The sequence below is a fragment of the Salvia splendens genome, chromosome 3 (genome assembly GCF_004379255.2).
Source record: "Salvia splendens isolate huo1 chromosome 3, SspV2, whole genome shotgun sequence".
Lineage (NCBI taxonomy): Eukaryota > Viridiplantae > Streptophyta > Magnoliopsida > Lamiales > Lamiaceae > Salvia > Salvia splendens.
Window position 1 is genome coordinate 39,729,395 of NC_056034.1, and position 144,179 is coordinate 39,873,573.

At 38.0% G+C, this 144,179-nt stretch overlaps 9 protein-coding genes, 1 long non-coding RNA gene and 1 pseudogene across 12 annotated transcripts; 4 read left to right on the forward strand and 7 right to left on the reverse strand.

Moving 5' to 3' along the window:
* Positions 1-13,646: 13,646 nt before the first annotated feature.
* On the reverse strand, positions 13,647-14,469 carry LOC121797012 (chalcone synthase RJ5-like). Its single transcript, XM_042195755.1, has 2 exons — positions 14,458-14,469; positions 13,647-14,093 (listed from the first exon to the last, which is right to left on the reverse strand). The coding sequence occupies exons 1-2, from the start codon at positions 14,467-14,469 to the stop codon at positions 13,647-13,649; spliced, it is 459 nt and encodes a 152-aa protein (XP_042051689.1).
* Positions 14,470-21,744: 7,275 nt separating this feature from the next.
* On the reverse strand, positions 21,745-23,572 carry LOC121796011 (annotated as a pseudogene).
* A 25,017-nt stretch (positions 23,573-48,589) lies between these two features.
* On the reverse strand, positions 48,590-50,572 carry LOC121796009 (chalcone synthase-like). The gene is made up of 2 exons (XM_042194699.1): positions 50,206-50,572; positions 48,590-49,677 (listed from the first exon to the last, which is right to left on the reverse strand). Exons 1-2 carry the CDS (start codon positions 50,381-50,383, stop codon positions 48,677-48,679), a joined length of 1,179 nt encoding a protein of 392 aa, XP_042050633.1. The 5' UTR covers positions 50,384-50,572; the 3' UTR covers positions 48,590-48,676.
* Positions 50,573-55,054: 4,482 nt separating this feature from the next.
* LOC121797446 (3-ketoacyl-CoA thiolase 2, peroxisomal) lies at positions 55,055-59,106 on the reverse strand. The gene is made up of 14 exons (XM_042196202.1): positions 58,885-59,106; positions 57,936-58,012; positions 57,736-57,820; positions 57,506-57,632; positions 57,301-57,399; positions 57,149-57,216; positions 56,959-57,066; positions 56,796-56,873; positions 56,556-56,688; positions 56,387-56,483; positions 55,869-55,992; positions 55,684-55,792; positions 55,453-55,536; positions 55,055-55,371 (listed from the first exon to the last, which is right to left on the reverse strand). Exons 1-14 carry the CDS (start codon positions 58,975-58,977, stop codon positions 55,262-55,264), a joined length of 1,392 nt encoding a protein of 463 aa, XP_042052136.1. The 5' UTR covers positions 58,978-59,106; the 3' UTR covers positions 55,055-55,261.
* Positions 59,107-63,252: 4,146 nt separating this feature from the next.
* Positions 63,253-65,483, reverse strand: LOC121797447. Its single transcript, XR_006049846.1, has 2 exons — positions 63,678-65,483; positions 63,253-63,555 (listed from the first exon to the last, which is right to left on the reverse strand). It is a non-coding gene; the product is annotated as an uncharacterized LOC121797447 (long non-coding RNA).
* Positions 65,484-65,994: 511 nt separating this feature from the next.
* Positions 65,995-69,562, reverse strand: LOC121796015 (probable voltage-gated potassium channel subunit beta). Its single transcript, XM_042194701.1, has 4 exons — positions 68,873-69,562; positions 68,313-68,456; positions 66,890-67,054; positions 65,995-66,285 (listed from the first exon to the last, which is right to left on the reverse strand). The coding sequence occupies exons 1-4, from the start codon at positions 69,455-69,457 to the stop codon at positions 66,172-66,174; spliced, it is 1,008 nt and encodes a 335-aa protein (XP_042050635.1). The 5' UTR covers positions 69,458-69,562; the 3' UTR covers positions 65,995-66,171.
* Positions 69,563-86,119: 16,557 nt separating this feature from the next.
* On the forward strand, positions 86,120-90,228 carry LOC121796016 (probable pectate lyase 8). The gene is made up of 7 exons (XM_042194702.1): positions 86,120-86,348; positions 86,581-86,634; positions 87,264-87,341; positions 88,182-88,824; positions 88,917-89,020; positions 89,094-89,232; positions 89,319-90,228. Exons 1-7 carry the CDS (start codon positions 86,239-86,241, stop codon positions 89,538-89,540), a joined length of 1,350 nt encoding a protein of 449 aa, XP_042050636.1. The 5' UTR covers positions 86,120-86,238; the 3' UTR covers positions 89,541-90,228.
* Positions 90,229-96,961: 6,733 nt separating this feature from the next.
* Positions 96,962-97,333, forward strand: LOC121797013 (glycine-rich protein 5-like). Its single transcript, XM_042195756.1, has one exon. The coding sequence runs from the start codon at positions 96,962-96,964 to the stop codon at positions 97,331-97,333; it is 372 nt and encodes a 123-aa protein (XP_042051690.1).
* Positions 97,334-113,373: 16,040 nt separating this feature from the next.
* LOC121793588 (hydroxyethylthiazole kinase) lies at positions 113,374-115,837 on the forward strand. Its single transcript, XM_042191619.1, has 2 exons — positions 113,374-113,948; positions 115,341-115,837. Exons 1-2 carry the CDS (start codon positions 113,457-113,459, stop codon positions 115,731-115,733), a joined length of 885 nt encoding a protein of 294 aa, XP_042047553.1. The 5' UTR covers positions 113,374-113,456; the 3' UTR covers positions 115,734-115,837.
* A 2,091-nt stretch (positions 115,838-117,928) lies between these two features.
* Positions 117,929-118,267, forward strand: LOC121797014 (mavicyanin-like). The gene has a single exon (XM_042195757.1). It carries the CDS (start codon positions 117,929-117,931, stop codon positions 118,265-118,267), a length of 339 nt encoding a protein of 112 aa, XP_042051691.1.
* Positions 118,268-119,744: 1,477 nt separating this feature from the next.
* On the reverse strand, positions 119,745-124,300 carry LOC121793496 (probable serine incorporator). Of its 3 annotated transcripts, XM_042191507.1 has the most exons (15): positions 124,245-124,291; positions 124,110-124,158; positions 123,994-124,037; positions 123,085-123,329; positions 122,472-122,548; positions 122,148-122,307; positions 122,020-122,044; positions 121,618-121,707; positions 121,113-121,287; positions 120,841-120,914; positions 120,689-120,758; positions 120,520-120,591; positions 120,209-120,345; positions 120,026-120,099; positions 119,745-119,932 (listed from the first exon to the last, which is right to left on the reverse strand). In XM_042191507.1, exons 4-15 carry the CDS (start codon positions 123,302-123,304, stop codon positions 119,856-119,858), a joined length of 1,251 nt encoding a protein of 416 aa, XP_042047441.1. In that variant the 5' UTR covers positions 123,305-123,329; positions 123,994-124,037; positions 124,110-124,158; positions 124,245-124,291; the 3' UTR covers positions 119,745-119,855. The 3 variants fall into 3 exon arrangements, with proteins under 3 accessions (XP_042047441.1, XP_042047438.1, XP_042047439.1); XM_042191504.1 differs by having other exon boundaries at positions 124,110-124,300; XM_042191505.1 differs by having other exon boundaries at positions 123,085-123,332; positions 124,110-124,300.
* Positions 124,301-144,179: the final 19,879 nt, after the last annotated feature.

Below are 144,179 nucleotides of genomic sequence, written 5' to 3' on the forward strand. Positions count from 1 at the left end.
CACAAGATAGCAGTTCCAGTAGGTGAAGTCCTTGTATACCCCCTTCAGTGGGAAGGCTTTCTCAGCTATTCTCCTGCAGTCCTCCTCCGTTTGGCCACTGCTCATCATGCGGAGTGCGTTGGTGTACAAACCCGAAAATCAGGAGACCGCACCCCTGATTCGGTTCCAGGCCTTCCGGCAATCCTCCCCGTTGCGTGGCCTCCCCTCCGGGCAAAATCTCATGTAGGTTGCTGCTATCTTGCCCCACATGTTGACGATCCTCTGCTCGTTCGAAACGAGAGGATCGTTGCAAACACTCACCCATGCCTTGCAGAGCGCGACGTTCTCCTCGTCCGTCCACCTCCTCCGTACCTCCTCCTCACCCGGCTGCGACGACTCGCCGACCTTCTTCTTGCCCTTCTTCGCGGGGGCGCCACGCACCCGCTCTGCCCCCCCTTCAACGAGAGTTTCCGGAGCTCCGGGAGTATCAAACACCAAGTCATCTAAGGAGAAACTATCAAACCCCAAGGGCGTTTGGGTCGATGTGTGCGATGAACCAATCGAAAAATCTAAACTGGGGCGATAGACATCCCCCGCCGTCGCCGGGGACCCCCCATAAGTCCACTGTGTAGCCGGTACTACCCCCGGAGTCCCCTGTGTCGGCGGTACCCCCCCGGGCATCATCTGCATCCCGGGTGCCCATCCCGGTGGTGCCCACCCCGGCGGACTCCCCCCCGTTGGCATCCCGGAATACATTTGCTGCCACGGGTACATGTTGTAGTACCCGGGCGTCTGACCTCATCCACTTCCCACGGGGATCGACGGAGTTTGTGACCCGCTACTCCCGGAACTAGGCTCGTTGTTGAGATTCATTTCCCTTTTTGATCTTGTACAGAAATTAAGATAGAGAGAGTACTCGTTAAAACAAGTGGTGCGAATGAAAATGACGAGCAAAGCGCGTATATATAGTGTTTTGGAAAAAAAAAATTTAAATTTCGCACTAGGCGGTGCGCTGGGCGATCCGGGCGCTGCAATAGCGCCGAGCCGACCGCCCAGCGCCACGCGACCGCCCAGCGAACCGCCCAGGCGCTCGGCTGGGCGGTCGGATGAGCGGCATTGTGGATGGTCTTATCACAAGCCCTCAATGTTCACCCTTCACATCAATATCATTTAATAAAAAGTGCTGACTAATTTTCAAGAATCATTAGATGTTTTGGCCGACAGGCGATATCACCATCATGAGTAATGTCTGATGTACATTGTGACCCACACTTGAAAAATGAAGAGTTAGGTAGCATACTGAATTATAATTTGCTCAAAGGCCATCCGCAACGCTGTTTCTATACCGTTCCTATACCGTTCCTTAAACCACTATTTGAGGGCCCCTCTGTACTTTTTTACTCCATTCCTTAACTAAGGAACGGAACCTGCAACCCTCCGTTCCTTAACCGTTCTTTAATCGTTCCTTAAATTACTATTCATTCAATTTCATTTTTTTTTTATTTCCAACTCAATTCAATTTAAATAAACACACTTTATTAAAAAACAAACACACTTTATTAAAAAACACACAACATTAAAAAAAATTTAAACTTTTAGAAAAATAAAAAGCACACAATTAAAATCCTAAAAAAATAAAAAGCACACAATTAAAATCCTAAAAAAATAAAAGTACACAATTTTAATAATTTCATCCGCCAAAATTTTCCCAAATGTGCTCAATTAGATCCTGTTGGAGTTGGGTGTGGGCACTAGAGTCGCGTGTCCTTGCACGAATAGATAACCGTTCTTGTATAGACGGATGCGCTCCACTTCGAGGCGGACTACTTGCGTTTGTGATTGAAATGAGTATGAAATAGGAGTATTTATAGAGTAAATAAATAAATAAAAAATAAAAAAATATATAAAACGGATATAAAAAAACGGTCACATCACCGGGACGAAGCCCACTCACGGGGCAGCGAGTGGGCTTCACGCGTCGAATGGGAGGCCGCCACGTCGCCTCGGCGCGTGGTGGAACGTTTCGTTCCGCGTTCCTCCGGAACGGAACGCGGCACGGCATAGGAACAGCATGGACACGAAATGGCGACGGAACGAAGCCCGCAACGCGTGCCGCCGCGGAACCGTTCCGCCGGAACGGCATAGGAACCGCAACGGCACAGCGTTGCGGGTGCCCTTACTCCGTATTTGAGTCGTTACATCTAGGATGTAGGATAAGGATGGTGCAGACTAAAAGGCATTTCACATCTCGAAGTAGAATTTTGAGGAAATTATATACGGATCTATGCAACAAAAAATTTTATTCTCTCTCTTAAATCTTGTAAAAATAGAATGCTCACGTGGAATATGTATAAAGTATACTAGTCCAACAAATGTATGCTGATCCAGCTGAATTAGTATATTGAATCTGGATTGTCATCAATTGATATTTTTTAGTCTAATTGAGAATTAAGATACATTATCATCCACTTATTTTTATTAAATGAGTGGTCCAGAATTTGTCATATAAAAAATATTTTAGATTAATTAATTATGAAAGGGCATAATGGTAATTTCAAGGTACATTTATTCAATAAATACTTTTTATTTTAATTTTATTTTAGTTTTTTTTTAAAAATTAAAAAAAATTTCTTTTTAAATATTTTTTTTGTCAACTACATATACAATTCATGTCAACTAAACACATATAATTTCAATTACATATACAATTCATGTCAACTACACACATATAATGTCAACTATGTGTACAATCCATGTCAACTACATATACAATTCATGTCAACTACACACATATAATGTCAACTACATATACAATTCATGTCAACTATACACTTATAATATCAACTATAAGTTGTTGACATTTGATGTGCAGGCTATTGACATTTGATGTGCAGGCTATTGACAATAATACCACTTAGTTGACATAATCTACTTGCAATTGACATTTCGGAAATGTTGTTGATTAGTGGAAGAAAATCCATCTCAATTCTCAATTAAGCTAAAAAATTTCACCCTAACATGACCCTATTGAATCTTATATGGGTGTGTATTTTGTATTTATATAATTATACATCCACACTAAATTCCACCATACTAAATTCCGTAAAATTAGCATGTGAATGATGATTCAGGACAACCACATAATTTAATCAGCACAATCGTACAGTATAATCAACACAACCATACAATTCAATCAGTACAGCCGTATAATACAACCAGCATGGTCATACAACAACATACATTAGAAATTCAATCAACATATATTAGTATATTACCCCTTCGATGAGATGAAGACTTGCAATAGGAGTTTACCTTTGTACTTCCATCAATTGATTTTTGAAGAAAACAAATTAAAACAGACTCATGAAGATTCCTATTTCCGAAGGGATCATCCGTTTGATTACGACGACGTAGAAAGAAATTTGTGACCAATGATAGCAAAACATAGGTGTACAATGAATTTGGAACATGCCAAAATGACAGCCTGTATATAATACAGGGTGAAAGAGAATTTCACATCTTAAAATATCTCTGAATTAATTAAAATATTGGCACAGGACATCATCTTTTTTACACGATATAAAAAATAGAACACGAACGCACACGAAATTAACAAGTTGGATTAAGTCAGGATTGTCAATTTTTGACACAACACAATTATTCAACACGAATCTATATAAAATTAATGGACTTAGGGTTAATCCTTATTGGGTTCGTGTCTTTAATAGTTTAACCCGTTAAGAATTCGATACTTTCGGTTTGGGTTCGGGTTGGATACTGATATCCCATTAAAAATTAATATTAATATTTTTATTTTTATTTTTTTAATTACTTGTAAAATAGATATATATCATATAAATTAGATTTAAAAATTACGTTTAGTCGTGTAATATCAGGTTTAATCCTGTAATATCAGGTTTGGATAGTTTTTGTATTGTTACAGTGTTGTGTCAACCCATATTATAGCGTGTAGTTAACGGGTTGGTTTCGGGTGCGGGTCGTGTTCGTGTTTGAAGGTAAAAGATTGGATTTGTATTCAGGTAAATAGTTTCCGTAACAGTTCGGGTTAGAACTTATTGGGTTGGTCGTTATCACGTTGACCCGATTACGATTCAACCCCCACGATTTGTCACCTCTAGATCAAACCTTATTTGGTTCATGCGTTTATCATTCTATCTCTCTCTTACTTTTCCAATTATGAATTAAAACTCGTGCCGAACAAAATGTTCATACTCTTTAGGGACAGAGGGAGTATACTTTTATTCTTTAAATGGTGTAATATCATATTTAATCATGTAAAACAAGTCTAAGTCGTTATAATGTTGTTATTGTGTCGTAGATCAATTCATTTAATATCATGTCATTCAAGAGTTCGTGTCGTGTGCAACTCATGTTCAGGTTTGAATGTAGCAAGTTGGATTCGTTTTCAAATTGAAACTTTCTTTAATAGATCAGATTCGGTAAGCCTGATTGAATTGAATCACTATCAAATTAACTTGATAATGACTCAACTCAGATGAATTTGCCAACCTAATGAAAACATAGCAAGAAATTACATATCATGTGGTGGTAGGTGTTGAATATTGTTTGTCAAATTGCAAATACAATTTATAAAATCAAAAAGATTCTGTAAATCAACAAACAAGTTAATTCAAATTAAAAAAAATACATAAATTGCTTCTACCTTCCGAATAAATATCTAGATATTATTTGATTAACTATTTACAAGTTTCGTTTACGTAGTACAAAATATAAACATACAAAATTTTGCTCATTAAAAGATAGTATGAATATAAAGAGGAGTATATGAAAATTTCCAAATGATATTGTTGTCGCGTAATTCCACTAACAAGATTTCGAGTAGTCGTCGTGTTGTGTAACACTTAAAAATGTGTAGTTACGAGAACACTCGAACTCCATTTTTTTTGAACATTTTTAGCATCGATGTAACATTTACATATTATATTCATGATTACTTCTTTATATACAGAATACACTAAATGGAGTACCAAAGTAGAAACAATTTATAACTTGTACTCCCTCCGCCCCACATAATTTGACTCAGTTTTCCATTTCGGGACGTCCCACATAATTTGACCCATTTTCACTTTTACCATTTTTTATAGTGGACCTCACATTCCACTAACCCATTCTTACTCACATTAATTATAAAACTAATATATAAAAGTAGGACTCACATTCCACAAACTTTTTCAACTCATTTTTCATTACATTTCTTAAAACTCGTGCCCGGTAAAAGTGTCCCAAATTATGTGGGACGGAGAGAGTATATTTATTTATTACATATTTTGATATAACGTGCACGATCCCTGAAGTAGACCACATATATTGGGGCATTGTAACTATCGAGGAAAGAAAAGGAAAGATCTTCCACATATATTGGGGCATTGAAATGGGTTGGTAGATCACAAGGCCATCATATTCCACTTTTGAATCAACGGTCATGGTTCATGATTCAGTTAGTACACATTCATTAATTAGATTGTACCAATCAAAATAAATGGTTTATGCTATGCTCATTTTAACAGTCTAGCCAGGTGTGTGATGTGTATCCATCCACTTACGTCGTCGGTGATTTAATTCCCTTGACTTCAATTTTAAATTTATCATTTTCTTTTATACGAAAGTATATAGCAGACGTGGTTATGCTAATTTTTAAGTGTATTAATAAATAAAGTTTTCATTTTCATAAATTACACCTAAATTTTTAAGTGTCTTAACTTGTTGGAGGAGTTTCAAAGTCTAATATCTAGATGATTGAGTAATTGATTCACAAAGTATCTCATTGGACGATAATTCAAGTTGCAATCTCAAATGTTCAACGATGGAATTATCTCATTGGACGATAATTCAAGTTGCAATCACAATGGTGGCCGATCGCCACCGCCGAGCGATCGGGCGCTCGGCCACCCTATCGGCCATGATCGGCTCACATTGTCGGAAGGGGGCTGATCTCCCAGCCCCAACGCCTCCGCCCTTGTGCCGATGCGGATATCGGCCCTCATCGGCCTTGCAATGGGCCTCCATTGTGGGGTCTCGGGTCGATCGAGGCGCCGATATCCTTTTGTTTTTTTTTAATTTAATTTATCTCTTCTACCCATTATATATACCTCATTCCCATCAATTCACATTCATCCCTCTTCAATCTCCATTGCGGGGTCTCGGGCCGATCGAGGCGCCGAGTCCGATTGATGTGTGTTTCCGTTTTTTATGTATTTATCTATCTTTATCTTGGTTTTTTTAATGTAGGATGTTTTATTTTTTTTTAATAAAATTTGTTGACTTACGTTGTCTTTAATTTACACCAACAATTAAAAGTGAAATATATAAAAAATAGTGCTGATGTGGAAATGAGATGGGCTCTAAGATAGGCTTTGGAATGGACTGTCATTACAGGGATGGGCTCCGAATTTAAAGCTCCCATTGTGAATGTCCTAGACATCCGAGACAATAGATTGAAAAAATTTAAATCCCAGCATTAGGTATGTGTAGTGCAAAAGGAACCTTGATTATACAATAATTCAGGGACAATTAGTGATATTTGTTTTCAGAGACTACGCTCCATGCAAACACAATAATTCGTTTATATTTGGTTCACGTTAGCATTTGTTCATTCTATATGTTTCATACATTCGTTTTGATTCTGAGAGGTAATAAGTTATTATCGGTATCATATGAGCACGGGCGGACACATATGTGACTAAGGAGGGGCTTAAGCCCTTCTCCAACTATTTTTTTTATTATTTTATTATATAACATTATTGTTGGTATTTTGTATAAAATGACATGTAAAATACCCTACCAAAACAATAAAATATAGAAAAATTATTATCTCAAACGAAATTTAGAATATATAGCCCCTACGATAATAATTTTCTGCGTCCGCCCGAGTATCAAATTTTGTACATATGACAAACATCAAGTTATCCCTTTTTCTTTAGCTTCATAAGGTTGATTAGAATAAATGTAGGGTCGATTGGAGGAGACCTTGAACAAGTTCATCAAATCTAAGCAAGGAATTGCTATCTAATGGCTATCTTCTTTACTTTATTAGGTCTCTAATAGTGGACAAACATGGGCTTGCACAGTTTCTAATCACAGAAACAGAAATGGTGTTTCGGCTGGACCTGTGGGCTCGGGCTTGCTTGATAATGGGCTTGAGTGCAGGAGAACTAAAGCTATTTTGCACCTACGCTAAACATAGTTATCATATCAACATGTAACAAATCCATCTTAAAAATAAATCTGCACATCATAAAGGCCCAATAGATAGTTCCTAACTGAATATATCCTCAACCTTTATTGTTACATCATGAAAACATAAATACATGTTCATGAGTGAAGACGGGGTTTTTGCACGTGTGTCGTGTGCACGTGTCCCTCCTTCAACAAGATTTATAGTTTCCCACTTTTGCAACTAATATTACAAAGTATAAGCAGCAAGAGCGGGGTCGAACCGCAGAGACTAGGGACCTACTCGAGATCGATTCTATGACACGGGGTTGGTGTTAGCCACCACGCCTTAAACTCTTGAACATGGACCTAAACACTAAAGTGGGAAACTTAAATTTCATACATGAAAACTGAGTTTTGAGAGCTTAAGCTAATCTAACTAAGTGAGCATGATTGCAAGAGTATTTGAAAGCTTTGAGAGAAAAGAATTAGCTGGAGACAGTGACTTGGTTTTGCAGAATTTGTGAGCTCAAAAACAATGGAGGGATCAAAATATTAGGAGGTGAAAATAGACAAGATTTTGAGAAAAGGACATAACTCTTAAGCTATTGAAACTCCGACAACTTCGTAAACATAAACTACTTGGTCAAAATAACATCTCTAACGTCAATAAAAACTAAAACATTTGTCACTAAACTAAAAACTTCTTAAGTAAATAAAACCATGGAACCAAAACAACCACCTTTGTAATGATTAACTACTGCAGCATCATGCTAATTAGAGAAAATCTGACCATCAGCAAGAACACTAAAACTAAACTACTTGCAGAAAATCTTGCTAAGAACATAAATATGAACATTAAAATTTCGCATGAAAAATGAAATCAGAAACTTAAAATTGGCAATACAAACCAAACTCCAAAAGCATTTTACCATCTAATCTGTAATCTGAAATCAAGAGCGATAATCTTAAGCAAACATCTACTAATTAAAATAACAAGTAAAATTATAGCTTAAACAAAGGACATCAGCAGCGATTCCAAGTCAACAAACAAAGCTAAATATTTAAAACTAAGAAAATTAAAAGGATTAACAATGGGGTGAGTGACTCCCTAATTCAATAACAGTTTCTTCATCCCGTTGCTAAACCATGATGCTCTAAAATATAACAGCAATTGCAATAGCTAACTCCCCCACCATCGGTGTTACACGATGTGCTCAGCCGGTGTCTCTAAATTCTCTCTCCATTTTTGGTGTGTAATATTGATGTGCAGCGTCGTCCTCTCCCTCAATCTGCCCTCCTTTTTTTCTTTTTAAGTGGCGGCTCCTTCTTGAGCTAGGTCACAAGACTCCCATAAAATTAGTCTTAACTCCTTCCTTTCTTTGGCAATTGCAGATTAGTCCTTCAATTTTCCTTTTTATGGTTTTTTTGCTCCACATTTAGCTATCATTGCTCTCCCATGCCTTCACTTATATTTGTTCAATTTTCTACACCAAAACATACAAAAAGTGTATATTAAATCCAATTTAAGCTCAAAATGATCGAAAATAAAGTGCAACAAATACGAGCGATCAAACCTCCTCACACTAGAAGTATGCTTGTCCTCAAGCATGTAGAAAAAAGAAAAGGATAAGAGCAAGTATTTGTGGCACATGACCACCCCTTAACCAACTAACAAAACAAATTCACAACGAGAAAAAAAAAAGGAACACAGAAAATAAACAAAAAGAACAAACTAAGGCCCACAAAACAAGTCAGGCACCCCATTGGTCATCTTCTACAAACTCTCCCACAATCCTAAGATCCCATAAGAAAAAGTCATTCAATCTCAACACATGACTCCAATTATCAAAAAGTCAAGACAATTAAACTTGAGTTGGATGTTCTGGTTCACTCAACTTACAACTCTCATTTTGGAATTTTCACTCAACAAAAGAATAAGTATTTCATCTCAATAAGATGTGGTCAAACCTTGCAGCTCAATTGGGACTTTCATTTTGGACATAATGGGGCTTAGGGGTTAATAGATGTATAGATAAGGGCCTAGGGGTCCTAAGCTTTAAGAAATGAAAATCACATCATGCATTTGCAAATTAGAAGTTGCACTTACCAAAAACCATCAAGCACTTACAATGTGTTTCAGATAAAATAAATAATGCATTGCATGCTTTAAGTGAGGGGTGTTAGCTTCTTATCTTCATTTTCTATCTCCATCCTTTCTACCTTCTCCCATTCTTTCTTTTCTTCTCTCCTAATTTTCTTTCTTCATTCTACTTTTTCTTTTTCATTCCTCTTCTTGTTTCTGTTTGACTTCTTTTCTTGTTCAGTTTCTCTATTTTTTTCTAGCTTTGCACTGGCATTTTGACTATTGCCTTTCACTTCACAGCTTCACTTTCTTTTCTTCTCATTCTTTTTTCTTCTTTCTTTCCTTCTAATTCTCTTTCTTCATTCTGCTCCTTTTTTTTCATTCTTCATTCAGTTTCATTTTTTTTTTTGCATTGGTACTTGCCTTCTCCGTTTTCCTTCATTGATTCTCCCTCTTTTGTTTCATAAGCTCGAAGCATTGCATTTAACTTGGACCATAAACATGTGTACAAGATGGATTCTAGTAAGTGCAAAAAGATATGCTGATGGAGGCCAAAATGAAGTCTAAAATGAAGCTTAGGTTGGAAATCTTCTGACTCATGAGAAAGAATAGGTCTCAAGCTTCAAAATGGCTCACTATGGATAAGATACCAAGGTAGATAATCAAAGAAAATAAGGCTCAAAGTGGCTATCCTAAATGTCCTCTATGACTTTCAAATATTGACCACACCATATAAAGAATCAATGAAAACAAAGTCACTCGGAAGAAATTAGAGAGTGTTTATCATCAAGGCTCAAATCTCACATTATGTGGCATCCATCCAACTCAAATTCAATATTCCATCGTTCTTAAATCACTTAACCAGAATCATGTAATTAAAACTGAAGTCACCAAACAAAAGCATAAATTATTCATCTCCGAAAGTGGGGAGAATCAGGTAGGTACACTTAGGGCATGCTCGACTTGCTACTAAAACAACCAGCCAAATACACGCAAAATAAACACACAACTTAAAAACACAAAGACACAAAGGCCCTCCTCACACTAAGGCCTTACTTGCTCGTCAGCAAGTTGGGGCTTAGTGTGGAAGAAAACTCCAAACACTAACCAATAGAAAAAATATAAAATAAAAGAAAGGGAAGGGGGTCACCGGGTGCGCTAGGCAGGGCAGCTTCTGCATGTTTCATCTTAGGCATATCATGGATTGGGCAGTTCAATCTCTTTTCCTTGAGTGGGAAGCCTGCTGTGCTGTTGCAGCCATTTTAATCACACCATCCTCAGGAAGTGTGGTCCAGGGTCAGGGTCAAGTATGGGCTCTCTCTCTTGGCTCGGAGGTAGCTGGTTCGGAGTCAGTTGGCTTGAGACTGCGGTCTGCTGGTCCTCTTTAGATTTAGCTGGCTCCTCTGCAGCCTTGGTGGATTTCTCCTCCTCCAACTTCTGGTCTATCATCTTACTCCCCTGCACCTCAATTTTTCTTATCCAAGACAACCCTCTCTTTTAATCTCCTTCTTCTACTCTTTTGGCATTTTCACTCCACAACATTGTAACATAGAGAAGAGAAGAGGGATTAGTGCAAACCAAAATAACTATAAAGTTAGTGGGGAAAAATCTGAAATTGCAAAGGGAAACAAAATTTTGGTAAAAGAATTAGCCCAAAACTGAAATTTGTCTTTACCAAAAACTCTATTTCCCTTGCAAATTCTCACACAATTAAGCACATTTTCTCAATAACCCCAAAACTAACTTAAGGCAGAAAAGGGAAAAAAGTGTTTACAAGAAACTTGAATGCTTTGTGTAGCCTACTTTATTTAAAACATGTTTTACTTAGTAACCTCAATTCAAGAGGGATTCAAACTCAACTTGTATAGGCTAGCAAAACAATCAAGAAATACACTTATTCTATTTTGAGCTTTTTTCTTTTTAAAAAACTTACTAAAACAAACTAAACAAAATCAAAATATATACAAACATGTTTTGCTGTTTTTTTAGTTTTTCAATATTTTTTTAAGAAATAAACCTAATTGACAAAGGTATTTACAAAAAACTTCAAAATCTTTTTGTTGTTTTTCATGTTTATTAAAAGTTTTTGGATTTTCTAAGAAAGTTCTTTTTACCGAACTAAAATCAAGGAAAATATTTACAAACTAGACTTTAAGACTTTATATCTAAAGATCAATGCATAAAATAAGTATAACCACAAAATGAGAAAGATGAGAGAAACTTCCTGGACTTGTGCTCTCCAAAGGCTTCTTTCAGCCACTTAAGGTTTCCATGCCTCTCTTCTTCTCCCTTGTCATGGTTATTTCCAATTTATAAGCACACATTATCCTAGATATAAACAGTTGCCCAAACCAGAATAAAGGATAAAAGAAAACTTACTAAAGCAAACTTTAAAAAAAAAGGTAAATACAAACAAGAGTCCTGACATTTCTCTTCTTTTTTTATTTTTAGTTTTATAGTTTTTCTGGATTTTTTTTATAAGAACAAAATCTGAAGTACACTTAGTTAGAAAGAGGTATTTACAAAAACCATAAATCTTTTTGTAAATTTCTAAATTTCTAAATTTTAAATTTTTTTTTGGATTTTCATAGAAAAATATTCACAAGAAATAAAAATTGACTAAAAGTATTTACAAAATGAGCTTCTAAAATATCCAAATACTATATAAATCCAACCAATGAACATAAAATGGAAAAATAAGAAAACTCCCTGGACTTGTTCATCCCATAGGCTTCCTTGAGCCACATGTGATTGGAGAGCTTTCCTTCTTCATTCTAGTCATGGTCTTTTCAACCCTTGAAACACCTTGGACAAGAAGCACTTCCTAAACAAAAGAAAACGATCAAAAACAGAAAATTAAAGAAAGTCAAAAGCTATTTACAGTGTCATAGAAACAAAATCAAGTAGATAACACCGTAGTCCCCGGCAACGGCGCCATTTGAAGACGGGGTTTTTGCACGTGTGTCGTGTGCACGTGTCCCTCCTTCAACAAGATTTATAGTTTCCCACTTTTGCAACTAATATTACAAAGTATAAGCAGCAAGAGCGGGGTCGAACCGCAGAGACTAGGGACCTACTCGAGATCGATTCTATGACACGAGGTTGGTGTTAGCCACCACGCCTTAAACTCTTGAACATGGACCTAAACACTAAAGTGGGAAACTTAAATTTCATACATGAAAACTGAGTTTTGAGAGCTTAAGCTAATCTAACTAAGTGAGCATGATTGCAAGAGTATTTGAAAGCTTTGAGAGAAAAGAATTAGCTGGAGACAGTGACTTGGTTTTGCAGAATTTGTGAGCTCAAAAACAATGGAGGGATCAAAATATTAGGAGGTGAAAATAGACAAGATTTTGAGAAAAGGACATAACTCTTAAGCTATTGAAACTCCGACAACTTCGTAAACATAAACTACTTGGTCAAAATAACATCTCTAACGTCAATAAAAACTAAAACATTTGTCACTAAACTAAAAACTTCTTAAGTAAATAAAACCATGGAACCAAAACAACCACCTTTGTAATGATTAACTACTGCAGCATCATGCTAATTAGAGAAAATCTGACCATCAGCAAGAACACTAAAACTAAACTACTTGCAGAAAATCTTGCTAAGAACATAAATATGAACATTAAAATTTCGCATGAAAAATGAAATCAGAAACTTAAAATTGGCAATACAAACCAAACTCCAAAAGCATTTTACCATCTAATCTGTAATCTGAAATCAAGAGCGATAATCTTAAGCAAACATCTACTAATTAAAATAACAAGTAAAATTATAGCTTAAACAAAGGACATCAGCAGCGATTCCAAGTCAACAAACAAAGCTAAATATTTAAAACTAAGAAAATTAAAAGGATTAACAATGGGGTGAGTGACTCCCTAATTCAATAACAGTTTCTTCATCCCGTTGCTAAACCATGATGCTCTAAAATATAACAGCAATTGCAATAGCTAACTCCCCCACCATCGGTGTTACACGATGTGCTCAGCCGGTGTCTCTAAATTCTCTCTCCATTTTTGGTGTGTAATATTGATGTGCAGCGTCGTCCTCTCCCTCAATCTGCCCTCCTTTTTTTCTTTTTAAGTGGCGGCTCCTTCTTGAGCTAGGTCACAAGACTCCCATAAAATTAGTCTTAACTCCTTCCTTTCTTTGGCAATTGCAGATTAGTCCTTCAATTTTCCTTTTTATGGTTTTTTTGCTCCACATTTAGCTATCATTGCTCTCCCATGCCTTCACTTATATTTGTTCAATTTTCTACACCAAAACATACAAAATGTGTATATTAAATCCAATTTAAGCTCAAAATGATCGAAAATAAAGTGCAACAAATACGAGCGATCAATGAGCTATAGATAGAGCATTACAATTTACAAAACCGAAGTCACAGTGAATGAATCGGCATGCTTCGCAGCACAACCGTCTCCACCGTGAGGCCTGGGCCAAACCCGAAAAGCACACTCCAATCGTGCCCCTCGCCGGTGGTGGTCTGCCCGTCCTCAGCGGAGGACTTCCTCATCTCATCCAAAATAATCAGCACAGTCGTGCTAAACACATTCCCATACTCGCTCAGCACGTGCCGTGACAGCCGCAGCTTCTCGGGCTTCAGGCCCATCTCCGCCTCGATCTGATCCACTATCGCAGGCCCACCTGGATGCGCAATCCAGAACAATGAGTTCCAATCCGAAATCCCCAGCGGCCCAAACGCCCTCTTCAGGCTCTCCTCCATATGGGCCGAGATAAGGCCCGGTACATCTCTCAGGAGATGGATCATCAGCCCAGATTCACGCAGGCGCCCCTCGATCCCGCCTTCGCTGCCGGGGACGATCGCCTGTTACGTATGGTTGAAGAATTAGATGTAGTTGGAAATTCTGTTAATGAGCGGCCAGCTCACGTAGCGGTTATAACCGCGTCGGTTGAGAATGGGGAGAGCAGCTACGAGTCAGCCTAATCATACTTAAACCGTGGAGAGCACTCATGCATTCAGAATATAACAACATTCAGAAACAGAGAGAGAATCAATCAAGAGAGATAAAAGAGTTTGAGACTTGTGTAGTTTTCACTTGAGTTCATAGCTTCATTCTTAGTCTTGAGAGTTGTATAGCTAGTCGAGTTTCTAGCTTGAGTTTGTAACCCTGTTTCGATCTTGATCAATAACACAACCGGCTCAACTTCGTCCGTGGATGTAGACTTACGTCGAACCACATAACCCTCTTGTTCGTGTGTTTTCTTTACTCCTTTACGTCTTCACAACTTGGCGCCGTCTGTGGGAAGAGGGAATCGAATCCTTTTGTGAGGACGAATGGCGATCTCGCGGTATGAAGCAGAGAAATTCTCGGGGAAGAATGACTTCGGTTTGTGGAGATTGAAGATGAGAGCCATGTTGGTTCAACAAGGGTTGGCAGAGGCCTTGAAAGCGGACTTCTGCAAGAAGGATCCAGAGGCCGATCCTAAAGAAGAGACGAGTGCAGAAGCTGACATCAAAGAGGCTGCCAAGAAGGCAGATCTGATGGAGCGAGCTCATAGCGCCATTATCTTAAACCTTGGCGATAAGGTGCTTCGAGAGGTGGCTAAGGAAACCACTGCAGCTGGTGTGTGGTTAAAGCTCGAGTCGCTCTACATGACTAAATCACTCGCCAACCGATTATACATGAAACAGAGGTTATATTCATACAGAATTGTGGAAGAAAGAGGGATCGGTGAGCAGATTGAAGAGTTCAATAAGGCCATCGACGATCTTGAAAACATAGATGTAAAGATGGATGATGAGGATAAGGCCATCATCCTACTGAATGCGTTGCCAAGAAGTTTTGATCAATTGAAGGATGCCATGCTCTATGGAAGGGAGGCCACCATTTCGTTGGAAGAAGTTCAATCGGCACTGAAATGCAAAGAATTGCAGAGGCTGAACCAAAAGACTGGACCACATGAGCAGCAGGCAGAAAGTTTGAATGTAAAGTCATTCAAGGGCAAGAAGTTTCCAAGGAAGAAAACTGGAGTGCAGAAATTTCAGGATAATCATGCAAAGATGGCGAACGATTCTAAGGAAAAAGAAACCAGATCGTGTCATTATTGCAAGAAGCCCGGCCATATCAAGAAAAACTGTTTTTCATGGAAGAAGAAGCAAGCTGAGGAAGAGAAGGATCAGCACAGCTCTGATTGTGTTGAAGGAATTGAAATAGCTCACATCATGAATGTCATGGATAAGGATGATAGGAGCTCATGGATAATAGACTCAGGTTGCACTTTTCACCTATGTCTAGTCAGAGAATGGTTTGAAGAACTACAAGAAATGGATGGATCCGTATTGCTGGGCAACAATCAGACATGTAAGATTGAAGGCATGGGTAATATCAGATTGAGACTTGCTGATGGGAGTATGAGTATTCTGCAGGAAGTCAGATTCATCCCAGAGATCAAGAGAAATATAATTTCTCTAGGAATGCTGGAAACAAAAGGGTACTCTACCATTTCCAGTGGAGGAATGATGAAGATTGCAAGAAATGGTGTAGTCATTTTCACTGCAACAAGAAGAAATAACCTATATTACATGGAGGCTCAAGTGGTGAGTGGATCCTTAGATTCGGTGCAGACTGCAGATTTGAAAATGTGGCACTCAAGGCTTGGTCATCTAAGTGAAGGAGGCATTAGAGAGCTTGTAAAAGGGGGATTGATCAACATCAGCAATGATCAAGAAAGATTGCAACTGTGTGAAGAATGTGTCCTGAGTAAGAGCAAGAAGTTGCCATATTCAAAGGGACTACACTGCTCAAAGGCTCCATTGGACTATGCCCATTCTGACCTTTGGGGGCCAGCCAATCCAGCAACTATGGGAGGTGGTAGATATTTCTTGTCAATCATAGATGACTTCTTAAGGAAGTTGTGGGTATATGTTATCAAAGAAAAGTCTGATACATTCAAGAATTTCAAATTCTGGCATGCTGAAGTTGAAACAGAAAGGGGAAGCTCGTTGAAATATCTCAGAACAGACAACGGGCTGGAGTTTCTCAGCCATGAATTTGAAGATTACTGCAGGAGCAAGGGGATAAGAAGGCACAAAACGATCCCAAGCAACCCCCAACAAAATGGGGTTGCAGAGAGAATGAATAGGACCATATTGGAAAGAGTTAGGTGCATGTTAATCAGTTCTGGAATGCCTAAATCCTTCTGGGGAGAAGCTGTTGCCACAGCAGCAAGGCTGATAAACAAGAGTCCTTCTTCTGCCATAGAGCATGAGACACCAGATGTGAGGTGGTATGGGAGGAAAGGTGATTACTCCAGATTAAGGCCATTCGGGTGTATGGCTTATGCTCATGTAAGGCAAAGCAAACTAGAGCCTAGAGCTCTGAGATGTGCCATGTTGGGATACCAAAGGGGAGTAAAAGGATTTAGACTATGGTGCCTTGAACCTGGAAAGCAGAAAGTGATACTCAGTAGGGATGTGATTTTTGAGGAACACAAGATGCCTTTTCTTGAAAAACAGAAGAACAATGATACTGACAGTAGCAATGATGATGCAAGGGTCCAGGTGGAGCTAGAGCAACCAAGTCCTGAATCTGAATCCAGTGATGGTTTGGATCAGCAAGGACAGCAGGAGACATCACAGGTTCGAGAAGACACAAGTTCTGGAGATGTGGGAGATGGTGGTGTTTCTAGTAGCTCCACAAGGGATGATGGATACCAGTTGGTCAGGGATAGGGCTAGGAGAATTCCTAAGCCTTCTTCAAAATATAGTGAAGCTGAGTATGTTTTGTTTGCCCTTTGTGTGGCAGAAAACATTGAGTATTCCGAGCCAGCAACTTATAGAGAGGCAATGCTCAGTAAAGAAAGAGTGCAGTGGCTGGTGGCAATGAGGGATGAGATTGATTCTCTCATCAGAAATGGTACATGGATTCTTGTTGATGCGGTAGCTGGGCAGAAGCCTATTACTTGCAAATGGGTCTACAAGAAAAAGGTGGAGACAACACCACAGGGATCAAAAATAAGGTTCAAAGCAAGGTTGGTTGCTAGAGGATTCAACCAACAAGAGGGGATCGATTATAATGAGGTTTTTTCCCCGGTTGTAAAGCATAGTTCTATTCGCATTCTTCTTGCAGTGGCCAATCAGAATGGATGGGAATTGCAGCAATTGGATGTTAAGACCGCTTTCCTACATGGGGATTTGGAGGAACGGATCTATATGCAGCAGCCCAAGGGGTTTGTGGATAAGAGGCAGAGTCAGAGAGTATGTTTGCTAAAAAAGAGCATATACGGGTTGAAACAAAGCAGTCGCCAGTGGTATAAGAAATTTGATCAGAACATGCAGAGAATGGGATTCAACAGATGTAAGTACGATAACTGTGTTTATGTCAGAAATAAGGGAAGTGATGCAGTGACATATCTCCTTTTGTACGTTGACGATATGCTCTTAGCCGGACCAAAGAGATCAGAGGTTGAGAAGGTGAAGCTGGAGCTGAAAAGGGCTTTTGAGATGAAGGATCTTGGAGATGCAAGGCGGATTCTTGGTATGGATATTGTAAGAAATAAAGAGAAGAAGCTATTATGGTTGCATCAGCAGGATTACATTGAAAGAGTTGTCCAAAAATTTCAAATGGAGAGAGGAAGGGAGGCATCAACTCCAATATCTCTCAGCTCCAGACTCTCGAAGGATCAGTGTCCAAAGAATGCAGAGGAGGAGAAAGAAATGAGTTTGATTCCTTATGCAAATATAGTAGGAAGCATAATGTACACAATGGTTTGTACTCGGCCTGATGTAGCCCATGCGATCAACGTAGCTAGCAGGTACATGTCGTATCCGGGAAGAGATCATTGGTTAGCTCTTAAATGGATCTTGAGGTATTTGAAGGGTACTGAGCAATATGGGATTCTTTACAAGGCAAAGAAGTCGGATAGAGAGGATGCTCTAATGGGATATTGTGATTCGGACTTTGCGGCTAACTTGGATAATAGAAAATCTCAAACCGGCTATGTGTTCACGTTATTTGGATCGGCAGTGAGCTGGAAATCAACATTGCAGCCAGTAGTGGCACTCTCGACCATGGAGGCAGAATATATGGCCTTAACTGAAGCAGTCAAAGAAAGCTATTGGCTGAGGGGTATGGTTGAGGAGTTTGGCATAAAACAGAGGTGCGTTAGTGTGTTATGCGACAGCAGCAGTGCTATTTGCTTGACGAAGCATCAAGTCTTTCACGAGAGAACAAAGCACATAGACGTGAAACTTCATTTCATACGAGATGAGATTGAAAAGGGTGGAGTGAAGATAGTGAAAGTCAGCACAGAAGAAAATGCGGCGGACATGCTTACAAAGGCATTACCGACATCCAAGTTCAAATACTGCTTGGAGTTGGTAAATCTCTGCAGACATTAGGTGTATGAATCGATGATGAGAGCTGGTTTGTGTCTGATTCGTTCAACCAAGGTGGAGAATTTGTTACGTATGGTTGAAGAATTAGATGTAGTTGGAAATTCTGTTAATGAGCGGCCAGCTCACGTAGCGGTTATAACCGCGTCGGTTGAGAATGGGGAGAGCAGCTACGAGTCAGCCTAATCATACTTAAACCGTGGAGAGCACTCATGCATTCAGAATATAACAACATTCAGAAACAGAGAGAGAATTAATCAAGAGAGATAAAAGAGTTTGAGACTTGTGTAGTTTTCACTTGAGTTCATAGCTTCATTCTTAGTCTTGAGAGTTGTATAGCTAGTCGAGTTTCTAGCTTGAGTTTGTAACCCTGTTTCGATCTTGATCAATAACACAACCGGCTCAACTTCGTCCGTGGATGTAGACTTACGTCGAACCACGTAACCCTCTTGTTCGTGTGTTTTCTTTACTCCTTTACGTCTTCACATCGCCTGTGCCGCCGAGAAGATCTCGAAGAGCGGCTGCTCCGCCCCGGCCACCGGAGCTCCCCTACAGTGGACACTCTAATCGATTAATTAAAGTTTTTCAAAACAATCGAGTAGTTAAGCCACCACATTCCATACAAATAATTATGTCCAACTGATAAGTTATCGGTTGTGACTTGTGAGTTGTGAGTAAATTGGTTAACTGTTGATCAGTGACCTATTTAATTAGACAAGTTCTAGACTGGCTACTTAGGCTAGCTAGCTTATAACAATGAGTCAAAATTTTATACTCCTATTGTCCAAGTTAAGTTGCTACAAAATTTTTAGGCACGAAGATTAAGAAATTTTGTTAAATAGATTAAATGAAAGTATAATCAAATAGGAAAGAGAAAAAAGTAGGAGAGATAAAGAGAGAGTAAAGTAGATGATGAAATAAAGTAAGAGTACTTTGATGTTTTGTTTTTTATCAAAAAGAGAAATTACTCAACTTTGTTGGGATGTCCCAAAAAGGAATACGACTCAACTCAATTGGAACGGAGAGACCACTAAATAGAGTAATAGATATCAGTGGCGGATCCAGGAATTAAAAATGGTGGGGTCGGACGAGAAAATTAATATAACTAAGGTGTAATATTTAAATATATAAAATAGTAATAAAAATACATTGCAAACGAAATATCTCTATTTTATATTAAACGCGATAATTGACTTATACAAGTATTCATGTTTTGAAGCTAACTTAAAGTTATTTCATTGGAAATAGCTATGAATATATCTTTTAGTCGTTGTTCGTGTTCAACATTAGTACTAGAAGAACAGATGAAAGCGCCAAATCTTTATAAAAGAAATGTATCCATTAATCTAAATGAAAAGTAATTAAAATCAATGATCAAAAGTAATTATTATATTTATTAAAACTAGATAAAAATTTTATTAGTTACTACTCCTACTAGTTTAAAATAAAAGTAAAATATAATAAAACAAGATTAAAAGATAATCAATAAACTATTAAAAAATAAAATTAAAAAGTAATAAATCATGATTAAAAGATGATCAATAAACTAGAAACCGAAAATTCTTATTTATAAATAAAGTTTAAACACTTATATAAAGATAAAATTGTTAAAAAGAAAAGTATTTGATTGTATTTTTTTAATTAAGAAAAAGCCCAAACCTAAGCCAAACATGTTAAGCATATATAAATAAATTTTTTTGCAAAACACTCAAAATTGGGGACACAAAACGGGATTAACCAGCACGAGTTCTTACATGTAGCTTCGCCGTCGCCATAGACCGTGATCTCCTAGTTGTTGGGATGGTAAGGGTGGAGCAAATAGTTGATGAAGTAAGCTCCACAGCAATTCACACACACATAAGTATAAGGAATTTTTGCTTCTTCAATGGCTCTTCTGATTATCCTCTTCTTCTCAAGCACTGATTCGAATGCTGGCAATACACTAATTTCTTTATCTTCAGCCACGTAAAATGCGAGGAAAAGCTGCGCTGCTTGAAGTCATCGGAAAAGCTGCGCTGCTTGAGGTCTGAGGATGAATCGTGGGGCGGAGTTCCGGATGCCGTGGGGTCGGGGGCTGTTGGGAGGAGTCTTCCGGCGGTTATCCGGGGATGGCGGTGGGGTCGGCCGACCCCGCGCGACCCCACCTGCATCCGCCGCTGATAGATATATTCATCTTACATGTCTGTCTCAAATTATTGAAACATAATCTAAACTAATATACGTAAGCTTTATCTCATCTAAACTTATATACATAAACATCATCTAAAATTTTGCCTAGGGCACCCAAGAAAAAATTAAAATTGTAGAAATAACTACTACTCTCTTTGTCCCATTTAAGATGATTAATTTTATTTTTTTATGTGTTTTGAAAAATTATAATAAATAATTAAAGTGAGGGGAAAGTAAAGTAAGAAAGAAAATAATGCAGAAGAGAGTCTTCCATATTATTCTTTCTTTTACTTTACTTTCCCTCCACTTTAACTATTTATTATTAGTTGTTTTTTAAAATTTGTGGTGTTTAATATAATACTCCATTTTAGTATTTTTGTAATTAAAAACAAAATTAATAAATAATAATATTAAAAATTAAATGCAAACTGAGTTTAATAGATAGGGCGAACACTAGGGCGAAACCATTGCAGAAAGAAGTAGCGAACTAAGAAATGATGATGGGACGGAGGGAGTATAAAACTAATACTCCCTCCGTCCCCTAATAGGAGTTGCTCTTTGACCGGGCACGAGTTTTAAGAAATGTAGAGAAAAGTTGGTTGAAAAAGTTAGTGGAATATGAGACCCACATTTTTATATTGATTTTATAATAAAATTTGAGTGGAGTGAGTTAGTGGAATGTGAGGCATACTACCATTTATGGTAAAAATGAAGAGTGACTCTTAGTGGGGGACGACCCAAAATGAAAATTAGCGACTCTTATTCGGGGACGGAGGGAGTATATAAAAGTAGGACCCGCGTTCCACTAACTTTTTTTACTCTCTTTTCATTATATTTCTAAAAACATGTGTCAGATCAAAGTGAGACAAATTATCTAGGACGGATGGAGTATTAATTAGTAAAGGAAAATCACAAACTTGCAAAACATACATAGAGACAAAAAAAACAACAAATTGTCCGTAGAAAAGCTTAACTATCATATATAAATATATATTACCACACCTACGTCATTGATATTAGGAGAAACCACACATGACATACCATTTTATCTTGGATAAACAGGCAATTAATAAAAATAAATGAAAAGAACAATAGTTGTAGAAGGAGATGGATCCCCGGCTATGCTCCCCACCAAAGCAGGGGATCCATTACCCACACTTCAATTAATTAATATTGACGCTATGCAGCACGACCGTCTCGACCGTGAGGCCCGGCCCGAACCCAAAGAGCACCCCCCACTCGAGCCCTTCCCCGGTCGTGCTCAGCCCCTCCTTGGCGGAGGCCTTCCTCATCTCGTCCAATATGAAAAGCACGCACGCGCTTGACATGTTCCCGTAGTCACTCAGCACGCTCCTCGTCGCCCTCATCTTCTCCGGCTTCAGCTCCAGCTTCTTCTCCACCTCATCCAGAATCGCGGGCCCACCGGGATGCGCTATCCAGAAAATCGAATTCCAGTCCGATATCCCTATGGGGGCGAAGGCCTCCTACAGGCTCTTCTCGATGTTCTTCGAGATGAGCTCAGGGACTTGTTTGAGTAGGTGGAATGTGAGGCCTACTTCGCGCAGGTGGCCCTCGATGGCTCCCTCGCTGTTGGGGAGGATAGTCTGGGCGGCGGAGACCACCTCGAATAAGGGACGCTCGACGCCGATGATGGGGTCGGAGCCGACGATGAGGGCGGCGGCGCCGTCGCCGAAGAGAGCCTGGCCAACGAGGCTGTCGAGGTGGGCGTCGCTGGGGCCGCGGAAGGTGACGGCGGTGATCTCGGAGCAGACGACGAGGACTCGGGCGCCGGCGTTGTTCTCGGCGAGGTCCTTGGCCATGCGGAGGACAGTGCCGCCGGCGAAGCAGCCCTGATGGTACATCATGGAGCGCTTCACGGAGGGGCAGAGGGAGAGGAGCTTGATGAGCTGGTAGTCGGCGCCGGGCATGTCGACGCCGCTGGTGGTGCAGAACACCAGGTGGGTGATCTTCGATTTGGGCTGGCCCCACTCCTTGATGGCTTTCTGGGCGGCTTCCTTGCCTAGCTTCGGGACCTCCACCACCAAGATGTCCTGACGCGCGTCCAGGGACGGCGCCATATACGCCGTCACGTTCGGGTTCTCCTGAAGGTACTCCTCCGTCAGGTGCATGTACCGCTTCTTGATCATCGACTTCTCGCCTGATCATAATTATAAAAATTAATTTACTACTCCACTATTTTGATCTAAATTATTTTTATCAGATTTCAAGGGCATACTATTAGACTACGGATTTTGTTTGGATTGTAACGGAAATTTGAAATTGAGAAGCAAAAGATGAGACATGAGTACAGCGTGCGAGTGTTTTTAGGTTAAGACACATTGCATGTTGTAAGATGACTACAAACTCAACTATACTTCATGCAATTTCGTCATCTTTTTCTTGGAGTATTATGGAAAATAACTCAGTGGTCCAAGCAATCACAATTCCAAGAAGAGAGGAAGTGGTTTCTGTAATTATAATTAGACGTACAATATGTCCAAATCGTTGAACTTCTATTCCTATTAAGCTAAAAATTAATGCAAATCATACACATGCGCTTGAATTTCTCTTTGAGGTCGGTCATATGCTCGCTGTTGGTGATGCGGAAGTAGTAATCCGGATAGGTGCTCTGATCGACGCAATTGGAGGGCGTGGCGGTGCCGATGGCGAGCACGGTGGCGGGCCCCTCAGCGCGCTGGGCACGACGGATCTCTTCCACGGTCACCATTCTAGTTCACCAGAAAAAAAAGGAGTGGAAGAGAGTGCAGTGGTGTGGGAGAAAGTTTGTTAATTTGATTATGGGAAGGAGCTACAGGGCCATATAAATATGGGTTAAGTTTGTAATTATAATACCAAAATTATTAATTTTTCCCACATAAATTTCCATCGGTAATTACCTATTTTTATGTCGGTAATAGTGTTACTGGCCGAAATTTGTGTCTTAATTTACACATCGGTAAATTTTTTTGCGGTTTTCATTAGTAATTACCGAGGAATTGTCCGTCGTCGATAATTTATCTTTTTCTTGTAGTGTTAGTTTTATTTTAAATGAACAAATTAAATTTGGGATGAATTTTGGAAAAAAATATCACTTATATAATTATAGCTTAGTTCAAGGATTTATCAAAATAATTTTAAATTCCAAAGACTATTCGCATGCAAATATGAAAGTGTTCAGGGAGTATCTGTGTAGTACACTATAAAAACGAAAGGTTAATAGTTCATTTAAAGCTGAAAATGATTAAATGGGAAAGAAAAAGTAGAAAATGGTGGGAAAATACTTAAAATGAATCAAAAAATTTGTTTAAATATCTCAGATCACAATTTATTTTTGTAATAAAGTATAAATATGCATCCTATATCATCCGGAATCTATTTTTGTAATTCACTTTGACAAAAAGAGACAACGTTGGGACCAATTTAATAAAGAAATACAATGACTTGTTTAAATTAAAAACTGGACCAATTTAATAAAGAATTGCAATGACTGGTTTAATTTCAATAATATACTCCATATTTACTGTCAAAGTGACAACGTTGGGACCAATTTAATAAAGAAATACAATGACTTGTTTAAATTAAAAACTGGACCAATTTAATAAAGAATTGCAATGACTGGTTTAATTTAACTAATATACACCATATTTAGGTAAAAACTTATTACCTTAACTTACTTTACCATGTTTGAATGGGTGCGTCTAATGGAGTAGTAATTGGTCCTTGACCTACTTTATCATGTTTTGGATGGTGCTTTTAAGGGTACCGTAATTGGTCCAATATGACGTTACCATCCTTTTAGTTTAGCATAAATAATTTCGTTTTAATTGATACTTTCTTTTTTCTTTTAAAAATATAAAATTTTGAAATGGATAGATTTTAATGCTCGGCAAAATATGAAATAGATAGAAAGAAAAAGTTATATTGAAGTGACGTTAGTGAAGAATAAATATTTCATCCGTCCATGAACATTTGGTTCGCCACGGGTTTTAATGAATAATTGTAAAAGTAAGAAAGAGATAGAAAGAAAATTTATTTTAAAAAAAGTTTCCAAAATTAAAAAGTTCATTGATTGATCCGCGAATTTCTGATGTTAGTAAATGCTGGTAGAGAATGAAGACTACAACACACAGAATTTACGTGGTTCGATTTACTGAAGTAAATCTACGTCCACGGGAAGAAGGGAGGGCAAGATTGTATTGCTTGATCTGGGATTACAGCTTACAACACAGACTTGCTATATGATTTTATCTCTAGAGAGCTTAACCCTTTTCTATCTGATCTAAGTTCTATTTATACATCGAACTAGGATCGTGGTTTGCAGCCCCACTAACAAGATCGTGGGTGAGCAATAACTGCTCAATAACTGCTTCATACCACTAAATAGATCGTGGGTATAGTGGAGGTCGTGGAGGTCTTTCATGAGTCCACTAACTCCTAGTTCGGTCGAATGTTGAGACCGAACTGCTGGACTTTACCGATCAGCTCTTGCCGATCTGAGAGGAGAGCTTGACTGGTCGGCTTTTACCGAGCTGTAGGCTGAGTCCGAACTCTTTGGTCGTGCCGAACTTTACCGAGCTATAGGCTGAGTCCGAACTCTTTGGTCGTGCCGAACTCTTTGGTGCCGAACAGATACTCTTTCTTGGGCTCTAGGCTGATGGGCCGTCACTGTTATTGGGCTTGCCATTAGGGTTTGGTTCGTACCCCATCACTACCCCCCCGAAAAGCGAAGTGAATCACTTCGGCGAGGTGAGTCACTTCGGCATTCTGGATAATGGTAAGGGGGAGGCTGACGTCAGGGGACGTGCCTTGCGCGTGCCTGCATTAAATGCGACAGTAAAATCCGGCCGTTGAATCCTGAAAAGGTGGGATTCGAAACGGCGCAACGATCTCGAAATCTTTCCCGAATCTGATAAATATGCTCTTTCTTCCTCATTTGAATACCTTTGCTGTTGCGTCTTCTATACTCTCTCTTTCTCGAGAAATTTTCTTCCGCTTTCAAGAGCTTCTTCAGACTTTCTTCACCTTCAAAAAGTAAGAAAAATGTCTTCTTCTTCTTCGGAGTCGGGTAGCGGTAGGAAAGGGGATAAGGGGTCTTCTGGCCGGAAAGAGTCCGGGGATAAGACCGTAGAGTATTTCCATAGTATTTTGAGTAAGGATACTGTGATATCCCTACCCGAAAAATACTTTTTTCCTGGGGGGAAGGCGCTGGTCCCTGACGGTGATCATAGGGCTGACTCCCCGCCGGAGGGGTACGCCACCGTGTACGAGGCCTGCTTAGAATGCGGGCTTCGTTTCCCCCTCCCTTCTGCCTTTATAGATTTACTAGATTTTTTTCAGCTTCCTTTAGGCCAAGTGACTCCGAACTCTTGGAGGCACTTGTCGGCCTTCGCTGCCGAACTCCGTAGGTTAGGAAGGGATTTGTCTTTGAAGGCGATCCTTAAATTCTTTCAGTTTAAGAGGAAGGGGTCTTGGTTTTACTTGATCCCTTTACAGCCCTTTAGGGCCTTTTGTAAAACGAAGTGGCCGAAGTGGCAAAATCGCTTCTTCTACTATGATAGGACCGCGGCTCCTAGTTTTCCCTGGAGAGGGCCGGAGTCCGTTATCCGTCATCCTCGGCCTGAACCGTTGGACGAGCTCGATGGCGAGCTCAACAAGATTCCCATAGTTAGGAAACAATACACGGAGTCTGAGCTCGTCAAGGGCGACGTCGTGTTCGACATCTCGTCTTCGGACGAAGAGGCCGAGGGTGAGGATTTCTCTTTATCTTTATGCTATACTGCTTTAACGAAGAAAATCTGACTTTGCTTTCTTGCTTTTTGGCAGTGTACATGCTGAGTAAGGCTAGCCGCAAATCTTCGGAGTCCAAGGAGCCGGAGAGGCCGAAAACCACCAGCTCGGCGTCTGATGCCGAGAGGACTCCGAAAAGGCAAAAAACCTCTTCGGATCCGAAGAAGCCGGAGTCGACTTCGGCAAAGGGGAAGGGGAAGGCCCAGAAGCCCCCGAGAGCGCCAGAGAAAGATGTGGTCTTGGCGCCTCCTTCGGAACATATCTGTGAGCCGTTTTTATGGCCCACGGACTTCGCCGAGGTGAATTCTCTTCTTGATTTTCTGGCCTTGCTTTTTTCCTGTATTTTTTGTGGCCCCTTTGTTGACTTTTTTCTTTATTCATTTTCAGAGGAACGATATGCTCTCCAAGCTCGTCGCCGTCGAACTCTCCAAAGCGTCCAATGACTATGCTGAGATGCAGAGGAAGTTGGCGGCTGCTTGTCATCGGGCCGAACAGGCGGAGGCTAACTTTGAGAAGGCCAGAGCTGCTAGGATTTCGGCCCAGGATGAAGCTCAGTTTGCCAAAAACCAGCTCGTCATCCAGCGGGAGCAGACGAAACGGAGGGATGCTGCTGCCGTGGTTGCCCAAGGGGAGGCTCTCCGTGTTTACACGGAGAAACTCTTTTTGAGCAGCCAGTTCTCGGCCTTTGTCGGTAGTCTGGTAAGGCTAATTGCCGATAAGGGCGAGCAGGGGGCCGACGTCGTGCTGCCTCTGTACAGCCGAGAGATAGCAGCTCGGCTTCAGAATCTGCCGCTCCTTGAGGAGCTCGCTTCATCTTCGGTCCTGCTTTCTGCAGACCGAGTCCGGAGTTGTCGAGCTGATCGGGACGAGAACCTGGAGGCTATCTTTGCCTCCGTGGGACCCGTTTCACCCGCTTCGACTTACAACGGAGAGGGTGAGGCCGAGCCGCTGGAGCTGGAGGCCGAAGTCGAGCGGGCCGGGCATCCGGAGAAGGAAGCCGATCAGGAGGCGGAGGCGAGGCCGGCAGGAGGCGAGGCCGAGGCTGAGGTAGCTCAGGAGAAAGAAGCTGAACCAGACCAAGGAGCCGGAGACGAAGCTGGCGGAGTATGATTTCGTCTCCCTTCTCTTAGTCTAGTTTCTTCCTTGTAAAATGGCCTTGAAGCCCTCCTAGTGTAAAAATTTTCCTTGTGACTGAAAAATTCTCTACCCTTGTCTTCGTATAGCTTTTCGTACTCGCCTTTATTCCTGTTGTATTTTACTATCTGCTCGGTACAGTTGCCGAACTAATATAGCTGCTTTGTACTCAAGGAGATGGAGATACTTCACTGGAAACGGCTGTACTCTTCGGCTTTAGACGAAGCTGAGAAAAGAGCTATAGCCGATCAGACGAAGAATGACGAGCTTCTGGCTCGTTTAGTGAAGCTGGAGGCCGATAATAAGGACTTAGAGTCCGATAAGAAGGATCTGGAGGCCGAGCTGAATACGACCATTGCTGAGAGGACTGCGTACGAGGATTACATCCGTGTGCGCGGGGGATTGACCATATCAGATGTTCAGAGTCGAGTTGACGAACTGTGGGAGGAATATCATGTATTCCGGAGGAACAATGCGCTGGAGAGCTCGGCTTGCCAACAAGTTGTGAAATCATTACGGCGCTGGGCTTCTCGGTACGACATTGTTCTTTCTCGGCGCCCCTCCATAGAAAGATTCCTTCGGCATATCGTGCCAACAGATGCTCGCACTCCAGATCAAGCCTCTGGTTCCCTTGTTCAAAATCCTACTTCCAGTCAACAACGAACTCCGGAACAGCCGGAAACGTCAAGACGAGAACGGGCTCAGGAGCAACCGGAATCGTCAAGACAGGGACGGACTGAAATTCGCCGAGGAGTTGTGACTATGAGCGAGCAAGATCAGCAGATGATTATTGCAGAGACTCTTCATCGCCGAGGTGTTAGGACTTCTCGGGCTCGGGGAAGAGGCGTTGGGTCGAGGATAGCATCTCGTCGACCTGCTTATTCTTCATCTGCTCGGAACAACCGAACTCGGCTTCCAGAGGATTTTGCAGATAGGTGGCTTAACTTCAGCAACCCTGGACAGTAGAATAGTCCTTTGTAATAGCGTAACGCCATTTTGTAGGGTAGCGGAGTTGTATGCCGAACAAGATTTGAAAAATGAAATTTTGTTTTCGCTTCTAACACTGTATTTACAGCTTAGCGAAAAAATTTCATCGTACTTGTCCTCGGTCTTATGAAGTAAACTTCTTTGACCGGACTTGGTCCTTGGTCTGATGAAATAAACATCTTTGACCGGACTCGTCTTTGGTCTGATGAAATAAACATCTTTGACCGGACTCGTCTTTGGTCTGATGAAATAAACATCTTTGACCGGACTCGTCTTTGGTCTGATGAAATAAACATCTTTGACCGGACTCGTCTTTGGTCTGATGAAATAAACATCTTTGACCGAACTTGGTTTGTGTTCTAATTTGGCAATTTTTGTCGCCGGGATCGAACTTTCCCTTGTCCTAATTCGGCGAGTTTTATCGCGTGGATCGGACTTTCCCAGTTAACCGAAGTGGTCTTATGCAGTAAACCTCTTTGACTAGACGTGGTCGTCCCCGGTCTTATGAGGTAAACTTCTTTGACCGAACTTGGTCGTCCTAATTCGGCGAGGTTTATCGCGTGGATCGGACTTTCCCTCATTGCAGTTCGTTTTAGACGAAGTGCTTGTTAAGCTGAATTGCGGTCTTGTATCCTCCTTGGAAGCTTGGACTCACAATCGTTGGCTTATTGCAGTTCGTTTCAGACGGACTGCTTGTTAAGCTGAATTGTGGTCTTATATCCTCCTTAGAAGCTTGGACTCACAATAGTCTTTAATAATCGATCTAAAAAGGGGATCAGTCTTTAAAGAACGATATACCTTGGTACCATTTGTAAGAGACGACAAGCACATAGAGACAAAACACATAGAGAAAAAATGAAAAAGATGAAAGAAAAAAAACTTTAAACTTTTTATAAAACGACAAGTAAAAGGTACAAGTAAAAAACAAACAAATAAAAACATGTACCCCTATGACCGAACTAGACACAAGACAGACTGACCGGACCTTGTCTCTTACAAGTGGAACTTCTTGAGGTTGGAGACGTGCCATGTTCGGGGTACTTGTTCTCCTGACATGTGAGTCAATTTATAAGACCCTTTGCCGAGGACTTCTGACACCCGATACGGACCCTCCCATGTGGGCTCGAGTTTGCCCAGCTTTTCTGCTCGGCTTACTTCGTTGTTTCTCAAGACGAGATCTCCCACTTGAAATTGAAGCTTTTTCACCCTTTGGTTATAATACCGGGCTACTTGCTCCTTATACTTGGCTGCTTTTATGCACGCCAATTCTCTTCTTTCTTCGGCGAGATCTAGTTCTGCTCTCAGTCCGTCGTCATTCATTTCTGAGGAGAAATTTAGAGTTCGGGGACTGGGTACGCCGATCTCCACCGGAATTACGGCTTCAGTGCCGTACACCAGACTATACGGAGTTTCACCGTTGGAGGTTTTGGGCGTAGTTCGGTAGGACCATAGGACTTGAGGGAGATTTTCTACCCATTGTCCTTTGGCTTGTTCTAACCGAGCTTTTAACCCTTTCACCAGAATCCGGTTCGTTACTTCCGTTTGTCCGTTTGCTTGGGGATGGGAGACCGAAGTGAAACGCTGTTGAATGTTCAGCTCTTGGCACCAATTCTTGAACGTCTTGTCGGTGAACTGAGTCCCATTATCCGAGATGAGGATGTGGGGGTATGCCAAATCGGCACACTATGTTCTTCCAGACGAAGTCCAATGCCTTTGAGCTCGTTATCGTAGCTAATGGTTCAGCCTCCACCCACTTCGTGAAGTAGTCCACGGCAACGATAAGGAATTTCATTTGCCGAGGAGCTTGAGGAAGTGGTCCCACTATGTCTATGCCCCATTGCATGAAAGGCCAAGGGCTTTGCATAGTGTATAGATCGGTCTGCGGCATCCTTGGGACATTTGCATGAATTTGGCACTTCGTACACTTCTTGACGAGCTGCACTGCCTCTTGTACCATGGTTGGCCAATAATATCCCCATCTCAGAACTTTTTTAGCTAAAGCTCTGGCTCCGATGTGGCTACCGCACGATCCTTCATGAACTTCTCTGAGGATGTAGTCCGTCTCTTCTGGTCCTACGCACCGCAATAACGGCTGGAGGTAAGACTTTCTAAAGAGGACTCCTTCATGAAGTTCGTACCGAAGTGCTCGGCATGTGATCTTCCGAGCTTCTCTCTTATCCTCGGGCAATTGTCCTTGATCCAGATACTGCAAGATCGGCGTCATCCAGTTCGGCGAGCTGGATACTGAATGTACCTCGGCTTCATCAATGCTTCGATGCATTAATTCTTCCGCCTTTGAGTTCGGATCTGAGGCCAACTTACTTAAGGTATCTGCTCGGCTATTTTCCGCTCTGGGAATGCGGATTATCCGAAAATAGGAGAAACTTCGGCTGATGCTTTGCGCTTTGTCCAAATACTTCTTCATTCTCTCGTCACGAGCTTCACTTGTACCCAACATGTGATTTACTATGACTTGTGAATCACAATGGACTTTGAGAGATTTGACGAGCAGACTTTGCGCTAACTGGAGTCCGGCCAGGAGGGCTTCGTACTCGGCTTCATTATTAGTAGTGGGGAATAGGAACCGAAGTGAGTAGGTTACCTCGTGTCCGTCGGGAGCGACAAGTAAAATACCAGCTCCACTTCCCATCTTGTTTGAAGCTCCATCTACGAATCCGCTCCAGCAGTCCGGCGGCTCTACTTCGGATTCCAAGGGCTGTGCTAGTTCGGCATTGGCAGAATTCTTCTGTTCGGCAATAACAGGAATTGCTTGATCGAACTTTGCTTCTGCAAGAAAATCTGTCAAGGCTTGTCCCTTGATGGCTTTCCGAGGTAGATATTCAATTGTGTGCTCTCCCAACTCTATAGCCCACTTGGCGATTCTGCCTGATGCTTCTGGTTTGGTCAACACTTGCCGAAGTGGCAGATCAGTTAAGACGCATACCTTGTGAGCATAGAAGTATGGCCGCAGTCTCCTTGCTGCATTTACTAATGCCAGAGCAATCTTTTCCAGAGGTTGATACCTGGTTTCTGGACCTCTTAATGCTCGGCTTGTAAAATAGATGGGAAGCTGCTTTAGGCCTTCTTCTCGTACAAGCACCGCGCTGATGGTTTGATCCGATGCCGCTAAGTATAAGAATATTACTTCGGCTTCGGTTGGAGCAGAGAGAATAGGAAGCTCGGCTAAATAACTTTTGAGCTCGTCAAAGGCCTTTTTCTGCTCGGCTCCCCACTCGAACTTTGGTGCCTTTTTCAACACCTTGAAGAACGGCAGTTGCTTTTCGGCTGCTTGGGAAAGGAATCGATTCAGGGCGGCTAGACATCCGGTTAGCCTTTGCACGTCATGTATGGACTTCGGCATTGCCATGTTCTGAACGATTTGAACTTTTGAGGGGTTTGCCTTGAGTCCGTCCTTTGAAACCCAACAACCCAGAAACTTTCCCGAATCTACCAAAAAGGTACACTTTTGGGGATTAAGTTTGAGGTTGGCTTCCTTGAGCACGTTGAGAGTGGACTTGAGGTTGTGCTCGTACTCCGAAGTGCTTTTGCTTTTGACGACTATATCGTCAACATACACTTCGACCTCCTTTCCAATCAGGTGCCGAAAAAGCTTGTCTACCATCCTTTGATAAGTGGCTCCGGCATTCTTTAAACCGAATGGCATCTTTTTATAAGCGAAAATGCCGAAATCAGTAATGAAGGCCGTTTTTGAGGCGTCAATCTCATCCATTAAAACTTGATGGTATCCTTTGTACAGATCAAGAAAACAAAAAATTTCAAAGCCTATCAAAGCTTCTACTTTTTTATCTATGTTCGGAAGGGGATAGCAATCATTGGGACAGTGCTTATTTAGATCGGTGAAATCTATGCACATCCGCCATCCTCCTTCCTTTTTCTTGATCATGACAGGATTGGCCACCCACGAAGGATAATTCACTTCGAATAACACATCCGCCTTCAATAATTGACGGACTTCGTCATGGATGACTTGACTTCGTTCTGCCGCAAAGAGTCTTTGCTTCTGTTTTATCGGCCGGACTGAAGGATCAATATTTAACCGATGAGTGATTACCTCGGGGGGCACTCCGGTCATGTCCAACGGAGACCATGCAAAGACGTCTTTATACTCCTTGAGGAGCTGGATGGTTTTTTCCCGAAGTAGGGGCGTTCCCGCGAAGCCGATCTTAACCGTTCTGGATGGATCGTCTTCGTACAGCTGAACTGTCATCGAGTTCGGCTCCGGTATGACTTCGGTCATCGCCTCTGACTCCGGCTGCTGTGATTGCTATGCTTGGTGATGCCGATCTGACTGCTCGGCACTTCTAAGCGCAATTTGCAGACATTCCTTTGCTCTCTTTTGGTCACCTCGGATGACCGCTATCCCTCCTTTAGTAGGGATCTTGATGGTGAGGTGATAGGTGGAGCAAACGGCCCGAACTGTGTTGAGCCAGTCTCTTCCCAGGATGACGTTGTACGGGGACCGAGCTTTCACCACGAAAAACTCAATCATCGTACTGGAGCTAGTAGGCGCTTTCCCCACCGTGATCGGAAGGCTGATAATACCTTCAGGGCGGGTGTCCTCCTGGGTGAAGCTCTTCAGGGGAAGCGGAGCCGGACTGAGCCGAGCTGGGTCCACTTCTAGTTTGTCGAAGCACTCTTTAAAAAGAATGCTAACCGACGCTCCTGTATCCACAAACACCCTGTGGATCAGTTTGTTTGCCACTCCGGCTTGGATGACAATGGCGTCTTGGTGAGGAGAGATGGCCGGGACGGGATCAGCAGCCGAGAACGTAATCACTTCGTCCTGCTTCAGCCTTTTATGCGTTGGCTCCTCTCGATTGGAGCCTCTGCGTTCTGACTTTAGGGACGACTTGGTCTTCCCGGCAGGGAGCGCGTCAATAGTCTGGATTACTCCATCATATTGCGGCTCGTCATCGTCTTCGGGATCCGGCTGCCTTTTCGGATCCTGAGGAGCGCAGTTCGTACCACTCTGCTTTTTATTCTTCTTTGGCTGCTTGCTTCGGTATTTTTTCAATGTCCCTGCCTTCACAAGAACATCGATACCTGCAGCCAAGTTTCTGCACTCCTCAGTATCGTGACCGTGGTCTTGATGGTAGGAGCAGTAGCTATCCTGTGGTCGACGCGCGGCAGATTTCGTCATCCGCTTTGGCTTTTCGAATAGGTCAGAGTGCAGTTCGAAAATTTCCGCTCTCGGCTTGTTCAGCGGTACGAACTGAGCGGGCGGCTTCTCGGGATTGAGACGAGGTCCCAATCTGTCTTGCACCGGAGCCCTTTGAATTCTTTCAAATGGAGTCCGGCGAGGATGCCCCTGATCGCTATGATCGGGCTTCCTTCTGTCTCCTCGGGTCGATGAGCTGTCTAACGACCGTTTGCGACGGTCTGCCTCATCGGCCCGGGAGTACTGGTCCGCAATGTCCCACATTTCCTGAGCTGTCTGCGGACCGCACTCAACGAGCTTCCTGTAGAGAGCTCCGGGCAGGATTCCATTTTGGAATGCCGAGATGACAAGCAGATCGTTGAGATCGTCTACTTGCAGGCATTCCTTGTGGAATCTTGTCATAAAGTCGCTGATTTTTTCGTCGCGACCTTGACGAATGGAAAGCAGCTGAGCCGAGGTGATTCGGGCTTCCGCTTTCTGAAAGAACCTCCTGTGGAAGGCATCCATTAGATCTCGGTAAGATCTGATGCTGCCCTGGGGGAGGCTATCGAACCACCTTCTCGCGTTCCCGATGAGCAGCTCGGGAAACAGCTTGCACATGTGGACCTCGTTGAGACCCTGGTTCGCCATGTTATATTGATAGCGCCCCAAGAAATCGTGAGGGTCCACGAGCCCGTCGTAAGTCATCGACGGAGTTCGGTAGTTCTGTGGTAGGGGAGTTCGGGTGATGTCGTCCGAGAACGGAGTCTTCAGTGCTCCGTACACGGCGAATCCGATATCTCGTCGGTATGGAGGAGATTGAGTTCTCCTGTGATTCCGGTACCGAGGAGGAACTGGAATATGTGGGGGACGGGGATTCTTTCTCCTGGGAGATGCGACACTACTGCGGTAGTGACTTTCTTGTGCGGAGGGAGAAGGAGAATCCGCCGTTTTCGTCTCCGGCTGCTTTTGGCTTTTTCGCAGGAAGGTTAAGAATTCCTCCTGCTTCGCCTCCAAAAACTGCTTGACAGCCTCATTCAAATCGGGCTGCTGGGAAGACTCAGTGGGACGATTTTTGGAGCGGCTTGTTCCTTCGCCATGAGAACTGGTGGTGGATTTATCCCTAGGCTGTTTTCCAGACCTGTGGGATGGATTGGCTTCCTCCTGGTTCTCACGGGCAGGAATACGGGTACTCTGCGATCTGGTATGCATTTTTTGGGTGGAAAAAATGGATCAAAAATTCGCTTTATCACAAATTTTGTTCTCTGTTTCCCACAGACGGCGCCAGTGATTGATCCGCGAATTTCTGATGTTAGTAAATGCTGGTAGAGAATGAAGACTACAACACACAGAATTTACGTGGTTCGATTTACTGAAGTAAATCTACGTCCACGGGAAGAAGGGAGGGCAAGATTGTATTGCTTGATCTGGGATTACAGCTTACAACACAGACTTGCTATATGATTTTATCTCTAGAGAGCTTAACCCTTTTCTATCTGATCTAAGTTCTATTTATACATCGAACTAGGATCGTGGTTTGCAGCCCCACTAACAAGATCGTGGGTGAGCAATAACTGCTCAATAACTGCTTCATACCACTAAATAGATCGTGGGTATAGTGGAGGTCGTGGAGGTCTTTCATGAGTCCACTAACTCCTAGTTCGGTCGAATGTTGAGACCGAACTGCTGGACTTTACCGATCAGCTCTTGCCGATCTGAGAGGAGAGCTTGACTGGTCGGCTTTTACCGAGCTGTAGGCTGAGTCCGAACTCTTTGGTCGTGCCGAACTTTACCGAGCTATAGGCTGAGTCCGAACTCTTTGGTCGTGCCGAACTCTTTGGTGCCGAACAGATACTCTTTCTTGGGCTCTAGGCTGATGGGCCGTCACTGTTATTGGGCTTGCCATTAGGGTTTGGTTCGTACCCCATCATTCATCATTTTCAGGGATGGATTTAAAAGGAAAGATTTCATACTTTTGAAGGACGAATGGAGAAGTAGAGTTATTTCCTTATTTTTAGTACTCCCTCCGTCCCTCTATAGTAGATGCATTTGTTTTCGGCACGCTGTTTAAGAAAATTGTTTTGAATGAGATAAGTAAAATGAGAATAAAGTAGAAATGAAAAAGGTTGAGATAGTAAAGTAAGAGAGAGTAAAGTACTTTTTGCCAAAAAATGAAATGACTCAACTATAGTGGGACAACTCAAAAAGGAATACGACTCAGCTACAGAAGGACGGAGGGAGTAAAAAGTACTAACACATTTTCTCGCTCTTACTTTTCTCTCTCTTACTTTATTCTTTCTACTTTCTCTTCTCTTATACTTTATAATCTTTTTGTTTAATACATTACACACCATTTTAATCTCTATGTCGTAAAGAAATGCATCCATTACTATGGAACGGAAAGAGTACTACATTGTAGAGAACAAGTTTTCTAAATTATAAAGTCCATAATTTAAAGGAATGGAATAAAAAGAAATAGTTCAAAAAAGTCTATAAATAATACTCCATGATTTGTATTTTTAGATATTTTTAGATAATGACACGATTATTTACCTTCAATATTTTTTAATCTCTTAATTGTATCATTTTCTTTCTTTGCATTTAAAGTGAACTATATAAATTGTATCTGATCTTTCACTTTCGCACATAAATGATACCTGGTCATTATTTTATATCGTTTTGGTACCAATAAATCACATTTTTGGTACTTGATGCAATTTTCACCCAAAATACCCTCTAAACAAATTCATTTTTCTATTTGTTTCATAAATGATATATGAGCATTGACAAAACTAGTACCAAAAGTGATACCGTATCGCCTTTCTGGTATGTCTTACCAAATTTTGGTATATCAGAATTTTATAGTATACTTAATTTCGATACAGTATATTACAATACCATTATACCACTACATAATATTATAAAAATATTTAATATACTATACATATACATTTAATATGTATAACTATATTCGGTATTCACGGTATATATTGTTCATACGGTATACTTTGACATCGGTATATGGATGGTATATTATAAGTTAAGCTATGTACCAAAATTTTGGTATGACACGGTTTCCGCGGTATATGAAATTTCACTCATTTATCATATAGAAATCTTTCAGTAAAATATCATATCATATCGAAAAATCGTGGTGTACCAAAAATTTGATACTCCGTATTTTTTCATAACGATAAATCTTGTATATTATTATTTTGGTATTTATAAACACACCTAAGCTTATCATAGATAAAAAGGGTAAAATAAATTAATTTTCAAATTTACTCTAAATCCAAATCTCAAATGCATTATGCTTGCAAGTCCTAGTCACAAGTGCATTATGCATGCTAGATTCAGAATAGGAAACTAGGACAAAATATTAATAAAATATATACTCCATCCGTCCCAAAAAAGTATGTATTTTTTCTTATTTCGATCATTTCACAAGAGTATTTATTTTCTAATTTTGGAAAGTATTTTTCAGTCTATTGAGGTGAGATCCCATTTTAAACTAACAATATTTCAACTAATTTTTTTACTTTATCAATTATGCATTAAAAAAGTATATGAATTAAATAAATGAAAGATAGAAAAAAAAATGAAGAAATATAAGAAAGATAAAATACATAAAATGGGAAAGGAGAGACAAATCAAATAAATGTACAAAAATTTACCGAAATATTCTTAAAAAATAAATGGGGAATTTGACGAAAAAAAATTCAAAAATAAATGAGATTGTGTTTTAGTTAAGAAACCAGTGCTACCATTTAAATTTGTGAAATAGAGGTCGTAACGTGACATTTGCACAACTGACGCTAGCTTGTGTTGGTGAGTTTTGGTCAAATTTTAGTTTGTTTTATGAAGTACTTTCTCCGTCTCATAATAGGTGTCACACTTTCCTTTTTAGTTTATCCCACAAAAGATGTCACATTTTCTTTTTTGCAAAAAGTTCTATTCACATTAATATAAATATATTATTTTCTCTTTCCACTTAACACACAAAACAATACCTCCTGAAATCCCGTGCCAATCTCAAAGTGTGACATCTACTATGTGACGTAGGGAGTATAAAACTGAAACATCAAATCATGGAATTTCATTTTTTTTCTAATTGTTTCTTTTTTATATAAAATACCGTAGTTTGATAAAATTTATAACTATATTTTTTATTAAAATAAAAAGAGAAAAAGAGAAATAAAAAAACTTATTTTAATGAAACATGACATTTTGAATGCTAGTACCATTTAAAGATGACATTTTGTACTATGTTATTGAGACAATTGAGAAAAATTAAAATTTCATGATTTCGTATTCCAATTTTAAACTTCTCAAGATAAACCAAAATTTGACCAATATTCATGATTTAAATGACTATTAAGTCTAATAGTGATAGATCTTATTTTGTTAGAATGAACTTTAAAATATGCAGTCAGCCGAGCGCCCCTCTTCACCACCACCACCTCCTCCTCCTCGGTCACCAGTGTCGCCTCTCCCACCCAAATCAAACATGAGGAATACTACTCAATAATCTATACTCCTAGCTTTGCTTCGGTTAAAATTTGCTTGACGAGTTCAATAACCAAAAAGAACTTGTTTTAATTTTTTGGATATATAATAAACTATTAAATCCACATCGTCTTAAAAATAATAAAATATCGAAGAGCCAAACACGTACAGATCAAAATTTGGCTATTTAGCACAGTTACACCAATTATTCATGCATTAATCTCAAGAATCTATGAAACCTTAATTAAAATCATAATACCGTCACTGCTCTTGCTTTGATTTCTAAATTCTAATAGTATAACATTTTCATGAATATAATTTGTCCTGAAGTTAATATTTTTGTTAGCTACAATCAGAATGAAATGTTAGCCATTCCTTTTACAGAACATACATTTATTGAGGAACATTGAAAAACATGAAACAATGACGACATCAATTTAGTTTCTACAATTTTATGGACAAGCAAATAATACGAGCACCTGAGATCAGTTGCTCTACACTAGAATTAAACTGCTCATGCATTGCTTAGCCAATAAGCTTTTTTAATCACCTCATTTATTACTACTACTATTATTATCACTATTGTTATTATTGTTACTATATTATTTAGTCTATTAAATGGAAAAATGAATATAAAAAATGTATTGATGAGAAGACAAAAGAATACTAATTGAAGTTAATGAATAAAACACAATTATAATTATAATTAAATGTATTCATGATGATTTGTATGTTGTACAGTACTCCGATAGTACATAATTGCAAACAATAATAGAAATATTCATTTATAAAAACACACTGTAATTGTTAGAAATATAATATGATCACTGGTTCATATATATGTCTATACTATCATCAATTTTCGGCATCCTTTAGAGCATCCGCAGCGGTGAGCAGGACAGCGTTCGTCCGTCCGTGTCAGCAGCACAGCACCGACGTCCGTGCCAGCGAGCAGCGTACGTGGCAGCCTCCCATTGGCCAACGGCATAGCCGTTGGCAATTAATTTTTTTTAAATCAGATTTTAATTAAAAAATCCGATAAAAAAATATTTTCCCACTTCCCAAAAAATTATGTCCGTTTTCTACCCACTTTTAATTTATTTTTCAATTTTTTCCCCAAAAATACACATTTTCATCTATAAATACCCCCACTTCCACATCCAAAAATTCACACCACACTACACAATTCTCATCTAAATTCTCTCATTTCCATTCTCAATTCTCAATCTTTCTTTCACTCTTACTCTTACAACAAAACAATGTCCGGCCACGGCGATCACTCATCCGGCTTCCACGGTTGGAACCCCGATTGGTTCGGTTCACAACTATTTCCTAGTCCGGAAACGGAATATTCGGCCCCTCCTCAAACCCAAGGTTTGCAAGTTCCCGGTGGCTACCGGCCTTACCCGGTCGACGACCAAGATGCCCCTTAAAAGGACAATACGGGTGGACACCCGAGCCATCCGTGCCTAGAGCGGGAGGGAGCCGCCCCTCTCAAACTCCTCCTCTTCCTACTCGCGGTGTCCGCATCCCGTACACTCCTGGGGAGATGGAGCAATTGTTCAAAGCGTTCTTGTCAATCTCCGAAGATCCGGAGGTTGGCACGAACCAATCCGGTGACCATTATTGGTGGCACATCTGTCGCTGGTACAATCAAAACCGGTCGGCTGGAACAATCGAGCGCAACGAGAGTATGGTGCGCAATGCCATATACAGAGCCAACGAAGAAATCTAAAAGTTCCAGGGGTATTATCTCCAGGAAGAGCAGTCGGCGGGGAGCGGCCGGAGCGAGCTTGAAATCATCATTTCCGCCTTGGCGACCTACCAATCCATGAACTACAAGTCGTTCAAGTACCTCAACATTTGGCAGGAGACGCGGTCGCATCCGAAGTATAGGGGAGGCGTAACATCCTCCTCTAGCTCCTCCTCCAAACAGTCGAGGTCGGTATCCCTATCCGACTCCGGCTCCGAAGATGTGGCTAGCCAACTTGCCGGAGCAAACTTGGTAGCCACGACGCCGGCCCGAGCGGTTCCCAACGCCAGCCGCAAGGAAGGAAGAAGGCAACGACCAACCGCCGTCGCGCCGCGACTCCATCTGCCCCCGCTCCCGCTCCCTATGTGCCACCTCAACCCCCCACCAACTCGTTGTGGGGAATTTTGGCCCAACTCAATTTGGCCGATAGGTCAAATATGACCCCCGAGCAACTTCGATCGCATGTGGCGATGATACGGGGTCTCCGAAGAACATTGGGGGTAGAGCCGGATGAATAGTCATCCACGAGGGTAATTTTTATTTTTTAGGTGTTTAATTATGTAATTTTTAATTTTTAGGATTTTAATTATGTAATTTTAAATTTTTAGTATTTTAATTATGTAATTTTAAATTTTTTTGTAATTTGTAATATTATTTCGGGTATTTTCAATACATTTTAATTTTATGGAAATGTTTTTATTTAAATAGAATATTATAATGGTGGGACCCTTGAGCTTGTCCTTACGGAAGAGCACAGAGGTGGGTGTTGTGATTTTGCCTAAGAGCAGGGAGTAAAAGTGGGACCGGGCCCACATCCGTGCTTGTTGGCAAGAGCACGGATGTGGATGATTTACGTAGAATCTTCAGAGTGGGTGTTCAGAGCATCCACAACGCACGCCGCCGGCGTTCCGTGCCGGAGGAATGAAACGGGCGCGCGACGCGTTGCGTACATGCGTTCCGTGCCCTGGCCGTGCCCATGCCGTGCCGTGTGCCGTCGTCGCGAGACGCGGCACCGCCTGCGTCGCCACGCGCTTCGGCGACGTGGGGCGCCCCTGCGTCGTGCGTGACGCCCACTCGCCGTGGGCGTCGTCATTTATGACGCAATAATTTTTTTTTTTAAAAAAAAATCAAATTTATAAAAAAAAATTAAACTTAAAAATATGTAAACGGTAATATTACCGTTTTATATCCGTTTATTCTTTTTCTTTTTTTTTTATTTTTTTTACCCTATAAATACTTCTAATTCATCCTCATTTCACACACAACTACACATCTATTATTCCTAAAATCAACTTCATTTCCTTTCCAATTTTCATCTAACATCTCATCAAAAAATGTCCGGCGACAGCAACTCCGGCGGTGGCGGCTCCGGCGGGTGGGATCTCAACACGTTTACCGATTGGGATACCATGTACAACACACTTGGTGGTTCCGGTTCGTCGACGCCGGGTGGGTACCAACCACCCACTTTCGACGTGGATGCATACGCTCGACCCTCTGCCCCGCGGTATTCGCAGGGATTATCCCAGATTCGGGAGGATTTCCCCGTTGAACGCACTTTGGGAGGAGGCCGAAGCGGGCGAGGAGGAGGCCGAGGCGGTGGAAGCTCCAGGGCGGAGAGGAGGAGGAGGAAGAAGAAGAGGAGGATCTAGGCCGGCATCCGTACAGCAACAACGAAACGATGGCGGTGTACAACGCCTGGATCACCGTCTCGTACGATCCCATCGTCGGGAATCAACAAGCCCACAAGCGCTTCTGGGAAAAGGTCACCGAGATCCACCACCAGATTAAGCCGAAAGGCTCCCGGAAGCGCACATATACAATGCTCCGCTCTCACTTTTGCCGAGTCGACAAACAGGTCAAAAAATTCTGCGGCATCTACTCGACCGAAGCGGCGCACTACCAAAGCGAAGCTTCGGGAGCCGACATTCTGAGGGCGGCTTTGCGCGTCTACAACCAGGACATCGGCAAACAATTCAGATTTGTTGATGTTTGGTAGGCTGTCAAGGACGAGGAACGGTGGGCCGGCGGTGTCCGCTCCAGCTCGGGCTCAACCTCGAAGCGCACGAAACACACGACGAGTGGCCAATAATCGTCTGGTGACACCGGTGAGGGCAGCGGCGGACAAGAGGGTGCACCGCAGGAGTTTGCTGGTACGGCCGGCAATGACGGGGGATCCAGTCGTGCGCGCCGTCGGCCGCAAGGGATGAAGGCGGCGAAGGCCGTGGCGAATCAAGCCAGGCGGGCTCGGGGGGAGGTTCGAACACCCTTATGGCGGTGTACATGACCGCCACAATGACGGACACTTCCCGTTTCTCGCCCTCCCAATACGCGGCCTGGTGGAACGGAATTGTGCATATGACAGCACAACTTGGCCTTCCGACTCCCCCTCCACCTCGACCTCCTTCGGGGGATGATTCGCCGGCGGAGTAGTTTTTTTATTTTCTTTAAATTTGTATTTTAAATTATGCAACATTTAATTTTTTAGGATTTTAATTGTGTGTTTTTTATTTTTTAGAATTTTAAGTTGTAATTTTTTTATATTGTGTGTTTTTTAATGAAGTGTGTTTGTTTTAATTGAATTGGGTTAGAAATAAAAATAAAAAATGAAATTGAATGAATAATAATTTAAGGAACGGTTAAGAAACGGATAAGGAACGGAGTGTTGCAGGTTCCGTTCCTTAATTAAGAATGGAGTTAAAAAGTATAGTGGGGACCGCAAATAGTAATTTAAGGAACGGTTAAGGAACGGTGGGGAATAGCATAGTGGATGCTCTCGTAAGCAAATACTACTGTCGTGGGTGTTCATAAACAAATACTACTGTACTAACTATCTATATCAATATATTTTCGACAGTGAATGCTTTCTTGATGGTTAGATATTGTAGTTTATGGTCCAATGTAGAAGCTAATGGTCCCATGATTGAGAAGTCATTTGTCAATGACAAGGACTAGTAGTTTGCTTTTCATAAAAATTATTAAATTAATCCAAATAGCCTGTACTTCACGTAAGATTTGCTTGAACATTTTAAGTATGGATATCCATTTGTGAGCAATATAATTATATTAATTTGATGATTTTTTTTTTCGCTGACACACTCCATATGTTTGGAAGAGTTTATGTTTTTCGAACATGTTCGAATTTTTTTTATATTTATTAAAGTTCGTGTCATTTTATAATTTTTCATGAAAATGCAGGCCACTTTTCTTGTAGTTATTCAAGTTTGCGCCATTTTGAGAAGTTTCAGGAAAATTTAGCTATTCATTTCGTACTTTTTAAAGTTCTTAAACAGGAGTACATATATATAATGCATCCAAATTTTAAATTTAATTAAATTAAAATATAAATTAATTTTGTTATTAATATATTATTCTTTAGCAACTTTAAAGAATAGTATGAATTTTTACATGATTTCGAGTCGATTCAAAATAATTATATATATATAATAATTTTTTAAAAATCTGTATACTATATTTTATTTAAAATTTTAATATTTTTCTAAATTATTGCTGAATAATTAGCATGTACATATATTTTAAACTAATTACTCCATCAATCCACGATTAATTAAGTCTGTTTGATTTGGCTAGGGATTTAAGAAACATAGTAAAAAGTGGGTTGAGAAAGTTACTGGAATATAGGACTTACTAATTACTCCATATAATAAAATATAAGTGAATTAAGTTAGTGGAATGTGAAATTCATTTTGGCCAAAAGTAGTGAAAAGTAAAGGTGTATTTAATTGTCAACGGATTAAGAAGGAAATTGATATCAATTAATCGTGGACGGATGGAGTAATATTTATAAGTCAATTTTTTTAGTAATCTCTAAAAGTTAAATTATATACTTCCGTCATCCCTGAAAAGTACTATGAACTTTCTAATTTTAGAATAGTTAAACAACATATGTCATTTTATTTACAACTTATACCATTACACTACACTATAGTCTTAACGATATGGGACTCATTGTCCACTAACACTACTTATACTATCATTTATCAATCTCTCTTATTTTATAAATTATACATTAAAACCCAAGCCAAATAAATTTTTTATACTTTTTGGAGACGGATGGATGGAGTTGTACAATTTATGTATATTTATTAGTTAAAATGACTCCAAATTTTGGCATGTAATTTACTACTAGTATAACTAAAATTACAAATATAGAATATGAAATGATGGAACGTTAATTAAGGGATGAGCTTATATTATAACCATATGAAACATGATTTTCTTTTTCTAACTTGAATCAGCCCATGGTACATTAATTTAGTCTGTTAGAGCTCTTGAAGTTAATTTTATCTAAAACTGGATAAAATTTTTTTATAGGATAGCAATTTTAATTGTTATGTTCACACTTCACATCAATATAATTTAATAAATCATTAGATATTTTGGCCGAAACGCAAAACATATTGGTACCATCATGAGTTATGTCTAATGTAGGTTGTGACCCACCCTTGAAAATGAAGTGTTACTCAATTATAATTTGCTCAAAATATCAGAGCATCCGCTACGCATCCCGCGCGCGGCTCGCGTTCTGTCCCGGAAGGACGGTTCCGCCGCGGGACGCGTTGCAACGTTCGTCCCGTCCCGTAGCCCGTCCCCAGCCCGTCCCGTAGCCCGTATCCGCGAGCCAAGGGACGCGCCGGCCCGTCACGCGCCCGGGAGACGTGTCGCGCCCCCGATGCATGCGTGACGCTCACTCGCAGGCCCAATTTTAATAAAAAAGAATTAATTTTCAAACGGTAATATTACCGTTAATTTTTTATTTTCCTTTTTTTAATTTTTTTTACTCTATAAATAATCCTATTTCATACTCATTTCAAACACAAACACACATCTATTCCTCTCAAATCCTCTCTATCACTCCAATTTTCATCTTAAATCAACTCAAACAAATGGATCCTTTTGAGCAAATGCGTCAATTAATGGAACAATCACTTGAAGAAGATCGACGACGAGAGGCGGAGGAAGCCGCGCCACCCCCACGACGCTCCCGGAAGTACATCAATCGGAAGTGGAGTAAGTCGCGCCACTCCAATACGTGCATAATCTTGCACAACATGATTGTCCGAGACGAAGGACCCGATGCGGGAAATTGGTTTGACCCTGAATCCCCCGGAAGCTCAACCGCAAGTAGTCCGCCGCGGAGTGGAGCGCATCCGTCTATACAAGAACGGTTGGCTATTCGGGCAAGGACACGCGACTATAGCGCCCACACCCAACTCCAAGAGGATCTAATTGAGCACATTTGGGAAAACTTTGGCAGAGAAAATTAAATTATGTCATTTTTATTTTTTTAGAATTTTAATTATGTCTTTTTTTCTTTTTTTAAAGTTTAAGTTGTAATGTTGTTTTAATTTTAATGAATTGTATTTGTTTAAATTGAATTGGGTTGGAAAAAAAATACAAAATGAAATTGAATGAATAGTAATTAAGGGACAGAATAAGGGACGATTAAGGGATGGAGCGTTGCAGGTTCCGTCCCTTAGTTAAGGGATGGAGGAAAAAAGGACAGTGAGGCCCTCAAATAGTGGTCAAATAGTAGTTAAGGGACGGTATAGAGACAGCGTAGTGGATGGCCTCACTCTGTACTTGAGTAGTTAGATTTAGGACGTGGATGGTGGAGATTAAAAGACATTTCACATCTTGAAGCAGATGCATAGGGTATTGTATTATTAAACACAAAATTTAATTCTATCTCTTAAATCTTGTCCAACTAGATTTGTATACTACTAGTCCAACTAGATTTGTATACTGATCCAGCTGAATTAGTATATGGATCTATATTAAATCTTATATTCATCCGTATTTTATATCTATATTCATCCATACGAAATCCTGTAAAATTAGTATGCGCAGGATGACTCAGGACAACCACACAATTCAATTAGTACAGTCGTATAATACAATCAACACAACCATACAATTCCATCAGTACAACGTCATATCAACAACATATAGTATATTAGAAATTCAATAAACATATATTAACCCTTGCGACTAGACGAAGACTTGTAACTAGGAGTTTATCTTTTGGTTGTATTGTATACTTAAATAAACATATATTAAGCCTTGCGACTAGACGAAGACTTGTAACTAGGAGTTTATCTTTTGGTTGTATTGTATACTTAGGGGTTGTACGATTTGGATGATTGTATCTGGGATTAAGCATGTAATGTGTCAAATCTATAAGGCGAACGAGAATTTCACAACGTTTGAAAATATCTGTTAACTAATTAAAATATTGGCAGAGGACATCATCTTTTTTTATACGATAAAAAAATAGAATACGAACACGCAGAAGTAATATATGTGGATCAAGTCAAGGTTGACAATTATTGACACAACACGAATCTGTATGAAATTAATAGACTTGATTTAATCCTTATTGGGTTCATTTCTTTATTGGTTTGACCTGATAATTTTCGGCTTGAGTTCATCCTTATTGGGTGTCGTTTCAACCCATATTATAGCGTGTAGTTAACGGGTGTGGTTTAGGGTGCGGGGCGTGTTAAAGTTTGAAGGTACAAGATCGGATTCGTATTCGGGTAAACAGTTTCTGTAACAGGTCGAATTCGAGTTAGGACTTATTGGGATGGGTTGTTATCATGTTGACCCGATAACGATCCAACCCCCACGATTTATCACCTCTAGATTAAACATTATTCGGTTCGTGTGTTTATCATTCGAGTTATATTTATGTTTTAGGTTTCTAAAAAAAATATACTTGAATTTAAGTCTTTAAATGGTGTAATATAATCGTGTAAAACATGTTTAAGTCGTTATCATGTTGCTATTGTGTCGTAGATCAATTCATTTAATATCATATTGTTCGCGAGTTCGTGTTGTGTGCAGGTCGTGTTCAGGTTTGAAGGGAATTAAATCACCGACGGCGCAAGTGTAAAAAGTAGGTTGGATGTGGGGTCCGCATACTAAAAGTGGAATAAAACAAATGGTTCTATAAATGGTGGACAAACTAAAATAACAAAATGGTTCTTTAAATGGTGGACGGAGGGAGTACTTCAAATACTTCATATGTCCCATTGAAGATGACTTACTTTCCTTTTCAATTTGTCCCAACTAAGATGACCCATTACTTAAGTGGAAACACATTTATCTCTATTTTATTTCCTTTCTCTTACTTTACTCTCTCCACTTAACATAATCTAGCCAAGTGTATGATGTGTATTAATTAAATAAATTTTTCATTTATCCTAAATTACACTTAATTTTTTAAGTGTCTTAACTTTTTGGAGGAGTTTCAAAGTCTGATATCTAGATGGTTGATCAATTGAGTCATGAAATATCTCATTGGATGATAACAATCTAGCCAAGTGTATGATGTGTATCCACTTGCACCGTCGGTGATTTAATTCCCTTCAATTCAATTTTAAATTTATGATTTGTTTAGAAAGTTTATCATTTTCTTTTATAGGAAAGTAGGAGACGTGGTTATGCTAACTGTTATATTTCTAGAGTATATTATAGTATTAATTAAATAAAATTTTCATTTATCCTAAATTACACCTAATTTTTTTAAGTGTCTTAACTTGTTGGAGGAGTTTCAAAGTCTTATATCTAGATGGTTGATCAATTGAGTCATGAAGTATCTCGTTGGATGATAATTGTTGCAATCTCAAATGTTCAACGATGGAATTATGCATAAGAGGATATCCCAGAAAATAGATTAAAAACTGCAAATCCCAGCATTTGGTATATGTAATGAAAAAATACCCTATACGTGATGAGGGACGGAGCCAAAAAATTATAATAGGAGGGCTAAAATACTAGTATACAAAGTAAAGGGAGAAAGTAAGTGGAATGTGAGACCCATTTAAACTATTAGTTTTATATTGAATTGTGAGTGTAAAAAGTTGGTCGAATGTGGGGTCCGCATACTAAAGTGGAATAAAGTAAATGGTTCTATAAATGGTGGACGGAGGGGGTACTTCAAATACTTCATCTGTCCCATTGAAGATGACATACTTTCATTTTTAGTTTGTCCCAACTAAGATTACCCATTACTTAAAGTGGAAACACATTTATCTCTATTTTATTTCCTCTCTCTTACTTTACTCTCTCCACTTAATACACAAAAAAAGATGCATAAAATCACATGCCGCCCAAGAAAATGATTATCTTCCTTGGGACAGAGGAAGTATGAGATAACATACAATAAAGAGAATGTTGTTTTTTTATTTTAGGAAATGTCACTTTAGCGATAGTTCGTTTATATTTAGTTCACATTAGCACTTGTCACCATACTCTAACCACACTTAAAATGACACGGATTTTAATTCACAATGGATAAAATAAGAGAGAGCTGGAAAGAAAAAATTATTAAATTATTGTTAGTGGAGAATGAAACCCACTTTATTAGACAGATTTTTTTTTAATAGAAATGATCTATTTTTTAGGAATATCTCAAAATAGCAAATACAGTTTGTTCCTAATTGAATATATCCTCAACCTTTATTGTTACATCATGAAAACATAAATACATGTACATGAGCTATAGATAGAGCATTACAATTTACAAAACCGAAGTCAGAGTGAATGAATCGGCATGCTTCGCAGCACAACCGTCTCCACCGTGAGGCCTGGGCCAAACCCGAAAAGCACACCCCAATCGTGCCCCTCGCCGGTGGTGGTCTGCCCGTCCTCAGCGGAGGACTTCCTCATCTCATCCAAAATAATCAGCACAGTCGTGCTAAACACATTCCCATACTCGCTCAGCACGTGCCGTGACAGCCGCAGCTTCTCGGGCTTCAGGCCCATCTCCGCCTCGATCTGATCCACTATCGCAGGCCCACCTGGATGCGCAATCCAGAACAATGAGTTCCAATCCGAAATCCCCAGCGGCCCAAACGCCCTCTTCAGGCTCTCCTCCATATGGGCCGAGATAAGGCCCGGTACATCTCTCAGGAGATGGATCATCAGCCCAGATTCACGCAGGCGCCCCTCGATCCCGCCTTCGCTGCCGGGGACGATTGCCTGCGCCGCTGAGAAGATCTCGAAGAGCGGCTGCTCCGCCCCGGACACCGGGTCGGAGCCCACGATGACGGCGGCGGCGGCGTCCCCGAACAGAGCCTGGCCGATGAGGTTGTCTAAGTGGGCGTCGGTGGGCCCGCGGAAGGAGATGGCGGTGATCTCGGAGCAGACGGCAAGGACCCTGGCGCCGGCGTTGTTCTCGGCGAGGTCCTTGGCAATGCGGAGGGCGGTGCCGCCGCCGTGGCAGCCCTGCTGGTAGAGCATGAGGCGGTTGACGGAGGGGCGGAGGCCGAGGAGCGTGGTGAGGTGGTAGTCGGCGCCGGGCATGTGGACCCCGCTGGTGGTGCAGAAGATGAGGTGGGTGATGCTGGATTTCGGCTGCCCCCATTCCTTGATGGCCTTCTCGGCCGCCTCTTTGCCCAGCCTTGGGACCTCTGCCACCACCATGTCCTGCCGCGCGTCAAGAGACGGCGCGGCGTAGGCGGCGATGTTCGGGTTTCGGTTCAGGAGATCTTCCGTCAAGTGCATGTACCGTTTCTTGATCTTCGAATTCTCGCCTGCACACAAAATCAATACTTGACACAAGCTGACCTGACAGAGTTTTAAGAAATTGTAATAAAAAAAGTTAGTAGAATTTGAGTCTTATTTTTATAATACTCTCTCCGTTTCTCCATAGTTTAGTCATTTTTTTTTATTTTGGAAAGTTCTCTCATAGTTGAGTCATTTCCCTATATAGTAAATTTTTTTTCTTTCTTACTTTTCTCTCTCTTACTTTATTCTCTCTACTTTATTCACTTTTTACTTTATTCTCTCTACTTTTTTCCCTCTCTTACTTTTTTATTTATTTAATTAACACATTCAACATTTATTTCTTAAACTCTGTGTCGAAAAGTTTTGCCGCAACTATGAAGAAACGGAAGGAGTATTAGTTTTATTAATAAAATGTGAGTGTGAATGAATTGGTAAAATGTGTGGTCCACTACGAAAAGTAGTACGGACTAAAAAGGAAACTAGTGACAAGTAGTGGGGGAGTGTAATTCTCACTAGGTAGCCAATACGTGCATGCATGAAATAGGAAATCTTACAAATGCTCTTAAACTTTTGCTTGAGATGGGCCTTATGTTCGCTGTTTGTGACACGGAAGAAGTAGTCAGGAAACGTGCTCTGTTCGACGCAGTTCAACGGCATGGCGGTGCCGATAGCCAACACCATGGCCGGACCATTGGCTCGTTGAGCACGACGGTTCTCCTCCACGTTCACCATTTGAATATTCGGAATAGTGATACTTGCGACCGAGAGAGAAGAAGTAGTGAGTGATAATTAGATATCGATGTACAAAGAATCGATACAGTACGAAATAATTTTATTAAACTCAAAAATACTGTACGAAATGATCCAACACAAAATAGCACCATAAAACTTGAAGAACATACCTTACGGCTTACAGTAAGTATTTTTCTCTCACTTGTACACTAGTTGTGCCAAACACAGTGTGTCTATTTATAGATACATATAATATCGGTGGTGAGTGATCACCGCTTTGGTCTCGATCAAAATACATCATGCCTATCTATAGGCAGTGATCAAATAAACCACTGACGTGTTTTGGCTCTAAATTGCTATTCCAGATCAGTCTAGCTTAATAGCTAGCTTCTACTAGATCTTGTTTATGTCGACCATGTTAGTGATATCGATATCCTTAGGCCATCCACAACGCTGTCTCTATACCGTCTCTTAAACCGTCTCTTAACTACTATTTGAGCACTATTTGAGGGCCCCACTGTCCTTTTTTCCTCCATCTCTTAACTAAGAGACGGAACCTGCAACGCTCCGTCTCTTAACCGTCTCTATACCGTCTCTTAATTACTATTCATTCAATTTAATTTATAATTTTTTTTTAAAACCCAATTCAATTTAAACAAACACACTTTATTAAAATTAAAACAAAAAAAAACACACAAAATAAAAAAAACACACAAAAAAAAAATTAAAAAAAACACAAAATAAAAAAACACACAAAATAAAAAAAAAAACTAATCGGAAGGGCTAATCATCCTCCGGAGGCGGTCGAGGTTGAGGGGGAGTCGGAAGGCCAAGTTGTGCTGCCATATGCACAATTCCGTTCCACCAGGCCGCGAATTGGGAGTGCGAGAAGCGGGACATCTTGAGTTGGGTTATGAAAATTTCAGCGAAAATTTGAGAGAAAATTTAGATGATAGGAAGAATAGATGTGTAGTTGTGTGTAAATGAGGATGGGTTTAGGAGTATTTATAGAGTAAAAAATTTAATAAAAAACAAAAAAATATAAAAAAAAAACAAAAAAACGGTAATAATACCGTTACAAATTTTTTTATTTATTTAAATTCGAATTTTTTTAAAAAAAAAATATTTATTGCGTCAGCACGTGACGACGCCCACTCGCGGGCCGGCGAGTGGGCGTCACGCACGACGCCGGGCTGCGCCACGTCGCCTAGGCGCGTGGCGAGACAGCTCGTCTCGTGGCTCGCCGAGGCGAGACGCGCGACGAGACGCGCGACGAGACGGGACGAGATGGAGGCTGCAACGCGTCTCGCCGGGGTCTCGTCTCGCTGAGACGAGACGCGAGACGCCGGCGAGACCCGTTGTGGATGGTCTTATATATCTATTATTTAATATATTATTGATTTAGTATATCTTTCTTATTTTTTGTCGGATAAGTTAGGGTTATTTTCTTGTTGATTAAGTTAGAATACTTCTATTATAAATATGAGACATTGTTATTCTATTCCATCAATCAATAATCAGAATTATCATATTTTCTATCTTTTACATTTACCTATTTACTTTTTGTGCAAGTTTACCATTCCAAAAATCCCTAGTGAATGATTGTTGGCTTCTCAACGGGAACCTCTCCCTCGAACGAACCAATATCTTCTCCGCGATCTCTCGCAGTTATCCGTCGATACAAGTTTATCCTTAATACAAGTAATATCACCTTATATAACTTCTAGCTCCCGATTTTTCTAAAATAGCTTACTTGTTTAGATTTAGATAAGCCAATTAAATTCAAAACTAGACTGGTTTATCATAAATGCAAACTCAAAACCTAAATCAATATAAAATATTATGGAAACTTAAAACCTTTAGACGGTTAGAATCACCACAGCAATTTCTTAGCATTAAACAATTGAGCCAAATAAAATTACAAATAATAGTACATTAAAGTCTACTAATTAAATTAAGTTTTATAATAAATCGACCTATTTCTATTTAATATAGTTAATTAGGTTTAAAAAATGACAGTCTCTCTCCTCTATCTCTTCTTCACGCGGCGTGTCGACGCCTCCTCCTTCTAAACGCTTCATCTATTCTAAGTGTTAATTTGTAGGCTCCTTATTTAACTAAAAGACAATTAAATCCATTAATCCACTAATTAAATGACACCTTGAAACAATTCATTAAAATAAATTGATTAATTTATCTCATTGACCAAATACACTTAATTAGATTAATTGGCTAATTGACCAAACTAAATTAGGGGCACGTTCAACTTTTCAATAGTATGCATACATAACTTTTATAAGCTTTGCATTTTCAATTTAGATAAATTCACAACAAAATTTATGTAGATGATTGTGCGGACCAATTCAATTCGCGCTTGGTATACATAAAGAACACATTGGTTGAGCATTTTTAATTCACATAATAAAGAATTGAACTGACTAACAACTTCTCCATGTGTCGTGTCTGATTACTCAACTACGAACTTTCTAGCCTATTTCCGAAACTTTAGATCTAACCTTGTTGTGGATGAATTTTATCAAAAATTAAGGACTAATATTCAAGGAGAAGAACGGAATATGAACACAAGGACGTTTAGGAGAATTTCGATCTCAATTATGTAAAGCGAGGGCCAAAATTCACTCTTGTGGAGGCTATGGTATTTGTGTTCTCATTCGTCCTACTTATAGAGTTATGTTGTTGGGCTAAGTTAGGGATCTATAGAGGTTGGAATGAGCCTTTGTTGTTGCACATTGAGTAACTAAATCACAACCCTTAATTTAATTCATGTCAAAAGAATCTTGTATCGCCGTAGAAGATAATATTGACCTTCCATCCAATCTGAGATGGTTGAGTCAATTCTTTTTAAACCCTAACAATTTTACATGAGTGAACTTCAGAATTAGTCCATAAAAATGAGGTTTGCATATTTAAGATCTCTTAAATAGGAAAAATCAAGTTTTAAAGATATGGACAAAGAAAAAACATATACTCCAAAGTTCTTCTAATGACTATTTTGCCCCCCGAGGCCTTGAAGGTGTACGATTCTATTTAAAATTCCTTAAATCATTTTTATTTATTCTATAATGTTTTTTATTTAACTCACTGAACTTCTTAAATCTCATCTTCAACAATTTACATCATATCCAACATGTTTTCCAATAAATACTATTATACAACAATTCTACTTCAACTATACGCTGAATTCATCTAAAAAAAACTTCATTTATTTACTACTCTATACCATAAATATAGATATTTTTCGGATTATTTAAGTTTTAGTGCATAATTTATACTCTCTCCGCCCATAACAAGAGTCAAACTTTGTCATTTTGGTTCATACTACAATAAGAGTCACATTTCATTTTTACCATAAATGGCCCACACATTCCACTAACTCATTTCACTCAAATTTTATTATAAAACCAATATAAAAAAGTGGATCGCATATTCTACTAACTTTTCCAACTCACTTTTTTCTACAATTCTTAAAACCTGTGCCCACAATAAGAGTGACGCCTATTGTGAGACGGGGGGAGTATAATATGAGAGAGAGATATATATATAAAAAAAATTGATTGAAGTATTGTTAATGGGATCGAGCTCGTTAGAGAGAAAAATTTTATCAAAATTAATAATGAAAATAATGTTTATTTTTATGGGATGAATGAAGTATATTTTTTCAGATTATATTTATACAATATATCTAAATTTTCGAATTTTACAATAATTCTACGACACTTATGATCGAAAATTTATAATCTTAGCCTCTTAGGTAGTACTCCGTAGTCCGTACGGTCTTAGTTATCAATATTTTTTAATTACTACTGATTTAATAAGATTTTATCGTCTATGGTGAAATTTTATTTAACTAAAAGTCAATTAAATCCATTAATACATTAACTAAATGAGACCTTGAAAAAATTAATAAAATTAGATTAATGGGCTAATTGACCAAATTATATTAGGTCAATTTTTTATAACGCAAACAATTTTTAATCATGGACGGAGGAAATAATAAGATAAATCGGGTTATTTAGATTCAAAGTTAAGTCATAAATTTGATCAAAATATGTTTGACTGTTAAAGTTTTAACGGAATTATTAACTTTAGACTAAAATATATACTTTTAACGAAATTATTAACTTTAGACTAAAACATATTATTTGAGACCAAAAGGTAACAAACTTAATAACTTTAAACAAAAAAATATTATTTGAGACCAAAAGATAACAAACTTAATAACTTTAAACTAAAACATATACTTTTAAAGAAATTATTAACATTAGACTAAAACATATTATTTGAGATCAAAAGGTAACAAACTTAATAACTTTAGACTAAAACATATACTTTTAACGAAATTATTAACTTTAGACTAAAACATATTATTTGAGACCAAAAGATACCAGACTAAACTAAATTTTTTTGAAGACAAATATAAAAAACCAATTTAGACTTTAGTCCTTTTTTTAATAATTTTCAACTGTCATAAAACGACACCCATTTGTGGACTAGCCACGCACACACTGCAACAAGCCATGTGGGGGTAAGGGGTGTGCGTGGCTCGCTAGCCAATTGCCCCCACAAGCAACTCCCCGAGCCAGCCCACTCGCAACTGGTCTCGGCAAGAAGCATTGTCCCTAAATTTCTTATTTTTCCATAAGAAAACGATTACTCGAGAGGAAAAAGTTTATCAATACGATTAACCATCTGTAAAATCATCACAATTTAACCATAGCCTGTAGTGTAAAATCATTTAAGGATAATAATGTGGTGAAGGGCCAGAGCCCTCGATGTCCAGTTCTACATTATTACCATCCCAGCAGTTGTTTCTTTTTATAGCATATATTATCATCACAATGCCGAAACTTCGACTGCTCATTTAGCATCCTTGGACAGAAAATTCTGAGATTCGACTTTTCGAGTATTGCAAAGCTCGTCACATGAGTCCCCTCGTTCGAAAACAGCAGCAGCTCCCATCCCTGTGCCTGTAATTGCGATTCACACAGCAATATCTTGAGAAAACTACATACAATCAAACACACACACACACAGACACAGAGACAGACCTATGCACATCGACACCACACCATAGCGGCAATCTTTGCCTCGGCGCTTCATCTCATGCAACAAGGTAGCTACACATCGAGCTCCTGCACTCAATAAGCATGCAACGATAGATATAAGATACAAATCCCTGTGCTTATATGTTGTTCAGATTCAATACTTTTACCATCATGCTAGTTACCGGTAACAAACTGTAAGTTACATAAACTACATCGTAACAAATAAATAAACACCTGTTGCGCCCAGGGGATGTCCAATAGCCATCGCACCTCCGTTCACATTAATCTTCTCAGGGTCAAGTCCGAGCTTATTGCGGCAGTACAAAAATTGGGAAGCAAACGCCTGAAGAATAACTACAAGAATCAAATACCGCGCAACAATATAAACATTTAACCCATTTGCTTTTCAATAACTTCACCTCATTTATCTCGAAAAGGTCTATGTCCTCAAGTTCAAGACCAGCAGATTTGACAGCAGCAGGAATTGCGACTGCAGGGCCAACACCCATGATAGCAGGGTCTACACCAACAGCAACAAAGGTCCTACACCACATACAACAAGAATTAGAGAAGATTAGTCACTCAGACAGCCTCAAGGCACTTTTTTACTAGTGCATTAAAACCCCATCCATCTCATAGCTCAGCACAAAACAACGGTACATTAAGAGTTTCCATTTCCAAGCAACATGAAGAATCTACTTAAAATAGAATATGCATGCACTGTTTCGAAGATATAGGATCAACAGACTAATAAAACAAGAATGTATGAGCACAGAAGACGTGGTTTGGTACATTTTGCAGGTTCATGCTTCTCTAGATATAAATTACTCGGGAACTTGCTAAAATTGGCAGAACAAAATCGTGTATTTGAGGATAGAACAATGAATCAAAACACGGGTTCCAGCTACAATTACTTTCTATGATTCATTGCACAAACCTAAATACTCCAAGGATGGGAAGCCCCTTCTGCATGGCAACACTTCTCTTCATGAGAAGTACGGCTCCAGCACCATCACTCACTTGGCTCGAGTTCCCTGAAGCATCAAGATCAAAATTAGCCCAGTAGAAATATCTGCTTTACAGCACTCAGCAGCAATAACATTTACCGGCTGTTGTTGTGCCATCTTTCTTGAAAACAGGCTTCAGCTTGCCCAAGTCTGCCACAGAGGAGTTTGGTCGTATACCATCATCAACAGATATTGTGACTTCTTTCTCATCTCCAGATTTTGGGTCCACAATCTTTTTTATTTACAAAAAGATACGCAAGTTCAAGTTCAGATCCCCCAGCATGATACAACAACAAAAGGAGAAAGAAAGAAGTGGTAAACTAGAATGAAGCTTATTACCTTAGTTTTTACAGGAATGATCTCATCTTTGAACTTTCCTGAGGCGGTGGCAGCAGCTGCTTTTCTATGCGAGTCAACCTAAGGAAAGCATCCCAGCAAATCAATAATGTGCACAGAGTGTGTACACAATGAAATGTCAAGTGTATGCATATATTCAACTTACTGCAGCCTGATCTTGCTCCTTCCTTGTCACGCCAAAACGGTGTGCAACATTTTCTGAAGTAATACCCATTGGAAGAAGACAATCCTGCGCTTGCACCATTGTTTTCACCTGGAATGTGTACAGTGTTAGCCATTGCCTGTTGAAATCTCTCTTAATGGAAAGAACTAATGCACTAGATGAGCAAGTTTACCCGTGGATTAACCGATCCTTCCCAAGCCATAGGATTAGCAGTCATTGATTCTATTCCAGCACCAATCCCTGATTGAAAATAAGCAGAATTTAGAAATTGACAAGAGCAGAATTACGATGTTTTTAGGCAAACAATATATATATACTGTATACCTATATCGTAAAACCCAGCTCTGATAGCTGCAGCAACATCAGCAACAGCTTGAAGGCCAGAAGAACACTGCCTATTCACAGTTCTAACCGGAACAGTTTCTGCGTGTGAAGTGGAATTTTCATTGTTATCACAAATAGACCCAATAGGATACAGCCATATAGGTGAAACCAGAGATATTAACTAACGCCAATTACAACTTTATACCAGGGAAACCGGCATAAAAAGCTGCCATCCTACATTCACTGGCTCTTTGGGAGCCCGGTGCCAGTACTGAGCCTACAACAATATCCCCGACTTCACTTGGATTTACATTAGTTTTTTCTATCACTGCCTGCGACATTCATTCGCAGTTGCAAAAATAAAATATTGAAAATTCTCTACCTAATTGTATAATAGAAAGAGAAATAGTATTAGATGAAGAGGCAGAAATAAACCCTCAGAACAGGAGCAAGTAAATCATCAGCAAACGTATCTTTAAAGTCACCCCTCTTCGACTTGCATAGAGCAGTCCGGTGGGCACTACAGAAAGAAGTAGAAGGCCATCAGGAAACAGCACATCAGTTAAACAAATATTTAACCATGTAACCCTAATATTATAAGGGTAACAATGAATGAGTGAGGTTGGATCACTTACGCCACTATAACCACATCATCACCAAAGATAGAAGACCTCTGATAAGCTGCACTGTCCCCAGCCGAACATATAGATGCCTGGTTAATACAGCAAAAACCTACATTAGTGTAAAGCGAACAAAAGAAAGAGAGAAGAGCAAAATAGAGATACAGACAGCTAGCAAGATCATATGTGCTCATTGCTGCATCATATTTGCAATGGTCAGAATGAGAAAATGGCATGCACACATAAAGGTTAAACATTAAATGCATAAGCAGAAGTTACACTATCAGTACTTCAGGTTTGAGAAAACAAAATTTGGTATAAGTTCTACAAAGTGAGTAAATCTAAGCATAGAACATAAAACTTCACTCATTAATAATACCCAAAAGGCTTCAGCTTTCAGTAGTGACAAGGTCTTGCATAATTGATTCTGCAACAATCATTCTCTCTCACTACACCCTTCTCCAACTTAAAATAAGCTTCGTTCAACTATAATAAGCAGCTTCATATCCTGGATTACCCCAAACAAATCTCTTGATTCCTCTTAAACTCAAATATTTATTTTTTACATTTCATATAGTCTTACAAAATCATTCCTTGTGAATAACAGTCACAATTATTAAAGAGATGGAGTTGATAATTTCAGAATTAACTCCAACCATATCTGAATTGTAATTTTCCTTTGATCACTATCCGAGCTGATTAAGAATAGAATGAGAGAAACCAAAACCAACTTGTATTTGTTCCAATTCCCAGATGAATCATGAGCTAAATACCACAATCTTAAAAATTTCACCTAAACTCATTTGACACCAAATATTCGTAGAAATGGATTGCAAATATAATTAAAAGTAAGAATTTCACCTAAAAATTGAAGTTTGAGTATATGATTAATCAAATATCCGATACAAGTATGATTTTCACATCCAATCAATAAAACGGTTGAAAATTTAGACGGGAAACTCACGGAAATAGAATCGACATCTTCGAGAGAGGAATTAGTGAATGAGGGTCGTAGATGCTGAAGCAAAATCCTCTGCCTCTCAGTTGCTTTCTCCATCGATATATTATGAATAATCACAGCAGAAATGGGTAAATGAAGAGTACACAATTTTCCGTGCTTGATGGTATTTATATAAGAATGGAGGTTTATAGGGAAGTGTGAAAAAGATAACGATCACATACGCATTTGCATTTGCATTTGCATTTGCATTTGCCGTGTTATTACATCATCATTATTTGGATAAGCATTGTATGTACATCAGGCGCTGCGCTCTCGCCGCTTGCACCGCGTTGCTCAATGCATAGAGCACGTTTGCGTCAGCGAGCAGGTGATGTGGGCGGGCTTAGCCATTGCATTTGAATATTTTTTTAAAAAAAATCTGTTTTTAATTAAAAAACCGATTAACAATAAAAAAATATATTTTTCCACTTCTCAAAAAAATTATATCCGTTTTCTACCCACTTTCATTTTGTTCCCTAAAAAAATACATTTTCATCTATAAATACCCTCACTTTCACACCAAAAAATTCACACCACACTACACAATTCTCATCTACATTCTTTCATCTCCATTCTCATCTACATTCTCTCATCTCCATTCTCAATCTTTCTTCCATTCCTACAACATAACAATGTCCGGCGACAGCGATCACCCCTTGGCTCCCACAGTTGGAACCCCGATTGGTTCGGTTCACATCCGTTTCATAGTCCGGAAACGGAATTTTCGGCCCCTCCTCAAACCCAAAGTTCGGGAGTTCCAGGTGGCTACCGGCCTTACCTGACCAAGATGCCCCCGAAGGGCTATACGGGTGGACACCCGAGCCTAGAGCGAGGTCGACCGCCCCATCCCAAACTCCGACTACTCCTACTCGCGGTGTCCGCACACCGTACACTCCGGCGGAGATGGAGCATATGTTCAAGGCGTTCTTATCAATCTCCGAAGATCCGGAGGTGGCACGAACCAATCCGGCGATCACTATTGGTGGCGCACCTGTCGCCGGTACAATGAAAACCGGCCGGCGGGAACAATCGAGCGCAACGAGAATATGGTGCGCAACGCCATCTACCGAGCCAACGAAGAAATCCAAAAGTTCCGAGGGTATTACCTCCAGGAAGAGCGGTCGGCGGGGAGCGGCCGGAGCGAGGTCGACGTCATCACTGCCGCGATGGACACCTACCAATCCATGAACTACAAGCCATTCAAGTACCTCAACATTTGGCAGGAGACGTGGTCGCATCCGAAGTATAGGGGAGGCGTAACATCCTCCTCTAGCGACTCCTCCAATAGATCAAAGTCGGTATCCCTATCCGACGCCGGCTCCGAAGACGTGGTTAGCTAACTTGGGTAGCCCCAACGCCGGCCCGAGCGGTTCCCAACGCCGACCGCAAGGAAGGATGAAGGCGGCGGCCAACCACCGTCGCACCGCGACTCCATCTGGCGATGCTCCCGAGCTTGCTCCTGTTCTTGTGCCCTATGCGCCACCTCCACCCCCCACCAACTCGTTGTGGGGGATTTTGGCCCAACTCAATATGGCCGATAGGTCAACTATGACCCCCGCGCAACTTCGATCGCACGAGGCCATGATATTGGGCCTCCAAAAACAATTGGGGGTAGTGCCGCCGGATGAACAGTCTTCCACGGGGATATTTTTAGCTTTAATTATGTAATTTTTAATTTTTATTATTTTAATTATGTAATTTTTAATTTTTAAGATTTTAATTATGTAATTTTTATTTTTTATGATTTTAATTATGTCTTTTTTATTTTATTTGTAAATTGTAATATTATTTTGGTTTTTTTAATGAATTTTAATATTATAGAAATGTTTTTATTTAAATTGAATAATAGAATGGTGGGACCCTTGTGTTCGTCCTTGCGGAAGAGCACAGCTGTGGGTGTTGTGCTCTTGCCTAAGAGCAGGTAGAAAATGTGGGGTCGGGCCTACAACCGTGCTCGTTGGCAAGAGCACGGTTGTGGGTGCTCTAAATGAATTCAATATGTACTACTAAAAAATACATTTTTTATTGTCACCCAACTAATCGGTAGTCATTCGCATTGAAAAATTGTAAATTATAAAATGACTAAAGTAAAAAGTGTAAACTATAAAAATGATAGTATTAGAATATGTACTTAATTCATGAGTATCGTCATTCAACAACTTAATTAACACTAAGTCAATTTCATTTTACTCTCTACATCTAGAATAAAAAATCATGAAATGTAATTAAAATTGATATAATATTAAAAAATAAGTAAAAAAAAATAATTTGCATCGAACTATTTCATGATTGAATAATTCTAAAAATTATAAATATAAATGCAACTACATGTATATGTACTTAATTTCTACTGTAAACACCCTTCATGTTAATTAAAAAAGAAATAATAATTAATATTTTCTTAATATAAAAATATCCATCACTAAAAGTAAATTAAAATAAAAAGTATTCATATATCTGCTTTTGGATATAATGAAAAAGGAAACAGGCTACGGAAAAATAGTATTAAAAGAAAATAGCACAAAAATAAAAAGATAATGCAAGAACTGTTAAATCATTATGGCTATAATATTTTCTCATACATTCCACATATCAAATATAGAAATGCTTTATTATTTTAATTTCTTTTTTCATATATTAAATTATTTTATTGTCACATCATTGATGACTTATTCGCATGATAATTTAAAATAAAAAATTAACAAAAAAAGATCAAACAAGTTATGAAAAAATAATACAAATGACAAAAAAAAAACTGGATACTAAAGTATAAAATGATCAAACATAATTTTCTTTTAAAAAATATACTTATGTTATTTTATTAAATTATATCGTACTTTAATTATGTAGTGTGTTAATTAGTATTACCATAAATAATTCATAATCTAAATCAATGCGGTTTTCGTAAACTAATAGAGTAAAAATATTCAATATTAAATAAGGGTAAATTAGACATAAAATTATATCCTAAAAATAGAACTAAATTAAAGGGTATATTGTATATACACTTTTTGTTAATTTATCTTTTCTCTAAGATAAATTGGAACTATTTATTCAAATGAATACCATGATGCTCAGCCAAATCTCTATATAGCTATAGCCTATAATCAATAAGTATCTCGTAATATGAGATTGGAAAATTGAGATTTTGACACAATTTTCTTAGGAAATAGCGCTATGAATATCAATAAATACAGTCATCTTTTCATTTATTTTGTCGTTAAATACTGAAATTTCTAGTTGCGTGTACAAATTCATACCGGGTAGATTAGAGATATTAAAAATTGGAAATAAGACATATCTAGCTAGTATACCGATAAAGACAAACCATGATACAACTTTTTCGAGACTAATCAATCCATCAGAATTCACTTTTTTTTGTTTGACCATAGGTTTTTTTTAATCATAGGTGTTCCTAATCCACTTTCACCGGAATCATCAGATTAATCAGAACTCAGTTTACCAATCCCTTTCATGGGTTTATTCCATTCAAAATTTCCATATGAAATACGGGGCTCATATATTCCCATTTTTTCAAAGATGTGCGAGGCATATATTCCAATTTTTCTACAAGTTGCAAATTATAAACTAGGGCTGGGGAAAAATATCGAAAAAATGATATATCGCTCGTATCGTATTGAAAAATATCGAAAATTATCGGATTTTCGATATATCGTAATTTTCGATACAAAACGATACTGTATCGTAAGTTTTCGATACGATAACGATATGAATTTCCTTATATCGCGATATATCGTTTTATATCAAATATACGATATATATCGATATTTTCGATATATCGTTTTATATCGAATATATCGTATATATCGAAACATATTTGAAATTATAATTTTCGATATACAGGTATTCGATACGATATCGATATTTCGATATATCGTACCGAAATTCGATATATCGATATATCGAATTTCGGTACGATATATCGATACAATAACGATATTGATATTATCCATATCGAAAGTATATATCGAAACTTTCGATACGATAACGATATGAAATTCTTTCATATCGATATTTTCGATACGATATACGATACAACGTTTTCGATACGATATCTCGTATCGACCCACCCCTAGGTACAACTTTTTTCTATATTAAGAGAGAGATCGAAAAGAAAAATGACTTGAGTATTTGTAATGGCCACGAACTATATTTCCGAGACTTATGAAATAAAGTTGGAAACATGGAACAATTTCATCTTTTCAATTAATTAATGTACAATGAGTATACGTTTCTCAAACCCATTTTTTTGAAACGCGATGTATTTGGGGTACAAATCTAGAAATTTAAAGAAAGAAGATAAGGATCGAATGAAGCGAAAATGTATCCGTTTACTTCTTAAGTAAACGAAGTGCAATGTAGAAATTTCAAACTAAGTCAGATTTTAAATAATTGACGATGAAAATGAAGGAAACAAAATACACACTAACTATTACAGATATTTGCATACATGTCGAAAAGAAAAGGGAAGACTACAAGTCGAACTACTCTTTTCAATCCAAGATCTTTAGAAAACTTCATCGGCCATTATCTTCAGGCCGTTTCGGCCCAACTTCAGATGGCTCGATGGGCTGGGACATTAGTGTGATGACCATATGTAGCCAGCCCTATTACCTGCCAAACGCCAACGAAACCAACATGAGAAAAACCGTTGAGACACTCATCAGGTCTTTGGCCAGCGAAATGAACAAGGAAAGGGGCATCATTTCTTTACTTAGTGGAGACCAAAACCTTACCTAAATGAGTAGGAATGAAGGCAGCAAGGACCTGCAGCAGCTTGCCCTCTCAGCCGGTACCACCGAAGGCTGCTGTGACTGTGAGGCAGTCCAGCCGGCCTCTTCACTCCCAGCAGCTGCAGAGGCCTTTCACCTAAGTTCAATGGCCTCCATTCACGATTGTACCTGCAAAAAGTCAGACAAAATACAGTGACTTGCAGTGAGAGACAGGGGGCTGAGATACTCTGCAATATGACAACAAAAACAACAAAAGAGGTTACAATTCCAATTAATGCAGAGTACATCCCAGCATTGCTACAGAGAGAACAGCCAACATATAACCAACCAAGGACTCTTTTTCTGCCCAAATATACCAGCCTTTGCAGGCTTTCTGTTATGCAATTCAAGTATAAGATGACCCTCGGCCTCACCCTCTTTCACCACCACATACCAATTAGAATGATAGTGAGTTGAGAGTGAGAGGGAGTTGGAGCCTAGGAGCCAAAAAAATTCAAGGAGCAGTAGTTGTGGAAGAGTTTCAAACATGTGCAACAATATGTGAGAGGAACGAAACTGCCAAGTCCAAGGAAGTACTCCTTTTGCACCCCAAATTCAAAGTTCGACAGAAGGTATAAACCTCCACTGCTCAATTTCAATCATGAACATATGCTTTTGCTCCCAACATAGCATCATACATCAATCTCCCACACAAAGAACTAAATCAATACACAAAGAACTAAATCAATAACACAATCGAGCAATCAACAATTTAACCACCCCTTGCTTGCAATAATTCAATCCTTTTTTAACACCAATAATCGAACAACCGCTGTGATTAATTGAAAACACGAAAGAACATGTTTTGGTAAAGAGAACTTATCTTTCGGGGTTGTTCGAATGTAAACGGAGGCTGTCCGGATTGGTTTCGGAACTGTTTCGGGGACTGATTGGGACGCCTCGGAGTCGAGTCGACAAGGCCGGACGACGGTAGCTGGTTGCCAGTTTCAGGCAGGCAGACGGCGGGATGAGGCGGCAGAGCAGCGAAAGCGAGGCGCCTACTCGGCGTTGCTGTTCGGCTGCGGTGACTCCACGGTGGTGAATCGACGAAGCAGCAACAACGGCTGAGAGACGCCCACCTTTTCCAACAGCTGCATTGGCGAATCGGCCAGTTTCGCCGAGAAACAGCGGCGGTGGTGTCGGAATGATGAGGAATCGGCGGCGTTGGTGAGTGATGGTCGCTGACGTGAGTGAGGAGAGCCGCGGTGGTGGTGACCGGCGTCGATTTAGCGGTGAAGGTCGGAGGGAGGCGACGAATCGGGAACCCCTCTCATTTTGGGGTATCATCCAATTTGGGGATTTTACCGAAACGGGGGACTTGGTACAGCCGACAGTGGCGACGGCGATACCGCCGGCCTGGCGTTGGAGCGGTCAGCGTAAGGACGACGGAAGGGAGTCGGCGGTCTCCTTAAATTGGGGATCTTCGATTTGGTCGAATTGGAGAAGAAGTGAGGTGAAGAGAGAGAGAGAGAGAGAGAGAGAGAGGATGGGAGTATAAAATTGGGCTACTTTTTGGGCCTCGTAAAATAAATAGGAGTAATAAGGTGGACTGGGATTTTTAATTGGCTTGGACTAGAGATAAATTAAATTTTTGGGCCGATGAATAATTAAATTAAGTGTGGGGGAATGATTTAATTCTGAACCATGCTAAAGATGAATAATTTTATTCAAAGTACGAAATAAATATAAATTCCGAAGGGAAACAATGGTGATCATTTATTTATACGCTTAAATAATTTTGAGATCTTAATTCGATATCTTGATGGAAAATACGGGGAGCCAACGGAAAAAAAAAATTTGGGCATAAGCGACCGACCGGCGTCGCAGGCGACGCCTTAGGCGGCCGCCGAATAATAAAAAATGCACGAAACCCGAGAAACGAGATAGAAGACTGTAATTAGAGTGCATGCATTCTAATTAGTAGTTTTCTCGCGCTAATTGTTGTGTTACTACTTTAATATTAGAGAGTTGTGGTCGTGACAGTATTAGTGGATAATGGATCTCCCTTGCTTAGAGATTCATTAGAGCTAAAAATTTTAAAACTAGAAAATTCATAATTTTAAATAATGAACTAAAAGGTAAATAATTACTATTTTAATGTGACAGATAGAGTATATTTTATGAATATAGTATGTTACTCAATATGAGCACTATAGTTTCAAAGCCCAAATGCGAAACCAACTGAAAATAAATACTACAAAGAACTGGAAATATCTCTATAGTAACAATGTAGGCATAAGTAACAGATAATTTGATGAATTGGTAATGTTTCAGAATGTGATGATGCTGGAAAACTCATGGCAATAATCATAGTTAAACTCTCAGTACATATACAATAATCATAGTCTCAAGAATATCGAACACATGTCTATATGAAACAACAGGCAAATAACACTAAAAGCACAGCAGGTGCTGCAACGCAGAAACACACACGAGATAGATGCGGGAAGCATCATATCTATCTGTATGAGTCGGGGCGCTTAGGTTTGCTTTGAACGACAGCCTCGATCTTCTCCATTATTGCAGGCGTAAGCAAAGGAATGACATTGATAGCCTTCATGTTCTCTTGAATCTGCAAAGCAGTAATCAAGAGGCAGCTATTCAGTTTTTGCCATAAAAGTGTGAAGGTTTGGTCACAAGAAACAGTAATATGGAGTCACAAGCCAACCCCTCTCTCCCTCTCTCTCTCTTGTGCTTTAAACTCATTTTTTTATCTCCAACAAATTTCATCATTTCAAAGAGATAACACATAAATTCAAAGAGATGAAGTGGGCATGTGAAAGAGAGAAGAGGAGAGACAACATAGTGATAGGTGAGGACCATTAATGATAAAGCAAAAAAGAGAAGAATAAAGAGTGGTTATTTCATTTTCAACAGTTGAATACTTGGATAGTTGAATGAATCTTTATTTGAATATAGATCTATCAATTGATTTTGCAACTCAATCTCATCATGGTGTAGTAATATGGATCTACCAATTCGGATATTCATTTATACATTGAACTCAATATGAATAAACTGCACATAATATCCCTAAGGTTTCAAAACAAAGAATGTAAGAAATGTAACAGATGAAAATGTACTAGCAAGACTAAGTCTATAGATAACGGAAATGAATCCAATAACTCAAGAGCATAGAGAAAGGATGTGTAAAGGAAATGGGGCATCATGCTTACCTGGGACTCCTTGGTGGCACCTGTGATAACCGAAGAAACATTGGGATTCGAAGCACACCAAGCAATTGCAAGCTGTGATAATGGCACACCGAGCTCATCTGCAATTGGTCTTAAGCCATCTACTTTCTTCAGCACATCATCTACCAAGGATCTGCTAGCAAGATTCTGCATAATTTGCCACATACACGGTTAACCAGAAGTAGAAGACGACGAAGAACTACAACATGGGAAAATAGTGAAGAATGAGCAACTATGAAGATAAATGAGCTAACTAAGCATGACACTAACATAAATTGTTATGGGATTTCATATACAGGAAGAACAAAGGATTCGTTGCAAACTTCCCCACAAAATATAGAACAAATTAAAACGTAAAGGGCTATGGCCAATAATACTCAAATTGATCTCACTACATTCTTCTCATAACAACTACTGTGTCCTCACTACCAAACTATACAGATATTTTAAGCACTAACTCAGTGTTGTTTAGGACTGCAGGGGCAGGGGTGATTCAGTAAAAATCGGGGCGTGCGCCCAACAAAACCAGGTACTCTATTGAGTGTTCACATTGAGTCATTAACAATTGGTATGAGTGTGACCTTTTCAGGACATAGATATTATAGACTAATAATTACTTTCTTTTTTAATATCAACTTAACTAGATTAATTAGGAGTGAATTAAGATAAATGACATTAAATGGGTGTGATTTTCAAAAACAGATACTATTAATTAGTATTCTAAAAAAGACACATTGTTATAAAAACCAATTAATGATATTAAATGGGTGTAATATGGAAAACAGATATAATAGTAGTTTAAAAAGACACATACTGTTTTAAAAAACAATAAGGGACATTATAAAAGTGTAATTTAGGAGAAAAGAACTATTAAATATCATAACCCTTTTAAAAAAATTACTGCAAACAGAAAATTCCCCATCAGCGACCCAGCCGCCCCCTGGAATGCTGCTCGACCCAAGCCCCTCGGGGCAATGATGGAGACCCGGGTGATTTTAATAACACTGAGGCACTATCAAAGTCCCAGTCTCACTTAACTTCCATACAATGGTTGTAATTGTTGCGAGTTCAGCACAAAATAAAAACGAAAGCAAAGAAAAAACACAAAATTTGTTCACCAGTTCGTGACTACATGACCATGCCTGAGGGCGTGTCAAGTCAAGGAGGTTTCATTAGAATATTTTAAGACACAGATAAAAGAGATTACATAGCTATTTATATTAGGATTCAACCCTAATCCAACTCAATATGATTTCTACCATAGAAAACGGCGTTCAGGCCAAAACTATAGATCCCACAGCAAAAACATCAATGTAGAGTCATGCAGGTTGGCAACACGGGCTTAGAGAATAAAATGTGAATAAAAAATTCCCATTAGAATTTCAAACAGAAAATCTTTCCTTACCTTATAGTTTTCCAAGGCAAACCTACTGTCTGCAGGGATATTTCCCGATTTATACTTGCCCGTCAAAACTCCAGATGCGAGTGGACTCCATGTTGTGAGGCCAATACCATAGTTAGTATACAGCGGAAGAAACTCGGTCTCAACCTGTGGAATTCAATGCAGAGCATCGCAATATAGGATCAAATACATATCAAGTAACAAATCCATCACAAACAATAACAGACCAGCTCTGACACATTCCCCACCTCCCAAAAACATACTTGCAAGAAAAGAAAGCACATTCCCCTGACACTAATTGGGATCAATCAATAAATCCTAATTAGGGATTTATAAACTCTACGGTGGATTTAAAACCCCTAACTGGGAATTGATGAACTACTATAAAAGTTTTTGACGCGAGGAATCTCGATTCCACTGAAAAATCAGAACAGATCTTCCATAAAACATGTATCCAACCAGCTATAATTTGCAGATAAAGAAAAAAAAACAGATCTTTACATAATTCAATCGAAGCAATAAGAAATTCCCAAATCCAATCTTACAAATCGAAAAACCCTGACCTTATGCCTGGAGAAGAGATTATACTCGGGCTGCTCGACAATGGGGCCAACGAGATCGAGCCTCTGAGCAACGCCCCAGGCCTCCGTGATCTGCTGCGCCGACCACTCACTCGTCCCCCAATAATACGCCCAGCCCTTATCAATGACGTGATTCATAGCCCTGACGGTCTCCTCGATGGGGGTGGAGATGTCGGGGCGGTGGCAGTAGATGAGATCGACGTAATCCATGTCCAATCGCTTCAAACAAGCCTTGGTGCCTTCGATGATGTGCTTGCGGGAGAGGCCCTTGTCGTTGGGGCCGGGGCCGCCCCAGAAGATCTTGGTGGAGATGACGATGTCGGAGCGCTTCCAGCCGAGCTCCTTGATGGCCTGGCCCATGATCTCCTCGGCGCGGCCATTGGCGTAGACCTCGGCGTTGTCGAAGAAGTTGACGCCGTGGTCGCGGCAGCACTGGAGGATGGATTTAGCCTCCTTGACGTCAAGCTGGTTGCCGAAGGTCACCCACGCTCCGTACGAGAGCTGGGACACCTTCAGCCCCGATCGCCCCAAGTTCTTGTACTGCATGGTTTGGTCTGGGATTTTCATCGAACACTTGGTGGGGGGAGTGAAGTGATGCTTTTTTGTGGGTTTGGTTTCGTTAGAATCAATGGACTCTGTTTACTAAGCAGACATGTGAAGAAATTGAAAAGCAGCTGATTTATTAAGGGCGCTGTAATTGCAACCATATTTTTTAGTTGGCATTTTTGTATTTTTCTGAAGCGAATATTCGCTTTTAAGTTTTACCTTAATAAATTTTGAGATATTAGTACCTTCAATAAATGATTAATTAGTATAAAAGTTATTAGTAGTAGTATAAATTAGTAACTACAGTATATTTTCATTTTTTAAAAATATGTACTTTAAACTTTATATACTACGTGACTATCAATATTCCTCGTAGATTTTTTCCTATTCATTTTACTAACCATGAGAAATTGCTAAATCTAACCACGGGAAAATGCTGAATCTAAACATGCATTGTTTCTCTTTAAAATTAATAAAATTAAAAAAAAGAAATCAACATACCGAATTTCTACTAATTCTATAATATGTAAATCTATACTCCTAGAACTTGAAAATCATAAGCTCTAGCCTTAGGTAGCAACTATTTTAAATTGGGAGGACCCAAGTGTAATGAGGGAAGGGGTTAAGCCCTCAATAGATGTCTACCAAACACGTAGAAGAAAAAAAAAAAAAGAAATCAACATACTGGATTTCTACCAATTCTATAATATGTAAATCTATACTTCTAGAACTTGAAAATCCTAAGCTCTAACCTTAGGCAACAAAATTTGAAAATCCTAAGATCTAGCCTTAGACAACAACTGTTTTAAATCGGGCGGACCCAAGTGTAATGAGAGAGGGGCTTAAGCCTCAATAGATGTCTACCAAACACGTGGAAGAAAAAAAAGAAATCAACATACTGGAATTCTACGAATTCTATATAATATGTAAATCTGTTGTCAATTGAAACACAAAAATGAATATAATAATATCTCATATCGGTGTACACAAAGAGCTTAATCCACTATATAAGTCTCATGGACCTCTTCTCTTATCACCAATTGGTTTTAGGATGGAACCCATGGATTTCTATCATGGTATCAGAGCGGGTCGCCGACTGTGGGTCATATTTAATTGACCCAGCAGTATATATGGGCTGAAACCCGAAAAAATGACTGACCCAGCAGTATAACTGGGCTGAAAATTTTGGCCAGTGGTCCAACCGATCGAAAAAAAATTGGGCCGATTGTCCAATCGATCATAAAAAAGTCCAACCCCTCCAAGATTCACCTTGAAGGGTTTGAGGGAGGGTGTTGGCAATTGAAACACAAAAATGAATATAATAATATCTCACATCGATGTACACAAAGAGCTTAATCCACTATATAAGTCTCATGGGCCTCTCCTCTTATCACCAATTGGTTTTAGGATGGAACTCATGGATTTCTATCAAAATCTATACTCCTAGAACTTGAAAATCCTAAGCTTAAGCCTTAGGCAGCAACTATTTTAAATTGGGAGGACCCAAGTGTAATGAGGGAAGGGCTTAAGCCCTCAACAGATGTTTACCAAACACGTGGAAGAAAAAAAAAAGAAATCAACATACTGGATTTCTACGAATTCTATAATATGTAAATCTATACTCCTAGAACTTGAAAATCCTAAGCTCTAACCTTAGGCATCAAAATTTGAAAATCCTAAGATCTAGCCTTAGACAACAACTGTTTTAAATTGGGCGGACCCAAGTGTAATGAGAGAGGGGCTTAAGCCTCAATAGATGTCTACCAAACACGTGGAAGAAAAAAAAGAAATCAACATACTGGAATTCTACGAATTCTATATAATATGTAAATCTGTTGTCAATTGAAACACAAAAATGAATATAATAATATCTCATATCGGTGTACACAAAGAGCTTAATCCACTATATAAGTCTCATGGACCTCTTCTCTTATCACCAATTGGTTTTAGGATGGAACCCATGGATTTCTATCATGGTATCAGAGCGGGTCGCCGACTGTGGGTCATATTTAATTGACCCAGCAGTATATATGGGCTGAAACCCGAAAAAATGACTGACCCAGCAGTATAACTGGGCTGAAAATTTTGGCCAGTGGTCCAACCGATCGAAAAAAAATTGGGCCGATTGTCCAATCGATCATAAAAAAGTCCAACCCCTCCAAGATTCACCTTGAAGGGTTTGAGGGAGGGTGTTGGCAATTGAAACACAAAAATGAATATAATAATATCTCACATCGATGTACACAAAGAGCTTAATCCACTATATAAGTCTCATGGGCCTCTCCTCTTATCACCAATTGGTTTTAGGATGGAACTCATGGATTTCTATCAAAATCTATACTCCTAGAACTTGAAAATCCTAAGCTTAAGCCTTAGGCAGCAACTATTTTAAATTGGGAGGACCCAAGTGTAATGAGGGAAGGGCTTAAGCCCTCAACAGATGTTTACCAAACACGTGGAAGAAAAAAAAAAGAAATCAACATACTGGATTTCTACGAATTCTATAATATGTAAATCTATACTCCTAGAACTTGAAAATCCTAAGCTCTAACCTTAGGCATCAAAATTTGAAAATCCTAAGATCTAGCCTTAGACAACAACTATTTTAAATTAGGCGGACCCAAGTGTAATGAGAAAGGGGCTTAAGCCTCAATAGATGTCTACCAAACACGTGGAAGAAAAAAAAGAAATCAATTTACTGGATTTCTATGAATTCTATATAATATGTAAATCTATATTCCTAGAACTTGAAAATCCTAAGCTCTAGCCTTAGGCAGCAAAACTTAAAATCCTAAGCTCTAGCATTAGGCAACAACTATTTTAAATTGGGCCGACCCAAGTGTAACGAGGGAGGGGCTTAAGCCCTCAATGATTTTTTTTAAAACTTTTTTTCTATTAATTTTTTTAAAATCTATTCAAATTTAGTGTAGATTATAGTGTAAAAGTCCCTACAAATTATCTAAATTACTCAAATATATACTTTAAAACAAAATTTAGAAATCTCAGCCCCTATCGATAAATATTTCTGCGTCTGCCACTGATTTATATTTTTAATGAATACAAATAATAGGGAAAATGTATGTGGAATATTGGTTATAATAGGGAATAAAAATAGAACTAAGTAAAAAATAATTAAAGTCCAAATAATGTTAGTACTCTTTCCATCCCAATTAAGATAATCCATTTTTCCGGACATGTTTTGGAAAAATGATATAGTTAAAGTTGAGATAAAGTAAAGTAAAAGAGAGAATAATTTAGAGGAGAGTCTCTTCTTTATTATTCTCTCTTTTACTTTGATTTCTCTATACTTAAACTATTTATTACTCCATCCGTCCCCCAAATATTGTCTCACTTTCACCAGGCACGAGTTTTAAGAAATATAATGAAAAATGAGTTGAAACGGTTAGTCGAATGTGAGTCCTACTTTTATATACTATTAGTTTTATAATAAAATGTTAGTAGGAATGAGTTAGTGAAATATGAGGTCCACTACCAAAAATAGTAAAAAGTGAAATATGATAAATTTTGTGGGACGGACAGAGATGAAAAAATGGGACAAACTTTTAGGGACAGAGGGAGTATCATTTTTCCATAATAAGTGTGAAAAAGAAAGGAATCATCTTAACTGGGACAGCGGGAGTATATAATTTTAAATAAATTAAAGTATTTTTAGTATCAGTGATTGTTTTATGAGATTTACCCAAGTACCTTAATTACAAAATTTAATGAATGTATTCATTGCCTATATTGGTTCTTTTGCAATTATATTGATTCCAATTTTTGAAAAGAATTATGCTAAACATCTTGACCCATCACCATATATAGTCCAACATCATCACCAAGCCCATCCAACCCAACGATACAAGCCCACCCACGATCTCCTCAACAAACTATGGATCCATAAGTATGACATGACATCCATGCGATATAATTCAATTTAGTTATTTTTATAATATAGTACTCTCATCGTGTATTTTATAAATTCCTTCTATTGACACATTAATATTTTTGAGATGTAACACATTTCAAAAATAGAAACATTACTTTCTTTGTTATTTTCTGTGCTACTTTATTCTGTCTCTACTTAATTCATAAAACAATAGTACTACATAAAAGAGATAAGTACTACCATGTATGTACCAATGAAGACAACATACCTATTCCAAAATTTTAGTTAAGCATGAGCACCAAATCATCATATGGTTTAGTGCATGTCTGTAACTTCTGGATTTATTCTCCAAACAACATTTTAATCTGTTTTGCAAGGCATTACTAATTTTCAGGACCTAAAAATCATACTACTAGAAGATTTAGTGTATCGAGAACCCTATAATCATCTATGTCAACTTGGTGGAGTAGATTTAATCTCCTAAACTCGGCTACTCTCTTCCCTAAATTACTTTCAACTTTGATTCATCTTATATCACCCTGGATCTGATTAAACCAGTCCATGCAAGGAATAAAAGTCGGTCTTTTTTCTAACTCGTCACTAGGTGAGAATTTTGATCGAGTGCGGCGGCGACGATCGAGTTCTTCAATGCCTTTTATATTTTTAACTTATTTACAATAAAATTGATATTTAAAATGTACGCATAATGAACTTTTATAATCTATTCTTTTGTTTATATGGAAACAATAGTATATAACTCTAGGATGCAATTTCACTGCATAACGTTAGGATGCAATTTACAATGAAATGAATGAACAACTCTATATATAAAGAAAATAGAGAAGTCTAATTCTAATCCTACTAAAAACATATTCCTGAAAATACAATCGTACTAAAAAACATATATATTCCGGAAAAAACAAAGCATACAATTTAAGAATGCATTATTAAAACCAAAATAAAGACAGAGATTATCTACAATTGTACTGCTTATTTAGAAATTTAATACTACAACAATCATTATCATATAGAGGCGTGATCAATTCCTATTTTTTTTTTATCAATGCAATATATTAAAAATGTCAACAAGATGACATTAGTATGTCTAACACAAATTTAGTTGACATACTTATGTTTTTGGGTTGACTTTTTAAAATAAATGTCAACACAAAGACATAACTATATCAACTAACTTTGTGTTGACAAACTAATGTCATCGTGTTGACATTTTTAATATACTGGATTTAAGATTTATGGAAAGTCTAAGAAAAGTCTAATTCAAATGCTAACACGTTTCTTGATTACTACAACTACTACTACCATTTACATATGGCACTCTTCTAATCTTACTTCCCCGTCTACAAACAGTAATCATATTTTGTCGTTTTAGGCTGTTCATAAAAAATAGTCTCATTTAATAAAGGGATATTGGCACCTAATATCATGGAACTTTCTAAAAGTTGGATTTTTTCCACAAACTTTGAAATTAACAAATAATATCACGAACTTTACCCTGAGTTTATTATTTTCCACCAATGAAAAAATTTCGGCAAATAATATCATAATACATATATTTTTTTTCGTAATTTCTCGACAACAACTTCGAGAGGTTTCAAGATTTTCAATCTTTGAGAACAGTTTTTCTTGAAGCACACCCTCCAAATTTGTTCTTCAATCTATTAATATAGCCGAAATTTTTTCACTGGTGGGAAATGACAAATCCAAGGTAAAGTTCATGATATTATTTGTCAATATCAAAGTTCGTGGAAAAAATCTAACTTTTTGAAAGTTTCATGATATTAAGTGTCAATATCCCTTTAATAAATGAAAACTTCATCTCATACTTTGTCCACTTTTCTCCTTCCTCACATATTTTATCCTTTTTTTTCTCATTCTCATTCTTTCTTTACCATGTGTGGACCTCAGATTAGACTATTTTTTATTAACGGAGAGAATATTATTTTTATAAAAGTACATGCCACATTAGTTTAAAATTGAAATACGAACATATTTTCTCAAAAAGAAAAAGATGGAATAGTTGTCCTGCAATGGACTCTATTTGCCCTGTTTGACTGGCAAAGTTGTTGGCATGTAAAATAGAGAGATGTGTTATGCACATAGGCGTCAATCACTCCGCAACAAATATGGCCTTTCCACTTTTATTTAAATATAAAGCCATGTCAATATAATATTTATTCAGCGGCGAATCTGAAAGCGTAATATAACCAATTAGCATTATTATTCAATTTAAGATTGTTTGACGATTGAATAAATTGAATGAAAGAATGAAATTTTAAGTCAACAAAATTCATTGAGCGGCGGCCATCTGCAACCATGAGATTTTCTTGATAGGTGTGAGCTGCTAATTGTCGGGGCTATCTATTACTACCAAATAATAATTAAGAAAACGAACACAAAAAAGTGATTTTGGGTGGATTACGTTGAATAAAATTTATAATATGTCCCATTATGATAATTGTTTTAGTATAAGCCGAAGCATCCATCTTTTGATAGATCGATTTTGGAAATTAATTCTACTTGAAATGCTGTAGTAACATAATCACCCTCATACTCTGGTCCACTAGGGCTTGTAAATAAGATGATACGATTTTATAAATAAATGTGAATTAAATTTATGGAATAGATGAAAAATGGTACTCCTATAAAAAATAAAGCCTAATTTATAGGCCATAAATCATGACAGCCTTTTATTTCCGCGTTATTCTATTCCCATCGGTTTCTTAGCATATAGTGAGACATAGATTCTCTTAATGAATATAGCCTTTTTCAATTTTAATATTTGTGCTTCTGGCCTTAAAAAGCAAACTTTTTAGTGTATAAATTTTATTCAACGTAACCACTATGACGACTTTACTCATTTAGAAGAGTAAAATCAAATGTAATGTAAAGTCATATTTGATATTGTGTAATGTGATATTGTAATTTTTAAAAAGTGAAATCATGATTATCTGAAAAAAAAAGTCAAGCAGTTTGGAAGGAAGTATTTAGGGAGTATGAGAGCATCTGTAACGCAAGGGGCCGGGCCGCATCTCGCGAGTCCCGGCCCGTCCCGAGCGTTGCACGGAGGAGAGTCACGGCCCAGGCCAGTCCCGGAGCCGCGCTCCCGGCCTGTCGCGCGTCCCGCGTCCCGGCCTGGGACGGCGTTGCACGGTGACGGGCCGCAACTGTAGAGTCCCAGCCCAGCGTTACACGCTCCTCGGGCCGGGCCGCAACCATTTTTTTTTTTAAATTCGAAAATTTTTTCTATAAATACTACTCCATTTTCATACACATTCAACTTCATATTCAACTTCAAATCTCTTCCTAGAATTCAAAAAAATGCCTCCACGTCAAAGAATATTCGAAGATCAAATGTCCCGGTCGTTAGCAGAGGCACTACCGGCAATCCAAGAAGAAATCAACAACGAAGTTGAACGCTACCAAGCTGTTATTCAAGCTTGGAACGAACAACAAACCCGGGTACCACGTACCCGGATGTATATTCACCGAGACCGTGAACAAGCTGCCTTGCGGCTTTTCACGGATTATTTCTCTAGAGATCCGCGATGGAGTGATCAGATGTTCCGTCGCCGGTTTCGGATGTGGAGGCCGTTGTTCCTACGCATTGTCAACGCAGTTGTAGCTCGTGACCCGTATTTCTGTCAAACTACCGATGCTGTGGGCCGGGAAAGTATATCGACGTTGCAGAAATGCACGTCCGCCATTCGTCAACTCGCTTACGGAACTACATCAGATATGTTCGATGAGCATCTCCATGTAAGCGAGCCTACTGGCCGGGAGTCCCTCGCTAGATTCTGTCGGGCAGTCGTCGAAGCATTCAAGGATACGTACTTGCGAAAGCCAACGACCGACGACGTTAGGAAGTTGGTCGACATGCACGAGCGGGCCCACGGCTTCCTGGGGATGCTTGGAAGCATCGACTGTATGCACTGGCAGTGGAAGAATTGTCCAACGGCTTGGAGAGGATAATACACTAGCGGGCACAAGGGCACACATCCCACGATTGTGTTGGAGGCCGTTGCCGATTGCAGATTGTGGATCTGGCATGCCTACTTTGGTGTCGCGGGGTCCAACAACGACCTCAATGTGTTGAACGAGTCTCCATTGTTCAACGACTTGTGTGCTGGGCGAGCACCGAACGTAGAGTTTACGGCCAACCACCGTCGGTATAGTATGGGGTACTATCTGGCAGACGGGATCTACCCTCGATTGCCCGTGTTCGTGAAGACTATCACAGCTTCGACAACCGATCGGAGGGCAATGTTTGCCCAAAGGCAAGAGGCGGCTCGGAAAGATGTCGAGCGTGCATTCGGAGTCCTCCAAGCGCGGTGGGCTATCGTGAAGGGAGCGGCCCGTGGTTGGCAGCGGTCAAACATCGCCGACACAATGTATGCATGTATCATAATGCATAACATGATCGTTGAGGACGAGCAAGATAACGTCACTTTGTGGAGCGACGACCCGCTCGCCAGCACCGGGAGCAACTACGTTGTCACCGAGCCGCCCGTGCAAGGCCTTCCTCACGACATCCGCAATGTCATGGCCCGTTCAGCTGCGATGCGCCAAGAGGAACAACACACTCGCCTCCAAGCCGATCTAATCGAAGAAATTTGGACTCGCACCAATGTTTTCCAGAATTGACGTTTTGTTTTTATGTATTTTATTTTCAGTTTTAAAATTTCTATGTTGTAATTTTGCAGTATTCGATGAAATTAAATTTTCCGTGTTATAAATTTCCAGCGTTTTTTATTTTACGAGTTAAATAGGTTGGAGTTGTGAATAGTGTCATTTATTAGTTGCGGCCCGGGCCGCAACCTGCAGGGTTACAGCAGTTGGGGCCTGGGCCGTAACTGTAGAGGAATGATGACGTGGAGGGGACTTGGGGCCGGAAATGGGGACGAGGTTAATGATGCCCTGATGGAATGCAATGGGAAGGAAATAAGACATAGTAAGGAATAGAATTTAGATATGATAGAATAAATATTCTCGAAATTGAGATATGAATAAAAGAGTTTAGTATGATAATCTTATTATAATAAATTTGCTCCCTTTTCCTTTTTATCTCATTGGAGGATGAGAATAAAAAATTTTACAAAAATCAATGACTCACAATTAAGATGTAGTAGTATAAAAAGTTAGTATAGAGTAACCAATTCAGATAAAAAAAATCTAATTCAATAAATTATGTTTACATATATGGTGCAATAATAAAAAAAAGGGATCAACGGACTCCCGATAAGTCGTGATGAATTTGGTATATTTTTTACCTAACTACTATATGTAACTTTTTTAGGCAGCGTAGTAGGAACAACCCAATTTTTTCAACAAATTTGTTATGAGATGCAAAAATGTAGTGTTACCTAAGAAACACCATAGTTTTATTACTAAAAACGAGATTGTTATATTGGGAAAAACAAAAAACAAAAAGTAAATAATGTTATTACTTGATGTGTTTTAACTTATAAGTGATGGTGACATAATAAATTCTAGATAAACACTCCAGGAAATTTAAGTTGCCTACAAATTTCAGTTCGGTAAATAACAATATCTAAAGTTCACGTCAGACCCAAGTAAAAATAAATAAATAAATAGTCCATACATGGAGATGGAGTATTATTTTCAGCAATTAATAATAATAATAATAATAATAAAAACAAATAATGAGTGGTAATCCACGTGCCCAGTTCTGGATTTTTGTTATATGTCACTATCTCCCATTTTATATAGGAGTATTTTCACATACTTGTTGGAATCCCGTTAAGTTAGATGTTGCATGATAGTATTTAATTTGGTCCCAAAATAGAGAATATTTATAGTCATTTTGCTAACGGCTCCATAAATAACGTAACGTCCCCAAATTCCAATCTTTATCTGTATGTATCAATTTGTGTTTGTTTGGAGAGGAAGCAACATCACACTCACACTATTACATTGATTGGGCTAACTCCAACTTACTTATCCACGCAACTCTTATCTCCAACATTTTTTTTTATCAAATTCTAGGGAAGCTCAACGCATGACTTTCTAAAACTTCAATCAAATTTAATAGAGAGTATACCAATACTCCCTCCGTCCTACTCTAAGTGAGGCATTTCTAGCTCGGCACGAGATTTTATGTAGTGCTATTATTTTGTGAGTAAGTGGAGAAAACTAAGAGATGGGAAAAAGTAGAGAGAGTAATGTTTCTATATTTAGAAATGTGTCATTTAGATTGAGACGTCTACAAAAGGTAGATGTGTAACTTAGAGTAGAACGGAGGAAGAGGTAATTAAACCCAAAATTATTTATAATTTTATCTTAATATTTATACTACTTCAAAATTTGAAAATGAATTTCTCCATCTTGAGTCTCGCACATAAGAGATATCGATGTCTTCGATCCGTCACAGAAAAACGGTGCACACTTAGCTTGGTGCGTCATGAGTTTTAATGAAAGCTAGATTAATTGTTTCTTTTGTGAGTGAAGAAATGAACTCATTTTTATTTTTCTGTAATAGTTAATGTAGATAATGATTTGTCAATGTTTGGTTTTTTTAAAATAGGCGTACAATATAAGGGCAAATACGCAAAGTATATATATAAATATGTCCAAAAAAAGTGCATATTGTTTTATCGGATACTTTATACTCCGTAATTACAAATCATGCTCTATTTTTTAGAACAGTTATGCATTGCTAATAGATCATTTTGGCACACTTAAAAAAAATATCTTGTAAGTATAACGATTAATAAGGTTATTTTGGTACATAAAAATTTGGGAAATTGTTTGATGTACATTTAACATTGTTTGTAGTGTTTTATACATTTAATTTGATTCTTTGAAATTTTAGTTTACAACATTCATAATAATCAAAGCTAGATTTGTCCAGTTTCTTCATCATTTCAAATAAATGAGTAAATTAATCAACTGAGCTTTGATTTTTATTAACTTTACAAAATTTAAAATGTCAATAATTTTTTTTAATATATATAAAATCAAACAAAATATATAAATTAAAGTAAATAACGTGCATTAAATAAGGATGATACTTATATAAAATTTTCTTACTTGAGGCATGTAGTAGTAAGACTTTGAGCTGTGACGCTATGGCATAACAGGTTCCACAAATAATTACTACTATATCCCGTATCACTAATTTATGTTGCTAACTTACTAGTTCGTCAAACCTATACATAATATAATTATCTTGACATTCTAATTTACTCTTACAATTTACAACAATTAAATTTTTTAAATGCATTTCAAGATTATCCTTTTCTATTCCCTCCATTTTCCAGTCTCGTAATGAGGAATACTATAACCTGAGAAAAGACCATCAAATATTTGATTTGAATTGTGGAGGGGAATCTAAGCGGTAATTTTGAAAGAAAAAGTAAAAATAAAGCTTAGAACTTCTATCTTTACCAAAGTTTGAGGTGCGATCTAGAATGGTTAAAATAAAAATAGAATAAAAACCCAAATTCCATACAGAGCTTGACCAAAACCTCCACTTTAGCAAATAAAAGTTGAAGGGTTTAGACCGCCAAATTTCCGGTAGCAAGCAAGGCCTACGGAATCTGCCTTTCACTTTTAATTATGTAAAAAGATGTTAATTGAGTGAAAATCTGAATAAAGCTAAAGGCAAAACAAACTTCCCCACAACCATCTTCTTGACTTTTTTTTTATTAATTAAATCAAACTCATAGCATATAGCAACATGCTCCATTGCTTGTAAGTCAAGGGTTAGTAATTATTACAAATTTGATCAATTTGTGGGCCTATCCGAACCCCCTCTTATTTTGTTTCTACGACCAAAATAATGACCTTTAAATCGATATCGAATTTGGGATAAATTTGTCGGCTTATATCCTCTTATTAACCGCAAAATATAACACTTCAACTATTTTTAATCATCGATTATGCTCCATTGATTACTGCGGTCACATTGTTCACGGACCATGTACATATATTATCCATTTTGATATTTAAATATATTAATTATATTTGATATCGAACTTTAACTTTATAAATTCTAGACCATAATTGTGAACAAAAAAAAAGAGACAAGTTCCAAATGGACTTAGACTTAACTCGGAAAAAAATGATGCAAAATTTGTATGGTAAATGGCCACAAAAATTGATGAAAAAGTAAAATAATAAAAAAAAATCGCGAAATGAATATGTAATTTTGGGTTGAGGTTAGTTCCAGTGGTCATGATTGACTTTGCTTTACCATCACTACCAAAAAGCTTGTATTCTTATAACTACCCATGTTCACTAATTAGCCATCACCAAATTAAGACTTTGGTTGAGAGTTGTTGGTGATGAATAGTTTTCACAAATTAGTTTCTATATAGTTTTGGTTCATTATTATTTATCATGATAATTCAGATTACTAGCTAGGGTTGAGTCAGAGGAAAATTTTCAATCCGAACCACTTTTTTTTTTTGGACAAAATTTGCACTTGTTTGATGATTGTGCAAATTACAAGATATTTTTATTAATTTATCTATTTAAGTTGATTATATGTCGTGAAATTTAGCATTATAAGAAATGATAGTCGGAATTGAGAAAGGCAAACAATATGGTTGAAAAGAAGTTGGTTAATGGTGTTTTTGTAGAAAAAGAGATTCGTTAACGCGAAACAGTTGAAAAGGGAGAAGTAACATTTACGGTATAATGCTAAACAAAGCATCATTAGTTGAAAATCATAATGTATTGTATGCATATACTATATCACTATATCTATATGGTGAAACTTGAAAATCACAGTTTTTTATAGTTACAAAGCATGAAATATAGCTATGATGTGAAGCACTTGGTGGTTGGTTGCATGGAAAACATAAAAGTTAAAACTGCCCCCCAAAAAGGGCAATTCTCTTGGCTCCAAAACTGCAAAAATTTCAATTTTTTTACTTTATAAATAAATCTACTACCTAGGAATATGGAGTGGTATTTTGATACATACCTATACATTAAAATTTACTTTAGACTTGATGTTCTTGCGTTTTTGTTTATGAATTTTCTTTCTTTCCTCATTCTTTTCTTTAGGGGTAGAATGTATTTTTTATATATTCGATCACAATAATTTCGTCATTTACTCATTTGTATAAAAGTAATACTACTACAAATTCGTGATGTTCTAGTGCTTCTCCACGATCACGAGCGAAAACTGATTGAGGAAATTATACACCGACAATTTCATGTATTGGGCCCGTAATGTATTTGATATTCGAAATAATAAATTATAATTGAAATATTGGTAAACTTTGGATTACAATTGAAGCATACACGAATCATGGAGTTCCATGCATCGAAAGTATTTAAAAATACTCTGGATAGAAAATAGATTGGCTCGTGTGTTTGTTGATTAAATATCAGTAGCCTATTTGATCATAGAGGTCGTTTTAATTAGTATCCAACGCAATAATTCATTTTTCAAAAAAATGTTATTCAATAATCGATTATTAATAGATTGTGGTTCATATAATTAGGGAAACCTGGACTATTTGCCACCAAATCCTTGCCAACCAATTCTTTTTAAGCACATTTCAACATGAACCATAAATATCCAAGAAAATCGTAGTTATGCTAAAGTGCTGGCCATTTAACAAAAAAAAAATCGTATACTACTCTTATTATTCGTAAATTACACGAATTATTTAAAAACCAAGATAAATAACCCGACCTATTGATCATATTCTAGTAAGAAATACAGTATATGAAGACTTGTCGCCTACTCGTCTTATTATTTCGCACCGGCTAAAGACTTGTCGCCTCATTTATTTTTGGAAAATTTGTCAAAAAAAAATATTCATAAATTTAATTAAATTTTAGTTCGTCCCTCAATGTTAAATTTTAGTTCGTCCCTCAATGTTAAAAATCATTAAGATTATGTATTTGTTTTCAATCATTCCATTGTCAAAATTTTACTGTATTAAATTATATTCTGATACGACAAGTTAAAAAATTTATGTCAATGAGTTAAATAATACTCCCTCAGTCCCACAAAGATTGTCCCAATTTTCCATTTCCATTTCCGCCTGTCTCACAAAATTTGTCTCATTTCACTTTTTACCATTTTTGGTAGTGGACCTCATATTCCACTAATCATTTTTACACACGTTTTATTATAAAATTAATATATTAAAGTAGGACCCACATTGCACTAACTTTTTCAACTAACTTTTCATTACATTTTTTAAACCCGTGCCCGGTTAAAGTGGGATAATCTTTGTGGGACGGAGGGAGTATTGCCTATCAAAAAGTAAATGACATCGTTTGATAAAAAAATATGAGTAATATATTACTTGTATGGGACCATAATTTTTCACCATGAATAATTACTAACAAATCTAAGCTTTATGATTTTTTCTAGATGATTTTCAAAATTGTAGGATAGTCACTAAAATTCATGAAATTTCATGCATTTGATAAAGAAACGGAATACTATGGTGGAGTCTGATTAGACTCCATTTAATACCATGAAATTAAGTGTTTGGTATCGAAAAAATATTTGGACCTCAATTCTACTATTTTGAATTCCATATCTAAAGTAAATGTTTAGAAATTTCAAAGAGTATAAAATTGAATGTTAGGCTTTCGGTTAGCCTAACGTCCGAAAGATCGAGCACGAGTTTGAGATTGGAACGAGTGAAGAGAGTGGAACACTAATTTGAGTTCTAAAGGGCGATTATGAGACAATAAGTTTATTTTATTTCCCAATAAATAAAGATCTAGAATATCTATACATACTTCTTATTTATAAATTATATAAAGATAAAGATGTGCTAAATCAAATAATATTAAGAAGATATCTTAGAGATTATTGTGTTGCGATCTTGGGTTGGGATTTTGCTGGCTCGAGGACCCTGTCTTTTGGACCCTGTCTTTGAACATCTTTCCACACTGCATAAATATAGTGATACACCCAAAGGTACTAGTTTGAAAAATGAGAAGAATAAACTTAGCTTATTTTAATTTGAATAGAGTTAGATGAAAAGAAACAGTAACAGACTCATAACATCTTTTGAGCTATCTAAAATTACACCTTATAAGAATGATGGATTAGTATTAAGTAAGATGATTGTAATATTGTATTATCAAAATCTATCTAACAAATCAAGATTCATATATGAAAATAAAAGGGGTGAAATAGGAAATACGAGTTAATCTGTTGTCACGGATATAATTGATTGATTGAGTAACATGCGCCGACAGTCCCGGCGCAAGCCATACTAATAAAATATTGGATCCAGTAGCATTACACAACTAAATTAAGTATAATTAGTTAAATAAAGAAAATTTTAGTGGAAAGTTATTCCGTGGAATCAGCAATCCCCCGTTAAATCAGATGTTCGTACGCCGTCACGGTACGGGCCCGCCTAACGGTGGAATCCCTTCTCTCTTTAACACTTGTTACAGTTTAACTGAAGTATAATAAATTTTCAGTCAGCTAAGATCGAAACAATATTATACTCCTATTTTGAATAAAGGTTATTGATAGTCAACCAAACTAGGAATAAGATACAAGATTTCAAAAAAAAAAAATCAATTGTCATTGGATAATACTTCATCCGTTCCATTAAATTGAGTCATATCCTTTTCGGAATGTTAAAGGTCAAAACTATATTGAGTCAGAATAAAACTTTTAATTAGAGTACTTTACTTTATTTTATCTCCTATATTATTCTCTCTTATCTCTTCTACTTTATTCTCTATTATCTCTTCTACTTTATTCTTTCTCATATTTTATTTTTTATTTATATTACTCATTTAAAACAATTTCTTAACTTTCGCCGAAAAAAATACTATCTCAACTTAGTTGGACGGAAGAAGAATTTAAATTACCAAATTATGTCATATTGATAATGTACTACTAGTATAATGAAATACGTATTGCTGGTTTTAATTTCTGCTGGTGATTAGTATAATATATACTCCTGTTTATTTAGAATAATCTCGATATAAATAAAAATCCTATTGCATCATTTGATAGTGTGGAACCATAGTCCATATGTAGACATTTTGTCAAGACAAACGCGCAGCACCACTGTACCACAGTTTGTTGAAAAAAATCAATATGTATTCATATGATGAATTTACAATAATAGTATTTTTATTTATTAAGGAAAACTAGTCACTCACACAGTAACACTAATATAAAATTAGCCAGTAACTTTCAGTTACCAAATCACATGAAAGAAAAGAAACCTAGTATACTGACCCTGACTGATTAAATTATATAGAATTCATCAAGAGTTGATTAATTTGTACTTTTGCACAACTTTGAATGGTTAGAACTTAAAAGATTATACTCTAATTAATATTTTGCTAATATATATGTGAGAGATTTGACTCGTTCAATTTTTATCACCCAAGTAAAAAATAAAACTCAAAAAATTGAAGGGGAGACAAGACTGGTTCAAGAACTTTCAGTTGCTTTATTGATTTTTTTGATAAGCAAGAAAAAGAGAAGAAAAAAGAAAAAAACATATAAGCTGTTGCACGTGACTGACCGACGGTGGCACGTGACAGACACAGTGGATAAAAAGCGCATAACTGCAGCAGTCATCAGTAGTTAGTTAAATTAGTCCCTTAAATTTAATTAACCAAAGCGCTGTCAGTAAAAGAATATGATTAGCAACACTAACCGCGGTCATACGAATTAACTGCAATACTGTTGTGAGCAGGTAATTAAGCTAGAGAGGTTTTGGCAGTTAGTTAACGGTCGTTAAGTCTAACGTTTTCTGATCGTTGGCAGTCTATAAAATCAGCAGAGGCCGTTATGTCGGGCCGTAGTGCTTCTTCCTCCTCCTCATTTTCATACCCCTTTCTCTCTCTAAATCAATTACAGATCGTACTACACATTTCATCTAGAGAGAGAGAGGCTGGAACTGCGGCTGTGAAGACAATGGCGATGGATTCGAAGAAATTGGCGGTGTCTCTGTTTTCAGCTATGCTGTTTCTGTTTTTCGTTGGAGCTATGGCGAGAGTTGAGAAATCTCAAACCGCGATACCGAGGTTTGTTTTTGCTCTGCATTTTTGCTTATTGTTTTTCGCATTTGATCTCCTGGAGAAGATCAGCAATGTTTCTGCATATTTACAGCTTTGTTCCACAATGTGGATTGCGTATGTGTGATTCTCTCTGAATTTCCCCTCTTTTTTGCTACGAGTTGTTTTTTTTCTCTGAATTGTTCAGCATTACATAATTTCTGAAAGAGTAATATTTTTAACTTATCTGTTGATTATTCAGGTTCAGTGAGGCGGAGAATTTGCAGAGCTCCCCAAACTCAACAATGGCGGAAAAGTGAGTAACTGAAAAACTTCAATTCTGTTTTTTACTTTGGGCCTCTACATACTGAGTCGACTCACTAGTAACATTTTCCTAGATGTCGCAGCACCGATCCCGGCCGTTAAATAACATACTTGAATCGATCTCAGCCGTTTATTCGGTTTATACGTAATTCCTCCACCCATAATCTTATTCCCTTACTTACCCTCATTAAATGCCCATTATTCCACCCAACCATCCCCATGGAAAACGAAATAAAAAAATGCAGTTGGTGGCATATTCGTAATTGCCATTTTCAAGCAGTTATCAGTTGATTTCTCTCTCATAAAAATAAACTTTTTGACGGTTTTAATGGTGCCCGATATTTGTGTGTATAATGTACGTAAATCCGGGCTCTCTATCTTCCACTACCTTGAGCAGTGAAATGAAACGCCACTACTAGTGCGTGTACTGTGTGTAAAATAATACCCATTGCAATTAATCGAAATCTGCCTAAATAATTCGCCGCGATTGTCGGTCGCCCATGTGAAAATTACAGTCCCCATTCCTTTTATCTAACCAGAAATGGGAAAACTTTCCAGCCAAAAATTAATTTCTGTAACCATCATGTGACTTTAATTTCACTGTGATGGTTGTTTGTTCAGGTTGGGAGGCAATGATGAGGATGCCTTGAATGAACATGCTGTGGCTGATCCAGAAGAGGTTGTGAGAATGGTTGAAATGTGAGTGATTTTTTTAATAGTCTTCCTACTTTTTGAAGAATTGCTGGAAATAGCCTTTTTGTGCATTTAATGGGTTGAGTGAGAGCATTAACTGACACAATGAGGTTTAGTAGTAGTTGCTGTTTCTTGTTGTGGTCCTCCCTGAATGAGTTTCACAATTGGAGCAGACCTACCCTACCCACATGCCTTACTACATAATTTATGGAGTACACACCAATATATCCATCTTATTCTATTATAGTGATTTGTTTATTGATTATCCAATTTCATGTATTCACATTATTCATTTAGGAAAGATGGGTCAATGTTGTTGTTCAGATCACCGCACATGCAAGACTGTAGTCAGTCTCAGATCCACATTCACAATTCCTTTATTTAATTTAGTGTTGGAACATGCATAACTTCATTTCTGTTTTTAGTCATTGCTTGTTGCTGCTTTCTTTTTAAGGACTAGATAAAGTTGAATAACTGACCTTTGTTTTGTTGCTTTATTTAAGCATAATTGAAGAGCTCTGTTTCTTTATGTTATTTTCACGTTCTGTAAAGCTTGTATCATTTCATTCTAGTCATGTGCATGTGTGTAAGCAAGCATTCTTTTTTTTTTTTTAGAATAATGAAAGACTTGTTCTATCTTTTTGCACGTGACAGAGTGCCTAACGTTGTTGCTTGGCTTTAACATGCTTGAAACTGGTCCTGTCAAAAGTGGGAAAGGAAAAGCTCCTAATTAACCCACTAAATGAAAGAGAGTGAAAAATATGATGACTTAATATGAACTATTCATTGATAATGGAGTTGTGACAATGTAGTAAATGATGATGGTGAGTTTGGGATTTATTACAGGGCCACTCAGAACAGCACGGAGAGGCGAAAACTGGGATATTTCTCATGCGGAACCGGTAACCCCATTGACGACTGTTGGCGTTGTGATGCCAATTGGCACAAGAACCGCAAGCGCCTAGCAGACTGTGGCATTGGTTTTGGGCGCAACGCCATTGGAGGCCGTGATGGGCGTTTCTATGTCGTGACTGACCCTAACGATGACAACCCCGTGAACCCCAGGCCGGGAACTCTAAGGCATGCTGTTATCCAAGATAAGCCCCTCTGGATCGTGTTCAAGCGCGATATGGTTATCAAGCTGAAGCAGGAACTGATCATGAACAGTTTCAAGACCATTGATGGGCGTGGCGCGAATGTCCACATAGCTGGTGGAGGCTGCATCACTATCCAGTATGTCACCAATGTGATCATCCATGGCCTCCACATCCATGACTGCAAACCAACTGGCAATGCCATGGTGAGGAGCTCGCCTTCCCACTACGGTTGGAGGACTATGGCTGATGGCGACGCCATTTCCATCTTTGGGTCGAGCCACGTCTGGGTGGATCACAATTCGCTCTCTAACTGTGCAGATGGCCTTGTGGACGCTGTGATGGGATCCACCGCCATTACCATTTCCAACAATTACTTCACCCACCACAATGAGGTGAGTTGTCTACCATTGTTATATGTTTCAAGATTGCTGTGAGTGATATTTACTTATGTGATTGATTGATTCTTGTGTATATCTTTCAACAGGTTATGCTCTTGGGCCACAGTGACTCCTACACGAGAGACAAGCAAATGCAGGTCACCATTGCCTTCAATCACTTTGGTGAAGGCCTTATTCAGAGAATGCCAAGGTAATTTACTTGCATTTTAGCCTCCTCAACCTCTTGAATGCCAACAACTTAATGAGAACTCATTAACCTGCAGATGCCGCCATGGATACTTCCACGTGGTGAACAATGACTACACTCACTGGGAGATGTACGCCATTGGTGGAAGCGCAAGCCCCACGATCAACAGCCAAGGCAACAGATATCTTGCACCAAGCAATCCTTTTGCAAAAGAGGTACTGCAACAAATTCTGCTTTTCTCTCTGTCTCACTCTATATATAAATGTATACACTGCTTGAAATCAATGAATGCTGTGATCAGGTGACAAAGAGGGTTGACACGAATCAAGGTCAATGGAAGGGGTGGAACTGGAGATCCGCGGGCGACCTCATGCTTAATGGAGCTTACTTCACCCCATCCGGAGCCGGAGCTTCAGCCAGCTATGCAAGAGCTTCAAGCTTAGGCGCCAAGTCATCATCCATGGTAGGAACCATTACATCTGGATCCGGTGTTCTTGGATGCCGCCGTGGTCATCAGTGTTAACACACACTTTGCAACTTCCTCTTCCAACTACATCAACACAAAAGGCAAAACCAAATCACCCCACCTTATTTTTTTCCCTTTTGCCATTTTAGATTATGATTTGACCCCATTGAAGCATCACCCTATCCATATTATAGTGATTGTTGTCTATCGTCCATTGAAACTGGCAAGTGTACATTTATGACACATGTCCAACCACATACCCATCTCATCATCTACATCGCTCTCTCCTTCTTCCCATTGTTGCTCAACCTCGTCCTGCTTCAGTCGAAAGAAAAACAATGATATTCTTGGGAGCAGGTGCTGAAGCGTTGTCCAAACTCTTTTTTTTTATTTCTTTTTTTAATCATCTTTCAGTCATGGATTCACCACAATTTGCCTATCCATATATATCTCAGCTGTCTGCCTTCCTTAAGTCTACAGAAATTGTGTTGGCTTTCATTCTTCATAGGAACTAAATGATATTGTAATTTTCTATTTCTTTTTCTTCTTTGTTTTAGCTTCTTTTTTTCTTGAGTCATACAAGCTGTAGTGTGAATGTCTAAACATTGAGTTATTGGAGAGAGAGAGAAATGAGGACCTTTGTAATACATGATGCATGTTATTAAAGGTTCATTGCCTTTTAGCTTTTCTCCACTTCTTTTTGCTTTGTCTTTGTCAATGAAAAGCATTATTGCTGGTTTGTGTAGATGATTCTTGTGTCTACATTTGATTTTATTCTTTCTCAATAGCTCGCATTGATCATTCTATCAATAGATGCTTTCATTACACTCGTACTCTTTGAAAGATGAGAATTAACTACTTGAACAAGTAAAAGTTATGTCTCCATTCGAGTGGGGAGAGAGCATAATATGTTGGCAATTTTCTTCATCCTGCGACATGCTGTGTTTATTACAATAATGTTATCATTGTTATTGTTGTGGTGATTTTACCTTAATCATTACTGTCTGTTACCTTTGATCATGTGCAAACGATTCTTCACCATCTATTTTCATTGGAGCATTTTTTTTATTAGCTTCAGCTTTTGGTGTATTACTAAAATGATTAAAATAGGGAGACATGATATAGGATGCTTATCCCTGCTGGAAGTTATATGCATATTTTTCATTTACTTCAATTTCATTTTTGCTACTCCACTATTAATTTACTTCAACTTTTGACATTCCATTTAATATTTTTGTTGTTATAAGTTGAACCCCGTAAAATCAGTAGTGTACACTTATAATAAAATATGAGACCGGGTATAATAATTGAGGGCATTGAAAAAAATTGAAATAGTAACTCGGAAAGAACAAAATTAATTAAACAATTCCATGTTATGCACTATTTATTTTAGTGAAGTACAATCCTATCGATTCTCTGGAAGAAAAGGTACAATCGAATTAAAAAAAAGAAGCGTGATTCTAGCGAATCGGACGATTAAATATGTTATTGATTAATTATTCTAAGAAGAGAAACTGTTACTACTCTGTATTCTCTGAATCATCCATTATCTCTGCTGTTTTTTATATTCTAGATTTCATGTTCCAGTTGTATCAATAATTAACTTTTAAACACTTCAATATACACAATTTAGTAGCATCTGTTTATAATAAAAAAACAATATTTGGGATCCAGCTTAAAAAATTATATGCATAAAAACTAATGAACAAATAGATATTAAGAAAACATAATTATTCCTCACATGGTTATTCTTGATTGCGATTCAAGAATTCTTGATCTTACTCATGCAAATTTACCTTTTTTGCAATTGAAAAGGTGACCCTCAAACAACCAATTATAAGTGGTTGGCGGAAAGAATCATATCGTATCAACTTATTATTTTCACTTTTAAATGTGTTACATATCAGGAAACTTAAATTGAACTTTGTCTTAAATATTTTATTTTTTTATTTTGAAGTAAGTGTTACATACCAGAAAACTTAAATTGAGCTTTGTCCTACATCATTTATGGAGGTGTGTGTACCTTATAAATGGATTCAGCAGAGCTGAAAATTGCATTGAATTATGGATTTATATCCTACACCGCTGTTGTGAGTGTGTATGTTTATCGAGTACATTTAAACAAAGTAGTACGTATAATTGTACGTATAGTACATATGGATTAGAATCATACAACAAAAAATATTTTAGTGAAGTTGATTTTCACTGCAAATATAGTTAATTCATTGTATAATATGTGCAAGCGTTCTCACATTCTTATAATATCATATTCTTTTTAACCCATTCATAATTTCTTTTGGCCACTTTAACTATATACTTTTATTTATTTTGCTACTTTGACTAATTCTTGTTCTCAAATTCTATTTTCTTATAAAAAAACTTGAAAAAAAAAACTTATAGTCTTTATTGAAAATATAACAATAAAAGTTGAAGTTCGAAAATTTATTAAAATCAATCTACCCATGATTCAGTTTCTTTCTTCAATTTTGTTAGTTTTTCGAGCTTTAATTCATTCAAATTTCAAATTCATTTTTTTTCTTTTTAAATTTAAAAACGAAATTGATTGGTATGATTTTAAATTTGAGAAATGAATTTTAAAAACCAGAACAATAAAAATATATTTTATGTGTCAGAATTGAAAAAGAAGTATGGAAGTGCCAAGATATAAATAGAAAGCAAAGTCAAAATGAACGATAAAATAATTTTAAATTTGCAAAAACAAAAAAAGATCAAGTTTAAATAATCAAATGGAATTTAAAGTTAGCAAGTCACGTGCGAACGTGCCTAAACAACACACCATGCATGTGATGCGCAGGGACCCACACGCCATGTGCCCCCAATTTCATATCTTTATGGAGTGCTTTATTTAATCCTCCTCTAAATTTTACTAATAAAATTAACACAGCTAAAACTTGCATTCTCACTATACAATACATATATAAATGATCTAGCTACTATTTGTGGTAAAAAAAATGATCATCGAGTACTACATTTTAAAATGACGTTATTCTTCAAATTAACTAAAAAAGATGAGTTAGACTTGGACAATATAGTCCAAATCACACAAGAAAAATGATAACTTCCGAGTATTAATAATCAAATCAAGATAATCAATTTATAGGAGCATATGTGACCCTATGTTTCTCAAATAAATTTGATAAATTATACGGTACTATATGCTATGTATCTATGCGCTTTTACTTAAATAGACAGCTACCACATATAGTGGTTGACATAATAATCAAACCTTGGACTGCTATGGAGCAAAAATTAGGTGAAAAAAACCCATGATTGGTGGAGATTAAAGAGTTGAGAGAGTTGGGTAATGTGAATATATAATTATGTAGTGTGAGATTTATAATTATGTTGGGTGATTCATTTCATTACATCTGGAGGTAATTTGTTACAAGTCTGAGACAAACCTAATTAGTTATTAGTAGTAGTTGATTTCATTTTTTTTTCTTTCAGTTTCATTTTTTCTTATGTTATAGGATTTCCTCATTGTTGGATTGAAAAAATATTTATCAATAATATGGTTGTGAATTTTATGTCTCTTAAGTTCTGTTTTGAATTTTTAATTTGTTAAGACTTGTATCTGAGTTATCAAACGAACTTTTGTATTCTTTTATAATGTCAATCATTTCATTCAGACTTATCAAACAGTTTAATCATTCTATTAGAATGGTTAAGATTGCAAATATAGATCCCCCAACAATAGGAAAAGGTGGAACATAACTAATCTTTTCCGTCGTAATGGAAACTGAACACTTCCGCACACACTTTTGCACCCCTTACTTTTAAATATTTCCTACTCCAATCTTATTATGTTACAATCCCATGAAGCATGGAGCATGTTCAAGCCGTGAAACAATGACGAGCTAAGAGTTCAAGAATACAAACAACGAAAAACACTTCTTATAAAACAAATAAGGACCAAAGGAGAAAGCATAGAGAGCAGTAAAAACATGTGCCGCAAAAAGAAGTCCAACCAACAAGAAAAGTAACTACCCAAAGCATTAAAAAAACACCACAAAAATCAAGACCACCAAGACCGAGACAAACGAAGCTCCTCAACCAAAAAAGGTGAAAAGTGAAGACGTACCACGACCACCTCTACAGTGTCACTGATTTAAACTTGTTCTCGACCACGACCACATCCCATTGATGTATCTTTATAATAATCGAAGTCTTACTCACATAAAAAGACAATAAAGATTTTAGGAAAGACAAGAACCAAAGTCACATTCAATATATATTATAGTACTTCTTTTGTCCCATGAATATGACTGAATTTTCTTTTTCGTCCAGTCATATAGAATTAGGTCATATGCAGTTATGGAAATCTTTTCTCCTTCTTATTTACTTAATCATTTATAAGCCTCATCATCCATTATATTATTTCAACTGCTTTTTCTTTTTCTCTTTTACTTTACCAATTATCTATTAAAACTCGTGATATCCCCGATTAGCATATTTCTATAAGACAGAGCGAGTATATGTATATTAATATTGTTATTTTATCAATAATATTATTTCTTCTGTCCAAAAAAAATCTCAATATATTTAACATAGATTTTAGTTAAATTGTAGTGGAGTAGTATTGTTGAGAATGAAGTAAAGATCTCATTTTATATTGATAATTTTAGATAAATTAAGTACTTTCTCCGTCCCATAAAAATATGAGCAATAAGTATGACACGAAAATTAAAATAAAATTAGTAAAGCAAGAGAGATGAGTAGAATGGTATGATAAAGTAAGAGAGGGGAGGAGAATGATGGTTAAAGTAGTGTTAGTGGATAGTGAGACCTACATTATTAAATTGATATAACTTTTAAAAAATGAAATACACATATTTTTGTGAAACGGACGAAAATGGAAAGTGCATATATTTTTATGGGACGAATGGAGTATTACGATTTGCGAGTGGAGTAATTAAAACTCCGACGAATGAAAAACTTTGTGAATATCTGAAAATAGCTACTAGAAGGTGAATTTGTGTTGAACCTGTTACTTTAAATAGGTGTACTGATTCTGTTACAGATAGAAAAGAAAATTGTCGATATTTGTCTGTGATTAACGTCTACTCCATAATAAACCTGTTCTATATCGAAAAAACTGTATGAAATTCTCACATAACACCCGAGGAATGCATTTACATTACATACTATGCCATAAAATAGAGATTCTCTAGTAAATAAATTGCAAAAATTATCTTATTAATCTCTTTATAGCGATACCCACTAAAAGAAATATTGTATTAAAAGTTACAGAATTTATTAAGCTCAACCACAAAACAGACCCTGATGACGTGCACAGCCTGCACAACATTTAGCTAGCTAGGTGCAATAAAATCCAATTAATTTGTTGGATATTAATTAGGTAGATTCATAAACTGTGGGTCAAAATTAATAATTTCAATTAATGAGGTCGTTGAAAATTCTATGCGTTTATAATTGTGACTTCACTTCTTAATTCAGAAGATTCTAATCTGAAGCACAGATTGGATTCTGAATTCTGATTTACAAGAATCTGAATTAACACATCATAAGATCCTACAAATTTATAAGATTGAATTGAAATACTGCAACATCACAATTAAGATTTATCGTATAAATATGTAAGATTCAACATCTCTATTAACACAAAACAATTAAACATCTCTATTAACACAAAATAAACGATACTGTAATAAGTGCTGCACTTTTTACTAGTGTAGAATTAAATTATAAGTGAATAATGTAATTATAGTACGACAATGATGAACAAAAGTATCACATTCACAAAAAAGTGATCTAAATCTAAGTACTACAACATTAACCAATTTATACTATCTAGATGATCAATTAATTATGATCTTAAATTCAATAGATCCTGAGTTAAAGCAGATAAATATAACCAATTTATACTATCTAGATGATAATATAGAGATGTAATCAAATGCAAACTCTAAATATTGTACAAACTCCAAATTATGATCTAGATCGTTAAAAAATGTCAACAGATGACAAAATAACAGCAACAAAAAATGTCAACACGGTGTCACCAGTTGAAATTGTGTTGACATTTTTTGTTGTTATTATTTTGTCATCTGTCGAAATTTTCTAAAAGTCCAGATCAGAGTTTGGATTTGTACAGAGTTTGCATTTTATCACTATCCTGATAACATAATAGAACTTCCCAATATTCAATTTATAAAAATGTGTGTGAGTTTGAAAAGAATCAATCAACTATGGCAATGCATGTTCAATCGAAGAAGGTGGATAGGTTTGGGTCAAAGTAAGACATGCTACTTCACTCTTCATTGGGCTTTACAAGCTGTGTCCAACCCATGTATGCAATCAATAAAATAATACTGAAGAAACCTAATTAATTGTTGTTTAAACTCAGAAGATGCAAAAGAGAAAATTAAGAAAATTCCTAGTATTATAAAAGACTGTATCATTTTGTGAGATTTGATGGAGTTTTTAAGATATCAACTGCATGTTGCTAGCTGGGATCCTATTACGCAAATGGGCTACGACTGGTGGAGGCCATGGTCAAATTGATCATGGACAATTGGACACGTTCCGATTTAAAGATTAAACATACAATGCTGGTTGGGCCAGAAAAAAAAAACGATAAAAATAAATAAAATATTTCAATTAATACTATTATTAGAGGGTGCACGTAAAATTAGGGATAGCTTAAACCCCATCCCAATTATTACTTCATTGTTTGAGCAATGGCCTTCACTCCGGCCACAAACTTAGAAATGAGTACGAAAATATAAATAAAAATTATACTCCTTAGATTCTATAGACTTTGTCATCGATGAACAACATACTACTACATAATTTGCACCTGCATGTATTATTCATATATAGGGCCTTACATATAAACATAGTTTGGGGAGTTTTAAGCCTATAAACATTAGTTGACTTGGGGTGGGATTTCAACAAGCTATATATATAGTGGTATAATATAGTAATGTAAGTATTTCTTTGTTTAACAGAGAGAGAATTATAACTAGATTATGTAAATCTTTCACTATTCGTGTCGACAATAAGACTCTCCTAAGTGGGATTGTACATACGCCCCTGCAGTGGATGTATACAACACACAAATATACTTGACTGTTAATTCCTCAATCAAGATAAAAGCAAAACTCACAGTGGAGACGAGGCTCGCTCCAACATTCATTAAATATAGCTCTTCCTGCATTCCCAACACGCGTTTGAAGCAGAGTTTGCATGTCATTCAATTGGAGTTTAAAATCATGGAAGGCAAACATTCATCATATATAGAGTTGACCATCTTCAATTCATCTCTTCTTTTTATTCACCTAACTCTGCATATTTTTAATACACCGCTTCAAACCCTAGAAATTATCCCTATAAATGGCTCCCCATATCACCCTTAATTCACCACCTCAAAACATCCCACCTTCTCTTCATATATCTCTGTGTTTAGGGTAATTGAGAGAGAGAGAGAAAGAGAGATGGCAAAGTTGTATGCAATTGTGTTGATCGCACTAGCAATTGTGCATGCAAGTGCAAGAGATGTTCCAAATGATAATACAAAACCTATTGAGAAAGAGACGGTGGTGAAAACTGCTTATGCTCCGGCGGCGCACGGTGTCGGTGATGAGAAAAACTTCATAGCTTATGGCGGCGGCGTTGGTGGCTGGGCTGGCATTGGCTACGCCGGTGGGATACCGCTGATTGGCGGCGCAAGTGGAATTGGAGGGGTAGGTGGGCTAGGGGGTTTGGGAGGGATTGGCGGTGCTGCCGGTGGACTAGGCGGAGTTGGAGGCGCCGCCGGTGCAGGTGGTGTAGGCGGAATTGGAGTTGGCGGCCATGTTGTACCTTGAGCTTCATTGCTTGTACTTTGTCACATGTGGTTTTAGGGTATGTGTTTTGTTGATTTAAGGTCTAGCTAGCTATGATTTTTAATTTTCGTTAAGTGGTGTTTCGTAGCAGTGTTGTAATTTCCCTTTTTTTTGTAATTTTCAATGTTTTGGAATGTTGTAGCTGGCTGGATAAGTTTGGTGGTGTGATGGATTATGTTACTATCTTCGTTTATCTATCAATGAAATATTGTTATGTTTTCTTTTTTTTCTTTAGTGCATAACTGTGCCATAATATCATGACCATATCAAAGAAATCTAACCATACACAACTTTTTTGTAAACTATTACACTTAAATTAAAAAAATTAGTTGATCCTGGTCGATAGTACTAGTACATAAATGCACATGACAATTTTTATCTTTAAGAAATTGAACGTAATGTATATAGGTATGTATGTATGTATGAAATTTTATTGAATTTTGATGGTATGGCTACTTCACGCTCCAACCTCTGCAAACATTAAAATACAATGTATCCCCCCTCCCCTATTATGAGTATTTACTTACTTTCTATGTCTAGTAATATGTAAAAGAAAGAATTAAATAAAGTGAGTTATTAAATAGAAAATAGGCCCAATGTGTAATAAAAAAGCCTAATAGAAAATAACATATATAGCCCAAAATTTTTATCCATTGTATTTATAAAAAAATTCATATCTTTTTCTTTATTTTCACTTATATTTTATCCACATGTACTTTTTCTTTATAATACTTTACAATTTGCATATTAAAACTTGGATCCTCAACAAATTAGACCATTTTTGTATACTGAACGAGTGTTAAAAGGATAAGGTAAACTAATTTGACAGGTCTCGTATTTCAATTTCCAGCCATACATGAGTACTCAGGATTAGTTTCTAACTCTAACATCAACAAAAATTCATGGTTGAACAATTTTGTATGCATTAATTCCATCAGCATTATACGGATTATATACTTTTATACTCATTCTGACTTAATTTTATCTCCAAGGCATAATCAAGTTTCCGATAAGCTAGCTACATAATTATAAAGTTTAAGCTAAGACCAGTAAAATTATTCAATTTAGAGGGAGCTTGGGTGAGAGAATCCAAGATGAATTATTATACTTTTTTTACTATTTTACCCTTCTTTAGAGAATCCTAGACGAGTTATCATATTTGTGTTTTATTTCACCCTTCTTTACTACTGTAGTAATATATTTGTATGTATAAATTACTACTATAATGATAACAAATACGGTTACAAATGCAAATTTTTATGTTACCATAGACCATAGTAGTATATTAGTATGTGCAATTTCTTGGTTGTAAAATAGTGTCAGTTTCTCATCATTATATATCAAATTAAGTGATTATCGATCCAAATTTCCCCTCCCACAAAAACATAAAAATTAAAAATAAAACTAAGAGCAATAACTTATAATTATATTCATTGATAGTTAATTGCAATCTTCGAGAGAATGACATTTTTTTTGGTTGTTAGAAGCGCATTGATACATACATATATCAAGGTAGAAGAAGAAATTCTGGGGAAGATACAAAAGCTGGTGAAAATATTGTTATAAACCCCCAAATTCCGGTTTATTAAATGGCATTTTCTATAACCGCTACTATAGCTACCTCGTTAGGCTTAGGCACAAAAAAGAAATAAAGAAAGGGAATAAGAGGCATAAATATATTTAGATGTAATCTAAAATAATTTTTGAAATTTATCAATTATACTCGTATTCTTCATAGATCGATGTGTTCTACAATGATGTTTGAGACTTATCAATTTGGACACACATTTTGTACCCTGAAATAAGTTGTGCATGAAGAAATTAATATCGTCGATTATTTACTCTAAAATCAATAAATATAGAAAAAATTAATTCAACGCGCAAAACACGGATTGAGGAACAACATTTTATCTTTTGATGTTGTAAAAATAGAATAAGAACAAAGTCTCCAATTAACCCCATGAAGTTGTGCCCCTCACCCCCACCTATATATATGTGCACATATCTAAAGATTAAATCACTCCCAAAACATCCAAGAATTTAAGTCATTTATAGCCATGTCTCAATTTCATTTTCTTAGCTTTGCACTATTTGTCATGATCATGATAATGAGCACCACTTCACTTAGCCAAGTGGTACAGTCTCCACCACCTCCCGTAGCAACTCCACCACCTCCTCCCTCTTCTGGAGGTGGAGGCGGAGGCGGAGGAGGTGGTGGTGGAAGCTCAGGAGGTGGAGGTGGAGGCGGAGGCGGTTGGGGAGGTGGCCACAATTGGCAGGGTTCAAGAGGAGTGTCGGGACGTAGAGGTGGAGGTGTGAGCCTCGGAGGCAGTGGTGGCAAAGATGGTCGTGATGATAGCATTCCGGTGAATGGAAAGAGAAATTCACCAAGTTTTAATTAGAAAGGCATTGTGGCATGCAAATGTATCTTGCTAACTAGGGCTTGTATCTTCTATTTGCATGCTAAATAATAAAATAAAACTACAGTTTCGTTAAAAGAGTGCAGAATTTTATTCTAGTAAGCAGCACTTGATTTTATTTGCGTACAATTTAGTTTACTAAAATTTTACTACTAACTTTTTCTATGATTTATTTTACCATCTTTTTTTAAAGATGTTCATAATATATTTGAACTCCGTTCAATTTTTGAAAATATGGAGAAAGAAGACAAATGCATTGATCTTACAATCGAAGCGCGTAAAAAAGAAGAATTTGTAAAACTTTGAATTAAATAATCTTGAAATTGAGATAAGAAAAGATAATTTGTAAAACTTTGAATTAAATAATCTTGAAATTAAGGTTGGCATCTTTTCTTTTCTTTTCTTTTTACTTTATAAAATGTGAATTATCAAAACAATTCTTCACTTTTTATTGAAGTAATGTCTAAAAAAGTTATTCAATCGGTCCGTCAAAAAATGAACTTCTGAAAGAGCATGAGTTATAATACAAAATTGATTATGTAAAAGAGATAGAAATTTAAAAAATGTATTTTTAGGTGGAGTTCTGTTGAATAAATTAATTAGTAATGAGACACTATATGGCATAACGTAAGATAGGCTTTGTCTTGGATTAAATTAGTCTTGAATTTTATTTTATTATTTGGTTAATGAGCTTGTGTCCAAGATAAATTTAGCAAAGTGTTTGGTTGATAATATTAATAAAAAATCTAATAGTACGCATTAATTTTGAGTTTATTTGTTATTAATAATTGATTACTTATTTGATTCAATCAAATATTGACAAAAAATAACTCAATTTTTATTAATATGACAAAAATTAACTACTACTACTACTATGTAGTAGAGTATTAATATAATTTTATTCTAAGACTCAAATAATTTTGTATGTAAATTCTACTTATTTAATTAAAAAATATTCCCACAGCTACGCTACGCCGCCAAACCCCCACCCATCCCCTACTCATTCCAAATTTTTATTAATGAACTCACCAAATCTGCCGAGTCATTAACTCGTCGAATCTGCCCCACTCAAAATTTGGTATTCATGAACACAATTCCTCCCAAATTGATCACTAATCTTCCAAATTCAACATAAAAGCAATATCATCAACAACTACTATCATGAAGAGAGACAGAGAGGCTTGAGATAGAAGTAATCGGTTGAGATTATTTGTGTCCTGGCAAGAGAACAACATATTAGAAGCATCATGAGACTTGAGTCTTGGGCTAATTATTACAACAAGTTTCTAAAATTAGAAAGTTCATCATAATTTTATTGGACAAACTACACCAAAGGAAATAGTTCATATTTAATGGACGGAATGAGTATAAAAATACTACTTTTTTAACTTTCGTCTCTAGCGTCCGTAATATTTTTCGGTTTAACAATATGCATATTACGGAGTATTTAATATTATAAAAAACTGAGTTACAAACTTACAACATACTACTACTACTACTATTTTACAAGAGTGAAACTGTAAAAGTAGCATCAAACTTAAAAATGCAAAACAATATGTACCGTAGGCTAGCATTCATGAGATTGATGAATGAGACTGTCTACGTAATAAATTTAACACTCCATATAGAATGAGTTACTGTAAATTATGATCGCCCAAGATTCGAAGTTTACATTATTTTTACCCAACACTAAAGAATCAAAGTTTGATAGTATAATATAACACTATTTTCTTCCACAAAAAAATGGAGTAATATCAAATAAGAAACCACTATTGAAAATTCGTTTTTAACAAACAAGTACTAACTCAATGCAAATTACTTTTCCCTCTAAACCACAATTCATGTAGACGAGAAGTGACATTCAAGAAATCTTCTTCACTGCATGGGATGCTCAAATCCATATTCTTCCTCTGAAAACCTCAACAAATCTTGAAATAATTGAGTCTTTAAATACGAAATCGAAACTATAAATCGACTCTTATCCTTACTCTCCCCTACATAAACCGCCAAGAAACCCCTCGGTGCAGATGATCTCAATGTGTAACTATGATCAACGTGACGACTCCTAGTCAACAAACACCTTCCCATTTCACAATTTTAACTAATGTGTGTGTTTATAGTATTTGTTTGGGTTGTGGAAATTTGAGAAAGATTTGATGCATTGGGAGTTTCTGTCTAATTGAAGGCTTATTTATACAAGTAATGTTTATGTAAGTGATTATCACTATCCCCATTTTTTATAATTTTATTGCTTTAAATTAACAACAGACAGCATTTCAGCCTAAATCTTCTATTTTCGTTTTTCTTGTTTCAACCTTTTTTTCTTAATTAATGTACAAAATCTTGTTTATAGGAATTAATGTAGTACGTTATCAATGTATGGGCACTATGAAAATTTTTGAAAGGGTTAGTTAAGTTGCAAGATTATGAGATGTTCATAAGCAATTAGACACTTAATTATCAAGAATTACATAGATGCCTAAGTCATTATTCAACTTTATACAACAAAACTAAGGGATTTTTTTTTGTTGGGTCGAGAAGAATATTTAGTGAGACCTACCCACCTCATAATGGAAAGACAATTATGCATGCGGGCTTCTATATTTAAACTATGTCCTCCCATTCATATTCAAACTTGTTAACTTTTTAAATATGTTTTGGTTTAAAATTTTCTTATTGTCGACACATGGATTATTTAGGATCGCTTTGATTAGAGCATCTCCAACGCCACTGCAAAACGCAATTTTGCAGTGGAAAACACCTCCAATCATACTCCAAAACGCATCTGAAATCGTCCTTTTTTTGCGTTCGTGAACAGTATCATGCAAAAGATGCAGTAGCACTGTAGCTACTGCATTTCACTTTTTGAAGTTCCTGGAAATTGCAATTTGCTCCCTCATCCTTTGTATTTTGGAATGGAAGCAACGATCTATGGAGAGATGGAGATGGTTGAAGAAGATGTGAAGGGAATTTTGAGATGCAGAGAAGAGAAAAATCAGAGAAGATGAAGAAGACGAAGCGGCGCTGGGAGAGAGAGAATTAGGTTTAGAATATCTTTAATTACTATTATATGTATAATGGCATGGCTAATTAAACCACCTCCAATTAAACGTATGTGGAGTATTTATTTGAGAATCTAAGATAGGCTAATTAATTACTATTATATGTATAAATGTAATGATTGCACAATATTTATTTGTTGGACGGTTTTATCAATATTTATATAGTTCAAAAAGTTAATTGATATTTAGTTTATTTTATATAAATTATTAGTATTAAATATTTATTTTGTGTGATTTGTGAATTTATATTTAATATAATTTATTAAATAATTTATTGAGTATTAGTTATTTTATTGAGTATGAATTATAATATTAGTATTTAATATTATAATATAACTAAGTGTTGTGTGACATAATGATTACATGTATAATATTGCATAACATGATAGTTGAAGATGAGCGTGACCTGAGTTCTCCAATCGAAGTTGCTAGACACGCACCACAACCAGAAGTTGAGATGACGACAAATGAAGATGTTCGATTTCAAGAGTACTTGACTCGGTATGCCGCAATATGAAATAAAAGTGCACATCTAGAACTTCGAAATGCATTAGTTGATCATTTGTGGGAAAATTTCTCAAATACGCAATCTTGAATTTTAGCTACTTTTTATGTGTTGTCCTATGTTTTATATAATCATGATGTCTTTGAATGTATTTTAATTATGTCTTTGAATGTATTTTAATTTATGTTTGAATGTTATTATAGTACGTTTGATGCATTATAATTTGAAGTTAGTGTATATTTTATTAAATGCATAATATATTTAATATATATATATATATATATTATAAATAATTGTATCAAATTATTTAATTATATTTGGAAAATTATTGACAAAATGTTGTGGGGTGAATGTGTAATTTAAATAAATATGTAGTTAAGATTGAAAAAGTAAAAAAAGTAGGTGAATATGGAATATTCTTTTGGGTTTTGGGTTTGGTGTAAATGGTTGGAGTAGAATTAATGTTTGATGTGACAGAACTGAAAATATGAGTTTGAGTTTGGTGTAAATGGTTGGAGATGGCCTTAGGACAGAATATTTCGTTACGTACGTACCATCTCGAACTATTTATTCTCTGATATTTATTTCACAATTATCAAAATAATTTATTTATTTAATATAATTATTATTGACATTATTTTTATTAATTAATATTTTATTCTATCATGTTGTACTGCATGTGACATGCCGAGTTAAGATAATTAAGCTCACTACAACAAACAGCCAAATTATAGCAGATATTTTATTGTTATATTGACAATAATATTTGATCAACCAAATCAAACTGGAAAATTAAATAATAGGAGTATATTACATTGATTTGATATTCTTGTTCAATTTAAGTGTGCAGGCGGAGATTAGGAGATATTTTGGCTAGTTTGAGTTGGATACTAATTCAGGAATGTAAGTCCTTAAACTAGCTAGTTGATCTCAGTCTTTAAATACTTAAACAAAGGGTTTTAATCTACCGAAAGAAGCCCCTAAGTATAGAAATACAGACCAAATATGGATCGTAAGATCTGGAGATGAATGGCCACGATCTGGGTTCCCTCTGTGATTTCTGCGAGTCATAATAGGAGTGATCTGTGTCATGTAAGGGTAATTTAGGTATAGAAAATATAAATAACCTCCCTTCCTTTTTTTAAGAGCAGATTAATTGGGATCATTACTCCACACGCTATTAAGTTGATTCTGCGGTTCCCGCGCCATTCAATTCGTCTCTCTTACCAAAAACTCCACACAAAAACCGCAAACCCTAGAAGCTATCATAAAAAACATCCAAATCGTCTGGGCATCCGAATCGCCCAAACCATACAAAGCTCTAAAAATTAGTCATCTCCTCCACTATTTCATCGTCTCCTGCACAAAAAATCGCCTATTCCAGAAAAATCGTTTCCTCTTCCAAAAACCTAGTCCGAATCCAGAACTCGACGAAGAAGGGGAACAAAACATCTAATTCAACAATGGTCAACACTAGAGCCACTGGATCTGCTACTCATGACGGAAAAGGTTAGTAAGATGTTGTAACCCATGACTTAAAGTTGACAAAATGAGGCAAAGTAATAAATTCATTTTGTTGTTCACGTAGTGTATCAGAGAACGTCCTCGAAGAAAAAGATACCGCAGATCCCAAAAGCTCCCACAGGTAATACGATACCAAATTCTGGTATTTGGATGCATATAGTTTTGTTTCAATTTTGGAATTTGGTATTTAATTGTGGTTTTTTGTTTCATAAGCAAAAGGCCAAACTTCAACAAAACCCTCATCTGAAGTCATTCCTGCTATCCATGACATAAATCAAGGTTAAAGTCATATATTTTTTACCTAATTGTAGCTCTGCTCTTTAAGAACCGATGAATAAGTATGCCATATATGGGAAAAGAGTTATGGAATAAAGGAATTTTTATGTGCTTTGTTTGTTGTAATGTTATATGCTAATTTATTTATGTTTCAATTATGGGACCACATAACAAAGACATTCCACAATTTGAAAAAGAGAAAGATTCTGCTGGTGATTTACCCATTTCTGGAAGTGGTGCGTGCTGCTCCCAACTAGTACTTACTTCATATGATTGTGTTGGTATCTCTAATTCACTTTTGTTTTGTTATGACACTTGGGATTAAGTTGGAACATGTCATATACTACTCTCTCTGCTGTTTATATACTACCCATTGTTTGTGGGAAAAAAGTGTGATCTTTGGTGGCATTTATGAGTTTATATAAATGTCATTTTTGTTTAATGTTTGTAAAATGTTTCTATAAAAGTATCACGTAGCTGCAATATGCTTTCAGATACGGTAACTCATACCAAAATCTTTCAAGAAGGGGATAAAGGGAAAGAGACGGATGAACATGTTTCCAATTCTGAAAAAGGTATGTTAATGAAAAGAATAGTAATAACTTGCTATGATTGTGATGATTTGTCTATTACACAATTGTTTTGTTATGACGCTTATGTATCAATATTAACCTCTTTCTTATGCTTAAAATGCACATTGCACGTTATGTAATTTAATCCAAATATGACTCAATCACTGATGTTACACTTGAAATGTTTAATTCTTAGTTTTCCCAATGTAATGTAATGATCATTAGTTTTATAGAAAACCACTGATTTGTGGATATAGTTTGAACATCAATGACTATTGCAAATATTATGACCTATCTCTGTGTGGGTTAATATGTTTTTGAGTTTAAAGTCGTCATGACCGAAGTGACATTCATAATGAATACAATGTGCAAGTATTATGATACTGGAAAACTATTTAATTTTTCCAAAAAATGTGTGGCTGTAGGTAGGACTGGTCTGTCCTTAAACAAGGCAAATGAAATCATTATCAGAAAAAGAGCCAGGGCTAAGGAGAGCCTAAAAAATTTGAATTTGGAAACATCTGGAAGTGATAAGGCTGATACCTCCTATGTCCAAGGGACTGGTGCTGTTACCGATTCGCCTGATATGTCAAAAGGTATTCCTCTATTGTATAACAACTAATACTAGTAACAATAAAGAATATTATTTGATTTGTTTTTATGGTTACAGGTTCAAAGCGCATGAGAGAATCAGTGATGAATAGAACCGATCCAGCGGTAGACAAGAATGACGTAGAACAAACAGAAGAAGTACCCAAAAAGGCCCCTGGATGAAGAAGGTGAATAAAGGGAAAGAGAAGGTACATGAGGGAGTTGGAAAAGGAGAGACAGATGAGGAGAAAATAAGACACCAAACCTTGAAGCTCAAAACCAGTCCTCGGAAAATAATTGAGATGATACAATCTCTAAACGAAGAGCAGATGAATGAAGCGATAGACATGGGATTTAGAGAGTTGAGGAATTCTGGAATCGATGAGGTCCCTGGGAAAATGTCCTATGACCTGGTCAAAGGTTTCGGTGAAGTAGATAGCACTATTCAGCTAGAAAACCAACGGCTTGCAATTTACCCGGAAGATGTTTACTTGATTTTAGGGCTTCCTATCAGGGAGACATTGATCAACCGCGTCCAAAGGCAAAAAAAGAAGCCTTTCTTTGAGGAGGTTGCTCGAAGAATTGGAAAAAATGTCGAACGTATTCTTCCGGATGACCTGATTAAAGAGGTCTTAAAGTATAAGTCGGGTGGTGAATGGTTTCGCAAGGTTTTCATTCTGATAGTAGACACGGTTCTGATTCATCCTTGTGGGGATGGAAAGTGTCGGACGCATATAGACTATGTGTTCAGAGGCATATTAGTTGTGAAAGAGTACAATTGGTGTGCTTATGTACTCGAAACACTGGCTGTTGTAGTTAAAAACTGGAGGTCTACCAAGAATACACCATTCACAGGACCTATAGCATTCTTGGTGGTATGATCTCTAATACAGTTTGTTTGGTTACAGTTTTATTTGAATATTCCATTTTACAAATCTGCATTATGTATGAAATTTCAAATCATGAAGCATGACTTATAACTACTTACATCTTAAACTTCAATTTCAGGCTTTTTATGTGGATCGAGTTTTCCACAAAAAACTTCTGGTGTCACTTGTTTTCCTGACAGTTTTTGGCTGGACAAGCGAAAAACTAAGGCAAAGAGAGAAAATGGAGCTTGAATCTGACGATACAATCGGGAGGGGAAGTTTAGTAGACAGAGGTGACCCTGACAAGCTGCCTCGTCCATCAGGCATACTTGTTTTTGAAGAGGAAGAGACGGAGGAAAAGGACCAGTGGGAAATTGCAATCGAGGGATTTGCAGCAGCAAGTGAAGATGCTGTGAGGGGGCTGCAGAATTTGTTGATAAGTATGAATGATGTAACTAATCTAATTCAGAACTTTGAAGCAATGAAGATTGCTGGTTCGACTGCCTGCAATATGATTGGGGTAATTCCCCAGGTGGAGGTGGATGAGGAGGAAACGGTGGCATCACTGAAGACAGCTTTGGCGAAGGACAAGATCAATGTACCAGAGCTTGTAGAGGCTGTGCAGAGCATGTTCAAAGTTACGACACAACTTACACAGCTTGCTGAGGAAGGGCCACCGTTTGACATCCATCCTTCGTTTGTACCAAAGAATGTAAGTTGAAGACTAACTCGAAACCGATATAATTTTTGATGGTGAACCAAGTAGCCTGTACTAAATATTTGAACACTGTTGTGTACAAGATTTATGTAATCTGTAATGGTGCAGTGACAATGTGGAACCCAGGGCTAGCTTATTTGGCACGATGTGTAACCTTTTATTTCCATGACCCAAATATTTGGTTAATATGACCCAAACACATGTATGATGGTTTATGATTAATGTTAGAATATTCTCCAGTCGTATGACCTAGGGCCTGATTATTATGACCCAAATTAACCATGTGTATCATGACTCAAAAATTCGTTTAGTGTAACCCAAAAGCCGTTATTGAAGTTTTTGGTTACTGTCTGTGTATGGTTTGTTGGTATGACCCAGTACTAGCTTGTTATGACCCCGATATGACCATATGTTTTCATGACTTAAATATACTATTAGTATGACCCAAAAACATATTTTTTGTTTGTTGTAATTGTTAGTGTATTCTTCGATCGTACTAATGGTTGGAATCCAAAAATAGGTATGTTTGATACCATACCTATTTCATATAATTGCTCTTTTATTTATATACCTTCTTGAAAGCTTCATCCCTGAGCAACCTATTTGGGACCTTGATGGACAACTTGTGCATTATGTGCCACATACACCATCGGTGTCGCGTGCCAACCAGAACCTCTTCAATGGCTGATCTCATTCCATTGTCTTGATCTGTCACGATCATCTTCGGTGCTATGCCCATGCATTCAACAAAATGTCTAAACAACCATCCAAACGCCCCTGTTTTCTCATTGCATACCAAGCCAGCCGCAAAGGTTACAGGGCTTCCATGATTGTCCTTCCCCGTGAAAGGACAGAATATCATGCAATACCTACATAAACAATCAATTGTGTGTCATCAAATTAATCAAACGAAAATATAATGAATCAAAAATGGAATCGTAATGTACGAATATGTACTTATAATGCACTTGATATAATTAACAATTAACAGGAACTCTAATATGTATAATGCAACTGTTTTACTAATTTAATGAATGCAAACGTAACTATAATGCACATATTATTGCAGAAACATATATACCTGTTTGTGTTATAGGTGGTGTCAAAGGCTACAATGTCACCAAACATATGGTAATTCCTTTTCATTAAGTCGTCACACCAAAACAACGCAACCAACTGGTTGTTTTCGTTAACCTCATAATGATATGTGTACGACTCAGACATCTCCATCTTTTTAGCCATGTTGTCCAATACCATTTGCACATCGAAACCATGCGCATATGCTTTAATGTCGCGTGAAGCATTCCTGATGTCACCGACCGTACAACCGACAAGGTCAAACCCACCGAGAGTTTCTTTCAAAATCTTAAACGTCAATGTGGGTCCAATATTCGCTTTTGAACAATCAAGTATGAATTTCTGATGAACATCATCCAAATGACGGTTCACAGACATAAACTGCTGATGCTCTGACTCAACCATATCATGGTTATGAACCTCGTTGAAATCCTGTACCATATAACCTGGATGTCCATTATCAGAGAAATACTTGAAGGAAATACTAGCTTTACAACCACATCTCTTCGATAAGCGTCGGCGCTTCAATGAGAAACCGGAACGTGCATTCAACTGGTCATCGTCGATGGACTTCTTATGGCCCTCCCTATTGCATACGACATAATACCACGTTGTAACTTCATCCACCTTCCTCACACCTTGTTTGCGCGTGTCAAACCCAACGGCCCTAGCTACACATCATAAAACGCGAGTGCAAACTCTAATGATTCGAACCTCTGACCAACTACAGGCTTTAATTGCTCAGAACATGCAGGTACAACCCGTACTGTTTACAAACACGAAACAATATACATGTTAAGCTACAGTAGCATTATATGATATATACTATACATTACAGAACATACAAGAGTGCATTATATAAGCATAATTCTACATTAAATGTATAATTTCGTCCAACTACTCATTCAATATTAAACCAAACACTATACGGATGGCTCCAATTCGCGGACATACGTACATGTTTTGAAACTCATATTATACAACACTCTTGGGCCTAGAAATCGGTAGCCCTAGGGGAATGATTGAAAGCCTATGTCACATGAAATAACAAAACCTATAAGCGTGAATGAACCGTAGCAACAACAAAACCATTAAACGTCAAAAATGTTTCAATAAACCAATACAGAAGCACACCAACATGAAACACGAATTTGCTAATCTAAGAAGATTGGGTTCAACTGAATTACAAATAAAAATTGACAGCAACCAAATCAATACACATAGGCGACAATTGCAGTATTGCCTTCTTCCATTGTTAATCGAAATACCGGGGCGGAACCGTATGCATAAGATTTAGATACAATAAAGCTGTTAAACACCAATTAATCGTCGATTTGCAGTATGCTGATAAAACATGGGATTAAGGAGAAATAATTAAACTAAATCAGGAACAAATTTGCTGAGAAACTGCAATAATCCTCGACGGAGGAAATCACGCCTCATTCCATAACTAACTACAATAGAGAATCTCTATTTTAACCTTCTCACGTTAACAAAGCATGCAATCTGATAATTATAATAAATTATTTAGTCCATTGGATCAACTTAAATACACGGTGGAGATTAAGAAGGAGATTGGATTAAATAGGTGAAAAGGATTTAAATACAATATATATATATATATATATATATATAGAGTCGTGATCATATGATAACCCCTAAATATCGTAATAACCCTATAACCAAATCTGGACCACACATATTTCTAATCATGCGGTTGAGATTCAAACTTAGATTTACTTCATAAAAAAAGCGCGGGGGTAAAACTGTCATTTCTCTCATTTAATTTCTGAATTTTGCCAAATATCACGTAAAATGATAAAATGATAGGTTTATTGCATAGAATGATTGTTTTGAGATTCAAACTTAGATTTACTTCATAAAAAAAGCGTGGGGTAAAACTGTCATTTCCCTCATTTAATTTCTGAATTTCGCCAAATATCACGTAAAATGATAAAATGATAGGTTTATTGCATAGAATGATAGTTTTGCCGGATAGAATGATACTCTGAATTGATAAAATGATACTTTTGACTGACTGATAAAATGATAAAATGATAGGTTTATTGCATAGAATGATAGTTTTACCAGATAGAATGATACTCTGAGTTGATAAATGATATATGTTAGGTTTATTGCATAGAATGATAGTTTTGCCGGATAGAATGATACTCTGAGTTGATAAAATGATACTTTTGACTGACTGATAAAATGATAAAATTATATATGTTAGGTTTATTGCATAGAATGATAGTTTTGCCGGATAGAATGATACTCTGAGTTGATAAAATGATACTTTCGACTGACTGATAAAATGATAAAATGATATATGTTAGGTTTATTGCATAGAATGATAGTTTTGCCGGATAGAATGATACTCTGAGTTGATAAAATGATACTTTTGACTGACTGATAAAATGATAAAATGATATATGTTAGGTTTATTGCATAGAATGATAGTTTTGCCGGATAGAGTGATACTCTGAGTTGATAAAATGATACTTTCGACTGACTGATAAAATGATAAAATGATATATGTTAGGTTTATTGCATAGAATGATAGTTTTGCCGGATAGAATGATACTTTGAGTTGATAAAATGATACTTTTGACTGACTGATAAAATGATAAAATGATATATGTTAGGTTTATTGCATAGAATGATAGTTTTGCCGGATAGAATGATACTCTGAGTTGATAAAATGATACTTTTGACTGACTGATAAAATGATAAAATGAGCGAAATTCAGAAATTAAATGAGCGAAATTTGGATACGTAAATTTTATCATGAGCGAAATGACATATTTACCCCCGCGCTTTTTTTTATGAAGCAAATCTAAGTTTGAATCTAGACCACGTGATTTTAAAAATGTGTGGTCCAGATTTAGTTATAGGGTTATTACGAAAATTGGGGTTATCATTATAATGCACCCCTATATATATTCTATTAACTTATTTCACTCACATTTTATTACAAAATTAATGTATAAAAATAAAATTAATATTTCACTAACTTTTTCAAAATAAAACTCATATTTCACTAACTTTTTCAATCCACTATATATTTTATTTCTTAAAACTCATGCTGGAACCAAAATGAACAATTATTGAGGGACGGATGGAGTATAATAATTAACTCATACCGATTATGCTATGCATCGATAAATCTTGTTGTATTATTTTTGTAACTCGGTTGTTGATTAAAAGTAAGAAAATTAAGTTGAGATTTAAGAACTTTTAAAAAAAAACTTATAAAAAGCTTATAAGTTTATTTTTCATACATTTATAAAAAGCTTATAAGTCCTATTTGTAAGTTGTTTGAAAGACTAATAGCCTCAGACAAAATACCCTCTAAGTCATATATGTTCAACAAAAAAAATTTAAAGTGCATTTAATTATTAAAATCAGAACATGTTAAAAGAAGACTTTGAATCCAAATAATTGGTAGTACTTTCAAGATTCATAAATTTAAGCTTGTGATACACTAATTCCACTAAGTAGAGTGTATCACTTTTCTCATAAGATAGCAAGCGATACACTACTTTATCTAATTTAATATTAAATTAATTTAATTATCATCAAGGCAGATTTGGGTGGTCCTTTCCTTTTTCAATAAATTAAGATGGTTGGTTATTATAAGAGCCAACATTTCCTCTACAATGCGCCTCTTTTATGGTCAAGTCGTGGCCCATTATCAGAACTGTAGTTGTTGTCCACGGCCCGGCTCGTTTCGGTGATGGTGATTTAGTTCTGTTGGCATGAATATACTAAAGAACAACGAAATAGTGCAATTTTGATGAGTTTGATGAATTTTGTAGCTTACAAAAACTAAAATAGGTCAAAAATGAAGATGGAACGAATCACAGTAAAACGTACACACTTTAGATGGGTGACTCGACCAAGTCGGTTAGTCAATCTTCTACATGCAAGAGTGACTCGCAGGGGCTGAGCCACGGTGGGGCTAGGGGCAGTGGCGTATCCAGGATTTTTGATTCGGGGTGCGATACTTATATTGATTTGAAGCTTTAAAATTTGATTGATCATTTTTCTTTTGTTTTGTTTTGTTAGTGGAGAATGTCTTATTTAGATATTTTTGTTAATTATAAATATTTTATATTAATATAAATATAATAATTATATAATAGTAATAAAATATCAGTAAATCTTTTGAACATAAATTATTGGAACAAATTGCAATTACTATAGGAAAAAAGAATATATAATAACCAAATAATTGATAAAATATTTGCAATTCCTACTAGCAAAAATATAATAATGAATATAAATTATTCAAGGAAATATCTATTATTTTTCAAATAGAAAAGAACAATATAATAAATATAAATAAAATATTGAAAGTTTCATATTCAAACAAAACTTTCCCCTTCCATAAATTTGATTAACAACCTCTTTTTGTTGTATAAAAATCAAAACTTTACCATAACAAGTCACGGAAAACTGCACACAACTTCTTACGGCGGCGCATCAGCCATGGACGACGAAACACTCAATCAACGACGGCAACAACCCAAAACCGCCGCCAACGACGAAAAGTCCGAATCTTGGGCCCAGCTAGCGTGGACCCACTTGGAATGCGTACGGAATTCGTCTTCACCGCCGCTAATTCAGTGCATCACAAACCTCGTCTCCATGGATTTGGTCGCTAACGTCCTGCTCTCCGCTGGCGCTTCTCCGGCTATGATACACTCCATCGAAGAGATCCCAGAGTTCACGCCTAAGGTCCACGCTCTCTACATCAACGTCGGAACCCTCACGCTGGCCTGGCTACCGGCGATGAAGAAGGCCGCGGCCGTCGCCAATGAGTCCAAAAGGCCGTGGGTTCTCGACCCCGTCGCCGCTGGAGCTTCCGCTTTCCGACTGAAGGCGTGCTTGGAGCTGCTTACTCTGGGGCCCACTGTTGTTAGGGGCAATGGCTCTGAGATTTTGGTGCTTTTTAATGGCTCTGCTAATGCCAATTTTAAGGTAACAATTATTATTTCTTATAAAACACAAACTTTATTTCCTATTTTAATTGTAGATAATGTTTGTTGCATCTCATTTTTATGTTGATTTGGGCTGTTTTGAAGAACTATTTATGATTTGGTATGTTATGCAAAACTGATTTTGTTTGATTTTTAAGTACCAGTTTTTGAAATTTCATACTCCCTCCGTCCACGAAAAATAGGGCACTTTGTGAATGGCACGGGTTTTAATATAAAATTGGTAAAGTAAGAGAGAAGTAGTGTTAGTGGAATATGAGGTTCATATTATTTTTAAGAGAGATGGAAAAAAAGTAAAAGAGAAGTGGTTGAAAACTTTCCTTTTTTTAATGTACCCTATTTTTCGTGGACAATCAAAAATGGCAAATGTGCTCTATTTTTCGTGGACGGAGGGAGTAGGAAATTGTGATTGTGTTGAATAATCAAAGTTTTGCTTCTTCTCCAATGGCAGTTTGGAGAGTTTATCAACCACTGTTTGATGTTATATGGTGCTTCAGCCTTTATTTTATTCTTTTTAAAAAGAGGATTAATAGTAGTTACACAATCACCTGTTGAATATGTAGAAGAAAAGTGACTTACCAACAATGCTTCAATCTATCTGTTTCCAATCAGCACCGAATCATCTGTTACAGCATGGATATTGTGGAATCCAACCAACCAGATTTGAAGCCATTTGTATCCAAATCATCATATCTTAAGTAGCTGCTGCTGCATTAGCAAAGTGAAACAGAGTGAATAACGCCTCTTTTAGAACAGCCGCCATTGCATTTCATGTACTCCTGATTCTTTGCTTGAATACAAAAGCCCAAAACTAGTTATTTTCTGAGATATATGCTGCAATAAGATAAGAGGGAGTTTCAATTTAGAAATGTCGAACCCCTCCTTGAGTTTGGTCCATTTTCAGCTCAGAAGCGACAAAATGATGGATTTGAACTTTAGTTCTTAGGATTGCCACTCCTTTCTTCTTCTTGATCACTGCCCGACAGTTGAGTTTTTCGACTAGTTTGATCTTCTATGGAATCTTTGTTTGTGCAACATTGGTACCTCTATGCCCTTGATCATAGTCTCAAATGCTGGTTTAGCAGAATATGTTTCCCTGCTGTGAGATTAGTGTCTCAAAACTTCAACTTTCGATGTTAAATTGCTTTAATCAATCAGAAAAACTGCATCTATTGGTGCTGAAAACTTGATGAACAGATTGCGGATATCATCACAAAGCCTCTAAGTGATCAGCTCTTCACTAGCTAGTAGCTATAGTAGTTTGAGCTATATAGAATTCCATCTAAACCAAGAGATGACTACTATTTCCTTGTTCATCAAAACTACAACTCTTGAAATCTTTTTAATTCTTTGCATCTCTTATGCTTATCTACAGGGCGCGGACAGCATGCATGAATCAACGGATGCCATTGAAGCAGCAAAGTCCCTGGCTCGAACCTATGGGTGCATAGTTGCAGTGTCTGGAGCCGTGGACATAGTAACAGATGGGGAGCGCGTCGTGGGTGCCAAAAACGGGGTTCCTATGCTGCAGAAGATTACAGCAACAGGATGCGCGGTGACAGCCCTCATTGCTGCTTTCGTGGCAGTGACTCCATCACAGCCGTTTGAAGCCACTGCTGCTGCACTGTCCGTGTTTGGCATTGCTGGCGAACTAGGCATGTGCTCTGCTGGAGGTCCGGGCTCGCTGCGGATGCACTTGATCGACGCGCTTCACAGCCTCGATCGAACTGCTGTTCTTCAAAGAGCGAACATCGCCAACGTTTCGTGATATGTATCATAGGAAGGAAAGCTGAAAGATGAACAATGTATATTGCTGTTATGAATCTTATGATAAATAAAGCTTCTGCATCTATGCTGATGTTTTCGTTTTCATTGATTTGATTTGTTGTTTTTTTGTACTTATATCGATCAGACAGCAGATAGTGTAGTTCTAATAACATTGATTTTTCTCCAATTCTTAATTTTGCAGTTGATTTGAGCTAAGAAAGATTGGGAGTAAAGTTCTGTCCCACATCGAATACCGACAATACTTTAGTGATGGTTTTATCAAAGAATGCAGAAGATTTTCTCTTCGGGGACATCTGTGCAGATGACACACATAAATTGAGAAATGGTCCAATTGTTTTTAATTACACTTAACCAACAAAAAAGTAAATATTGAAAATATATTTGCATAAATAAAAGAATCCAAGATTCCATGTAAGAAAAAAAATATACTACTCTAATAATAAATATTAAATGCATAAAGATCCCAATCAAAACTGTAATTGGAAAAAATAAATAATCCTACCCGATGATATCAAGTAGTACTACGCAATATTGCTCAAAATATTTACTTTTATACTTGAAATTAATTGAAAAATATATATTTCTTTCTATGAATTTACATCATGAATTAATTGAAAGTGAATATCTTTATTTTTCAGCAATATCAACATCCAAAAATCCCATTACTTACTGAATGCCACTTTCTTATCTTAATTCCAAATTTAATTTGAAAATTTCCTAAATCATGTTAGTATTAGCATATCTTCGGTTACCCTCGATTATTTAAAAAAGTTAATTTCATAATTTTCATGTTATATATATACAAACAAGGGTTCTCAATCATCAAGCCATATATTTCATCAACTAATATTCTTAAACTTTATTTTTTAGGTGCCATGTTGTATTATTCCAACTTACTAATTATGTCTACAATGGTCCTCCTCGGCACCACCGTGGCTACTAATCACGAGGTCGGTGGCACCTACGGCTGGACCGCCGCCGGTACAGTCGATTATACCAACTGGGCTTCTACTATCAACTTTCAAGTTGGCGATCGATTAGGTCAAATTCTATCCCTCACCTAATATTCTACAAAATTGCATCTAAGTATATCTTTACATCCCCTTGTTCAACTACATCTATAATTATTGGAAATCTACCTGAACTTATGATATTCACGTTTTTTTCAAATGTCGTAAGTATTATAGTAATATTTGTTATTTTAATTTTGTATTAGAATTAATGAGTATATTCCCATTTTTTAAATAACAAAATTATGTAGTGCCATAAGGCCATAAGTAAAACGACATAGGTTTCGGGTGCAAATTTCAATTTGATTTTGGAAAACAAATTGGGATGTTGCAATTACAGGATTAAATGGTTAAAAACTAGTGTTATAATGACGCATTTACAAACGATTAGAAGATTGATAGTGGAAATTTTTAGCTGTGTCTAAATTTATTGATGTAATGTGCACATGTAATTAAAGACTTGATTTAATATATGTATTAAACGACATCATTTAAGTAGTTGTACATTTTGTCTATATAATATTTTTTGTGTGTCACATTATATAATTTTCCCCAAATCCTACACTATAAGACAATTGATACAATGTCAAAATTGTGATATAAACGGTCATTTTTCAAAGTTATAGGCTTGACTAGAAATTGAACAAATTTAATGATTTTTCTCCATTTTTCCCTTGAAAGTATGAATGCATTTGGTTTTCAAGTTTGCCTTTTTGTCCAAACAGAATCAGAAAATTGATTTTTTTTTTAAATTTAACCGAATCAAGCCAAATATTTGAAAATCCAAACAAAAAAAACAAAAACAAAATCCGAAGTATAAAAATCACTCTGGACAAAAAAACAAAATTATATAAAAACATATATAAAAAAGGGAAATTCAAAAATACAGAAGAATCTTCCAATATTAATTATTGTGGAGAAAAGATAAGATATGACTAAAATAAAATTATAAAAAAAGAACGAAAACAAAAGAGAGTAAAATATTGCTTAGAGAGCATGTAGTAATTTTTTACTATAAATGGAAATTGCTCAAGTAACGTAAAATATTATTTTTAGCGATTATCTAAGTTTCGAGTTTCGACTTTAATCGAAAGATAGCATTGTAGTAATATTTAAATGATTGTATGACATGTAGTACGATTGAATAAAGAGAAAAAATTGAACAATGACAGATTTCAAATACAATCAACAATTCCACAACGTGATGGAAGTGAGTCAGCAAGATTACGAGTCGTGCAACTCGAGCTCGCCTATTCATACCTACACGACGGGTCATGACTCGGTCGAGTTAACGGCGGCCGGCCGCCGCTACTTCATCTGCAGCACTCCCGGCCATTGCAACGCCGGACAAAAGCTCCCCGTCGTTGTCCACTGTAAGCACGATGACGACAAATCTCCGCCGGTGCCGGAGCATCACAGCAGCTCGATCGCCCTCAATGTTCCTAAACAACCTTTCTTTTTTTATGTGCTATTATGCTACATTGTTTGGCATGAGTTTATCTAGTAATGTTATTTTAGATTGTCTCATATTATTTCATAATTAGGATTTATTAATATTTCTACGTAACTAAAACTATTGATTAGGGCTAGTTATATATTCTTTGTTAATTGAGTCATTTTTCTATTTTGGTAAATTTCAAGATAATTGAGTCATCTATATTTTTGGCAAAAAGTCATATTTTTTCCTATTTTAATCAATAATCATCCCTTTTATTTTAATCTCTCTCTTATTTTATTCTCCTTTATTTAATACACTAAACATCTTTCTTAATTTTCGTGCTAAGAAAAAGTGACTCAATAAGAACAACGGGGAGAATACTATAATTGACATCCAAATAACGGAAGAGTTCATTTGATGTTGGACGACTTCGTTTATAAAAGGAATGTTAGATTCAAATGTCGACGGAGCCTTATACTAGATTGTAGACCACATAATCCATAAAAAAATGCTCAAGATTTGCATTTGAACGCCATTTAAAAACTACTCCCTCGCGATTAAAATTTATAGTTTTTCAATTTCAGTTCGTTCATCAATACGAGTCTTATTTAATTTCAAGGGATGAAATTATCATCTAGGATGAATTATTGACTTTTATGGATAATGCTACCTATATAAGAATACAATAATTATACTCCCCCGTCCCATAAAAATAACGATATTTTTCCATTTTGAAATATCCCATAAAAATATAGAACATTCTATTTTTGGTAACTTCTTTCTCTTTAATAATGTGGGTTCCATTGTCCATTAACAATAGAGTAAAAGCCAAAACTGATCCTAAACATATGCTCATTTTATGATTTTGGTCTTATACTTTATCTTTTGAATTTTTGCATCCTGAACATTTCAACTCAGATCACAATTGGTCATACACTAACAATTCCGTCAATTTTTAAACGGGTTTAACCCGATTTTGACCGATTTGATTTTGATGGTTTTAGCAGTCCCATTCGGGTTAAAACCGTTTACAAATTGGTCAAAATCGGGTTAAAACCGTTTGAAAATTGACGGAATTGTTAGTGTAGGACCAATTGTGATCCGAGTTGAAATGTTCAGGATGCAAAAATTTAAAAGATAAAGTATATGATCAAAATCGTAAAATGGGCATATGATAAAAATAAAATTAAATTAAAATTTATTAATATTTATAAATTGTAAGTTAATTTTTATTATATATAAGAAAATTATTTATAATTTAAATATTAAATTAATCTGACTAATTAGATTCATAATTAAGTCACTAATTTGGTCAATTCACATTTGACCGATAAGTTTAACGAAAAAGGTTAACTTTGGATCAAAATATATTATTTGGGACCAAAAGGTAACAATTTAATGTAAAGAACTAAATTTAGACTTTAGTCTTGTTTTTATCATACTAGGTTTCAAGATATAATTTCTTTTTTACTATTATTCAATGTACATTTTTTTCTTTATTCTTATAGGAGTAATTCATTCTTTTATAGAGGGAAAATTAATGAATGAGAAAATGTGTATACTATATTTGTGCGTATAGATATAATATAAAGAGTTACATTACAATAGACATATATTACATTTTGCATCAAAATTCATGGTCCAGCATATTTATCTACACTTGCTCTGTGGTCTCCTCTTCATGGTTCATTACTTTGGTTTCCCTCAATGTTGGAAATATCAACTTCCACACTGCCCAATTTACACAATATTTCATCCCATCAATCATCATCACAAACAAAACAAGAAAGAGACACACACAGAGAGAGAGAGAGAGCAACATACTGTATATTGTGGCTGCAAACCATTCATTAACAATCTTCACCCATGTACTAGCCCACCCCACATCAATACTCCATCTGCATTTTCTTACACAATTGTGTTAGGAAACACACACAAACAACACACATAACCATATCAACAAATTATGAACTACTAACTAACTAACTAACTAACTAATCAACTTACTTTCTTGTCAAACTCCCCAAATTCCAACTGATGAATAGCATTGCGAAATACATCGCCCCCAATGAGAACACGAGGTGGAAGAACCCATACCCGTATGGAAGATCATCTTCTTCCCGTTCAACTGCATCTTTACGAAACTGTATCATCACATGACAAGACATACGTCTTAGCATCTCATTACCTATTTTACCAACTTATGGCCTCAACTTTGGCCCTTTTTGCATGTTACATTCGTAAGGACTACAATTTCTCAAACAACATCGAACTTCATGCTATAAGTTGATTTATGGTCTCGTGGTGGAAAACCGTACCTGGAATGACTGTGAGTCGATCCCCGTTGAGAATGTGGCGATTACAATTGCAAATAGAGCAATCACAAATCCCTGCAAGATACAGCGCAAGGCAAACATTGAAAGAAATTATCATATTGTAAGTGTAACTTCTCATTCGGATCAATCACATTAGTGTGTGAGATCTTACAACTATAGTAGACCAACCAATATGATGTCCACTTTCTCTGTCATGGCTGCATTTCTCAGTAGCTGGCTCACTGCATTCAAACATGACAAATGGAGATCGATGATTTCGTAGTTTTTCAGAGAGTACCGATTGAGATATGAGATTTCTATTACCTTCTGATAGCACTCCAACAGAGGAAAACAATGTAAGAAGCCATAATCCCCGATGACAGCAGCCCTCTGTTCACCTGTCTCAATCATGACAATCAGTCTTATATCTATAGATACGTTGTCTCTATACGGATAGAAATCAGAAACATGTTGATCAATTTCTTTACTATCTCTATAATCTTTCATTGAAACCATCTATTAAACACAGTATAAAGTGATCAATAATCAAGATTAACAAAAATGATGAATTTGTTGCACATATGCAAAAGTTGTACCCTTGAATGCAACGATATGGCCATCATCACTATAAGCAGAACTCCGGTCCATGTGATGAAAAATATGTTAAGGGTGCATGACATCTTTGAGGCGTAAAGCACGTACATCACTGCAATTCCACAGGCAGAAGCGATGTAAAACACCGTTGACATGAATAGCCCAATGGAACAGTTGCTGCAGACAGTAAAGAATTATTTTTGCATTAGTTCAATTTTTTTCCTTGAAAATTCACATTCAACGTGATAGCTTCACTTATCAAATATCACTATAATATGACGTGCTACTTGATCTATGAGAAACTTTAGGAATCACCAACGTAAAAAATAAAATACACTTAAAAAATCATGAAAAGCTACGTCATGACTGAGGATGTTGGAGTTGGATATTTATCTAGAAACGATCTAAATTTGATGCAGGTTCTCAGATGGTTCTCTTGATCCTTTTTTTGGCGGATAAGATCTTTAGATCGGAATCGAGTTAGGTTTAAGGAAGGTGATCTTGTACCTAGATTTGTTGTTGTCATCTGGCATCCAATAGTTGTTCCACCATGTGATAAACTCAATCACACTAATGAGCTGAAGAATTAAAAAAACCCTGCAACATGTGAGTTGTTACATCAAATAAAGATGAATACATATTATTGAATCAGAATGCAGAATGTAAATCAGATACAAAAATAATAAATGGTTTTGGTTCCAATACTTTGTTAAAAGTCTTACAAAAGAACACCTAATTAATCTTCAAGATCTAACTGTTATATCTATACATTGTTAAAATTCACAATATTTCATTGCTTTTTTGCCACACATATCAGTTGATGAGAAACAGATTAAGCAGTAATTTAGCAATCTGCTGGCATAAGAGATTTATTTCTCAAATCAAAAGTTCGAATGAGCGGAAGATTACCCTGCACCAACACGAGCGAGTTCACCTGCAAAATAAAAGAAATGTGAGCAAACAATTATATTTCACCTTGTTCATTCAGACAACTAATTTGGGAACTTTTAAGTTTTTTCACTGGTAAATAAACATACCGTATATTTGAATATAGCCCGAGGGAATGAAGAAGGGAATCACGAAGGAGATGAGCAACATGACAGACTTCAAACCCCACCATCCAGAATGCCACGCTGCTCGTACTTGATACAGTTTGCTGATATTACACGTCGTCAGAAACATTATAAAGAAGAATATCTAAGTCATATATGTCAAGGAAAATATCATCCCTTACATCCTCACTTCACGCTAGCATAAGATTACACTAAGGTGCCGTTCATAACGACTAACAAAATCTTCCTTGATCATTGAGTAGAAAAAATGTAGTATCAAATGAAATGACAAGGAGTGTATAAGGATACAAAGCATCCTAAGCTGACGCGAAGCACTCCCATTGTATGATAGCATTCTCTCTCCTCAGCCCCGCAAGCTCTTGAATCTGTAGTACGAATATTTAAAAAATAACTCAATAATTAATCAATTCTTTCTGAATCATAATAGCCAAACATGCAGAGCACAGCTCCAGATATGTAAGATCAATATATTTCAAGAATGAAAAAGCAAGTGGGATTTCAATAGAGCAACACAACTACATCCCATCTAATTGTTTAGATATCCAATTTAATGTTGTAAAAGAATGCTAGAAGAGGCGACGCCACCCAAGTCGAGAAGTCTTCATTATTCAATAATCAGATACAAGAATGAAGCAAACGAAACGAAGATTTTCAACATATTCAAAGGACAAAAAATATCAATCAATGTGATGCTCTCTCAATGCAAACTCGAAAGTACTAATAATCCTAGCATAGAAGCATACAACCAAAAGCCTCTTGCAAGAAAGCAGAACAACGATTGAAACAGAGAAGCAACTAAAGATACAGTATAAACAGAGGGAGAATAACAAATTTTGAGCAAATGTGGTATAATTTTCTCCCCTGCACAACATGTGAAAACCAAAGCAAATGCAAAACTCACAAGGCAGCACAGGAAAAATCCTTTCACCATAATCTCTGAAAAGCCAAGCTATAATATTCGTCAACAGAAAAATGACACCATAAGCATATCGAGCCCTCAAAGACTTCTTCTTCCGGGCAGAGCACTTAATATCCTTCTGCCCCAAACCATGGGAGCCTCCATTCCCCCTCGTTGAAGTCCCTATCGTTGCAGGGTCAACACTCCGACCATGCTCGTCCATCCTATCGAGAGAAAACTAGCCACTGCTGCTAAACATGATACATAACACTACTGATCAGCTGAAATGCACATCTCACTATAATCTTAAGTACATCATTTTTCACTAAATTGGTAGCACATTTCTTGATCAATTCTTTCCACAAAATAGTGATGAAATTTCGCCAATAGCTGCTCTTTATCTTGAAAACGAAAAAACAGTCAAGATTCCTTCTTATAGCCAAGAAAAGTATATATCTGTGAAATGTACGTTATGTTAAAGCAAGGAATAAGTTGATTCAAGTAAATCTTTCCTCACACTTAAAATATTAGTATAATCATATTAAATTAAAGAATTAATTAATTGAAATGCAGAAAAACTGCAGGCTTTCATGGAGTAGCCAAGAATTAAACCCGTTTCAAGACTTCCAAGATTGAGCAACGTGTAATAACTTGTGCGTGATATTGCAGGGACAAAACAATAGTCAAATTACTCAAAACACATTTTCAAAAAAGAAGAATTTCTGTTGGCCTAAGATTTGAAACGAACAAGAAATGGCAATTTCGTAAAATGTCACATTCTTGTCAAGAAAGAAAAGCCACATTGTAAGAAAATCATACTAAAACCCAATCACAGCAATGTGAATTCTTGAAAGTTGAAATCTTGCATAAGTATGAAACTCAACAATGTGAAATCTTGAAACTGGAACTTACCCTTTGTTTCCCCCCCTCTCTCTCTCTCGAGATTCTTGAGATTTCTGGGAAGAATATGAAGATACAGAGAGTCACATCATCAAGAAAATGCTGTAAATAAGCTGCTAGAAACTCACTTTTTTGTTCTTTAGTAGAAGAAAAAGAGTGAGCAAGAAAACGAGGGCCCTGAAAAAATGAATCAATTAACAACCCACTTTTGTCACATCACATGCAATAGCTTTTTTGATATGTTTAGTAAATGAAATTAATACTAATGGATTTCGAAAGTCAGCTGCAACCAATGTGAATGCAGCAGCAGCACTTTGGAGTTAGTGCCTCTTCCACAACTCTATCTCTGCTTCTTGGATCCATGATTATATAATTTCATGTGTTTAGATTTTGCATATTTTTTTTTTAATTATTGTTTTCTAAGTTTAAGAGCATCCACAACCGTGCTCTTGCCAGCGAGCACGGTTGTGTGCCCGGCGCCACTATTCATGTCTGCTCTCTGACAAGAGCACAACACCCACAGCTGTGCTCTTCCGCAAGGACGAGTACAATTCAATTTAAAATTCAATTAAACAAAAACATTTCCATAATATTAAAATTCATTAAAAAACCACAATAAATATTACAAATTACAAATAAAATAAAAAAGACATAATTAAAATCCTAAAAATTAAAAATTACATAATTAAAATACTAAAGATTAAAAATTACATAATTAAACTCCAAAAAATTAAAAATTACATAATTATTGGCTAATATTACCCGAGGAAGACTACTCATCCGGCGGTACTAACCCCAATTGTTTTTGGAGACCCAATATCATGGTCTCGTGCGTTTGAAGTTGCATGGGGTCATAGTCGACCTATCGGTCATATTGAGTTGGCCTAAGAGCATCCACAACGAGTTGTTCGGTGGTGGAGGTGGCGCATAGGGAGCGGGTTCAGGAGCGGGGGGCAGATGGAGTCGCGGAGCGACGGCGGTCGGCCGCCGCCTTCTTCCTTCCTTGCAGTCGGCGTTGGGAACCACTTGGTCCGGCGTCGGGGCTGCCCAAGTTAGCTCCGGCGAGTTGGCTAGCCACTTCTTCGAAGCCGGCGTCGGATAGGTATACCGACCTTGACCGTTTGGAGGAGCCGCTAGAGGAGGATGTTACGCCTCCCATATACTTCGGGTGCGTCTGCGTGTCCTGCCAAACGTTGAGGTACTTGAACGACTTGCCGTTCATGGATTGGTAGGTGCTCAGCGCGGCAGTGATGATGTCGACCTCGCTCCGGCCGCTCCCGGCATTCTGCGTCTCCTGGAGGAAATAGCCATTGAACTTGCCAATTTCTTCGTTGGCTCGGCCAATGGAGTTGCGCACCATACTCTCGTTGCGCTCGATCGTTCCCGGCGACCGGTTTTCATTGTACCGGCGAGAGACGCGCCACCAAAAGTGATCGCCGGATTGGTTCGTGCCAACCACCGCATCTTCGGAGATTTCCAAGTACGCCTTGAACAATTTATCCATCTCCGCCGGAGTGTACGGTGTGCGGACACCGCGAGTAGGAGGAGGCGGAGTTTGGGAGGGGGCGGTCGGCCTAGGCTCCGGTGTCCACCCGTATCGCCCTTCGGAGGCACCTTGGTCGTCAATTGGGTATGGCCGGTAGCCACCCGGAACGCCTGAATCTTGGGTTTGAGGAGGGGCCGAATATTCCTTTTCCGGACTAGGAAACGGTTATGAACCGAACCATTCGGGGTTCCAACCGTGAGAGGGCGGGTGGTCATCGCCTTGGCCGGACATTGTTATGTTGTAGGGTATGAGAGAATGAAGATGAAAATGGATATGAGAGAATGAAGATGAGAATGGATATGGAGAATGAAGATGAGAATTGTGTAGTTTGATGTGAATTTTTGGGTGTGAAAGTGGAGGTATTTATAGATGAAAGTGTGTATTTTAGGGGGAAAAAAATAAAAAAAAAAACTAAAAAGTGGTAAAAAATGGTAATAAACGGATATATTTTTTTTGGGAAGTGAATTTTTTTTTTAATCGCGCGCCACGTGTCCTGCTCGCTGGCACGGCTCTGCTCGATGCATCGAGCAGCGCCGTGCCAGCGGCACGAGCGCAGCGGCGGCGAGACACGTCCGTGCCAGTGGCGCGGACGGACACGGGTTGAGCCACCACCGTTGTGGATGCATCGAGCAGCGTCGTGCCAGCGGCGCGAGCGCAGCGGCGGCGAGACACGTCCGTGCCAGCGGCGCGGACGGACACGGGTTGAGCCACCACCGTTGTGGATGCTCTAATGCTCGTGACCTCAGGGTGTTAAAACCATATTCCATAGTTATTAAATGGGCAATAATATATTTCGAGCTTTTTTCATTACTTTTTAGAAGATATAATCAACATTTATATCTATAGCAGTATAGTTTATACTCCCTTCATCCTATAATAAAAGTCACAATTTGTCATTTCAGTCTAAGAGGGATAAATAGTGGAAATAATTTGAAAATAGACAATAGAACCTTAAACACATATAGCGACAAAGTCAATGTGGATTAGTTTTTATTCTTAGATTCTAAAGATCACTAATGCATGATCTTAAATAAAAAATATTACATAATTATGCATAAATAAATATTGGTGTGACTTAAAAATAAATTTTTTACATAAAATTACTGCCGTGAAAATCAGCAAAACCCATAAATGAAAATAAATGATGTACAAAATATTTACATATTTATGAGATATAAAAAAAATTATTCTTAGACATGTATAAATTAAAATTTTAAAATGATATTTATTTACATATTTAAGGGATTATTGAATAAACTTTTTTCTTCCATACGTATAGATTTAAATTTTAAAAAAATAAAAAATATATAGATCTACAACATAAAAGGGAATTAAACATAAAAAGAGAAAATAATAAAAGAAATATAAACTGCGACAAAGGAGTTTCAAACTAAGATTTAAATTTTAAAATAATAAAAAAATACTATAAACTAAGACCTGTTAGATGTGAGAGGAATGATACTTTCCGGTTGCGCAAGCTATCTTTTTGGAACAGCCTCTATACATACTTGTCACGTAAAAATAACACACTTTAAAATGAATCTCGCTGTATAAGAAAGTGAAAAGTTAACAAAATTAGAAATGCCTATTTTTATGGAATGGACCAAATGACAAAAATAGTTTTTTTACATAACAGATTAAGCATTATATAATGTTGCCCCACCATAGCTCCACCATTGATTACACGATCAAACCTTATTCACACAATAAAAATTAAATTTACACGATAAAAAATGATATTATACGATTTTTTAAAACCCGATTTGTACAATTTAAATCTAATTTACACGAGTCTGGATAATAAAACTAAAGTATTTGAAAAATAAAAAATAAAAATAATAGTATTATTTTTAATGAGTTATCGAACTCAATCCGAAATTGCCAGGTTCCTAAAAGTGCAACCCGATAAGAACACGAACTCAATAAAACTTGATCATATTAATTAATTGTGTGCGTGTTCGTATCGAATTTTCATATACTGTTGTAGCTCTAATTTTGTGCGTGTTACATGATTATATATATACAGAATACTATTTTTTAATTATAGCATCAATAACATCTATAAATAAGTGTTAATGTGATTTATTGTATTATACTATTAATAAACATTACTCCGTATTAAATTGATGAGAAGCCAACAAATTTTATTATGCCTCTTTAAGTTTACGACGCCAACACACTATATCTTGCTTGCCTTCCTCCACACGCCTCTTAAGTTCACGAAAGGTTTAGTTAGGGAATATATTTGGGAGAGAAAAAAAAAGTGGTTTTTGAAGTGAAAGCGAAAATTGAGGATATTTTTTTTAAACCCTAAAAAGTTAGGGACAAAAACTATCATTAACCCTTAGATTAATAAAATGTAATCATCTAAACTCGTTAGCATGTGCTATTCTTGAAATTCTTTAGCATATAATAAAAACTATGTAGAATATGTGTATTGTTTTGGAAGCTCACGAAACACTCTCATATAATATGGAGCATTAGAGCATCTCCAATGCTGGCGGACGTCAAATAGCCGTCAAATAGCCTTCACACTGCCACATCATCAGCACTACAATTCTCCTGCCACATCAGCTTGCCACATCAACTGGACATCAAATAGCCATCAAATAGCCTTCACACTACCTATCCACATCACTAATAACAATTATATAATTTAATTTACAATTGTATCAACATACATAATTTAATTTACGAGACAAATACGGAAAATTCGAATAATAATATTAAAATTTAAAAAGTACATTACTTTTAAAAAAAAGTACAACAATTTAAAAAAATTACAAAAAGTAAAAAGTACATTAATTTAAAAAAGTAAAACAAAATCACTCATCGCCGCCGTCCTCGTCTCCGTCGTCGCCCAACGCTTCTTCACTGCCGTCGCCGCCGCCTCCGTCGCCACCTACGCCGCGGCTATTCCCGCCGGTGTCCCTCCTCATCGCCTCCAGTTCTTCACGCTGGCTCTGGAGCAATACGCGAAGAAAATCCTTCACCTCGGGGTCCACCGCCGCTTGGAAGTCGGCTAAGGTCTTCACCATTTGAGCGCGCGTTTGTTGGCGCGCGAAGAATTTGAGCTCCTCGGTAGACCTGCCGAGGGGGGATGCCGAATGGACATCCTGGGAACTCGGTGTGCCCCCCCTCGCAACCTGCTGCGCCCGCCTTTGCCCAACCGGGCGAGGTCGGCGACCGAACGACCGAGGAGTCGGGACCTCCTGGGCCGTCTCGGGGAGGTCTGACGAACCACCGCTGCTGCCGCTATAATCTCCGGTATAGTTCAGTCTCTGCCTCTTCGGCCAGCCAGCGTCGACGCCTGCCCGGAATTTCTCCGACTCGTTGAGCACAACGTAGCAGTTCCAGTAGGTGAACTCATAGTACTTCTTATCCGGATCGGGGTAGGCTCTTTCCGCAATCCTCCTGCAGTCTTCCTCTGTTTGGCCACTGGTCTGCATGCGGAGGGCGTTGGCGTACAAACCCGAAAATCGAGAGACGCCAGCCCTGATTCGGTCCCAGCACTTCCGGACCTCCTCCCCGGTGCACGGTCTCCCTTCAGGGCAAAATGCCCTGTAGGCTGCAGCTATCTTCGCCCACAAGTTGACGATCCTCTGGTTGTTTGAAACGAGAGGATCGTCGCAAACACTCACCCACGCCTTGGCAACCGCAACGTTCTCCGCGTCCGTCCACTTCCTCCGGCCCCGGATTTCGGCGCGGGGCTGCGACGACTCGCCGACCTTCTTCGCCTTGCCCTTCTTCTTACCCCGCCCTACTCCCTGGCTTTGAATGAGAGTTTCAGAAACGTCGTTAATATCAAAACCCAAGTCCGCTAAGGAGAAGGTCTCCGAATACTGTGCATCCGTTGGGGTCGATGTGTGCGAAGAACCGGTGGAAAAATCAAAAGTCGGCCGATAGGCGTTGTCCCCCCCGTGCGTCGCCTGCGACTGTGGAATCATATGTTGCGCCGGTGGCATCATCTGCTGCGCCGGTGGCTGCATGCCGGGTGCCCACCCCGGCATCATCTGCATAGGGGGCTGCATGCCGGGTGCCCACCCCGGAATCATCTGCTGCCACGGGTACACGTTGTAGTACCCGCTCATTGGAGGCCAACCACCTCCCCCAGGAGCCGGGGAAGTATGGGACCCTGCCCCGGGAGTCGGGGGCGTCTGAGACCCTACACCGGGAGCCGGGGGAGTCTGAGACCATCCCCCGGGATTAACTGGAGTACCTTCGTAGTTGTTCTCCATTGCTCGTTATTGATCTTGTACAGAAAGTAAGGTAGAGAGAGAGTACTCGTTAAAACAAGTGGTGCGAATGAAAATGAGGTTCAACGCGCGTATATATTGTGTTTTGCGAAAAAAAAAAAAAAATATTTAAATCCGACGCCGGTTTGGCGCCGATCCGGGAGCCACAATGGCGCCCGTGAGGATCGGCGTGGGAACCGGCGTCAGCGCGGGAATCGGCATGGCGACGCCGATTTTGACGCCGATTTCGCCCACGCCGGTTCCAATGGTTCGGCGTCAAACCGGCGTGGGCGAAAAATCGGCGCTCCGGTGGTGACGCCGACCATTGGAGATGCTCTTATTAACACTTTTTTGCTTCCTTTTTGTGTTTATCTATTGTACTTGATGTTGTACATACTATGATTTTGTGGAGGGTGATGGAAGCATGAAGAGCTCAAGGGTGAATCACGCTGTTGATTTGTGGAGTATTTGGCTTCTCACCTACTCCTTCCAATTAGATTAATTTAATTACTACATGGTGGCTCATAATAAGGTGCAAAAATAGAATTTGAACATGGAGACACATACAAATATAAAGGCCATTCATCTTTGATTCCTTTGGGTGCTTGTATACATCACATATTTTTATGAATGAAACTGCTCAAAGCTAGCTAGGAACTGACCATTAGGGATCACAATTCACCAAGAGCGATGATAAAAAAAAATAGCAATGTCTAACAAACAACATGATAGAGCAATGTCAAGTGCGAACAAGTATCGATCTTTGCATCACACAACAAACTTAAGTGGCTCTCGTATAGCAAACAATACACACTCTTCCAACAAAAACTGATGATCACAAGTAGCAAGAAAGAAAAAACCGAACCGACGAATGAAAATAAACTACAATTAGGTGGCGTTCGGTTGCCATAACTAATATCATAAGACTATCCATCTAAGATTAAGTTGTGGGATTATTTTAGTTGGAGGAGGAGGCTATGACTAATTATCACGAGACTATCCATCTAGGATTAAGTTGAAGGGTTCAATCTTATGAACCAAATATGATACATATTTAATCATGAGATTTAATCTTGCCAACCGAACACCCCTTATAGTCCTAAATTAGACACCGCCTGCCCAAATTTAATACACCAAATTATAGGAATTGAGTTTCTTCACTTAGGCAATTGAAAAGATAAGTTATTTAAGTCATTTAACCAATTTACCCGGATTAAGAAATGTAATCTAGTTATCCAGATTAAGTATTCAAAAAAATGAGTAACCGCTAACTTCAATTTCCTACACACTCTGCCAGAGTTGAGTCCAAATTTATACTGTTAATATATCTACATACTTTAATTTGTGCAAATATAGCACACTCCTATTGTCTTTGAGAGTCTAGAATCGTGCTTGGCTGCTAATAATGAAGAGAACCCCCTCCTTTTCTTTTTGCAATCAAATGCCACTAAAAATAGGTAATGGGCATGTAGATATTCAATAATTCTATTTTCTTTTCTGCTTTTTTTTAGAATAAATTCAATGATCACCAACTTTAACTTTCCAAACCACAAATGATAAATACCGCATCAGAGTTAGCATTAACTTTGCAGTAATCGGAAGTGTCTGTGTCAAATTAGGATTATTTTGTCTATAGACTATAAACATACGAATTTTCAGTTATTTATATTAAAATAAAAAAAAACTTGTAGGAGTATTTTATTTCTCGAAATAGAGCCGCCAATGATAATCATGAAAATTATATTATGTCCGTTTTAATAATATAATTTTGAAGCATTTCTTTTAAACAAAATATAATTATGTGAATAGTGTTCAATACATTAAGTAGAGAATTGATAAAATCATAAAATAGACACGGAGAGAAAATAAAATAGTACTCCCTCCGTCCCTTTGTAATAGAGGCATTCTTTTCGGCACGGGATTTAATAAAATGATCGGTAAAAGGCTCATCTATTATTTTCTGATAATCTTGGTTTACATATGTACAAGTTTTATATAGACTTGGGAGTATCCACATAAGGAAAAGCTAATTAGCATAATTACGGTGATTGACATCTTCTAAGTATGGTATAGAATAAATCAATATCCTCTGATTGTGATCTTCTGGATCTCACGTGATCTTCTTTTAACACTCCCCCTTAAGTTGAGTAATGGGATTACCGATACTTAACTTGCACAGCATTTCTCGAAAGGACTTCGAGTTTACAGCCTTCGTCAAAATGTCAGCCAGTTGATCTTCGGATTTCACAAATGGTATTTCCACCACTTTTGCTTCGATGTTTTCCTTAATAAAGTGTCTGTCCACCTCCACATGCTTGGTCCGATCATGTTGCACCGGGTTCTCCGAGATGTTGATTGTCGCCTTGTTATCACAAAAGAATCAGCATAGTTGTGACGAGCGAAGATCTAATTCTGTCATAAGTCTTCTTAGCCATAGTATCTCTGTCAGCCCACTCCTGATCCTAAACTCAACCTCTGCACTAGACAGTGCCACCGCCTTTTGTTTCTTACTTCTCCATGTAACAAGATTTCCTCCTACAAAGGTGAAATATCCGGCATTCGACCTCCTATCAACCGGATTTCCTGCCCAGTCAGCATTTGTGAAACCATGTATCTCCATATCCATATGACCGTGTTTCTCAAAGAGTAACCCATGTTCTGCAGTTCCCTTTAAATACCGGACAATCCTTAGGACAGCTTCCCAATGTGTGCATGAACTGACTCACTACCCCTACAGCATAGGCAATGTCTGGCCTCGTGTGAGATAAATAGATCAATTTACCTACCAATCTCTGATATCTCCCCCTGTCAGCCAACTTTCCTCCTTTGCGAATCTGAAGTCCATGATTTTGCACCATCGGAGTCTCCGCAGGTTTGCAATCTAGCATTCCTATTTCCGCCAAGAGATCAAGTGTATATTTCTTCTGATTGATAAAGATCCATTTCTTTGACCTCAAAACTTCAATTCCCAAGAAGTATTTGAGCTGCCCTAGATCCTTCATCTCAAATTCTCTGAACAGGTTCTTTCTTAGTTCAACAATTTCTTCTTCATCATCTCCAGTGATGATCATGTCATCTACATAGATGATCAAACAATTAATCTTGCCATCCATTTTCTTGAGAAATAAGGTATGATCAAAGTTGCTTTGCTTGTATTCATACTTTTTCATCACCTCAGTGAATCTTCCAAATCACGTTTTTGGAGATTGCTTCAACCCATACAATGTTCTCTTGAGCTGACAGACTTCCCCATTCTGAAATTCTTCCGTAAACCCAGGAGGAGGTTCCATATACACAGGCTTTGGCAACTCTCCGTGTAAAAAGGCATTAGTTACATCGAACTAATGCAGAGGCCATTCCATATTGGCTGCAATGGAGAACAAGACTCTTACGGTGTTAATCTTTGCCACTGGTGAGAAAGTCTCGGCATAGTCTACGGCGTATGTCTGGGTGTATCCTTTCGCTACAAGTCTGGCTTTGTAGCGATCTATCGTGTCGTCTGGTCTCCGTTTGATCGTGAAGACCCATCTACATCCCACAGATTTTGCACCATCTGGTAGCTTGCCTTTCACCCATCTACTATTCTTTAATAAGGCCTTCATCTCAGTAAACATTGCCTCTCTCCAATGCTTATGCCTCATGGCTTCCTCCGCTGTCTGTGGAATCTCCTCAGTTTCATATAGTGTTGCCTCAAAGGCCCGGGCCATCTTGGTCAGGTTTCCTTGCACAACGTTTGCCACTCCGTATCTACTTTTCTTTCCAATCTTCTCAGGTGAGTACCGTTTTGGTAGCACTCCCTGTGTACTCCTATATGGAAGTATGTACTGCCATGTGTCACTATCAATGGTGTTATCTTCTTCTGTGTCAACCGGGTTAGTGGAAACCGTATTCTCGCCAGAGTTTGAGTCCAGAATTACCTCGGATATCATCTGAGGAGGATCAGAGGATGATGGATGAGATGACTCAGGTGGAGATGAGACGTGCTCGGCGGTAGTGACGACCACTGGCTCGGTTGGTTCCTTGACAAAGTGACTTGGCAATGGCACGACCCAACTTAGACAGTCTGCAAAACTACCTGAATTACTCTCCCCCCTGACTACTAAGGTGGGTGTGGTAAAAGAATTCGGTTTCCAAAAAATTGCAATTCATGGTGGTGATGAATTTTCTGGTGACAGGGTCATAACAGCAGTATCCTTTTTGGTTCTGCCCATACCCCACAAAGACACATTTGGTTGCACAAGGGGATAGTTTGGACCATTCATGTTTTGAGATGTGGACGTATACTGTACATCCAAAGACTTTGGGTGAGAGGTTTAGGTGTTCAGGGATTTTCGCCATTTGGATAAGGTATCAAGAGGGGTCTTTTTGTTCAGGATTTTTGTGGGTAATCTATTCATGAGGTAGACAGAGGTAGCAATAGCTTCAGGCCAAAAAAGTTTGAGTACCTTGGATTTGATCATTAGAGCACGAGTCATTTCTAGAATCGTCTTATTTTTCCGTTCAACTACCCCATTTTGTTTGGGTGTATAGGCACAAGAGGTTTGGTGGAGTAAGTCATTTTTCCTTAAAGAAATTGGTCATGACACTGTTCACAAATTCCCTCACATTTTAAAGAAAAGAATGAATCTATCAACGACTTCAGACTTATGTTTCAAAAAATAAATCCATGTCATTCTAGTGCAATCATCAATAAATATCACAAAATAACGAAAGCCATTTCCCTCAACAATAGGTGCAGGTCCCCATACATCAGCATGTACTAAAGAAAACATGGAATTCATATGAGTGCCTGCAAGTTTAAAACATTGTCCATGGCTCTTGGCCAAAACACAAGTTTCACAACAAAAATAAGAAGGAATAGATAGTTTTGGAAAAAGAAGCTTAAAGTAACCAGGAGAGGGGTGTCCCTAGTCTTCGGTGCCATAGCCAAGTCTCTTGTCTCGTGGATCCGTGAGCCAGCATTGCAGTACCAGTTTGAGCTATCTCGTCCACATAGTAGAGTCCTTGGTTCTCAGTGCCACGCCCAATAATCCTCCTCGTCTGAATATCCTGTAAAATGCAGAAACTGGGATGCATTAGAAGTGTACAATTCAACTCCCTCGTCACATGACTAATAGACATCAATCTCTGCGATAAGGTCGGGACATATAAACAATTCGAAAGCTTTAGAGTAGGGGATATTTCGACGGTGCCTGACCCCTCAACTGTAATCAAATCACCATTTGCAGTTCTAATATATGATTTTGTGATTTCACCCAGGCAGCTAAAATCAGTTTTGAAAGGAGTCATAGTATCGGTTGCCCCACAGTCAAAAATCCATCCCCTATTAGTACTATCAGCCCCGTTTTGAACATGAAATGCAGCTGAAAATTGTTCTAATGATGCAAAGGGGTTTTTGGATTAAAAAATACTCAGCCTAGGGGTCGATTTACGTTTTTCAGGAGTCTGGGGTTCAAATTTTAATTTCTGGAAGTCTGGGGGCGAATGTTCATATAATGGGGTGACATTTGGGATTTAAGTAAATTGGAGGACTTATAAGAAATAAGTGAAGTAGGGTTTGGTTTATAACCAAACCCTTTACCTCCGCCGCCGCTCCCCCTTTGTAAGGATCCTCTCGTCGCCGCTCCTCCGGTCACCATCTCCGTTCTCTCGGCCAAATTTTCGGCCCTCCACACGTTTCCCCCACAGTTCTGATGCGGCAGTCGTTGACCCTGAGCAACGAGTCTATGCCCGATATCCCCAAATGATGAATCGGCTCCTCCCTCGTTGGCTTCGGTGGTGGGTTGAGAGGATGCAGGTGGTCCGATCCACAATCGAGTCGTCTCCTTCTTCACCCACCCATACGCCTCCTCCACTGATGGGTAGGGTGTCTCCTTCAGGATGTCACGTCGGACAGATTCATACTCTTTGTTCAGTTCGATTAAGAATTTTAACAGCCTCTTCTCGCTTGTGTGTTGTCGGAATTGACAAAACCCCTTGTCACAACAGTCGACGGGTGGCTTCTGGCTTCGATCGGCATTAATCCATAGCCCATGGATCTTTCTGTAATACGTTTCTAAGTCGAGGTCCCCCTGTTTGATTGTTATTATCTTTTCTTCCAGGTCGTATATGAGATATGGATCGGCCCTGCTTTCGAAGGTCACAGCCAGGTTATCCCACAACGCCTTTGATGTTTGATGGTGTGCAAAGTCGGCGATAATAACGTTTTCGATGTTGTCGATGATCCACGAGAACTCCACCAAGTCGGTCTCCTCCCAATCGTCATAGCCCTTACTCCCCGGTTCTAGGGGAGTTTTGTTGATGTGTGAATATGCTCGCCTGCTTCCTATAGCAACTTTCATCAATCGCGACCATAACGGGTAGTTTTTTCCATTTAGCTTGAATGCCACCGTGGCATTCTACTAGTTTTCAGTCTGTTCGGGTTGTTTTCTGGGTTTGGTTTCGTATCTTCATCGTCTGACATGTTTCTGGGTGATGTAGGAATTGATTTTCTTGGTTGATTTTGGCTTTTGGGTCGAGAATTGGTATTATCGGGGCTATGATGAGGATTTTCTGAGTCTCAATCTTTCCTGCTCTGACGCCATGATAAAAGGATCGGTAAAAGGCTCATCTATTATTTTCTGATAATCTTGGTTTACATAGGTACAAGGTTTATATAGACTTGGGAGCATCCACATAAGGAAAAGCTAATTAGCATAATTACAGTGATTGACATCTTCTAAGTATGGTATAGAATAAATCAATATCCTCTGATTGTGATCTTCCGGATCTCACGTGATCTTCTTCTAACAGGATTTAAGAAAAATTGTTTTAAATGAGTTAAGTAAAAGGAGAATAAAGTAGAAAGGAAAAAAGATAAAGAGATGAAGAGAGAGTAAAGTACTTTTTGTTAAAAAAGGAAATGACTCAGCTACAGTGAAACAACCTAAAAAGGAATACGACTCTAGTTAAAAAAAAAAAAATAGGATCCGATCCGATATGTCCAATCCTTAAGACCTTAACTTGATGGGCTCTATGGGACTCGGGTAGAGCCCACCGCGCAGGTACCTTTGGCATGTGCACATTTTTGGTGTAGTCCTTTGTAGCAAGTGTGTGTGTGAAGCAATGTAGTGTAGACAAGCAAATGGAAGACAAAATGAGTTAAGTTGGGGCCCTTTAAATTTGCGTAGGTATGAAACTGTTACCTTAATCAAATTTAATGGAGTACTTTAATAGATTAAATTTTTGTCGTTTTAGTATAAGGAATTTTATTTACTGACCGTTACTGGACTGGGAGGTGCTCGAGGCTACGCTCCTGCTCTCCAATTATTTTATTTTTTGTTGGAAAAACTATGCTACAAACTGTGGACTTTGGGAGTCAATTTTGCCTAGTATGCACTACGCAAATGCAAAGAGGTGGATATTAAATTACATAACATCATCATGAGATACTATTTTAGGTCAGGTAAATTTTGATTTTTTTGCAATGACTTTTAAACCAAGTAGAAGTGTTATATCTCTATAGAAAGAGGCAAAAAACTGATGTAACAAGCTCGATCTACGAAGTATTGGTGTGATTTTACATTAGATATATGTTAGTCACTATGAATCTATCATAAAGGTAAAAAAAATTTACCTGTCATTTTACTATATTTATTTATATGCACAAATAGCAAAGTCCAAAAATATGAGAAAGCTTTAACACTTCGTACCTGACGTCAGTAATAAATCAATAAAACACGATTTTTTTAATATAATACGCCACTTTAGAAATAATACCAATAATATAATGAGCACATCGATCAGCACATAAAATTGTTGAATTAATTAGTGAAACCTTATTTAATAATGATTATTTCTTTAGTGGCTTGAATCTTGGCTTAAGTTATCTATATCCTCATAGTATAGTCGAATGTATGTAGTGGTGCTAAATAATGAATTTTACCTATAAATAATGAGATTAATTAATTAAGTGAAGATTAACTCGTTGCCTCGCACAATATGTTACGCAATTTTCTCAGCCATTGATTTGACTACATAAATTAAAATATTGTAATGGAGGATTTTAAATTTTTAAATAGATAGAAACAATAACTTTTTTTTTTAATTTCAAGGTGATAATTTTCAAAAGATGTCTTCATGACCTGAAAATATGTGCAATTATGAAAAAAATTTAAAGTTGTTAGGAAAAAGTAAGTCTGGATTAATGATTTGATGACATGTGGTCCGCGTTAACTACACGGCTTCACGCTTTGTTTTTAACCTTTACTCGACCAAATATTTTGGCGTTTATTATACTAATCATATTTAACATTTTCCCCTTTCTCTTTCTCCTATTTCTCTTTGTCTACAGATTAGTTTGATTGTGATGATTTAGATCTAGTCCTTCCTTATAATTGATGTCGGCTAAATTATATCTGATTGATTGCGCTTTTCACCATTTATGTATCGAATGTTTGCTATTGTCTTGTAGACATCTTCATCATGCCTTTTCTTTTTTGTCCTAAAACCATTTTTCTAATGATGTAAAAACTAATTACTTCAATAATGTACTTGACACACATGTAGTATAAAGCTCATGTCAAGTTTTTAGGTCGAACCGTAAAATTCATTAAGCCTGTCGTGTCGTGTTGGCTCAGTGGTAGACTGGTTAATGTTAAAACTTTCGTGTTTGAATCCACTATGGAGCGACCTTTCAAATTTATATTTATTTATTCATAAAAAAGTTAGACCGGACTCTATCTATAATAATTAAAGATAAAATCATGGTCTCACTCCATTTTCACGCCTCTAATTAATAGAATATATATACACTTATATATAAATTGTTAGGTTTTATCTAAAGTTAACTAATTAAGATCGTAGTCCAATCCATTTGGAATTGTGGTGCACCGACTAGACTGAATGTGATTATCCTAATAAGTTGTTAGGTTTTATCCGAAGTTGGGTTTTGGTATGTCTCTTGTGCAAGAAACAAAATTATAAGGGAAATGAAATGGATTTGGTGAGAGTTGGCAAGAATGCTAAACTTTGTAAGGATTTAATGGAACTTATCATATTATGAACTGTCGCTAAATTATCACATGCATTGCACTAACACTTGCTTCTTTCGTGTTTTCACACCATTAAAAATTATATTAGTCCTTGATCAGTTTGGACTTTGGACAATTCCAAAATTCAATAATTGAGTTTCAAGGGCACAATCACTTGAACCTTGAAAACAATACACATTAATTTAGGATCATTTATGTTCATGAGTCATAATATATATAGTATGATGATAGGGACCTGGAGAGGTCGCCGCCACGAGCCGTCGACGACCAACCGAACCATGACGTGGACGACGGGGAACGTGAGAAGGAGATAGCTCCGAGCAAGCCAAGGGGACGTGCAGCGAGTACAACCCGCGGAAGGAACGACCGGCCCAAACGTGTGACGTCAAGACCGGCCCGTTTCAAAGATTACATGCCATATTAGAGATAGAGATGGAACTTTAAGCATATACTCTTTTGATTTTATTTCCTTTTGAACGTTGTTTAATTAGGGTAGATTTTGATAAATCTTTTCGGGTTTTCTTCTTGATTCTTTCCCGAATCGTAGAGTCGAATCAAGCAGGGTTGCGATCCTATAAATAATAGGATCCATTAGAGAGTCATTATCTCGAGAATTAAGCAATAAAAAGGCCTTCTTCTCGAAAACCCTATTTTCTCACAAACCCTAGCGCGGCTTGGGTGTTGTTTCATTATTCTTGCTCGTTTCCAACAGGTGCTCGTTGCTCGATAGGCTCTCAAGGCCTATCATCTGGTGCCTTCATTGAGCTCTCATCCTTTCCCCCTTAATCGACTCCATGGCGACTATCGACCCCAAAACAGGCCGGCCTCCACCACCGCCGCCGGGGCCGCCGCTGAATAACGCGGAACTCACGGAGGAACTCTTCGACATGCGCTCACGGTATGCTGGCCAAGACAAGAAGCTGTCACAGATCCAATTCGATCTTGAGGTATACATGCACAAGCAAGACGCCCAAACTCGGAAAATCGAGGAGAGTTTGGCGTTTCTCATCACCGCGTCACAACGCACACCGAAGGAACTGCTCGATCCCAGATCAGCGCCTACAAGGCGTTGGGCGCTCCCCAAATCCGTCGTCGTTCCTCCGTCCGGCGTCGAGGCTGAACCCCCGCCCAAAATCAAACCAGAGCCACCCCGATTTAACGGCGACAACGCAACGGATTGGATTCGCAAGATCCAACGCTACTTTAATCACCAATTTACTCCATTGGCGGATCGTATATATCTATCTTCGTATTTGTTCGACCACCCGGCATCTAGTTGACTAACTTATTGGGAGGATAATTGTCAAGGCAAAAGTTGGGATGATTTTTTGATGGCCATCAAGCATCGATTCGACCCGGACCTTTATGTTGATTATGTGGGTCGCTTGGCCACACTCCGTCAAACCACGACTGTGGACGCATACCAAACCGAGTTCGAGAACATTATGCAGAAGGTTTCGAACGTCGGCGAAGAGACCCTCACGTCTCTCTTCATCGCTGGCCTCCAGGATTCCGTCAAACAGGAGTTGTTGACGCGCCGACCTCTGTCGCTCAACGAGACTTTTGCTCTGGCGCAACAATTGGCGGCATGCCAGAATATTACGACTCCCCGCATCTCCCAGCCTCGGTCGACCTGGTCCGGTCAGGAGAACCGCTCCAGACCCGCCGCTCCAGCCCTGGTCGTCCAGCAGCAACGCCCGCCGCCTCCACAACTAAAGCCGGGCGTCCCCATCGTCAAGGTCTCTGCAGCCGAGCGGGCGGACCGAGCCCGTCGGGGGCTGTGTTATTGGTGCCCGGAGAAATACACTCGGGAGCACGTCTGTAGCAAAAAGTTTTATGCATTGATGGGAGAAGACGACGAGGAGGATGCACCGTTTCCGGAAGAGCCAGATACAGGAGACGAGGGCGAAAATATGGTCATTACCGGGGATGTCTCGAGTATTCATGTCATCGGGCCTCAGATTAAGCCACGTGCTATCCGCTTGATGGGCCGCATTAATGGATACGAGGTGTCTGTACTGATAGACGGTGGCAGTACCCACAATTTCATCCAGCCCACCGTTGCAGAAAAGCTAAGTCTTCCTGTTCATCCTATAAGCCCATTCCGTGTTTTTGTTGGCAACGGCGAGTCGTTGCGTTGCTCGTATGCCTGTTTGCAAACTCATATATCTCTTCAGGGGAATCAATTCGATATAGATCTATTTATACTGCAGGTGAAGGGTCCGGACGTTATTTTGGGTGTGCAATGGCTGCAAGAACTAGGAGACGTCACCAAAAATTATCGCGATTTGACGATGAGGTTTAACTGGGCAGATCACGCAGTCTTTCTGCGGGGCGACGGGGCCAATCCTCGACAGATCTCCTATAACAATCTATTTGCATTGGTGGGTCAGGAACCAGATTGTGAAATCTTCGAGCTAGTTGCAACAGGGCCAACAACCACACTGCATGAACCACTAGCCAACGCACCAGCCACGGACCCCGTCATCAACAGGGTGTTGGAATCTTTTGATTCCATTTTCTCCGCCCCTACTTCACTACCGCCTCCGCGTCAATGGGACCATAAGATACACCTCCCAGAGGGAACACGGCCAATTAATGTGAAGCCGTATCGATACCCGTATTTTCAAAAAACGGAGATCGAGCGCCAGGTCAAGGAGATGCTAGCGCAGGGGGTCGTTCAGCACAGCACTAGTCCTTTTTCTTCGCCCGTCTTATTGGTAAGGAAAAAGGATGGTACGTTCCGTTTTTGTGTTGATTATCGTGCTTTGAATGCAGCAACTACGCCGGATCACTTCCCTATTCCAACAGCGGATGAGCTATTTGATGAACTAAGCCAAGCCCGGATATTCTCAAAGCTCGACCTCCGTTCAGGGTACCATCAGATTCGGATGCACACTGCGGACATCCACAAGACAGCCTTTCGGACGCATGACGGTCATTATGAGTTCTTGGTGATGCCCTTCGGTTTGACAAACGCACCCTCTACATTTCAGGCTGCTATGAACAGTATTTTTAGACCTCATCTGCGCAAATTTGTTATTGTGTTTTTCGATGACATCTTGGTATATAGTGCTTCTATGGCAGATCATGCGGCTCACTTGGAACAGGTTTTATCCATCTTAGCCTCGAATTGCTTCTATATAAAGCCGTCCAAATGTTCCTTTGGAGTTGACACTATAGACTACCTGGGACATATTATATCGGCGGGGGAACTTCGGGCAGACCCGACGAAGGTTAAGGCGATGTCTTCTTGGCCGACCCTACTGCAGTGAAGCAGCTACGCGGATTTTTGGGACTGACGGGCTACTACCGTCGTTTTGTAAAGGACTACTCTATTATTGCTGCCCCGCTGACGGATCTATTGAAAAAAGAGGCTTTTGCATGGACACCAGACACGACGGCAAGCTTCGATGCCCTTAAAGCCGCCATGGTCGCTGCTCCGGTTCTAAGCCTGCCTAACTTTGAGGTTCCCTTTACCATTGAGACGGACGCATCCGACTTCGGCATCGGTGCGGTGTTGTTACAAAATGGCCACCCTTTGGCATATTTTAGCAAGAAGATAGGCCCACGACGGCGTATGGCTTCCACTTACCACAAAGAATTATATGCGATTGTTGAAGCGGTGCATAAGTGGCGCCAATATCTACTTGGACGTGAGTTCATTATCCGTAGCGATCAACGTAGCCTGAAGGACCTTCTATCACAAGTGGTGCAAACCCCCGATCAACAATTCTATCTGCGGAAGTTAATGGGTTTTAATTTCAAGATTGAGTATAAGTCCGGCGCTTCGAACCGCGTCGCCGACGCCCTTTCACGACGCGGACATGATGAATTGGAGGAGCGGACTTTATTTGTCTTGCTCTCCCACCCTATTCCGGAATTGATGGTTCGCATAAGGCAAGACAACCAAGTTCTGCCCGCCTTGCTAGAACTCCACGCGGCGGTCACGGCAGGAACGGCGCCGGCACACATCTCGGCCCACGATGGCTTGCTCTACTTCAAGCATCGCTTATATCTAAGCAGAGACTCCTCCGTCTGACTCGACATCTTGTGGGAATCTCATGATTCGAAGGCCGCCGGTCACCCCGGCGAGAAGAGGACTTTCGCCCGCGTCGCTTCTTCGTTCTATTGGTTGGGAATGCGCGCTGATGTACGCCGTTATGTGGCTACATGTTCGGTCTGCCAAGCAACAAAGTACATCACAGACAGACCATCGGGCCCGATTCAACCTTTACCTATACCAGATTCGGTTTGGTCCGCTGCATCTATGGACTTCATTGTTGGTCTTCCGCCATCGCATGGATACACCGCCGTTATGGTCGTGGTAGATCGTTTGTCGAAGTATGCACATTTTGGTGCTTTGCCTACGGCTTTTGATGCTCCTAAAGTGGCAAAATTATTTATCAATACAGTTGTCAAATTGCATGGGTTTCCAGAAAAGCTTTTATCTGATCGTGACTCCATCTTCTTGAGCGAGTTTTGGATGGAGCTGCTTACTATGAGTGGTACAAAGCTTCATTTTACTACGGCTTATCACCCCCAAACCGATGGGCAGTCGGAGGTCACTAATCGATCCCTCGAACAATATCTGCGAGCTTTCACTTTCCATCAACCGAAGCGGTGGTTTGAGTTTCTCCCTTGGGCGGAATTAGCAATGAATTGCAGCTACAACGCCAGCATCGGGATGTCGCCATTCAAGGCTTTGTATGGCCGGGATCCCCCAAACATTTTTTGTACACCGACGGGCCCACCTCGGAATACCGCCGTCGCTGATTCATTGGGGGAGCGAACTGCTGCGTTACAGATATTAAAGAAGAACTTAGCTGCTGCACAAGTCCGAATGGTGAGTCAAGCAAACAAGCATAGGAAAGACATGGAATTCAAAGTCGGTGATCAGGTTTTACTCCGTTTACAGCCGCATCGACAAGTTTCCGTGGGACGTCCCTTGTCCGCCAAGCTCAGTCGCCGGTATTATGGTCCTTACGTCGTCTTGGAACGTATAGGTGCCGTCGCTTATCGGTTACAACTGCCGCTGGGTAGCCGCATACATGCCGTCTTTCATGTATCTCTATTGAAGCCCTTCGTTCCCCCACTTTCCGAGGTTGCTTCCGATCAACTGCCTACCGCCTTCCGGAATGGTCATCCTCTTGATACGCCGGTGCGCGCCACGGGTGAACGGGTCGCACTGCAGGACGGCTTACCGCAACGCCAATGGCTGACCCATTGGGCGAGTGATCCATGCAATCCCTCATGGGAGCCTGCGTTGGAGTTGTTAAAGCATTTTCCGTCTCTCACCCTTGAGGCCAAGGCCGATCATATCCAGGGGGGAGTTGATAGGGACCTGGAGAGGTCGCCGCCACGAGCCGTCGACGACCAACCGAA

Bases quoted from the DNA above. Each gene is read 5' to 3' on its own strand.
- LOC121797013 (XM_042195756.1), top strand. From the start codon at position 96,962: ATGGCAAAGTTGTATGCAATTGTGTTGATCGCACTAGCAATTGTGCAT.
- LOC121797446 (XM_042196202.1), bottom strand. From the start codon at position 58,977: ATGGAGAAAGCAACTGAGAGGCAGAGGATTTTGCTTCAGCATCTACGA. The intron at 57,400-57,505 runs GTATAAAGTTGT...CTTCACACGCAG, and splicing joins TTTTTATGCCGGTTTCCCTG to AAACTGTTCCGGTTAGAACT. The intron at 56,874-56,958 runs GTAAGTTGAATA...TGCTTTCCTTAG, and splicing joins AGGAGCAAGATCAGGCTGCA to GTTGACTCGCATAGAAAAGC.
- LOC121797014 (XM_042195757.1), top strand. From the start codon at position 117,929: ATGACAGATTTCAAATACAATCAACAATTCCACAACGTGATGGAAGTG.
- LOC121796016 (XM_042194702.1), top strand. From the start codon at position 86,239: ATGGCGATGGATTCGAAGAAATTGGCGGTGTCTCTGTTTTCAGCTATG. The intron at 88,825-88,916 runs GTGAGTTGTCTA...ATCTTTCAACAG, and splicing joins ACTTCACCCACCACAATGAG to GTTATGCTCTTGGGCCACAG. The intron at 89,233-89,318 runs GTACTGCAACAA...TGCTGTGATCAG, and splicing joins GCAATCCTTTTGCAAAAGAG to GTGACAAAGAGGGTTGACAC.
- LOC121796015 (XM_042194701.1), bottom strand. From the start codon at position 69,457: ATGAAAATCCCAGACCAAACCATGCAGTACAAGAACTTGGGGCGATCG. The intron at 68,457-68,872 runs GTCAGGGTTTTT...TGAATTCCACAG, and splicing joins ATCTCTTCTCCAGGCATAAG to GTTGAGACCGAGTTTCTTCC. The intron at 67,055-68,312 runs GTAAGGAAAGAT...CAAATTATGCAG, and splicing joins TTGCCTTGGAAAACTATAAG to AATCTTGCTAGCAGATCCTT.
- LOC121796009 (XM_042194699.1), bottom strand. From the start codon at position 50,383: ATGGTGAACGTGGAGGAGAACCGTCGTGCTCAACGAGCCAATGGTCCG. The intron at 49,678-50,205 runs GTAAGATTTCCT...TTTTGTGTGCAG, and splicing joins GCAAAAGTTTAAGAGCATTT to GCGAGAATTCGAAGATCAAG.
- LOC121793496 (XM_042191504.1), bottom strand. From the start codon at position 123,304: ATGGACGAGCATGGTCGGAGTGTTGACCCTGCAACGATAGGGACTTCA. The intron at 120,592-120,688 runs GTAAGATCTCAC...TGTATCTTGCAG, and splicing joins TTGGTTGGTCTACTATAGTT to GGATTTGTGATTGCTCTATT. The intron at 120,100-120,208 runs GTAAGTTGATTA...AAGAAAATGCAG, and splicing joins TTGGGGAGTTTGACAAGAAA to ATGGAGTATTGATGTGGGGT.
- LOC121793588 (XM_042191619.1), top strand. From the start codon at position 113,457: ATGGACGACGAAACACTCAATCAACGACGGCAACAACCCAAAACCGCC. The intron at 113,949-115,340 runs GTAACAATTATT...GCTTATCTACAG, and splicing joins CTGCTAATGCCAATTTTAAG to GGCGCGGACAGCATGCATGA.